Source organism: Thunnus thynnus, chromosome 9, assembly GCF_963924715.1.
Source record: "Thunnus thynnus chromosome 9, fThuThy2.1, whole genome shotgun sequence".
Taxonomy (NCBI): domain Eukaryota; kingdom Metazoa; phylum Chordata; class Actinopteri; order Scombriformes; family Scombridae; genus Thunnus; species Thunnus thynnus.
In genome coordinates this window covers 29711482-29855660 of record NC_089525.1, presented here as the reverse complement: position 1 = coordinate 29855660, position 144179 = coordinate 29711482, and the positions used below count along the sequence as shown (strand labels likewise).

Below are 144179 nucleotides of genomic sequence, written 5' to 3'. Positions count from 1 at the left end.
GCATATTATTATCTAGCAGACCCGACTTGAAAAACTCTCGCATGACTCTTTTTCCAGCTCCAGCTCAGAGTGCTTTGAGGCAGAGACTGGGGATGAAGATATGACAGTTTAGTGTGAGACAGCCTACGTTTGGAAACAAATCTGCTTTATAAGACAGTTTTTTTTCTCACTAAGATTATTGCACAATGAATACCGCCGCACCACAAGTGTTTTTAACAAGGCCTGTCTCTAGCTGTAATATTGAGGTCCTCATCCATTTACAGCTGAGCGACTGAGGTAGTTGGCAGTCCAGTACGTTACTCAGAGACAGCGTGACTCGACACATGGTTGGGCATCGACGGCGAGGGAACCTGTGAGCACGGGACGTCTCTGACTCACTTATTACACATAAGTGAACACACAATATGAAGATGAATCATGTTGCATTATATAAATATTTTTTCTAAAGCTCAACTTTTGAATGTAAATGATTATCTTTAATGTTGCTTTTTCAATTACTTTAAATACCACCATCTTACATTAAAAATCCCCAAACCCTACTTGATTTACTTCCCTTTGAATACATCTAACAGACTCCCTCTCTCCTGCTTCCTCCACCACGCCGCCCCTCACCCTCAGGCATGTAAGACTATATACAGCCCCATTCCTGCCTCTTCATCAGAAACCTGCTTCATTGCCCCAATTTCCAGAAGATCTGATGCCGGGGATCATGGGAGACACGAACACTATGCGCCACCTTTGTTCCCCGCACAACCCAAACACCCTAGAGAGCTTCAAACTCCCACGCACGAATCTTTTGAATCCCCATCTCTGCTTATAGTGAACATAGTGAACATTATAATACAGATCACACATGCACACGCACTGTACTTATACATAGACAGCATGCTCAGTCCTTACAAGTACACTCTATGTCACTGGCACTAGATTGAGGGATTACAATTGTAAAACTGTGTTATATTCATGTCTGTAAATCACATTACATCACATAAACTAAGAGAAGGAAACAGAGGAGGTCGGAGGAGCACACATACAAACACAAACAACCATATTCCACTGATGTAGACGCATTGCAGATATACACGGCGAGCAGAAGACACCATCAACTTTCTGTCCAATTCTGCAGCGCTGGGGCTTCAAACCCCCCAGAATGCCTCTGTTTCCTTGCAGAGCTTTTAACTATTCCCTCTGAATGGTGTCGCATCACTCCCCTGCTGTGTCTGGGGATAGTGTTTCTCTTTTTTTTGTGTGTGTGTGTGAAGGAGAAGTGAAACCAAATGACGCAGTGCGACCAATCTGTTTCCACAGCAGTAAGGCTGGAGCAGTGGCTCTCCATGTGGGGCCAAAGGACACCTGAAGGTCTATAAGGTGCCTTCAAAGGGTTGCAGTTAAATGAGGAACAGTGCAAAGCTCCACTAACTTGTTTCCAGGAGCAGCAGGCAGCTGTTTTACTTGTCTAACACCAAACAGCAGACAGATTTAGCGACTAGCTGGTGAGGAAAGTGGATGATCTATAAGAGTTTTTCTCAGGTGTTTGTGAAGACCAAGTCACAGCTAAAAGGAGAGCAAATACTGAACTTTCATGCAACAGATGAACATAAGTGCAACTCTAAATGAATGTCAATGTTGCTCTGTGTCTGATGGATGTGTAAGGGTTGGTGTTTGTGGTCGATCAGAACTGATTGGTTGTCTGACCACATTGGAAATCAAAAGTGTTTACAGTTGTTTCAAACAGCTACACTCAAAGGCTGAGTGAGAAGCTGGCTGTCTTACAGACAGAGGAGACATGCTATCGTTCCCCTCCGGCAAGAGGCTGAGATCTATCAAGACCAAAACCTCACGCCACAAGAACAGTTTCTTCCCCGTCTGCAGCCGAGTTCATCAACAAGGCCCACGACTCCAACGGATAAATATGGGGAGATAACGGAGCATGTTTTAAGACAGTCTCTCCTGTAAGGCATTTATAGTGTTGTACGTGGCTGTTCACATTAAAAGTGAGTGAAATAGTTGTTTCAGGAATGTGAAAAGTTTTTATAAGTTGTAGTGGTTTTATGGATTTCATTGGTCTTATTGTGTTTTTTGTTGTTGCTGTTGGCGTTATCTCACACCTAACTATAACCATAACCCAAGACCTGACACCAACCACAGAGTTTGTGCTACAGGAAACACAATTCTAACTGGAGGGAAACAGTATTTGAGGAGGGAACAGATTTCGACACAAGACGGGCCCCTTATGTAGGTAACTGTTTGCTTACTCGTCAGCATAACAACTGTATAGAGTGACATGTCAGGGCTTTGGATTTGTCATATTGTGGCAAAAATTACTTTCAACATGTCCCACAAGCTCAACATTTTTCAGTGTAACTTTTAGAATAGACATATAGAGAATACGGTGAAAATATAACACCAGACATATTGATGCAGTCATCTTTTTGTAAAGTATGGAGTTTTATAGGATCAAATTTAAATTTAAATTTCAAATCTCCACTGTGTTTTACAGAGATATTAATTAATTCATTTAATTCTTTATCTTATTGTTAACTTCTGCATTATGATTAATTTACTCTCAAAGAAGAGAGATTAGCTGTTACGTGACCACAGCCTGCTGCCCACAGTAGCTGAGGGAAATCGTAGCATAATTTTGTAATTTTTCTCAGCTCTTAAAGGACCAGTGTGTAGGAATCTAGTGGCATCTAGCAGTGAGGTTGCAGATTGCAACAAACTGAATACTGCTCCCCTCCCCCTCCTCCTCCAAACATGTAGGAGAACCTACGATGGCTGCAAAACTTGTGAAAAAAACAAAAGGGCCAGTGTTTGGTTTGTCTGTTCTGGGCTACTGTAGAAACATGGCGGTGCAACATGGCGGGTTCTGTGGAAGAGGATCCGCTCCCTACGTAGATATAAAATGCTCATTCTAAGGTAACAAAAACACAATCATTCTTATTTTCAGGTGATTATACACTAATGAAAACACAACTATGAAGATTATATTCCATTTTGATCCCCTTAAATCTTACACACTGGTCCTTTAATGCAAATGTCACCAAATGTAAATATTTGCAGGTAGACTGTCTGCTACAGAGCCACCAATTTGTTCAAACATAGCAAAAAGAGTATAAAGTCATGTACCTGTAGTCACATCTACCTGCTGCTGTTGTAACAAGCTGCTCTACTGTCTCTGTGAAAGTACATTCAAAGATTGTGTAAATAAAAAGTTGACAATACCTGTTTTCGCATTTCTTCCTCAGTTTTTTGAAATAAAGATGGTGGTTTACTTTAACAAGCCCAAAAGGACTCATTTCTTCTCTGTTATCGCTTCACCTACAGTCAATAAAGAGCACACAACAAGGAAATCTGCAAATAAGGACAATATATTCATGCAAATCATGGCTGGAAAAAGGGTTTACACGGTGAGCGTTGCCGAGACAAAGGTCTGAGCTTCTTTCAATCTTTAAAACACATTAGGGATTATGATGAATGATTCGTCAATACGTCGACTCATTTCTGTCGACCTAATGGGGAAGAAATGGCAGCCCTGAACAGCAGGGGATTTGTGGGTCTATAAGTGTGAAAAAAAAAAAGAAATGTGACAATGATTGTGCAGAGAAACAAGCAGGCAATTCAATACGAATTATGTGGAGTTGTCCCTAATCACATATTGTAGCTTGTGTCAAAAGCTGCACTGACCTTATTGTTATTCTGCCAGTAGCTCTTCCATTAACTCTCCAAACCTGAATGAAAAGATTTGTTTGCCATTGTTAAGAAATCCCAATAGAACTTACAGGAAGCAGGTCATCAATCCTTCATGAAGTTAACTTTTTTTTGGCAAGTTCAAAAACTAAGAGACATTAGACGATTTACACCATACTTAAAGTTTCATGAGGCCATTTTGTACAAATTGGACCACTTTTACAGACTGTGATAAAAACATAGAAAGCTTTCTATGTCCTGAGTTGACTCCTAATCCATCCAGGGGATGATTGGATGATTTATTCTGCATTGAAATGTGAAACCTGAAGTGCAGCGGTTGCTTAAGTGGTGTCTGCTGGAGAGGAAGGGGACAGTCTAGAGAAGACTGGTATGAGGTTGCATCGAGTGAGATTGACTTAAAAGCGTCTCCGTGTTTCCAGGCTGGCCTCATCAGCTGCCGAGATTTATGGCTTGTTGACTCTTTCTGAAGGAAGAAGCCAACTTTAAGATGCATTGGAGTAAAATAACGCCGGAGGCCCTCAGCCTGCGAAGGAGAATTACAGAATATAAAATGGTTCGAACACAGACTCTGATATTTTGGAAGAGAAACTAAATTCAGGTCTTTTTTTGACCAATTTCATGTAAATACTGCAATGTTTTTTCAAGTCTGTCTTAATACAATGCTGATGAGCCAATATGCTTTTGGAAATGGGTCTTGGTTGCTGTAAAAATTCCTACTTTGCATACTGACCATTAAATTATGATGAGGGATTTAAAAAAATGCATCCCATAGTTTGACTGACACTAATATGATGCTTCAGGAGACTCATTTAGATAAATAGAGTTGATATATTCCAAAGCTGCGGTCTGATCAGTACGAAATTACCTCTTTTTGTTCAGTCCATGGACTGAAGTTGGATCTGTAGTGGAGAAATAAACACTCTGCTAGTGGTGTGTAAGTCTGTAAACGATGAGGTGATTTTTTTTTTTCTCTGCAGATTTAATAGCTGGAGTATAAATGCAGTGTGTGTTTTAAAACACCCCATGCAGACTCCCAATCGTATATAAACAATAAACACAATTAAAACAGAAAAATAAAGAAACCATTTAACTACATAGCCTACTTAACCATAGTAGAAGCACAAAAATCAAGGAAAATGACCAAATACAACAAAATCTGAGCAAGTTAACAAAATTCGGCAGATTAGTTGCCCTGCTACTACAGTAATTACGGTAGCCTAAAGATGCTTTTTCAGCTTTGACTAGGCTGCTGTGATTACTATAGTAGGAGTGCAACTGAATTTAAACGATGGATGGCTTTCCTGCAATGAAGACGCTCCACTTCTGAAATGCTCCCGATGAACGGCACAAAACCGTGTCGGAGCCGGAACGCAGCGTACACGCACCCGGTGGGATCCTTGCATTACAGTGTAGTGTATTAAGACAGACTTGAATAAACCTGAACCTATCCTTTAACTTAGTCTTAGTGAGAGTTATTATCTGGTAACGCAGGATCAGGCAGAAGTTTTGTTGCTATGGTTACCTGCCATTTAATATATCTTGCGCACAGTGTCCTGTATTGCAATTCAATGCAAATGTCACTGTCACCGAATCAGAAACTAATACTTTTCTGTGGTTGCATGATGTGGTGACCAGTAAATACCCAAAATTAAAAAATGGGTAATGCCTTTTTCTCTTGGTATTCATTAATTATGCTCAGTCATTATGAAACAGCAGACGAATCAGCAATTAACATAATGATTAATTGTGTGTAATCTGCATGTAATTATTGTTTCAGGCACTGAGGTGTTGCTATTTGTTGTTTTGGTTTTTTTTAAACAGGCTGCAATGTGCAGACAGATATGAGCTCTGCGTGTTGCTTAACATTCTTTTTGTGATTTTCTGTTGTTGTTAGACCATTATGATGTCAAATGACTTTGTTAAAGTTGGTCAAAGTTCCAAAACTTGAGGCAAATATATATAAAATGCCACCTTCAACTCAAAGCCAGTGCTTCAGCCTGTGCTGAGAGCTTCATTTGCTAACGGCCGTCTGTCCTGTAGTCTTTGTTGCTGAGGTTGTTTCCACAGGTTGTTCACGCTGCTCATTTGCATTTTTCGGATCAGATTTGGGCTTGAATGTGTACAGATATATTTGAGAAGTTTCTGGAGGAAAAGGAAGTGAAGTCCTATTACTACTGTTTTTTTTTTACATAGCCTACGGAAATCTGGTGTCCAATCAGAACAGAATGGGCTCATTGGGAGGGGGTGTACTATGCAGGATTTGTCGGTTGCTGTTTGTAAACAGAACATTCAAAGTTGGCTCCTCCTCCTCGGCTCAACTTCTCTCTCCTCTGCTCTCTGTGCCATGGATGTAACATAAGAGCTGGATAGGGCACCGCCGCTTAGACTTGCAGACAATTTTTCCCAGTGGTCACTTGAGGTATTGCAGCGAAAAATCCCCCTGCGGCCCAAAAAGCATTTTCCCCATAGACTACCATTGTAAAGGAGACGTCTGTAAAACAGTTGACAGGACACCTCGAACTGCAAACAAGGTAAAGTATGACTTTTTCTTTAATGAAGTTTTATGAGGTTTTATATTTGTTAAACTTTCATCCAGCCAAGAAAAGCAATTTAAAAATCTGTGAACAATGTAAAGCCTATGGGCCGAGTGGGAACTCGTGGGCGGGACCAATGGGGGAAACACTACTGCGCATATTCAGTGGGATGCACAACACGGAAGCTAGAAACTTTTTTTGGCGTATGCACCAGCCGAGCAATTCTTACTGGACTGAATGGGTGCAATTTTTGGTCCAGTATCCAGCTCTTATAATACATCCATGCTCTGTGCCTGTATGCACCAGGGTGGAGCTGAGCTACACACACACACACACACACACACACACACACGCACACACACACACACACACACACACACACACAGAGTGGACAGCAGTCTGCTGCAGAGCAGAGTCCACAGCGGACGGAATGAAACAGACTTTACTAAAGTCGACTACGACTGCTCGCTGCTGCAAGTGCAACAAAATCCAGCAGTAAGGGAGACAGTACGACCAATTTATCAAAACAACTGTTTGATAAACATCAGCGTCATGTGCCCCATTTTTGTAGCTTCCACTTGGATGCATGCTTATGATGTGGCACCTGGTCACTATGTTTTTATACACTCATACCCTGCGTGCAGTTATAGGCTGGGGACTATACACCTGCTGCCCAAAGGCTGCAGCCCAGAAGCATCCGAACAGAGCAAAATAATAAGAGAATAAGAAAATACAGGCAGAGGGCAGGATCTCTATAGATACATACACTGCCACATACTTCTAATGGGTCATAAGTGATGATTGAGAGGGATTACTTTGCATTTTCTTTTAGGAACATCTTGCATAGTATGCCTTTAAAGAGACGGGAACAAAAAACAGCTTGTTTCAGACAGAGGCTGAACTGAGGGGCTGCATAAAGGATGATAAGATAAATATAGATAATTTGTAATTGTTTGATGCCTTACAGGATGCATTCAGTTCAGTTCAGTTCTGCCAAAAAAAACAATCTGCTTTTATCCTGCAGAATTGCCCAGAAATTGGACATTCAAAGTTCCGAAGTCAATGTGTGTTAAATGTGAGCTGCATTCATTAAAAACAATATCCAATATAGTTGAAACTGGTTTATGTGTGCTGAAATGCCGTCTTCTTGCGTAAAAGATAAACTTAAAATCATACGGGGGGCAAAAAACAAAAACAAAAAAGCTTTTCACGAATTCCAGACTCTGAGAGTTTGCTTTCCAGAATGTGTTTGGCCATTAAGAGGGAGCTGAGTGTGCAGGCGGAACTGGCAACAACAGTTTTAAGACTATTGCCGTTTTGTCAGAGTACTAATTAGAATGCAAATCAGAGGATGTACTGCCAGCAAAATGTTCTGTCACCACATCCTGCAGACAAAGAATACACTTTTACCATCATTACAACTCCAATCAGTCGTTGAGCTGACGAGGAATAAAACATGATTAGAATGCAAACGGGAGTAAGTGTTTCTTTATCACGCACAGTGTGGGCTGGATGATGAAACGCTGTCTGATAGGAAGGAAGGAAGAGTTAGACTTTAGCTCCAAGGTATTAGTTTGCTGGCTTTAATATTTAAAATCTTAACATCAGTGTTATTTAATAATATGACTCATTGCGCACCATTTCCTTTACGTTATTCCATGTTTTATTTATTTATTTTTTATTTGTTTGTTTATTTAATGGGGACGGTGCACATTAATAAACATTGCTGTAAATTTTTCATCTGTAGTCCCTGGACAGATGTTACAGAGTCTCCCTAAAAATGTCATTCTAAAAGGTGCACACTGTCATAAATTAGATTTATTAAGTGCATGTGAAGCGCTCTAGGATCAGTGAGTCTTCAAATAACTTTAAAAAATTGAAAGAAACAGCCTCATAGTTTCTGAATATCTACCAATATCAGATTTTACAGTGTACTCTGCAGCTTTTCCACCAGTAGAACACCGGATTCAAACTAATAAGGCATTCATCCAACCGAACGAACCAAGAAAATATCACAGCCGTAATGGAATTGGGTTTATTCTGCCAAATATTGATTGTGAAACCCATCTACTTTATTATTTTTCTGATTTAATGATGAAGAATACACTCGATGAGTTTGCATTTTTGGGTATATGAGTGTATTTCAACCATTTGTCACTGACTGCAACTAGTGAAAAAACTTTAGTTGAAATTCAAATAAAACTCAGGTAAAAGTTTCTTAACAATATAGAAGTTTTACACAGGAACATGTTCTCTGAAAGTGGACACTTTTTTTTTTTTTTTAACCAAGGCTGGAGCTTTAGCACCTGACTGAGATAACATAGTTCAGTCTATGCCCATGTGGCCCCTGCACAGGACTCTGCTGTGAATAAAAATGTGTTCCTAGTCAATTTTCCTTAAAAACTAAAGCGTAGGCTGATACAAACAGGAGCCACTGCCATCAATCATCATGTTTTCATGAGTTTATGTGCTGTTTACTGATGACTGAAGGTCAAAGTGATATTGATGTTGAACAATCTGGACCTGGAAATATTTTGGAAAGAAAATGTAGCAAATTATAGAGGTTTGGTGTTAAAATGTCACTTAAGACCAAATGAGCGATGAAGACAACATTAATGTGGATACTGATTAATGATCAATGGGAAGCATAAATTGTATACATTTTGCATGCAGCTGCGCTCTTTCTGGGATAATGCTCGAGTTACAGCAACCATTTCATACTAGTTTTATTATGTTTATATTATATTATGTTGCAGGAATGAGTATCAGTCAAAAATTTCTTGAACTGGTTAAAACTGTACTGTAATGTGATAAAATGTCCAGTAATCTAATCGTTCAGTTGAATAACGTGGTTTCCTGTTATTGCCTCAAAGCTGTACAGAGCTGTAATCACTGTGAAGCATTTAATCAGCTCTCATTTTGTCTCATTACAACATCAGAGTTTGTCATGATGACAGAGCTGTGACCGCTGGTGTTGGACACTGTTAGTTATAAGTAACGCATTAAACTGTAATTAAGATTTTAACATGCTGTTCAAGAACACTGTTGAGTGCTGCAAGAAGAAAAAGTAGAACTGTAAGAGGGAAACAAATCTTTGAGGACAATTTTGAAGAGCTTTATTTCAAAATAAAAGTCACATTTAGCACCTATATGCTCTTTAATATCATTCAAGTTTCCATCTCAGAGGAGTTAAAGGATGCAGTAAAGGCAATGAATGTATTTAGTTTTTTTTTTCAATGCTGTTTTATGTCCCCAGTCCTCAGTAACAATCTGTGGACACTTCCATAACTGATCATGTGCTCTTTTTGGTTTCAGCTCTGATAATAATTGAATTTTAATGTATTATTGATGTATAGTGGTCATTAGAACAACTTAAAACCTCTCACCTGACCTCAGAAAAACCCATCACTAACTGAATTCCCTACACCCAGTTTTCCTTTTAACAGTTTGCCCTTTAACTCTAAGGTCACAGATTTATACCCCACAACAGCCAGTGTTTGTGTTTACATGCATGAATAGTGGCTGAGCTCTGGTTATGGTCCTATTCAGGCTTAGCTTGAACCCTTGATACCCTGCAGTTGACTCTCCGTGTTGCCACGAATAAACCGGTTAACACAATGTTCCTAAAAAACATCTGCTGGGGAAAAAAAAAGGTTTTTGTTGCCATCCACCGTTTGACAGAGATTACTTCTAATACAGAGGAAGGAAAATATGATCCTAACAGTAACAACAGCATTTTCTCACTGAGAAGGAGTCTGTTGACTTCAAAATGATGTTGTGTGAGGCAGAAGTTGCACAAATAGTAAAAAAAACAAAACACCAATTACAAGTGTATTAGATCCTCCTGTGCATCTGTTGCAATTCGATGCAAGAGCCTCACAAGAAATCCTCAGGAAACTTATTCAGTTTTTCTTAACAGTGTATCAGAGAGTATGAAGAGAGAGCCTCCAAAATGACCAGATAGAGTTGAATAACCTTCATCTTTGTAAATGAGGCGGACAAAGTATGTAAATCTGTTTCCGTTCCATTTACAGAGCCTCGCTAGCTTGTTGTGCTACACAACGCAACCTCTTGACTTTGTGTTACAAATTTCTCAAAGAGATTCAGTACAAAATTGAGAGGTTGTGATACAAGCTAGCAAACAAGCTAGCAACAAGCTAGCAAAGCTCTGTAATGGGAACCACATTCCCACGCATGCGCAGTGGCGTCTAAACAGGGAACTTCTCTCCTGGGAGTTACAATCTTATTGCCGTTATTAGTCTTTGGAGCTCTTTCTAATCAAGCTACAGTAGCCAAATCTCATGTGTAGAGACAAACCAACAATGAACCGATCCTATTTACAAGTATTGTGTGTGTATCTTATTTTTCTGTGCCGTAGACCTCCGTTGTTGTCCTGACTGTTGCACTGGGTGATATGTTCCTTCCCCCTCTAAGGCAAAAGGAGAGTGAATGTTGGTCTTACAGGACAGAGACATGAGCTTCAGAATGGTAGGAATTACTGCAGGGGTGCTGTGTTGGATTGCATTTGATTGGACAGATGTGCATACATCAGCTGGTAACTCTGCATAAAAACCTGATTTTCTTATATTAGATATTAGATATACTGTTTGGTAAATATATAGAACTGACATTATATAATCAAAACCTAAGTAATTGCTGTATTCTGCAATGTATTACAGATATGTAATTCAATACATTCTAATGGACATTTATCATTAAATATAAGATCTTTAAATATGGAAATTATTGCCTAAAGTAACCAATTCAATCCATGTTACTCTTATAATGGATGAGTTTACCTGAATTGTGTTTGCAGCTGTAATATTAACATGCTTCAGTACACTTCTGTTTCTCTTTTATTTGTGCATTAAAAACACTGCCTGTGGGGTAATACCAGTGCAGAATTGTCCATTAGAAAAAGCACATAATAACTACCTGCTGACTCATTACATGCTCCCCATGGAGCAATGTTTTTAAATATTGTATCCATGCTTTAGCTCCTGCTGAGCAGATGGTTATTTGGGCTATTTATAAGTTTGAGTAAATGAATGTAATCAATGTTAAATTACTCAGTGGGTCTGCTGTTAACTGTTCCAAACAGGAAGACCTAAAGTTTATTATATAAAATGTGATCAGTTAGATGATGTAGTAGGGTTTGCTAAACGTACAGAACATGCATTGAATTATAAATTAACAGGTCAAAGTGAAATTTAGTTGTGTTATCGAGCCTGTGTCTTCACAAGAGATGTGACTGAATCTTTTCTTCTTGACATCTCTTTCACTTTAGTGACGGGATGTCATGTAAGTCTGAAAGCGGTGCGAGAGATCAGGGTGTTTGAGGAGTGTTGGACCCGCCTGTGGCAGTGAGAGTTCAGGTTGCCTTCCGACGCTCGACTCAAGAGACTCTTGAATCCTCGAACTGACAGCACACAGCAAGTGACTTGTGACCACTGCCTGCTGACATTACACGGATGCTGGTTTTCTACGTGCTAGATGTTAGAGCAAAGCAGGTCACAAAAAAATAAACAAAGATACATTTCAAAACCCTTTATCAACTACAAATTACATGAATTACCATTTTACTATTTTGCATTCACAACATAAGACACTTGGGGGATACAAAATTGCTGTTAGTTTAACAAAAAATATCAGAGCCAATTTCTGGTATGACTGGATTAAAAACCAAGATAAAGGTTTTCCAAAGTACTGTAAATACTTTCCCTGCCTCATTCACCTATTTACATATGCATGTAATCTAGGTTTGTTCCAAAATTTAGATCAGAAAAGACTTTTGAGACCATCTGTGGCAAGTGCCATGCAATTATTTACCATGCATTGGAAGCAGTTTGGTGGTGGCTCTGCTGCCTGGATCTGTGCTAGCAAGGGGAGGTGATGCCAAGAAACCAGTAGGACTCTGGAGATAAAGCCACTGCACCAGACACAGGGCAATACGCCAGTTGTAGTGGGGAGTAGGAAGGTTTGAATGGCGACAAACTGCAGCGAGGACATCGCAAGTTAGGCTTTAAATCTGCAAGGCGGAGATGTCATGTGAGGACGGAAGCTTACCCTGACAGAGAGACATGATTATTATTACATAACAGTAGAAGATGGAGGTCAGATCAAGTTGCAAAGGCGAGTGAGGGAGAGGCTGAATCCAAATGGCCACCCACGGGACTTGTGGACTGAGAGCTTGTGGACTTCAGTCATACGTACCGTGATGTGTTCACCGCCGCCACGTCAAGTCTACAACGGTGTTGAGGGACTTAAGACCTCAAGATTTTCCATGGAGATAATGACTGTGTCATTCATTTCATTTGCAGTGTGTTTCTAAATCGTTCTAAGTGGTTTTGATATCGGCAACTACTGTATGTTCAGGTCTGCTGCTTTACACAGCAGCTACAACACATCTGGTCAGAGTGCTCTGTGATATTTTCCCTTTATATGAACTGATAAACTCTGCAAACATTATCTTCACATTAAATCCTCAACAGGAGAACCTTTGCCTGTCTAGTTTAGCAGATGCTGCTTGAGGCCTTTTGGACTCGATGAATTATGGATTTGGGCCCTCGTCACTCACGTTTGGAGTCAACCAGTGTCTTTTAGCTTGAACTTTGAAGAGTTCACCCGATGAATGTGTCACATTCACTGATTGTCCTTTTTAATTTTCATTGGTTGCTAAGCTTGAAGAAGGTGGGAACTGCATAATATGAACTGTGCTGAAAAAAAACAGAAACAAACGAAATCTTTTTGGCAATATACACAAGTTCAAAAATGACCTTCTTGAGAACAAAAACAAAAAAACAAAACAATATACCAGTTATAACATTGAAGAAATCTTCTTGTCAAAGAAAACACTCAAACAAACAGACTCAACATAACATACAATATCATTAAAAATAATAAAACAAAATAAATGATACCAAAAGTCCAATACACATTTTTCAGGTTGGTTTAAATACATGTGTTTTGTTTTGTTTTTTACCATAATTAAACCACTTTTTCCATTTTCTTTCCTGTAATTCTAAATTCCTTCTTAATTTAAACATTGTTTCTTTCCAGTTTTGGATATATATTTGGACATAATTCATTTATGAGTTTAAAAACAGAAATTCATAGAATATATATCATTCTTATATAAAATGTCAGTGGTTATTCTACCCAGTAATACAAACTCTACATCAGAAATAAAAAAATGTACCATAATTTTTTCAATTTCAGAAAATATTCTTTCCCAGAATGTCTTGATGACTGACTGGGGCGTAACAGAACCATTTTATCAAATATTTTAGTATGAATCTTCTAAAATAATTAAACCAAGAGACCAGTTTCTCACAAATTAATTAACAGATTACAGCACAGCACAAGGCACCACTTTCAACCTGCAGTACGATACCGGTGTAATGACACTTTTTATTGCTGAGATTTATTGCGGTGGTGTAATACTCCTCGAAACGATTTGTTCTGAAATGAAGTAGCTCTGCTCAGCACAAAACGAGGAGGTACTGGAGAAAGAAATACCCATCAATATACACATAGCTGCTGGCTTTTCATCTCATACTCTATGCAAACCACACAGTGCACAGAAAATTACAGCATACGAGAGAGAGAGAGAGAGAGAGAGAGAGAGAGAGAGAGAGAGAGAGAGAGAGAGATAGAGAGAGAGAGAGAGATTACTCGTTTTGTCTCTCTCCGCAGCCTCTGTCATTTCCCTTGACACGACCTTTTTTAATGGATTTTCTCATCTTCGTGTGTGAGGTAATACGATACGTATTCATCTGAGTGTGACTGGCACCACAGGGGGTAGTGCAAACATAGCATGATTTTCAACACATCCTAATAATGAAAAGACCACATAGGTCAATTGTACCTGCACTCCAGGGTAACCCATAGGAGCGTAATATGCGGTTTTCCAAAATAGGAGCAAAAATATGCTGCTTTACAAATCACTATTAAAAACTAATGATGTTTTATGATGTGACAATGCTGTGGTTAAGGTCTGGTTTGGTTTAGGCACAAAAACCACCTGCTTAGGGTTTGGGAAAGACCATGGTTTGGGTTAAAATAATCACTTAACCTGTTAAAATCGTTGTAAGTTGTTGTCGTTGTTGTAAGCGGTAGCATCACACAGTAATGAGTAAAAGCAATTGGCACAATTTGGCCAATTGGAGATGATTGGAGAAGTTCAGGGACACCAGTGACACCACAAACTAAAAACTCCCATAAGGTTCGGCCTAGAGGTCTGGACTTTTATACAGGTTGACAAGATGTAGAAGGTTTATGGTGTTCTGCATAGTTCTGGCAATAAACATGTCTTAATTATTGTTATTCAAATATGGCTCATGATAGACGAGGACCCAAAACACTTTTTTTAGCCTTATTTGAACTGATGTAGTTTTGTTTGTGTTTTAGCCACATGCTAAACAAACACATATCCAGAAACTAGAAGATGTTGTCAAATGAAGCCTAATACATGCATCATGGCCTTACAGTTCTTCTGTTATCAGCTTTTCCATTTGGGTGTGCCAAATAGGTAAAAATTCTATAAAAAGGGTGGATGTTAAGGGGTTAAACATGGTTATAACTTCCTTAAAGTTGTCGTCATGGTAACAGTAAACACCATGTTACAGTTTTTAAAAAAATATCCTGACATGACACGACAAAAGGGAAGTGAACAGTGGTTTCCTGCAGCCAAGTCTACTTTTTACCACTTTTTGCCATCTAACCAAGGTAGGTTCTGATACCCATACTACTATATTATTTAGTATGCCAGAAGACGATTTAATATGTCCCAATACATAGTGTGTCAAAAGCAGTATGCCAAAAGAACCAGAATGTCCTATTACATCCGCTTGCATTTTGAAGTATTCAAGCCAGCATGCTTTTCTGGTTGTTCTGGACCACAATCCTCTGCACAGTGGAGATCACTTTCAACTGAGCCGTCGAGAGAAAACGGATCAATTAAAGAGCACTGACAGTGCAATGACAGATGAAGTAAATTGTCTCAATTTAACTGCATGCATACTGTATGCAACAGTTACATAGTTTGTAAGGGCAGCTGCAGTACGTACTAAAAGTAAAAAGTAGGTGACTGAGATTTGGAACGCAGCATAACCATCTAGCTGCCCGCCCGACCCGCCTCCTCCAAAGAGGGAAGTCACTTTATATTGACGTCACCTGAACTGCATCACTTCCCCAGGTCAGAGTGACTACGGCGTTTGGATGTGATTAAGAATAGTTAAGTCAACATCAGAAATTTGCCTCAGGAGGCTTTACAATCAACAGCAATATAACATCCTCTATCCTCTGACCCTCAGTTCAAATAAGGAAAAACTCCCCAAAAAACACTTTAACTTGGAAAAAAATGGAAGAAAAACAGAATAGACCAAGATAGCAAAATGACAGTTCATAAAAACAGGATGACAGAATTCTGACAAAAAAAATGTAATCCAGCTCTTAACATGAGCAAATCTTAATCTCATTTTAAGGGCTTCAGTATTGAATTAGGTTGTTCTGGATGCACCCCACTGCCTCCTTGATCTCTCTCCAACGACTGTGTATTTCTGTAATCTCAAAGCAAAGAATAGCGCAAATTGGTGTGATGCATTCATGGTGGTGTAATTATACAAATGAAAAGTGACAAAAGTAGTAAAGAAAGTTTGTAGAAGAGCTTCAAACCTGCAGCCAACCAATCTTGAACTTGTCTTTCTCAGAAAGTAACAAAAGATTGTTGTACAACTCTGGGACAGATGAGTCAGACCATGCGACATTAAATACAAGTTCAAAAGACTTGAAACTTATGGAAGTTCAAAATGAAGGCTCAAAGGAGTTCAAAGTAAACTGGGACAGTTTCTATTTCTTCAAATTAAAGTCAAGTTCTTCTCTTAAAGGAAATGATGAGAAGTCAAATGAGAGAAGAAACCCGGTCTGCACGGTGGAGAGAGTGAGAAAGTATACGTTCTTCCTAATTATCTGCATGGCTTCACTTTTTTTTCCTTTGATGAAGTGACTGAATCAGAGCCATGAATGATGTGAAGTTGAAATGTGTTGTCTGCTGTCCAAGCTGCTGAGTTTACACTCTAGTTTGGACAGCATGTCATGTTCTGTCATCGCAGCCTAATTTCTTTCATATAACATTAATATGAAGCTACGCCTTTCGTCAAACCCTTGCATTAGCATGAAGCTGAAGCCAATCACTATTAAGTCCTCTTGTTCAGTCATTTTGCTGGTGGCTGGTATTAATTTCCCATCTCTGGCTATATTACTGCAGCTGGCCTGTATAGATCTAATCTCTTTGGAGGCTGCATTTTGAGACTTTAATGTCTGTTTCTTTGGGGGAGAAAGGAGCTCGGGGCAAGGGGAGATAAGGGAAATATATTCTGATTCACTCATTCTGATGAAGGCATAATTGAGTCCATTCGAGGCTTTTAGGGGGCTCAGATATAACCACGATGCCCGCAGACGTCTCTCTAATATTACATTAGCCCGAGAGTGCTGGGAGAGCCGCCACTGCTGCTTGTGCCTCAGACAGGCAGGGTGAATTAGTATATGCATAATAATAATGATGCTTAGCTTTTGTTGACCTGCACTGAGGACTAAATGTGCAGGGTTTACCACATCTACACGACTCAGTGTGCAAATTGTGAGTTATGTTCTCATAAATGCTGCTTGTGGTTATTTAGAAAATGGAATAGAGAACATTTTAATCCACCTCACAAGAAGATCAATCAAGAAGATCATCAAGACATAAGAGAGCAAATATTGAAATAACAACAAATCCATATATTCACACACATGGTACAAATATTCCTACTCTTGTAAACTTGCAACTATCACTTATGGCAGGGAATTGCGCTAATTGCACTAACCTAATTAGTTAAGTTAAACCCCAGAGGGTGGAGCTATCACTTACCCATTTAAATGTGTTTTGGAGAAACTTACAGTGAAGCACAGTTAAAAGGAAAGGGTTCAGAGAGGAATTAGCTGTCATTAGCTGAGGAGGTGAACACAAAAGCTGCAAAGTCAGGGACAACTAGTCTTTGTAATTCCAAGAGGGCTGGAGGCAGAGATCTAAGAACAAACCATGGACAAAAAATAGGCAGTCAGGCTGTTGAACATGCAGCTGAAAAGGCTGAGCTGCTTGGCATGAGGCAACAAAGACAAACTGGTGACTGGAGGAAGGTATACATACTGAGGGGAGAATGCGGTAATGAGGTGCTGGGTGACGAAGGGTGTGTTTCAGTAGCGGTGAATCTCCATCACCATAGTTAGCGACATTCCAGTATGCTGCAAACTCATAAGGATTTCTGTAAGATGGACCCTCTGAGGACCGATGGAGCAAGTAAACAATAACGTAGACTCAAGCCACGCATACTTCCCAGCATGCATTACATGGTTGATTTTAACAAGAACCTTTGCAACAAACTCCAGTCACCTTGCTGCAGTGATGTATAGGTCTCCAGGACTCTGTGACATCACTGACAATGTGCTGAGGGGAGGTGGAGGAGGACATGGCAACGTTTATTGAAATGCTAACGTAAAATGAAATAGTCAAGCTGTTAGCATTTACTCAAAATGTTACAGATCAAACCAACAACCACAACACCTTCTTTAAGTATCTCTTTCCTCAGTATATGAATTCACATATATTACATTACTTTTAATGTCACTTAAGAGATAAATTTGAGAGTTGATTGTGTGCAAATGATGCACTGCATCGTGCATAGTTGCTAAGAAACGACACAACTGCAAAGAAAGCAGCGTATACAGTACGATATAAGTAATCACTATATTAAGGAGAATTAACTGTTACAACAGCTGTATTTTGCTCTCTTTTATTAATGACTTCCTTATATTTATTCTTTTTCAACTTTTCTATAAATGCATGAAAATGCTTTTCAATCCATGCAAAGAATTTAATGAAAGGTCGCAAATACATCAGCACAGATGATGTGTCCACAAAATCCCACTGTTTTTAGTTTTGATTGTTGTTTAAGCTGAAGGGTGACCTGCCATTTATATGTGGAAAGGAAAGCAATGGTGAAATCAATGGTGAGATCAATACTTTTTACACGGCTGGATTTCTACTCCGTTCTGCAGGAGCATGACTTAATGTTGTCAGACTTTGAGATATAATATATCTATTTTATCTTTAAAAATACCCAATTAATAAGTCACCAGTTTACAAGCTGATCCCCAAAGACCTACTTGATATTTTAGAATAACAAGCTCGCGTTGCAGCCTCCAAGATCAAACAGGCTGGAAACCTGGCAGGAACAACACAGTGATGCAGCTCATTATTGTACCTACCTGTATCATACAGACACTACAACTGGGTCAAAAGTTTACAAAGTGAGGCTGCAGGTTACAGATGTTTGGGTATTGTTAACAGAAGGTAACGTAGGTACCAAATAACATGGTTCAAGGGTCCCACAATCGTTCAGTCATACAGCTCCGACATCCTGTTAGATGCAGTCAAGACATATGTCAACTGCATGGTCGAATGTTAAGACTGGAATATTTACCACATTTACAAAACAACAAACAACAACGTAGCCTGGCTTAAAGTTCTCTGGCACGGAGCCATTTTAGATTCAAAAATAGATAATTATATGTGCCACGTAGCAAGAATATGGTTGTATATGTATGTATGTATAAAACCATAAGGGACCCTATATTTTGTATTAATAAAGTAGACCTTCTTTATTAATACAAACCTTTGTTTACACTGTGGCTCAGTGAAGTAGCATGTAGAAGTACAATGGCCTAAGTGAAAACGTGAAAGGTCCTATCTAAAGCCAGTGTTTTGGTTTGTCCGTTCTGGGATACTGTAGAAACATGGCGGTGCAACATGTGGAACGAGACCCACTTTATATGTAGACATCAAGGAAACGGAAACACAGTGATTCTTAATTTCAGGTTTAATATCTTTTGGTGAAGAATGGAAACAAACTTTATTAAACCTGGTGAAAACACAACCGTAGTTGACAGATATGTCAAAAATAAATGGAGATGGGCTTGGATAGAGGAAAGTGGTGGAGACTGAAAGCAGATTGGCACTTGGTGCCAGAAACTTGCAGCACCCGGTTCTTGTTTCTGTACCGTGAGCTCGAGCTTGTGTTTGGCAGTAGCAGTAAAAAAGTCCATCGCCACGATACAGATCCTGCACACAGGGCTGCTGTGCGCACACTGCAATAAACCACCATATTACTGGGAGCTACAGCGACAGCCGCCACTTCATCGTTGATGCCAGACTGTGTGTGCGACCAGAAAGTACATGTGTGCACATTCTTGCACTCCGTGACCTCTCCTTCACAACTGCCCAAACACTGGTCAATTTGTGTAAAAAGCTGTCAGAGGAGACTGACTGTTTCCAATACCTGAGCAGGCGGTGTTAACACCCATGGCATCGCCCCTCAATTCAGACACTTCTTATCTGATAAGTTATCTGACAAGTTAAATAAAGGATTGATACAATCTGTTATTGTACAATTTGTTATTTGTATCAATTGTGGTGATGTGTTCATTGTCATCATGTTCCTCCGTTCTTTCTCCCAAACACAATTCAGACACAGAAACTGTCCTTGCATTAAGCCCTGAAGTAGGCACTTTAAGACTTTGCATGCAGTTACATGATGTCCACTTAACACGTAGCCTTATTGTAAGATAAGATATGAAATATTATGTAAGATAAGATATGTTGTTTTGCATTTGATCAGGTTAACCAGAAAGCAGTTGAGGAGATATTTTCATTTCCTGATATAGTTGAAAAATTAATTTTCAAATTGCAGACAGGCTGCTTTACCAAACCAATATAATTTTCAATTGATGCTTCATTCTTACTGAAGATATAAATATTTAGTTTTTAGCAAACATTACTCAAACACAAGTATATAGTGCATTTGTTGGGGACTATTTTCAGCCGTGGATTAATACACATTCTCTGGCGAGTATTTTCAACATCAGGATGGTGTATTTTGGGCAACAATGGACCTCTATGGCACAGAGTAATAATGTATCGTATCAGGTTTTGGCTGCACAGACAAAACTTTAATTTCATCTCAACAAATACCAAGTTATCAAAGGCGTAACCTCAAAAAGATAAAAATAAGAGATATAACCTGGTAGTTCAAGGGCACACAGATGAGACGCATTATTTGCACAACTACAATGGCAGAATAAATTGTAATATTCAGAAAAGCTTTTCAAATGCGTTAACAATATTATAAACGCTGTACAATATGGAAAACATAGAGAGGTGATTTTAGATAGGAAAGAGTGGAGTTGTTATAAACAGCAGTATGTACATATGTTGTGTGGATAGAAATAATGCAAAGCAACCAAATTTGAATTACAATATCTCCGGATGCTGTAATTTTAGATTGCTGATTGCTGAACTACTTAATTAACGGTAAAAAAACAACTGTAAAATGAAATGACACATCCATTGGTCACTCAGTCTTTACAGCTGCAGTATTTGTAGCTTTCTCTGCTTTTTTTTGTGGGTTCATCTGTTTTCAGTTTAATGTTTTTTTTTTCATGTGGTTTCTCTTTCTCGCTGCAGCACTAATGGAACACATGAGACGCAGCAGACAAAGAAAGCTTTTCAGTTCTTTTATATTGTAAAGAACATTCTCCTCAGAATACCCAGCACCATTCAGAGTGTATTACCTTTTATCTGTTAAAAAATATGAAAAATGCTTCAAGGTTGCAAGCAGGGTAAATAAATTAAGAATATATATATATATGGGAGTCTGGAAAGCTCACAAACCTGGTGTGATACAACACACTCTACTACTTCTCTGTCCCCAACCTCTTCCTGGTCCTGAGCAGGGACAAAAAATGTCAGCGACACAAGGTGCCAGACAGGCCTTCACTGTCTCTGTGGGTCCTGGGCACTATTTTCTGCTCATTAGGAGGTATAACAAGATTTCACCCTTCTGCCCAAATCAAATAAAGGCTGTGTGATGATAGCGTCAGTGACCTTAAGGCTCCTAATGAATGTGACAGGACAGCATTCCTGCCTTCCCCCCCGTCTCCCTGTGTGTTTCCGGCATTTCTTGTCTGGTCTCGGTGGAAATCCTGCCTCCTGAGATATACTGTGTGGAGTGATATGAATCTTGGCTACCTCAGCCAATTTAGCATTCACTTTATATGTTGCTCTTTTGTTTTCAGGAAATCATGTGACTTTACAGGCAGAAACACAAAATGCCAAATACAAAACCTAATAGACGTAGATGAGGTGACGTGATTTCTCCATCTCTCTGCAGCTGCAGCAACAACAGTTGATTTATAATAAATAATTACAATAATCTCATAATAATTGTTTATTCATTTGGTCTTGAAGAGCGCTTCAGTCTAAGGGCACAATATCAAAAATGCAACATACTTTGTAGCGCTAGTCCACGTCGGACCTCGATTCACTCGATGGCTAGCTGCTAGCTCATCCACATCCCAGCATGCAGCGCACACCTGGAAGCCGTTCAGCTCAAATTTGCAGAGTAGGTCAAGCAGGTGGGTCAGATCGCGGTTGGATCACATTCCTACCACAAACAAACCACTCCACAGTCCATTTGGGAGCAGACCGAGACCACATCGTCTAAAGGGTCTCGGTACTTATTTTTCAGTTTGCACCCAAGTGTGACTTCTGTGATCAGGTCAAACAAATTGCACCGAGAGGGGAAAATGAACCAGACCAAACAGTGCAGGTTTGAAAACACCCCATGTGTACACGACCCTGCTCAAACCCAACCACAACCATGTTATTTCATCATGATAGAGATGTTAATTTCCAGGTTTTAAAGCTTCTTTTAGACATAAAAGTATTCACAGACGACTGCTGTTTTTCATGGTTTTTCAATGTTTTTGATCACACCCCTGCTTACTTTTCAGCCTTGACATAATTTGGTTAAAATGATGTTCCCATTTAGCGTGGGCACACAGTGTTTCTGGTAGAGTCTTTCATTTTGTCGAGCAGCCGTTTCAGACTGGATGTTTTTACACAGTGAGATGCGTCTGACAAAATTTCAGTGAGGAAGAAAGCAAAGCCACACGGTGTAGGATATTATCAACATCTTCAAGGCAGTGCTGTGAGTGCTGCACTCTTCATCAGATGTCTGAACTCCAAAATGTCAAGCTTGCAGGTGTTAATGTATTCACACACCTTTGCAACATAATGCACTGTCCACCTCTATTATGTTACTGTGTTGCTGTTGTATTCTTCATATTTTTGATCCTGACCACTGATGGCTTTTAAAGGACTGAAAGTTTTCCTCATTTGACTAGCGATCTAATTTAGGGCTGCAAATTACTGTATTGATCATTTTATTCTATTAATCAAATGCTGGATTAAGCAGTATAAATGTCTAAAAACAGAAAACAAATCCATGGTTTAGAAAGTCAATAGTGACCTTTAAAGAACTTTTTGTTTCTTGAACTTATATGTTGAGTTTGGAAATTTTCCTTAAACTTGATATATCGAGTGTCAACTTTCTCTGGCACACCTGTGGCCCACACAAGTTTCCAGAAAGGCCACACAAGCTGTCATTAAATATTAATCATTTCAATTAATGCAATAGGAGAGCATAGCACTCAAACAAAGACAAACCTCCGCTGTGTTCCAGATTTATCATTTTAATTAAACTGGCTTGGGGACAAAGGCACGTCCATGCATCATGAGGTAACTGGTTATTTATTATCAACGGTGAAGGCTCTCTCGAGGCCTGTGGTACGTGCAGAAATACCTTTTGTAAGTGCTGAGGCAGTCAGGAAAGGCTGTTTACTGTGTAGGTACTTTTCCATAAGCTTTCCTTTTACAGCTTTTTTGTTTTACAGCATACAATATAAAGTTCAGTGTGTTTTAACTTAGTTGTATTTACATTTTTTCCCCCACTTTAACCACTATAATGTTTGTTAGTTTTGACCTTTTTTCATGCATGCCAGTGCTATTTCTGTCTTCTTCTGGGAATCAGCCTAAAAGAGTCAGAACTGATCAAACGTTTTATTTTTTACCATCATTTGGCCCCATATCCTACTGAGTGTGACTGCAGAGCAGTGACAGCTTCTGCGGTTTCACACTGGTATGCATGAGGAGCGGAGGAAGGTTTCCTACAATCAAGAAAAAAAAACAAAAACAAACCTGAAACCTCCTCAGGGCTCTGATCCAGGGTCTGATTGCCTTCTACCATTCTGATTCAACTGCTCGAATCTGCAGTCTGCTTTTAGGAGCGACACCAGGTGAGAACTTATTTTCTTCACCTTGTCAGACAAATAAAAGCTGAAAAAAGGCACATAGGCATCGGGGATATAATGGAGTCTACATGTGGTCGTATGATTACTCTGAATTGCATGTGAAACAGCAAACTGCTGATTGCAACCCACTATATCCAGCTCAAATTACTGTAGGCAGAGAAATGCAGATATGATATAAAATACAGGGAAAATTAATACCTGTGAATACTTTTTATTGAAAACACAAAACTTTTAGGAAGTTAATTCATTTTACTGTAACATTTCACTATGTAGAAATATCTCCTTTCATAGCAGTACATGAAAATCACTTGTTGTAGGTTTATGTGCTGATGGTGGAATAACTCGATTTCTCACAATCATGAGCCTCTCTGGGTTATTTCTGAGTAATTTTACCATAATTTCCTAACAATTTTCTAAGATGTTTCCTGGAAAGAGCAGTGTAATTTTGTACAAAATGTAAGAAAAATTGAAAAGTCTTTGGAAAAGTTTCCTTTAAACCCAAATTAAAACATTTATTATTTGGTTATTAATGGGAGCTTTAGCTTATTCTCCTCATATAAGTATTTTAAATGTGTGCTTATAGACAAATGTCACATTTCTGCATGTGGACATGACCTGCTGTGAACTGACTGAAAGACTGATTAAAGCTATTAATTAACTGGAAATAAATAATTGGAAGTGTTCCAGCTGAACATTGTCAGGGTGGGGAAGAAGGAGTGGACCCGAATGCAGATTTGATGAAAATCTCCTTTAATCGTGGATGGTCAAGAACAGGCAAACAGAGCTGAACAGAACTAGCAGACGAAACAAAACGAATGATCCAACAAAGACTCAACTCAAAACCAGACCTTAAATACAGACTAAACTAATCAGCGAATGGGGAACAGGTGACGAGACACAAGGGCAGGCTGGGAGTGATTGGCTGAGGGAAACACAGGAAGCAGAGCAGGGCTAACGAGGGTGAAGCAGGGAAGGGGAGGAGGATTACATGAACACACAAGGGAAACACAGTAACAAAACCCAGAAAACACAATACTCTAAATACAACCCAAACCAACCTGTCCAAGAACCATCATGAACCTAAACTAAAGTATACAACACACCAGGCTAAACAACGAAAGGCAGTCCAAACCCACCACCCAAATATAACAAGACCCATATGACCAGAAGGACTAAACAGAACTGCAAACCAGGAGACCCCAAAGAACACACAAAATCCAGGCAGGGTGTGACAATTATCTCTATTATCTTTATCATCAGAGCTAAATTACATAGTTCTTTCCAGGAAACTTCTTTCAAGGAAACAAATGATCAACTTATCAAATGATTAATAAATTACAGACGTGTAAAATAAAGTCTGTTATTCTAACATAATTATGATTCGTACATGTGTTTAACAAAAAACAGCATACTTGAGTAGGTGGATTTAGAGCAGCATCCTCTGTGACCTGCTGGTTGAAAGTCACAGTTTGTACTGAAGTAAAGAGGAAGTCAGTGATTGGATGGTCAGACTCTGAATATTTTCTGGCCAGGGGAAAAAATGAAGAACATTGGGGGGAAAGTAAATTGGTAGATGATTAAATAAAGTTTGCCATCATAAAAACGTACAAATGTACATCATTATAAACAAAGTTTACTTTAATCTTGGAATATGAGTAGCTTCTGCAGAACTTTTTTCCAAAACTTGGTAAGACTTTTAACTAATTTCTACAAATCACTGTCAGATGAGGCTGAAAAAGTAAAGCTGCACTGCTTTATTCTGTACAGCTGTATATTTTTGCTCATTTTGTTCTCATGTGACTGTCTGAGTTTAACTCAGTCCCTGAAGTGTTTGCCTGTAGAAGTTCAGACGTCTGAGCCACCATGACACAGCGACAGTGTCTCAGTGAACTTCAAGTGAACCTACCGTGGGAAGAAATCTTTAACAGCATCTCAGATATGAGAGGGAACCCTGCGAGCACTGCAATATTAATATTGTAGTATATTCATAGCATACGATATTTTAGTCTCGGGATGAAAAGTTCAGCATTGTACATAAAGATTTGAACTTAACTGAACTGAACTGAATTTACATTTTACAGTCAGCTTATAATAAAGCTAAAAGCAGAAAGCAAGTGGATTTTGGAGGTCGAAGAAGATGTTTGAGAGGTCAAAACAATAAAAATCGTCATTCTTAGTATGATTTTGTGAATTTAACTATACTAGAGTTTCAATAGTTCAGTTAGTTTAACTAATTCTAAATTAGAGTGCAAGGTAATTTTAGGTAACCATAGCGACAGTACATATAACAGAAAAGTAGAGAAAAAAACATTCATTTAATAATTATGATAATAATAACTGTGCAACATGGACTTTTTTAATTGAATGCAGCCTACAGTACCTTGTGTTTCTTTGGTAAGTGGCCATATGTCACAACAACCAGGTGCCCAAAGTGATGAAAAGTATGTTTTTTAATTAGTTTATGGGACTCCAGGGCCGAACGTGGCCATAAACTCCTGGGATCGGCTGTCGGATTGGTAAAAGAACAGGCTTACCTCCAAGTAAGTAATAATACACTCCAGGTGGTGGAGTATATTATTACTTAAGAGACGCCAAGTCCTCAGACCTAGATGACAAAACAGACTGTCATTATTTTACAAGAACACCCAAATGAGGTTTTCTTGATCTGGCGCCCTTATTGGTAGGACCGCATTGTTTGTCAGAGACTTCAAAACAATTCCGACTTTTTAAAAAATTATTCATATAATTGCTTCTGATCTGCATCCCCTAATGTTAAGTTTTGGCAACTAAAACTACTTAGGCAGGTGTGGGAAAGGTTGTCGCCATGTTTAAAACAAACCAGTGTTAACTGTTGGCAGGACACCAGATCTAACCTGATAACCAGATGAATAGCCTTTTTTTTCATTTCATTCATTTAGTCTGACATTATGCTCATACTGCATTAGCTGATGAAAATCTTTAGTGAGTGAAACAAAGGTGTAACTGCAATTTGAATCCCATTTCCTGCATTTCTACATATATTTAGGGACTACAGTAACATATAACCCACCTGCAGCTTAATGCTACTTCTCCCTGCCTCACCTTCCCTCTCTTCCATAGACACCTCCACCTCATCTGGTCTCTGATATGAAAGCAGAGTCGAGCCTGTGGTGTATGAGTCTAACAAAGTAAACTAGCAGTGAGGGAGACTGCTGCTTTTCATACATTGATGGATACTTGTTGCGGTTCTAGGTGAACTCATTCTCAAGTTATGTGTATAGGTATAGGTTAATAGGAAAATCATGCTGTTCTACAGCCACCTTAAATATTTTGTTTTTACATTGCTTTTTCCCCCTTTGGAAATATGTGACGCGTTGGTGACTATTTCGCTCACCAGCCAGCATTAGTAATACTAACAACGTTACCTAGCAGGAACGTATCGATGTTGGCTCAGTCACTGTTAGCCTGACACCAACAGAGAGGAGGGGGGAGGGGGAGTTTGGGAGCTTGAGTTGGCACTGTTTCTGCATGGTCTTAGTGCATGCAGTTTCTCCTGGTTTTTTAAAGTCATTTTTTAATATAACGTTGGTTTTATTGTTAAAAAAAAAAAAAAGTGTTAAAAAGAGGAGGGGTCCAAAACTGCCTTCTGAAAAAGTGCAAGGGGACATGTCTCCTACACCCCCCTACCCCCTTAAATTATACCCCTGGAGTGACATATCTGTCCTGTTGACATCATTTTCAGGTGGGGAAGTGGTTGATAGTAACATTTAGGCTCCACTTTTAACAATAAGCAGTTTTGTGATCAAGATGCAGGAGTTATGGCAGCTTTGCTCCATCCATCGAAGGTCACAATAAGGTGGACGTCAAGATGGAGAACTTGGAAGATGAGACATGTAAAGTCACCTTTGTCCCACCAAACCAGGAAACTACATTTTACTGAGGCTGTTTTTCATGTATGTTGCCAGCTATGCAAGAAGACGTCCCCATTCTTCATCGAGACTACAAAACCCTAAATGGTCAACTGTTCTTCCAACCAGGGGAAACATCTACCAGTGAGCATCAGATCCATTTGAATTACTGAACAAATCAGAGATGTGGATGGTGTATTCTGAGGTTGGGAACAAGGCTGCACAATAACATCACACTACTTCCACCATTGATTTTTAGAGCGAATGGTTGTAGAAGACAAGATAAATGGTCAAGAGAGTTAGAGCCAAGGAGAGAGATAGAAGATAAAAGACAGTAAATCCAAAGAGCATGTCGGAGTCAGCCATTACAAATAAGAATATACCCCCCCCCCCCCCCCCCACCCCCCCCAGTGTTCGCCATGCTTTGTGTGTCTGGATAAAGCCTATTAAATATTTATTATGTAAACAGCCACTTATCTTTGCCTTCTCACATGCATGTTTTTGTTTTCATCATTTCAAATGAAATATTCATTTAATATACAGTATATGATGCATTCAAAACATTTTCCACATACAAACCACCACAGCTGGGTATTTGTGCTAATTGCTTTCTTGTGCCACAGATGTAAAAACCACTACCAGGAAATGGCACCAAAGCAAGAGAAATGTACAACATAGACAGCAACAGTGAGCATTAAGGGATATTTTTCCATTATTAACTGCAAGTCAAAGACATTAAGAAGTCTCAACAGTCATGTGTATTTTCCATTATAGACCCATTTGTTTTCCAATACACATTTCCTGTGTTTTTGAGGTTTGATAATGGTCTTTTAATATCAAATAAAGGTTGAGACACAAGGAATTCTGCAGGGTACTGTATAACAAGAATTTATTAAACTCTGCAGTTTTACAGTTCTGTAGCCTCTTCAGGTTCATCATTTTGTTTTTTAATCAGCACACAGACCGTTATTCTGCTTTTTTCTAGCTCTTTTTCCTTTTTATGCAGCTCTATCTGCCTCCTCTCTCACATTTTGGTGAACTATGTCAGACATTAAACGAACACATCTGATGAAAACCTGTTTGGAAATTATCATCATGCCATTATAGGACAAACAAATTCACATTATGTGGTTATTTCCTTTAAAATCTATATTTTTGCATATTTAATAGGAAGTGTGCATAAAGGGCTCCAAAAAAAGTTTCCTCAAGTATTTGATGATTTCTGGGTGGGAAAACCTTTAGTCTCCTCACACACTTAAAGGAACACACTTCAAAGTTCATAACAGCAGACACTGGGACTCAATAATTGTTTTAAAACCACTAAATTAGATGCATTTTCCTCTTTTTGTCAGCAAGTGTCATTGAATGTCATGATACAGTACAAATACAGTCCGAGAGCCTGTAGTAAGAAGTGTTTGTCTTGATATTAGTAAGTCTATAAATTTATGCAACTGTTGTGGTGTGTTTAGACAGAACATATTTGCGCATATTTGCCCGCTGTACGATGTGTTTATTCGACCCAAACAGCTAAAACACCAACTGGGCATTAGCTGTAAGCTAGCTAGCAACAGAGGCACAAGCCGTGTCTGTAGGAGTCCTCCTGTGTGTTTTCGTTCAGCTCCGCCTCTGACCGAACTCACCAGAAACTCCAGTTCTTTCTGTTATTTCTCTCCAGACTCTCTCCTTTTTCCTCTCCGATCTATATGTTTATGAAGCAGATTCATAAAGCTCCAGGATACGCGTCAACTTTTCTCTCAAGTTGAAACATTGTCAACTTGCACGGACACCTATTTGTGTCGATTTGCATCTACTCACGTCTTTGCATTGACTTTGTATGTAATCGTTCTGTCTGAACTCAGAGTTAACAAGCTCCAGGCCACAAACCTGTGCCAGGCCATGGAACATTAGCTGCTGGGCCACAAGTAAATTATATAAAAAAAGCTGTCGTAGACTATTTCATTCTGTAATTACCAAATCTGTGCTGCATTTTTACTCAGTCACTGGTCCCTAACAGCAATATACCGATTTATGCTGGTCATAAGGACACAAGGTAACCTGTACGTCATCACCCAAATTCATCAGTCAGCAGTATGAAGTCTGAGTGAGAATGCTACTACTAAACTGGGAGGTCTGTCGTACAAACCGTATAACAACTTTGTCAATATATAAATGGCCTGCTGTGCAAAAAAGGTTGGGAATCCCTGATCTAACAGGTACCAGTACATGCCCAGACTTCAGGAGGGGCCCTGATTCATAATCTATCAATCAAGATAATTCACCCTGAAAATGCTGTCAGCCTGGCCTTTCACTTACATACAAATCAAGGACTAAATCTCCCTCACAGTTGTTTCTATATTGATGTAGACCTACTCAAATTAAAGCTGAGACTTGGCACTTTAATGTAGTATCCATTATTTTATTTCAAACTAAATGTGCTGAAGCACAGAGCCTGAAGAACAAAAATGTGGACTATAGCTCTTCTGGTCTGGGAACACCTTTGAATCTCTGGAGGAGCTGGTTGGTGAGAAGGACATCTCAGCTATCTTGCTTAGCATGCTGCCACGATGACGCAGACCTGGATGGATGGATGGAAAATGGATGGATGGATGGAAGATGGATGGGTGGATGGATGGATGGAAGGATGGATGGAAAATGGATGGATGGATGGATGGATGGATGGAAGGATGGATGGAAGGATGGATGGATGGATGGATGGATGGATGGATAACTGCATTGAGAACTTCTATGAACTAATTTCCAGCCTGCTAGCATACATGCTGTGGAAGCTCCCTGCAGAAATGATGATTTCTTGTGCATCCCACAATAACTGATGACTCGTTATCGCTCCAACAAAAGGACCTATTGAGAGACTCCCACAAGAGCATTAGATTTTACCAAACTCTCTTTCTCTTCAAGACAAGGAGCCAATTACACACTCCTCATGCACTTCTAATAAACTTCACCCCCACAACACACCCCACGCTCAAAACCCAAGAGCAAAAAATTGGTTGTTTATCGAATGCCTCTCAAGTCTGTGGATGTTTGTGGGTGAAATAGAACAGAAGCATCTTAGAGGAAAGCGGGTTTCTCCCAGTGGCCTCTAGAGATATCAGTATTATCATGTACTTGTTCTCTTGTTGCAGCCTGGTCTCAAGAAAGTTTGTGAAATGGAGCCTTATGTCTCAAAATAAAACGCTCTTTATAGCAGAAGTGAGAGAAATACTTTAGAGGCTAAAGAAGAACCAGAAAGTAGTTAAAAACACTGACCTGCCAGTGGGGTTTAGTTATTACAAACTCATGCTGTGTATGCAAACACTGTTCAAACCCACATAACTTTCTTTTAAGATGCACAGGAGAGCCAAAAGTTTCCAAAGATACCATTTATGTCAGGCTGATTTATGTATAAAATGATGCAGAAGTCATCAAGAATATTTCCTTTATGATGGAATGATGCAGCAATAAAAACACAGTCTTTAATCTGAATATTTGTATCAGTGTAAACATAATATAGCTTCAATAAAGAACAGGAACAAGAAGAGAAAATACAATACTGGAAGAAAGAGTGAAATAAGATGATTTTTCTAACCTTAAAGGTTCTAAAGAAGAAACAAAATGGGAAAACTAGATGTAAAGAAAAACATTTATTTAAACATATCTATACACTAATGGGTACTAAGTTCATTGCTGCCCAAATGGCTCTCAGTTTAACTCAAATGACACTCTTGCTCGGTGTTTACGGGGAGTAGATGGTCAAGCTTGTTCAACATCACGCCTCGATTCATTCAGCCCTCTCTCATACTCACGCTCATTGCTATTTCATGACCTTGCACCAGCGCACCCATTTTGGGATTGAAGATGTTTTTGAGCACTTAATTAACTTCTGCTCTCCATCCACTTATCAAAATGTTTGAAAAACAATTATAAATCATTAAAGTGTAGTTTATCAGTCATTAGTGACTTTTAGTGGAAAATGATACTTCATCTTCCATGACCACTGTTCAAAATACAAGAGGCTGACAAGAGCACAGCAGGTTCCATCATGATATTTACATCCTCTTCATACATATAATAATACAATCATCTGTTAGCCCTCATATACAAACGCACTTTTGGTCGCTGTTAATATTGTATCCTCTGATTTTGTCTGACACTTTTCCAGTCTGTTATGATGCATTGTGACATCTGCAGTCTGTTCACATGTGAAAAAGACACCCTCTCAACGCTGAACCCATTCGACATCATAACCACGATTCATTTCAGTAGCCCATTTCCTTCCACAGAACGTTATTACCTATGATCCATTTCCTCATCATTACAAGCTGTGGGTGCATGGCTGAATATAAAAAATGAGATGACAATGGGACAAAAAAATGAGCAAATATGATTCAGATTATCCCACACTGTCTATAGAAAATTGTCCAATACTGTATTGTATGTGAGTGTGAAGAATCTTTTTGTTAAATTAATGATCATTTTGCCAGCGTGCAACACTCCCTTGTTTGACCCAGAAATCATAAAAGCTTACACCAGGGAGGGAAAATGTGTAGTTAACAGAAATGTGAGGTTTTTCAATGGGCTCCCTGGCTCAAGATGACCAGTACAGCCTCAGAAAATGTTCAGAATCAGGATATTGTTCAGGGAGTATTATTTTGCAGTATTTGCAGGATTTTTTAATGTAAGGCCACCTGAAACTTAAATGGCATGTTCAAAATATACAAGAATGTATATCATATCAATAATAGCTTCAATAGATTTGAAATTAGATATGTGCAACACAACAAAGAAGAAACCTTCTAAAGAGGTGTCATCAACAATGTCCCTATCTGTAAGGATGTGAGGCATCTCTGTAAGGATAAATGCTGAGTATTTCCCGCCTGACATCAGAACTGAAAGTGCTTTGAGCTTTAACCATCAGAACAGTTATCTAAATGTCTCATAGACTTGGCAGTGGCACTTTCTGCCTACATTTCCTACATTTTTTCTGACACTATGCCATCATCAGCCCGCCATTAATAGTGAAAATGATTTGATACTTGTGAAAATGATACAACTTGTATTTTCTGAGTCTGGCTGAGAATGTTTCAGTCCCTGGACACAGACACAGTTGACTGTGATTGGAGGATTAGACATCAGCACTCTGTTGCAGTGTTGTCTCATCGTTAGCTGTTAATGCATAAAAAATCTGAGCTCTTCATTAATGTCTCAGCTGCTCCTTCACTCATGGATTTTCACGCAATGCCCCACACTTTCAGAAAATGAATTTTATATAGTCAGTACCAAGGACAGCTACCATAAGGCTGAAGCCAATGTGAAAGTATCTTGAAGGGCAGTGCCACAAACAGCCACTAGATACTGGCTCCAAAATACCTGGCTTCAATTGACTACCATTCAAAAAGCGTCAACTTCTCTCTAGAAATACTAAGTCAGTATTTTTAACCATAATGAGACCACAAGTCTAATTATTTTCTCAATTATTGCTCCATTAGTAAGATTTGTCTGCCGTGTGGGCGGTTGATTGACAGCTGTGATTAACAGTTCACTCACCTGCTGCTCTCCCTGGCTCCGGGACTCAGACTGAGTTGGACTATTGTCGCGATGTTTTGATAAGTTTAATGTTACTTGACTACAATACCTGCCCTGTTAGCACAATTTAGCTAAAGCAGCTAACTTTAGCCCAAGTGTCCACCGCTCAGTGTTTCCAAGGTAGCGGGGTGTGTTTCCAGAGCGTGAAAGGCAACACCCTGCACTCCTTATTTATAAGGTCCTGGCTCCAAACGGAAAAAGATGGCGCCAACCATAAGCAGCAACTCTGGGCTTCAAACCAGCTCCAATGCAAAGCAATGGATGACGTCATACCTCGCTACATCCATCTTCATATACAGTCTATGGTCCAAACATGGATTTAAGTGTCCTCATGTAATTCCAGTAAAAGCTTTTCCTGACATGAACCTAAGCAGACATCTAATCAGCCAGAATAACTGAAAACACCTGTGTGGGTGCTGAGCCTTGAAAAAGCAATTTGGATGACAAACATCTTTAACGTCAAGTCTAGAGCATAGTTTGAGTTTGTTTTGGTGGTCAGTTGTAAAGAAAGAGGAGAAACTGATTATTTAAACTGTGAAAATGTCAGAATTGTCTCCTGTGACTCAGACTGCAGTTGCCCCATCCTGAAAGGGTTCTACCTCACATGATTTTGTTGCTAAATGTTTTTTCTTAGATGCTTTAACCTGAGTATTACTGTTTCCTACTGAGATTTTTTTCTAGATTGATGGTTTTGAAACCAAGTAATAGAATCATGCCTTAATGTTGGATATTATACTCATGATGTAGTTTGAGCCCCACTACCATAATCATGCTGAAAATGATCAGTCATGAGCGGTGGACAAAATCATCTCATCCCAGTGAAATGAAGGGGCATGAATCGACTCGCTGCAAAGAAGCTGTGAGCACATTTATCTCTGTGTCTTTCTGTCCCTTTGGCTACAGGGAGCTGTCAGACTTAAGAGGTGATGGAGTACAACTGCTACATTTCTAAAGTCGATCACAACTCTCCTTCCAATTGCTGGAGTTATAATTGACATTATTGACTCCTTTGTGCTCAGTACCCGAAAGGTTAACCTGTTAAATAACGCTGCCCCACCCATGGGACACTTTAGCCTCTGTAACTTTGGATCGTTTATACTCATTCTGACTTTTTAGTTATAAAATTTAAAGAGTTGCCTTTTTATTTTGGGTACATTATTTTCAGGCTCGTGCACCAATATAGGGGAGCCTGGGAAGAGGTTAAGCTGCTGCATCTCTCCTGTGAGAGAGTAACCTAAAACTTGTGTACTTCAGGAAATCGGATTAATGCGGATAAAAGCCACAATAATTTCGATGTTGCCAGGCTCCTTCTCCTCCAGAACATGAAAAACATACTCTACTCAGAAAGCTGCATGCCCATGTGTCTGCCTTGACATCTGTGACAAAATTTCTTTTTTTAATAAACCCGGCTTCATCCTTTATCTACTTCATCCTCACCAATGAATGTAAGAGCTCACAGAGACTTTTGATTCTGCTGCGGTGAAGGTTAGCATTGCTTTCCTCAGCCTGGATTATTCCACCAAGGACTGGATTGTTTTGATGCCCGTATCTCAAACGATGCCTTTGGGTGCCATTTGATGACCCAGTAGAATAATTTGGTTTTATTATGAAAAAAAGGTCCACAGTTCCAAAGCAATACTTCAAAGGTGTGTTATTTAATAGTGCAACCTCAGTCTTTGTGAGTGCATATTAATAAAGCTTCAATTCCTTCAGGCCCACAAACAATAAAAAGCTACAACACAGAGGGTGATGACACATAAGGGATCATTTGTCAGTAATTATCTTTGGTTGTCATGTTCTGTGTATTGAGTATCGGCTTAGTTGGCAGATTATGTAACTTGCAGCTTCATGTAAATGATGAGTTTGATTCTGTATTGATTCCTATTGATACAGACCTCCTCTGCTGAAATCTGTGTGTATGTATGTGTATGTGTGTTTGTGTACTTGTAAATATGTCATTGCGGGGACACAATGTTCCCACAGTTGCATTGTGGACTAACATTGTGGGGACTAACTGTTAATCATACATTTTAGGGTTAGGGTTAATAGTGGGGAAGAAGGATTTCATGTTATCCAACCTACGTTGCATATGTTAACACACATCTGTACTTCTATACTTACGAGGACCCTCATTGACATCTTGCATTAGCTTTTAAAATAAATCTAACCATCACAATCCTAAAGCTAAAGAAATGGTGAAGCCAAAATGTTTTTACTTTCCTAAGATGTCCTCACTCTCAAGATCTAAACCTTGAATTAGCTCTCACAAAGACACAAATACACACAAACTGACATTTATTTTACAGTTTTATTTGTACAGATACGCAAAAGGGAAGAAAAAGCAAGGGAAAGCATACAAAGACCAGGTAATTACCAACCTTCTGTAAATATAATATAATCTTGTTGTAAAATTGCATGAGCACACCAACTTTTGATTAAATTTTTATCCAGGACAGCTGTTACTTTCCCTTCCATGACAGTCCAACAGCACTACAATGAGAACAGATACAGTAATATAGACATCCAGTCATTGTTCTTGTGTTCTGTTGTTTCTAAAGCTGAAATTAACTGATTAAATTGCAAATCACTTAAGCTGAAATTGATCATTTCAAACTGCAAACTGATCATTTTGGGCAACAAGATCAAGTGAAAAGGCGAGAAAGAGCATTTTCAACCTTATTTAGGTAAAATCCAGTTGATTTTCTTATGCTCTCTATGAACCAGGAGCGAGTAGCTTCCAAGGTAAGAAACCCTGCTGTTTTATAAAACATCCCACCTCTCCTCATTACATCTCTTCATTGTCTTTGCAAACCTTTAAACTTAAATTTGTGCTCACATATCTTTCTTTGTGTGCTCTCAAATCTTAACTTATAGAATAATTACCATTTAAACTTATATAACAGCTTTTACCTTTTCTTTCATAAACCCAAACACTAAGTCCAGTCGTTTCGAATCCAACTGACCGTCCCTTTTGGCAGTCAAAAGTAATGTCAACATGTTTTTTAAATGTGTTATTAAGTTTTGTTTTTTTAAATTTGAAATGAAGCAAAGAGGGCAATAGACCCTTTTCACAGCTGACATTTAGACTTGTCATGGTAGGAAAAGCACAGGTGGAATTAATACAATCAGTGATGGCTCCATCCATTTTGGTGTATGCTCACTCGCTGATATGGCTTACTGGGACATTTAATGGAATGGAGCCATTGTTATTGTTATTGTTATTAATTACACCTGTGTTTTTCCTGCTTTGACAAGTCAAAACGTCTGCCGTGAAGGGTCTATTGGGAATACGCCACAACTGCTACTTTAGCCTCCAAACTTCTGAGTGTGCTGCCAGTGTTCATGTTTGATTGACAGCTGAGCTGGCAGGGGCACCAAGACACAAGGTAGCAACTTGCTCTGGTAACCAGCTTACAAGCAAACAACAGGCATCATATACTGGTATTGAGGAAAAAGGACACCATTTAGCATGTCGACTGACAAATGCTGACATTTGCAAGTAAGTTTTTAAACTGTTCAGTGTACCGCAGCTGATATTAGCAGTGCAGGATATTTATGTGGTCACTTTTTCAGCAAGCTAAGGTGCGACACAGGACAGTAGATGTTTTATTAATTTCATTAATTACAATATTACTGTAAATATAAATGTTTACATTTTATGTGTTGTAGCAGAGTTAGCATACAGCTAATTTACATCTGCAGTCCCTTGGCATCATAAGAAGAAGACATAATCTAGAAGGCTAATGTGGTTTAGTTTGTGGTTCAAAGTCTGGTATTTTTTATATTTTGCAGCGAACCATCTGCATTCAGACTGACAGACAAGTGGAGCTGCCATGAAACCAAAAATATTAAATTACACTTTTTTCTTTTGGGGTATTTTTCTCCCTCAAAAGGGAGCACAGAACTTGTAATTTACAACACGCAATTTATAATTTCACTCAGACTTGAAGTTTCTCCTGTGGATTTTTTCCTTCTTTCTGTGCTTAGAAGGACATCCGGCAAAGACACACACACATGCACAAAGACACACAGTTACCAAACAAACAGTAACCCAGAATTATACCCTCATCCTCCAACCTGCAGGTCAAACAACTCCTCCTCTGGGGAAATCTGAGGGCTGAGCACAGATCAGCAGTGACACAGGGGAATAAATGCAATACGTCATTGGCATGTTGCTGGCTTCCCTTGTTGATTTAAAGGCCACATTGCCACTTATAAATCACAGATCAGATTTGGCAGGTCAGTGGGGATCCTCCGATGGTGGCGAGTAAGAGCAGAAATTACTATTCGTCCCGCACAAGACCGAAGACTACAGAGAGAAAGGAGAATATAGTGCATTAGATTAGGCCCGAGTTGAATTAACAAGACCTCAAGAGAGGAGTGTTAGGTTAGGAATAAGAATTGGATTTGGAGTAACAGAGTCGAGTATCACTTTAACTTTATCTTCTGGGTACTAAACACTGCAGGTTTGTGATGTGGCCATAAAAAGTTTGTAGTTTCATTCCTTCATGGAGAAGAACAGAATTTTCATTTAAACTTTTGAGGGGACATGTTAAATCCACCACAATTACAGTCTTCACCAATGAAAGTGAAGTGTTATTAATTGGATTTCATTCAGGTGTGACTATAATATAACCCTTTGGCACTTAACATAACATCCTCACTTGAGCGGTTTTACAGAAAGGGGCATGTTAGCTGTAATTCTGATTTACAGAGTAGTGATGCATATAAGAAAATTTAACAACTCTGATGAAAATAATGATGGATTAATAGATGTAAATAAATAAACAGATAGAATTAATCTGGACTAAAATGGAGTGCTGAACATAGTCTTGTAGTTAAAAATGCTGCCTAGAGTCACATGACAATATGGAGGCTTCTTGTTTCTTGTTGTTCAAGAAACAAATTTTATACTTACAGGTTCACACAGGATTTAAACCCACAACCTCTCTGGGAGCAAACCTGCTACTTGAACAAAAAAACATTATTCTTAAGTATTAGAGCAACAAATTTAAGCAACCAAAATCTCTGGATCAGGAAATAAAATTAGCAAGGAAAAATGTTGCACATATTCAGTCTGTTCATCAACGGAAAACATGTTCTGAAACTTACAAAAGACAATTTGTCACCAGTAATTAATTTAAAATCATGTGTATGAACACATGTTCAAACTCTGTTCTTACATTTGAAACATAAACCAGATGAGATGCTTTTGTTGAAATTACGATATCATGAACTAAAGGCAATTTAACCACTTCAGGCCCATGTATATTTGAGACATCTTGCACCCTGAGTGTGTGAGTGTCAGTCGTAGAGCATCTCATAAGAAATAAATAACAATAAAATGAATATTAGAATGACTGACCACAGCTGAAAGTAAATGTAATAAGTAAATAATTAGCTGATTTTTAACTGTGATGGTTTCTGCAAGTCAGATGACTGAATGACCTCAATGTATTTTTATTCCTGGGTCATTAACTATTTCCACCAGTGGTCTGCAAACATAAAAAGTTTTCCTAGAAGAAAACATCAAAAGCATCCATGGAAACTTCTTTATATTCACGTGCAGCAGAATCCACAGCTTCACTGTTCAGTATGCTCAGGATGTTTAAAAATTCATGGTGTCCCCACGATATGAAGCTGTGGAGTCCTAAGTCAGCCAGCCGGGTAACGTCCAGTGCCACACTATCACATGCTGCATGCATATTTACAGCACTGTTATAGAAAAGTGTATATCAATAAGATTGATCAAAGGACATAATGCATTTGATTGATTTGTTATTCGAGTGTCCTGCACCCCTCCTGGTGCTCAGTCCTTAAGGGCTTACAAGACCTGCAAATCAAACAAATAGTGCTATACTGCAATGACAGAAATGGCTTAAAAAAGCATATAATGAGAGTTACCATTGATCTTCGTCCCTAATCAATAGTCATCTCAGAGGCTGATGAGGGTACATACTGTATGGAGGCTTGTGGGTGGACACAAATGACCTCTGCTCTGGCCAATAGGCATCCTTGAAGGCAAAGTCATGTGGCAGCAACAATACTGTAGTTTGACATTTGAAGCTAATAGAAACAAATGAGCTTCAACTGAGCACTGATTGTATAGAACATTTCTTTTTTAAGTGCTTTTAGGTGACTGATATGTAACATTCATACATGAAATAATGCAGATTTACTGTAGTTAGTCACTGACTCAAATATTACAATTGAAACACATTAAATTACTTCATATGGTCAAATAAACAAGTTGGGTCAACTCAATATTATGACTGCATGTAACATTTTCAGGCAAGACTGCAACATAACTAACACTTATCTGTACCTATAAATAGTGAATTAAGATTATTTGAATTATGCTCAAATTTGACTCAGATATTATGAGTTTTAGGACATAATTCATGTCATAATTCATTCATTCAGACATTGTTCAGGTGGTGTACCGCTCCATTTTCCAAAGATTATCGTCAAATAATCCTCAATATAGCGTCTACTGTTTGTATACAGTGGACAGACAATTAATTCAGGATTTAGTTCACAGTGTTTCCTTTTCCTCCTTTTCTACTGCTATAATCGGTTGAATCCAGCACCTGTCCCATGCAGGTACAAGATCACGACATGATTCTAAATATCTACTCAATCTGAGTACAAACTCGACAGATCAACATCTGGAAATCAAGAGAAATTATATCAGATAAAAATGTAATTAACATTTTGCATACTCACTCCTGCTGTGTTAAAAGAAGCTCTAGATCAGATTGCAGTTTAAGTGACCAGTGATAAGGAATGCAAGAGTCAGCTCTGATGTGCAAATCCTTGTGGTCTTAAACGATTATGCATGTTTGCTTGACAAAGAAGTACAGGCCAGATTAGAAGGCAGTGCATTAAATGACCTCTGTATGAAAGCTGCACTCAGCAAGTTTGTGCAACATGAAAAGGCGAGGTCACTTTAAAGTTTAGAGACTTCCAGAAATCCTGTAAGGTGACATCAGCTAGACATGCAGACTGTGCTCACGCTAAGCCACCCAGCTAGTCTTTGAAGCTTTATGTCAAAAGAAACCAAAGGGATGAAAGAAGGACAAGATTTAATGTTGGTGAAGCCAGCTTTTCTCTAGACAGGGCAATATTTAGACATTTTATAATTTGCATCTCCTGAGCATGGAAGAGAAAAACATCTGAGACTGTCCTCCAAAGAAAAACACAAGGAACAGTCCCCAAATAATATACATGCATGTTAAAGTTACAGCGCCCTCTAGCAGCCGTAACAAATGTGACAGGAACAAAGGTGAAAATAATGTTATTATATAGCAACACAATCCACATGGGGGAGGCTGGTGTGGACGGGTCAACAAAATATCGATTGTTAACATGGGAGATTGCTGTTCGTTTCCCGTTTACAACTGCGAGGCAACATGACCGTAACCATGTGATTATTATTGTAAACATGATGACGAAGGTCTCCTAACTTCAGGAAGTAGTCATTTTAACTACAGCTACAATGTTTCCCATTTTGTTTGGTTCCTAAACCTAACCAGACTTTAAGCATAGTGTTGTCATATCATAAAACATGTACAGTATTGTTCAACAGTGATGTGATACTGTTTTGGAAGGTGCAGACTAGGAGTGTGCCTGAATACAAATACATTATTCAGCAAAGCACATACAAATATTTTAAAAATTATTTGTTTTCAGGATGAAAAAAAAGTCAAATGCCAGCGTGCAGGTCGGTTACATCGCTATCTCAGTGTCTCTCCTCTGCTCCGCTGTTACGTCTATCAGCAGGTCTCAACGAGGGGAGTCACATCCACCTGCTGCATAACACATTTCCTTATTTGGACATTACTCCCAGAGTTGGGGGTGTTCCCCAGAGATAAAGTTGAGCTACTGACACAAGTGAAGTGCTCCCAAAGGACTCCCCCTTCTCTTTTCCACGAAGTTAGGTTGTAAAAAAATAGGAAATAAATAAAAAGTGCAAAGCAAGAATCGTCTTTGAAGTTCCTTCTTACACACTACACGCTGTGCTGTCTCTGTGTTATGGGTGTATAAATAATTAGAGGTCTGTCTGCAATGAGGTGATGAGTAAAGTTTTAGATCAGTAGTCAGCGCAGTCGTCTATGATCTGGGAGACTCCAGTTGGAGACCCGGTTTATTCATGAACACTTATTGTAACACTTTAATTTTCTAAAAGTGCCTTTTTCCACTTTTACTTGAATACAAATACAAATACAAATAATTTTGCTACCTCAACAAATACAGATACAAATACAAATGCTGGGCTCTCTGCACATCTCTAGGGCAGACAAATGTTATGGTGCATAGACTGGCAACGTATTTTGTCGTGTAATTTGGAGATCTTGTTTAAAGATCTTCCTCGTCCTTTCTGTGCTGCAGTCCCACTTTGCAATACAGAACAAGATGTCTGTATTTCTATCTTGCCCTTTACAAGCTGTTTAAAACTGAAGAAAATCATGGTACACAATAGCTCTGTTCCTTTTATTACATCATTTTCCACTTGCTGTGAACTCAGCCTAACCGCTCAAACTCAAGCCTCATGTATGTGCAGATGGACACATAAAATTACGTGACTTTATCTCGGTCTGAGCTACAGTATTTGGAAGAAAATACATCTGTGGGGAAACTGAGGAAGCCTAATTACCTGAGTTTGGCAGGCTGTTCAACCTTTTGTTACAGAGATTCCTCAAATGAAGTGGACGGGTGAGATAAAAATGAGAGTGGGGATTAAAATTCTCTACATGCAGCCTTATTCCAGGAAACATGTCAAGTTCCTGCTATACAACTGAATAGTGACGGGATTCAAGTTGGCACGATTTTACATATAAATCATGCAAACCAAAGAGCATTTCTGAATGCTGAATGGGATGCTAAATTAGATACAGCTCAAACGAGTGTAAGATGTGAAATTTTAGTGCCACAGCTTTGCATAAATTTGCAGAACACATCATCTACCAGGATAAAGTTTAATACTGTATTATGTTAGGTGTCCCTGAAAAGATCAGCCTAACAGGTTAAACCTCCCTGCAAGCAAGATCCAGATAGGAAAGAATATTATGAACTGGGAACAAAAAGGGCTCAAGTGGCATTATGGACTGAAACAAGCTCAATAAAAATCATATTATGTCTGCTAAGGTTCAAGCTCATGGGTTAGAGTGAGACTATAACAGTATTTCTTCAGTGATGTACCACTATTCTTTGACAAAATACACTTAAAACTCAAAAAAGTTTCATTTAAACTTTTGTCAATATGACAGCTTTTCCAAATATACCAAATATGTCATATGGAATCACAGTAAAAATGTTATAATAATGTTTTTTTTTCCTATTTGTTGTAATGCAGTAGCCATAACAATTGTGTGCTGGGTTTGAAATGTGAGACAACCTCTAACTCTCAAAAGAGAAGAAGAGTGTGACAGTGTCATATAGTATGTATGAATCTGTCTCCACAAAAACTCATATTTGAAATGGACTTGGGAGAAAAATAAAAATAAAATATAGATGTAACTTTAGTGTCTGTTATAGTTATGGTGCTACTGTGAGCAAAAAGTATTCCAAAGGTTAGTAAAAGTTCATTATTTTTCTTCCAAGCTGGCTAATTAACAAAACTGAAGGATGATCCACTCAACAGAACTCTTCATAGGTTCAAATAAAGCCCATCACGCACCACCCGATTGGTCATAGAGGAAGTGTCAGCCATGCTGCCATGAATGCAAGTTACAAATTCAAAGCAGCTACGACAATAACAACTTACTGATTTGTTGAGATGAAGCGGGGACTTTGGGAATAGTACAGCGCCGGGTCTGGAGAGCTACAATTTTCACCACTAGACTTCGAGGATGTTCAAATATTTTCACATCAGTGTGTTTTTTTGGTTCCCCAGAAATAACAAAACTAACCCTCAGAGAGCATTTGTTACAAATACTGAGGAAGTGTTTGTGTAAGAAAATGTGACAAATTTCAAAGAATATTGACTTTTTCTTTCTCTCACTTTAATCTTCAAATCACTGATCCTTCCCGTTTCACACTTCCTCACATTGTCACCTAATCATCATGAAACCTGCGAAGACCTGACAGCACATTAAAGTGTCTGTAGTCACAGTTGAGACTCTCATGGTCAACCTTTTGAAACATCTTGAGTGGTAATGAAGGTGAGAAGATGGTTTCCCGCAGACTAGAGAGGAATCCTGTTAATTATGAGGTTTCTGGTTCAATTCTATGGGCAGGAAACTGTGTCCTGGGTCAGTAAGAAACACTTGGGTGTTATTGTATTGTGACTGTCACCATATCCTCTCATTTATTAACTCTACTACTATACTTGTACTATAAGATTACTATACATTTCATTTTATACCAAATAATAAAATCACTGCCACACCTGTTATTTTATATTATTATTATTTTATTTATTTCAGAGGGTTAAGTTCATGCTAAATTAATACGATTAACAACAGAAAACACTATTGAGTATTGTTGGTACATTAAGGCACATCATAGGACTTCAAGCTATCCAGTCCAAATGTAATTCATTGACTGTTGAATGCTTTGACTTGTGGTTTGAGGTGTGTTTAAGCCGAAGATGTACAGTAGCAGCATGTACAGTAAAGCTAGCCCTAGTGGCATGTGCAGGGGCTCATTTTTGGTCAGTATACCCTTTTTCTGAAACCTTTATTTAACCAGGATATGTTTGGGCTAATGAGAGCTGAAGTGAAACCAGAACTTCCAAGTTTAGTTCCAGAAGTAGAAAAAGCTCATTTTGAAACCTTGTTGACATTTTTAACAATGCAAATAACTACAGATCTTGCCTTGGAACATAACCTTTATCAACAGTTTGTTGTTTTGTTTACGAACCCATTTTCCTATAAGCCTTATTAGACCATCGAGGGTTAAACTAAACGGCCTGACAAAAGAGGCAAGACCAAAAGAGACAAGTGGCTGTAATAACAGCAGGACAGAAAGGACAACAGTGTAGAAGGTTTTGAACAGTATAGATTACAGCTGAAGAGGGAAATTGACTATATATATATACTATGGATACAGAGGAAACCATGTAACAATGATCTAAGTACCCGCACTGCCAAGCTGTGTTTTTTTTGTACGCTAAATAAATTGTTATTTAACTTTATTAAAATTGTGAAGGTTTCTGCTTCTAAAAGCTCCTAAAATATGGAAGGTGGACATCAGGAGAATGCTTGAGTTTTCTTAGACAGACAGATGAAAGAAATGCTGAATATGACGTTGTGGCTTTGGCTTTCTATAACAGGACATATCAATGTTTTTTTTGTTTTTTTTGCCACATCAAAAGGCCATATGAGAAAAGTGCCCCAATGATGTGACCTACAGCTAAAATGTACCCAGCCTGGAAGAGGTGTCCCTTTTTCATTTCACCCCATGCTCCTTACAGAGTCTGTGCACACCACTGATGATGTCCTGACGTCTAATTTACCATAGAATGTAAATATACTACAGAACAATAAGATCATAATAAACTACTGAGCACCGACACACTGGAATTCTCTGTAGGAATATCAAACGAACCCCGTAGGAACATTTTGTGATTTTTCTCATCGCACCACATGAATGTAAACCGAATCTGTGTCACATTAAGCATCACATCAGACACAAGCCGAGAGACATCAAGCTACAACGTATCCATCCATTATATTCCCGTTATATTCTCCACTACCGTTTTAAGTGCAAGCCGAGTCCCTCTCCCTGTTGCAGAGAAGGGGGGGCGGGCTGTAGGACGGAGCGGCCAGCCAGCGTCAGGGCTGAATAATTGATCTCTCTCTACCGGTCAGGGGGACGTTAGTGGGACGTTTCTCCCTCCGTCCCTCCATGTGATTCAGTCGCTCTTTCCCATCACGGTGTGAACGGCAGCTGCTTCACCCTCCGCAAACCACCACCACCACCACCCCGCCCCCCCTCTCTCTCTACTCCTCCTCCTCCTCTTCTCTCTCTACGTGTGTGTTTGTGTGTGTGTGTGAGAGAGAGAGAGAGTGAGAGAGTGAGAGAGAGAGAGAGAGAAAGAGAGTGAGTGTGTGTGCAGGAAGACGAAGCGGCAGGCAGGAGGAAGCACCAAGGACGTCCTTTTTCCAGCCCCGGGAGCCGGAGATGCAAGGGACGAGCAGTTAGATTAGCCTGTGCTGCTGTTGCCTGCTGCAGGATAACTTCGTTCCGGAGCGTGCTGCAGCTGAAGCTCTGCTCTCTGATCCTGTTTGGTGTGAGTGAGAGGAGGATTTCAGCCAGTCAGCCGGACGGAGGTAAATTGCTGTTTGATGCGGCTGCTTCAATGCAATTCAACGGGCTTGGGGAGCTATCCACTCGCGGTGGTGCTGAAACCAGCCTCTGATCAAACGAGGAAGTGCATGTGTGTGTCTCTGCTCTTACACCGTATCTCTTCTCTTTGCACGCGAATGCACGTTCACGTCGATTTTGAACATGTTTACTCTACATTCATTGTATATTTGGCTATAAACACGCACGCACGAGTCTGCGTTGCTGCTTAATTAACGTACTGTACGAGCAGCTTTTGGGAGTGGGATGGCTGTTTCCAGTGTCCCTCCAATGGAGGATGGAAAGTTTTACCACATGATCAGGAAAAATACACATCAGTGGTTCCGTCCGGCGTGCACATGCATGTCAGCAGACTGTCCTGAACCAGCTGAGCACTTGCACCGTGCACTTTCTCAAAAGTCGCTCTGCTGCGGGCAACGCTCGGGCCACAAAGAGGTTATTACTGACTGTCGTGACACATATTCCCGTCACTGCCTGACACTATAGACACTCAGCTGTCCGGAATTCTTTTAAAAGCGCCACATTTGCAAGGAGATAAGGAGCCATAGCTGCTGATTCGGTCCGTAGATCTGAGATATTTGGTGGTTTTCTGTGCTGTCCGTTGTGTGCAGGTTGTGTTTGAACCATTGACCTCGGTGTCCTTCAGTTGGCGCATTGAGGAAACGTGCCTAACACACAAATAAAGATACAATGAGCCTACATGTGACTGTTTGGCTCCTTGCAAGCTTAAACTAGAGAAGAATATTGAATATTTTCAGAAAAAAGTAGAATATTCCTATACTATATATGTACATATATGTGATTAGAATAATGTGTAGGGATGCAAATCATGTCTTTTGTTTTCAACAGTATGTTTGTAACCTTATACTTAATGGTACAGTATTGAATGTCATGGTCACTCCGGTGTTGTATGTTGATTTTGCTGTGTTTTTTTGTATTTTCCTGCTAAATTTGATAATAGACTTTTTGACCTTTTTCATGAGGGGGATTTTTTTTTGTCACTTTCTGTTTCAGATCTGGCTAAAAAGGACTTCTACTTTTCCATCACAATTGAATGTAACATCGCTCAGATAAGGAAGGCAGGGAATTAAAAGCCATCATCATGAATTTCGTTATGAAGCAAGCGTTGGGAGGTAAGTTTGATGTTTTTTCATTGTTGAACCCCAGTGTGTGAACGCATACATGTGTGTAAATGTGAGTCCGATGATGGTTTCTGCTTTTTCTGGAGTTTTTTTTTTTTTTTCCTCTCCAAACTTCTGTCTTTCTGACTTTTTGATATTCAGTATAATTTCATGTCTTGCTGCACACATTCACACATCATTACTACTTCAATTTTAGACAGCTGCAGAGGAAGAAGTCAATTCATCTTTTATTACCCCCCCCCACCCACCCAACCCCCCACATTCCCAGTATGTGCTTTGGCGCTATTTGCGTTTTTTTTCCTATCATCTGCTGCTGGCTCGCTGCACACATGGCGCAGTTGGCCCCTGGGGCACTCTGTGTACAGCTTACTGTAACAGGCTGGTGATTTGTAACGTAGACCAAACCGCTGTGGCGAAAAGGGCATTTCATGTCCCAGCGAGTGCAGCCTGCTTACCAAGAGGTGTTAAAACAGGTCTTTGCCATGGCTCAGTCTTACCATTAATCAGGCTGTGTTGGTGCTTCTTGGCTGGACGCTGCAGCCCCTCTTATCTCAACATGCTGAGTACACATTTTCTACCTGAAGGGGGAAAAAAGATAATCAAAGCAGAATCTAATCTTCAATAATTTCATTCCAGCATGCATGTGAATGATTTTCCTAATTGCTTGTGCTGCAATGGCTCCCCGGACATGAGATTATAGTAACAGAGTAATGAATTTTAAAGGAATATGAACTTGTTATCATGTATGAATGTGTAGATAGCGCGATGGAAGGTGAAAGAACCTAAGTGGTTTTCACGGAGAAAGACGCTTCTCTGTGATTAGTCCATTGCAGGCTTACAGGGAGTGTTTCCACAGAGCAGAGTGGAAATCAAACCATAGTCAGCTGCTGGTTGGTGTGGTCGCGAGATTGTCAGCCTCTGTAGAATCTGCACTGATATTCCTTTGTTGACTGAGTTTTAAGATTAAATAAGCAACAATTTAAGTTAAAGATTGGGGACAAAAGCATCCTAAGTTATAATTGTATAAGTTTAAAATTCCAAAATCCAGCTTATCTGCTTCATCAGGATAATGTGGGTGTAGTTTGATATGATTTGATGGACGGTAGCAAGGTAACATAAGCAAACAACCCTCACATCTGTAATCACATGTTGAATAAAAATGTTGCTCAATCCTAATTGGTGCATGGAAGTATATGACATCAGCTTTTTTCCATTTGAGCCCCGCCCACTTCAAACCTGTGAGAACAGCACGGACAAAAATCTCTCAGGTGAGAGAATCAAAACTGTGCAAACATTGGCTGGAAATTGTATGTTTATGTAGGACCCCATCACTGAGATCAGTAAGAAGCTGATTAAGAAAATAGGTTTTCAGAGTCTTTAATACTCATATTTCACACTGTGTCATCCTTATCTGAAACGGTTTGGTTGAAATCTACAAAGCTGTTGTATTTAATGAAACATGGGATGATGTAACTTGTCTACAATAAACAGTCAGTGTTGGTTTCTTTTAACCATGAAGGGGATGTTTCAGGTACTGTAACATGAAGGAATCCTCCACTTTTTTCCATCTTTTGAAGTTCCCAAAGAAACTTCTCAAACCACCCCTGCAACGTCTCCTCCATTGAACTGTATGTTCAATGGAGGAGACGTTGCAGGGGTGGTTTGAGAAGTTATTGTCATTGTGCTATAGTTATAGCTATAACTATAGTTTTAATATAACATGTTCTAAGTTAGAATAGGAAAGAGCTCTGATGGCTTTTTGCTGCTTTCTGCATAGCACCAAAAACCTACAATTTCGCTAATGAACGTCTGATAATTGATTAGTAATCGATGATGACTTTTAAAGGGTCAGTTAATTAAAGTCCTCATTGATGGAATCACAGCGGCGCAGGAGAGAAATGGGAGTTGTTATTTCTTCACATGCTTTACAGCTGCGTACACACATTGTTTGACCACCTGTTCTCCATTACATGATTTAATGTAGCATGCACATGCAGTCGTGACTCTTTCTTGTGTGCCTTGTCAGTCTCGGGAGGTGATAGTGTATCTGAGGTCATGTCGCACTGAATCTGTACAGTGCAGCAGGTGGAGATGTTAAAGCGTGAGGTGGAACAGGGTCAACTTCATTTAACAGATGCTGGGTGAAGTGTGAAGCTCCATCTTTGTGTTTTTTTTTTGTGGTCAAGAATCCATTTTATTCTCATTCATTTAAATTCTGTAAATCTGAGATGATTGATGTAAAATGTTATTGGTGACAATCGCTGTGGGAACTCTGGTGAAAACAATGCAAGGCATATAACATGGTAATCATTTTGGATGAAGCTGACGGAGCTTTTCGTGTTTGGAAAGAGCTCACCATTGTTTGCGTGATGTCACAGCACTGCTGCAGTGTGTTACCTGCTCCCTTTTTCTCAATGTTTAAATATTCACAGAAGACGATTGAAGACGCTCTTCCTCTTTCGTCCAGTGGCAGCTTCTGGAAAGAATACTTAAAATACATTTGTATAGACGCTGCTAATTAATATTTTACATTTGCAGAAAAATGTAATTCATAGATTACACTAATACATTCATTAATTTGGTTTTATGTTTGCATATAACAGTTGTAGAGCTCTATGGTTTACAATTAGTAGTTTCACTGATACCAGAAGAATACATGAACGACAGCATATCCTGCAAAATGGGATTGGAATTCCTTGTAACTGAAATGAGATTTAAAGGACCAGCAGATTAACCCATTTACCAAAAAAATATCAATTGTACTTGACATCATGACTATTGGCAGCTGTTGGCTTCCATTAATCTCCAAAATGAGATGAAGATCAATTAGCAGGCTCTTGTGTAAGCCATCAAGTCTGCATTGTTAAGGTTACATCATTGTTGTGAGGTAATGTAGTGCAGACTTTTGAAGCCTATCTGCACCCAAACTGCTTTTGACAAAATGAATGCAGACATGATGTGTATTGTAAAAGAACTCACAATAAAAGTGCAAATACATTTTCATATCATACAGAAATGAATGGAAACCAAAAGCTGCCTGGAAAAGTATACAAACATATTGGTATGTTGGTTTAAGGCTGATAGTCTCAGTGTGTTGTGTTTAGCATGTGTCAGTAGGTGCGTGTCTATCATGTGTGTAGACGTGTGTGGTTCGCTGCTGGTGAGTGTGTTAGTGGGTGTCCTGGGGAGCGGCGGGTGCCTACCGAGGGGCTCTAACAAAGCTCCCCGTCAATAAAGACGAGTCAAATACGCTGAACTGTGCACAAAAGAAATTTCACACATGAGGAAAACCAAGCAGTCTGTGCCAAGGTCTTCACCTTAAGCGGAGTATTTCTTTCCATCTTGGGGAGCAAAATTTTTTTTTTGTTTCTTTCTTAGGAGTAATGAGTTTTCAGTGTGCAGTGGATTAGCTGTGGGCTATTATCTCACTCTCTTTCTCTCTGTGCTGTGAGGAGAAACTCACACTCCATCTGCTCCCTTCTAGGCTGACATTTGTATTCTGCCTGTTATATACAGTGAAGGGAAAGGTCGTCTTGCTTGGCCCCAAGGAAGCGCTCGTCTCTGTCACCCATGACCCTCTCAGTCTTTGAAATGCAAGCCATAGGTCCGAAGTTCTCAAAGTTTGTCATGTCAAGGATCCCCAGAAGACAAACTTTAGAGCAAAAATACTTGAAAGCACATCTCTGCAGTCTGTACTGGGGTGTTAGAGAGTACCATGTTAGTTATGTATTCAAAAGAGTAACTACACACTCAAAAAAAAAAATCTTGCTTGTCTTACCGACCAGTGGTAACTAGCAACATACTCTTTCCACTTTGCAGCACAGCTAACTGTGTTACAGCAGACCACATTTAGCTGTGATTTAGGGTGGTGACATTTAAAACAGCGAAATGTCACAGTGAAATAAATTCATTTTAGAGGAAATCAATGGATTTGTTTGAAAGGGCAAATAAAATCCATGTGAATGTTACACATTGAATTAAACTTTAATAGTACATGGATTTTGATGAACTCACATAATTCTAAGGACAAACTTCAACCTGGGAATAAATGAAACTTGTGTGTGTATGGGCAGGACCTTTGAAGGTGCCCTGTGGGATTTACATCTAGTGTTACTCACCAAAACACGTTGTGTCTAACAAATGTGTTGATGCATTTCCTCCTTCGTAAAACATTTGCAAAACCAAATTTTCAAATTGTCATTGTTTACATCCATGTTTACTTGCTAGCATTCTTCTTCGTCCCTGGCATTTTGCTGGCGTTTCTTGGTGTGTTACCGCCACCTGTAGGTCAAAGGAATAATGCGAAACCATTGGCAGGAATATACGTACATCTTGCCCGCATGCAAAATATAAAACAGGAAGCCACACGTATAACACTGTTTCATTGTGCTAATAGTGGGCAGCAAATTTATCAAAAACACACAATTATCATCAATGCAGTAATGTGGTTGCACGTTCTTTTTTGAAAGCTCGGTGTGTTCAAGGATGTCTCAAAAACAACAACTGCTGAGCAACAACCTCTTCAGGCAAATATACAAAATCATTTTTATAAAATCAGTTTTCCTGATGTTGGTAAGTTTAGTTTGGATAGTAGGATGTCCAAAGACAAATGACCCTTGCTTGCAACTGCAGTAGAAATGTCAAACAAAAATAAAGGTAATGAAAATTAATTTCCTTCATAGATATTACAATATGACAAATGTCACATACAGTAACACATGAAATCAAATCAAAATCAAATTAGCATTCAGTGCAATTAAAACATTTCAAATGTCTTCAAATGTGATACACAAAACCTTAAATACCTCATTTAATTTTAATCACAGTTTGCTTGAAATCATTATTCTGTAAAGTAGAATTTTGTCAAACACTAATACAATATTATCATAATATCATGATACAATACAGTCTGACAGTCAGAGTTAATTATCACCAGTCATTTACTCAGTCGTTGACAAGCTGTACAGGAACTGATGTCTGCATGGAAGGTAGGGAATCAGTCTTGTGGTATAAAGCATTGAAAAACACCTTTCTGGTCCTTTAACTTGTAGTGAATGAAATCAAAGTGCTTTTCCTCTTTTTTTTATCTGGACCCCCATGAAACCTTTTCAAGGACTGCTGGAGGCCCTGGACCACAGTTTTAAAGCCATCGGCCACAGCTTATCAGTGACATGTGGGGAGAAAAGTCAGGACAAATGAGGAATTGATTCAATCTGCTGGGCAGTAGGAGCAATGTGTGTGTGTGTGTGTGTGTGTGTGTGTGTGTGTGTGTGTGTGTGTGTGTGAGTGCATGCATGTGTGTTTTTGTGTGTGTGTGTTGGGCTCTCACTGCAGGAACGGGATGCCATGCAGGGGGAGAGGGGAGGATTTACTGCAGATGACATCATCAAACGTGCTCGTACATAGAAATCGGTTTTCTCACCTCTTTGTCTCGATGAAGCTGCAACTCCGGCCCGATTCCCTCCTCCTCCTCCACTTCCTCCTCCTCCTCCTCCTCCTCTGGCATCTCTGTCCTCGGCCTCGGAGGAAGAGGAGGAGAATGAGGTGTAGGAGGAAATGAAAAGTGACAAATTGATCTTTAAAACTGGGCGTTATATCATCAGCGGCTCACAGCAGAGGTCGTAAAGTCGCGCTGCACTCTGGACCGGCAGAAGCTGCAGAAGCTGCTCTCCTTTTAATGGGAGATGTTTTCTGTCCTCGGTGGCCTCAGAGTTTCTCTCTCTCTCTCTCTTTCTCCCTCCCCCCCCTTTCCATTCATTCATTCCTTCATTTATTCATTCTTTCCTCTACTCCCTCTTGTCTCTATCATCCCATTCTCCCTTAATACTTCCCTCATCTACTCCCTGTCACAGTCTTGTTTCTTGTCATTCCACCCTCCTCCGCCACCTCTCTCACTCCCTCCCTCCCTGCACAGCTCCCTAACCCCCTCTCTTCTCTTACTCCATCACTCTCTTTATCCCCTCTTTGTTCCTCCATCCCTCCAGTTTTCTTTTCCTTCCTTTTCATTTCCTCCCTCCCTCTTTCGACGATTACAGTAAATCTAAAGTATGAGGCAAGGAAACCTTAATCAGGCAGCCACCAGGGAAACTGGTGTGTGTGCTGGTGTGTGTTTCAGTGTTTGCTTTTGTGTGGTGAGAAAGAGACAGAGAGAGAGAGAGCAGCAACAAGATAATGGGGTGGACCTCAGACCTTAGTAGTCAGCTTTAGCTGGCATTAGATGATAAAGCATGTGTGTGTTCGTGCGTTCATGTGTGTGTGTGTGTGTGTGTGTGTGTGTAGGTGCCCGAGTAAGACGGAGAGCAATGTGACGCTGATACAAACACATAGAAACACACAAAATTGGCAAACAACACACATACGTGAACTTAGGGTCCTCAAGCAGGACAAAAATATCAAATTCAAACCCAGTGACACACTGTTGAATAAACCCAAGCGCACACACACACACACAGGGTCATAATCAGGGGGATGCGACAGACCTCCTGCTCGGTTGAAAACCACAGCAGGGGAACGCTGGAGGAACGCTGGTGGAAAAGTACCACAACAGTACAGACAGATCAGCCTGCAGCCGAGCCTTATACACATCTACTGGACAAACATGTAAACATTCTCTAAGAGGACAAACGTCTGTGTGTCAACAGAATACAACGCTGGATAATAAGACTGTATATACTGCAGAATATTTGTGCAGGGTGCATATACAGACACACAGAGGCAGGCAACTGAGATACTGAACAATAGAGAGGCCATATCGTAGATTTGATTCCTCTTCGACTTACTTTTCCTTTTAGTTCCATTATAGTAGGCATATAAATGGAAAATGAAGTGATTAAAGATTTAATTGATCTAATCCTACTTAAAATTTAAGCTGAACGCATAATCATAATCCACATTATACTGTCAACAAGTCCTCCGAATTAAACAACCAGATACGTCGATTGACCGTGTACTCCATCCAGAACGACACATTTGTCTGTGCTTTCTAAAACCGTTACACATAACTGTTAAAAATCCTTTATGATGTGATGACGCTGTGGTTAAGGTCTGGTTAGGTTTAGGGAAAAATCATGGTTTGGGTTGAAATGATCCCTTTGTTAAGGTTAGAGAAAATTAGGTTAAAAATTAGAGTTAAATTCAAATTTAGACAATCAGAGTTACGGTTTTCAAACAATGAGGTTGGAAACAGGAAATGAACAGCACCCTCACCATTTCCAAGTGATATTATTGTTTGCGCCGCTGTCACAAAGACAACCGGATCACTTTCTGTTTTCCTGAGATCATATTCATGAAGAAATGATCAACACCACTTTGGAAATAAGAGAGAAGAAAGAGGCATGTTCACTGAAGAGGTAAATTGAAATTGTCATAATGTTACATCGGATTTGGGAACAGGCAATAGTTATTGTAATGATGTGCATTGCATAGTAATAACAGTTTTTGCTTCACACAAACAAATAACTACAGCAGGGGTTGGCGTCGGGGTGGAATAATGTTAGAAGAAAAAACCTGAGTGTGTTCATTCATTGAGTCTCTAATGGAGACATGAAAGCCGAAAAAATTCTTCAGTATATGTTAAGAAACATGAACTGGGTTGTTAGTATGTTTGTGTTTACGCAACGGAGACAGTGAACATATTTCCTGTCCATTGATTTTGATATGAACAAGTAGATGACTGGATACTGATCCAGTATTCTATGGTTGTAGGGCTGCAGCTTAGCTAACTGATTTCTAGAGAGCTCTCTTCCTGTTAGCTTCCATATCTAACGGGAGGAAAGCCGTCTAGAAATCAAAAGACAAGTTTATTGAGGTAGTTTACTCAATGCAACTAGAACGTAGCGCACAGAGATATAAGTAGTGTGTCATTAGATTTGCAGTATTCCACATTTATCATATCACAATAAGACAACAGAGAGAGGTTGGCCACCTAACAAATTATTGAGATATAACTACCAGCGCTGTCGTCTTCCTCTTTTGCTTACACAACAGTTGACGCACTTCCTTTGTGCTGTAAATCGAGCCTTCATTTTCCCGGGGGATCGTACTCAGTGTCAGACAGAATTGCACAGTGAAAACGAGGCTTATAGGGAACCAATCTAAACACTGATGGTGTCATTATTCTATAGACGTTACACTGTGCAATCAACACAGTGTTAAAGCAAAAAAAGTTGTCTATTTCCACTTCAACACATTTTGAACATGTTAGATGGTGTCGATGAAGGAGATCATCTGATAAGAGTGTGGGTATCGTTGACCTTGTCTTTATTGATCTAGGTAGTGCAGTAGACAACAGTTCTCTATGTACTACTAATGGTGGTATCAAAAAACACATATCCTGTACACATTACTGTTCTTTGTAAACTCCAGTCACAGTTATTGTGAAAATACTGAATATGACACTTCCTCTGAGAAAACATCGTCAAAACTCATTAGATAAATGTCACACGGTGTTCAAGACGATAAAAAGACCTTTTTATTAGTCCTTGAAAAGGTGACGTGGTGGAAATACAAACACGTTTCTCACACAAGTGGCATTTTGCACATTTAGTCACACAAATACACACATACAGAACATTATTGTAAACTAACGTGGGTGTAGTCATAATTATAGACACAATTATTGGGGGAACATGCATTAATTTATAGTGTCACGACTAATACTGAAAGTGATACTATGAAAAGATAATATGCCGTATACTGTATGAGGCAATTCCCAGTGCTCTGGCTGTGCAGTCACATAGGCGATAAAACATAATTATCCTAAAGGATTAATTAGGATTAAGTGAAGAACTCTTGAGGATATATGGCTATATGAAGATATATAACTCCTGAGTGACCCTCCTGGTATACTGGCTGTTATTTGTTTACTTGTTCAAAGAGGTAAAAAGGGACTTTTGTGTTTATTTATCTTTCTCTGACTTTTCTTAATGCTAATGTAGATTTTTTTTTTCTAATAATAGGCTTCCCCACCCTTGATATATGTACTTAAACAAACCTACATCTGTAAATCAATTACTTTTACATGCCTGATCTTCTGCATGTCCCCTTTTCATCCTGCTTTTTTCTCTCCTCATCTCTAACCTCTATCCGTCTTGCTCTGTCCACTCTCTGCTAATGAGCCTGATAATAGACCGTGTCTTTGTGAGCTACAGGTACGTCCCGAGTCCTCTCTTCAAAAGAGCCGTGGGACACATTTCATACACAGAGCCAGTAGAGATTGGATCGTCATAACTATGTAATCACTTTTCTTTTCATATTAAGCTTTGATTTAAACAAAGGAAACACGACTTCATAAAGCGTAAATGGTGTTTTTAAGCAACTGCAGACACATCAGAGTGAATCACAAAGCAGAGCTGTGACTGTGATGTGACTTTTATGAGTCTGAGGACAGAATTAAATGTGTTTTTCAAACTTCCTGTGAACTATTTATCTCTATCAAGTCACCAACATATACAATGTGTGTCGCGTACCTTACAAGGGTCGACCGTTTAACCACAAGCTTAGATAACATGACATGTAATTTCTCTATAACACACGCTTCCTGCTGGATTTCATATAAAACCTTTGCGCATGGGTGGGCAGTCTCCGGGAGCAATTCAAATGAGTTTCTTCACACTTAACTGGCTTTCAGCTGACTTGGCATATAAGCATAATGTTTTATGGTGAATATCAACCCATTTTAACCCAATTCAGAGACATGAGCCAAGAAGGGAGGAAATGTAATCCTGATAAATTGATATACAGTAATGATATCTGCCGTCTTTAGACACCTACACTGCACAGCAAAGTGTCTTAAAGCACTGGTGGTGCAGAGCCACAAAAAAACAACAATAAAACACAGATTTAAACCCTCTTGTGAACCAGAACTTGGCTCCAACTGCATTCAGATGTTTGACTATGAGGCGATGACTTTGAATTTTAATGACTGAAATGTTCAGTTTTATTTGTGATTTAGTATTTTTTAATATTTTAACAAGAAAATCTTGTCAAGTCTTTTCTAGTTCAATTTCTTTTTGCATATCCGCCAACATATTAATACACTGAATCTGTGATAAGCCTATATGTGCAGAAAATATAGGCCTGCCAATATATTCATTGGCCTCTAATTACTGTCATTTGAATATGGGTGCTTGTTATTTGGGTGCTTGTTATTTTTGAGAGAGATGTCACTCAGAGCTGGAAACACATCTCCTTGTGCCTCCTCGGTTGAGAGGAATAAATAAACGCAGCTTTTGGCTTTTTCATCTATTTCCCTTCCTGTATCCTTTCTGACTGATGTTAGACCAAAAATTATTTTTTTTAAAAAAGAGTATGTATTTATATGGAATGCTTGTTTTCCCGATTCAATCAACCCACTCCTTCTGAAAGTGTGTTTGGGCACCTCGCTCCTAAAATTATGCTTTTTTTATTAACACTTTCAAAAAAAACACCATCAAAAAGGAAAAAAAGAGCTCGTAGTCCTCCTCCCGGCTCTACTGAAGGGGCTAATTTAAAAAAGTGTCATTTTGAAGATGATTGATGCATTGATGATTTACTTGTCATCGTGGTCCTGCAACTCACCCCGAAGGTCTTCGTGTCACACCGAGTGTGTCGTGTGTGCTATAATCATGCTGGACTGACGGTGACCAACCTTGGGGGGATTTTCTTAAAAAAATCAAGTTACAGACCGCAGTCTTCAGAAGAAGCAGCCGTGTCCAACAGATGGACCATTTTCAATAATTAAATAGGAAAAAAGCTTTTCTTCTAACCTGGGTTTGTTTTGGGACTGTTTGAGGCGCACATGCTCTTTAGCAGAGTGATTCATACTCACAGTTACACACAGCCACGAGGTTATACTGTTACATCAGTTCGCATAGGTGGCGAGTCATACCTGTTAGTCTCACTCGTATTGTACTTCCGCTGAAGAATGATGCATGTGATAAAGCAAGGAAAACATTATCAACATGCATTATAATCAGATCATCACTCTAATTTTAATATTTAAGATGCAAATGCAGCCCAAGTTTCCTAAGCTCATCTGGTCTTGACTTCTACACCCAACCAGAGAGTCTTTGTGCAGTGCTGAACCATATTTTTCCCTTATGTAATAATGACAATAGATTGACATTCTCCAATCTGTGGGTGTTTTATTTTTTTTTATTTTTATTTTTTTTGCCCCTGCAACAGCATGTTGGGGGCGGATAATCCAGCAACTGCAGAGGGAATCCCCATGTGGCCGACGTGGCTGTCAGTCAAAGCTTTTCATTCTCAACATGAACAGTCTCTGAAGTATTCAGTACATGAGAGGAAAGAGCAGGATGTGCACCTGTACTGAAGCCAGAACACCAAAACTCATTTAGATTATGGTATAGTCTCATAACCGACACATGCAAGACACATGTGTTCCCAACACTCAGTGTCTGTTGGTGTGACCTATACATGGCTGACATCCTGTAAGCTTCCAGGGTATTACAGGGTATCCCACAATACTAACATATTATTTGTTGTAGTGAACATTTTAGTAAACAGTGGCCTACATACGGGATGACTCAAGCGGATACAGAACATAATTAGCATTATTTTGGAGTCTGACGAACAAAAGTCTAATATTAACTCTCCTTTTAGTTTTGTTTTGATCTCCACCAATGAAATATCTGGTTCTTAAGCAGCTTAATGCATAATTATCTTCACCAGCTAGTTGCTAACTTTGTCGTCAGCAGTTTGGTTTCTGGGCAGGTAGTGTGCAGGAGGTTTATCAGAGCTGAGATTAGTGAAACTGAAAGTTAAGTAAAGTTCCAGGCAGTAAAACCAAAACAATGAGCCGAAAGCTAAAACACTCCATAAAGCTGAGGGGAACTGGAGAGTGGCTGATTATTCTCTGTGGGTTTGTTGCTACGAGTGTATATAGTCATTTAATTGATTAATTGATTGTTGATCGAAAAATATTGATTGTTTTGAGTAATCTCTGGTTATTTTCTTGAACATGAATGAGGGGTAATGGAAAAGAATGGCAATATAATATAATAAGTGTAAACTGTCTTCTGTATTTGAGCTAGCTGACTATACTGATGTCATATTAATATTACTAAATAGCCAATATGCTAACAAGGCAGTTTATGGTAAAACAGATTGTTTGTTTTTTTTAGATTTATCAACATTGTGGACAAGCAAGCAGGTTGAGAACCACTGATAAGATAAAGTTTTATTATAAACAGTTTTATCAGTGATTGTATTTTATGTTCATCATGGTCGGAGCTAATTTCTCAACAACATAGAGCTTCTTTTTAATTAAATTTTTTGTCCTGACACCTCGGTTTTAACCGTAACACCCTTCACCTTGTGTGAACTGGTGAGTGATTTTATGTCGCTAGTTAATTAACTGAGGTGGTGAGTAAATTCTTATTTACTAAATAAAACAAATGGCTTTACTAGACTGCCATCGGCATGACAAATAAACACACATGTGCACTCTTAATAGACACACAACAACCGCATGGCGATCTTGCTCAGTCATCCGTGCAGACAAATGAGCCTCTCTGAACCTAAACACACAAACACATCACTTCTTTTGCTTCTCAGTGCTAATTACGTCTCCAAATGGATTTTTTTTTTTTTTTCAGATCTCAGTGGGGTGTTCAGGGAAAATCAAAACATCCTACCTGCATCGCCACAGAGCCGAGAGACAACGTGCCGCATGAGAGCCGCTGATGCTTATTACTGATTCACGCTTTGACCTAGAAAGCGGTTAATAGCGTACGCTGAGGCTGCATGACACTTAACTATACGCTATGTTGAGAGGGATGACTGGATAGCACGCATTAACGTTATGGAGCACCCTCTCGATTGTGTGTGTGTGTGTGTGTGTGTGGTTGTGCATGTATACAGTGTTCGGTATATCATCATCATTGTGCAGGAATGCTGCTGCTCTCAATTGGCTTTTTGCACCGCAATTCGCAGTTGACTCAGTGCTCTCCCAGGTGTTATTATTATTTGAGGATCCAAGTTTAGATCCTGACCATTTTCTAGCATAATAGAAAAGGTTACAGCTCGAGTTGTATTTTTGACAGCAGGCTTATATCTGTGAGTATAGTTGACTTGTGATCTTGACCATCCTCAGTTGTGTAGATGATGATTTTTATTTAACGTCGACGTCGTGAGTAAGTAGCCTTTTCAAACTGAAATGTCTTGGCCGGTAAATTGTATCTCACATGTTTGTTGGCAGAACACTGACAGCCTGTACGTGTATGTGATCAATGCCAAGAATCAGTAACAACACCAGCTGGCATCCTTCCAGCTTCATTCAGCCAGTTGGGGGGAGGTGGGCGGGATTAAGTGGGCGAGTAGCAGTTCTTCATTTATTTTTCCACCCATTAATTTATTTGGTTTCACAACAAACACACACACAAAAAAAACAAAAACAGTTGTATCTGCTCAGCAGCCCTGCGGCGTTCTTGAAAAACTGAAGGTTTATCAGTTTTCTTCTATGACTGAAAAGAAACACAAAAAAATCTGATGGTCTATTACAACATTTTGACATATGGTGTAATGTAAAAGTTGTTGCTTGAAGTGACAAACCCCACAGAGAAATATAATACTGTTAAAGCATCTTTCAGCTCAGCTTGTTCTGGTTTTAGACCCACAACCTTAAGGTATTGGTTTGTTTTCCAGATGCAGCAGCCAGCTGTTTCCAGTAGAAAACCCCCACTGTAAACTACTTGCCCAGTACCAAATGGTGCACACAAAGACTCGGTGACTTGCTTTTGAACATAATTCAGCATTTAGAGCCATATATTTCTCTAAAAAATACGTAATTTTTACACTGGGATAGAAATACATATTCAAAATAGGTAGAATTGGTATATTGTTAGCATTTAGGACAAAGCGTTGACTTTGCACAAGAACACAGGAGGACAGACAGAAGAATTGGCCAGGACAGCAGGTCAGTCAACCCAGCAGCATCCAGAACTTTCTGCAGGGCTCAGCAGCTGTGCACTTGGCACATACACACACAAACAAACACACACACACACACACACACAGGCAGGCAGTGGCAGGGCTGTCTAAACTAAGGGCAAAATAAAATCAGTGATGTGTTGTGGCCTGCTGAGCCACCCTAAGGATCCTGATGCAAACAGACGCCGCCTGCTGCTGATACACACATATGAAGGGGCGCCAAGTTATCAATGACCTCTGCAGGAGCTGTAGAAACCGCGGAGTTTATTTTTTGCTACAGTTAGTTCGAAAAGTGAGTTTTTAAACACATGGCCAAGAAACTACTGAGTCAGGGGTGTTGCTCAACAACCTCAACAACCCTTGCAGATGGGGCAGTTTGTGCAATCAGGCGCAAAAACTCCGCTCATAATGATGAAACATACACTCATTAATATATGCCTGTCCGCAAAAACGACATATAAACAAAAACATAGAGAAAGATGTACTGTACTTGATATGCAAGTACACACATAAACAAGACCGAGAGACATAATCCCCTCACACATATACGCATACAAACACAGACACAAACACCACAGGTAAATGTGGAATCACAAAGAAAACACATAAACAACCACATGTTGACAAATGCAAAAAAAAAAGAGAAAAGATTCACACATATACACGTTAACTTACATAAAGATGACAAACACATGAACACACACATTCATTCAAAGCCACAACTGTGTACAGAGACACGCAGAGCAGCACATTACTCGCACACATGCACACCACAGATGGGCTCCCTCTCTACCTCTGCAGTCACTGGGCTGTGAGGAAATGAGTCATCTGTTTGGCCTGAATATTTGCGCCTACATTATGCAACATCGCCGAGCCAACCTCCACTGTCCGTTTATGGCGATTTAACATCAAACGGCACCGTTTAGTTTGGGTCAGGAGAGTTGAACGGATAAAATACAGAGGCGGTTTTATGATAACTTCAGGGCCAAATAAAAACATAAAAATAATTTTAAAAAAATGTATACCCAATGTGGTTAATCAACTCAGCCACTGAAGTGTGAAAGTTAGGGAGACTCTCCGCAGAGCTACAGGAAATGAGCAAGTTGGAGTTTCTAGTTATATAAACTCTGCTCTTTAGGCGGAAATAATCTGATTGATTAGGGAGGAGCCAGAAAGCTGCTGTTTTTGGAAAATGCTAGTTAGCTTATTAGCAAACTGTAAAAGAGTTGCTAAGTAAGAGAAGCTCTTGGTTACAGAAGTATGCCCAGATCTCCTGTAACAAAATTAACATGTTTTAACTGCTTTAACACTAACCCTCTTTTATCAGGTGTCTACAAAGTGCAGTCCTTTTAAGCTCTGTGATTGGTGATCCCTCCAAAAATTTTCCTTTGACTTTTTAGTCAAAGAACCAAATAATTTCACACATTAGTTCCTCTTTTGTACTCATAATTCAACCAAGAGATTTTCATGTCCTTCAACCTCAAAGTGCTCCAACTGAAAGTCAAAGTCACTTAACATTGTATATGCAGAAAATGAACTGGACTTTTGCTTCCAGACACCTAAAATAACTCCTGTAATAACACCTGAAATACCTAGGACAATATTTATGAATTAATGTTCTCATTTAGGATCCTCACAGTGATTGATCCTCTGAGTTCTAGTTTACCTTTGTCTCTACAGCTTAGTTTCACTAGTTTGAACTTGAAGCAACCAACCTGGTAAAGATTTAGTAGATCAGAGAGATTTGAGTAGATAAACTGAAAATGATTGCCAGATTTTTTATGTTCAAGTGCTTGAAAACTGTTCACAAACCACTAAAGGCTGAACTACATTGTTTGCACTACACATATTTTTATAATCTTATTTTCACTAAAATCTATAAAAAACTTTAATTTAATGGGTTACATGGACAGTAAAAACCCTTACTTCCTTAACTGTTGCCCCTTTAATTCAAAATGTGCACTGATTACATAAAGGAACCACTGTTGCCTAAAATAACCCTCGTGATTCCCCTCTTAGATAACCACTAATTTTCCACTTGGCTCCCTAATACAACATGCTGTGCTGCTCTGCCCAATGGGAACAATATGTAATTCTCTGGCGAGGGAAAAAGGCAACAGCTGACCTTCACTGCACATTCTTGACCAGCATCCAAAATGGCCGCCCCCTTCAATATGTCACCTTGGCAATAAAATGACCGTCCTTTCCTCGGATTGAGTCACGCGGCCATTAACAAACACTGGGAAGATTAGGAGTGTTTCCCTTAAAGTTGCACGGTCTCTCTGCCCACATATACACACACAGCATATGCAGACACAGATACACACACAGACGCACACTCTCTCCATGAAAAACAAACAAACAGGCTCATCAATTATGTCGACTGCGGGCTGAGCTGCTGTAGGTCCATTAAACTGTGTTGCTCCATTTGGTCTGCTGGATCATTAATCAGAACACTTCTATTATCTGCTGTAAACTCTCTCTGCAGGTGTGTGTATCTTCAGCCTGCACACGTGTATCCATCCAAAAGACTGGTTGTTATGGCGTGTTGAGTTGTTGGTTAGGAAAGTTGTTGTTTAGGAAGGTAGGAGGCTGAAATACGGCACGAGGTCGACTGAAAGCCTTCTGGATCAAAGACGAGCAGCAGCCCGCTGAGGTCGCATCCAAAGTTACAGCAAGGCTGGTGCTCTTATCTTCACCGTCACAAAAAGGTTTGGAGGATTTGTAAACTGAAACCAAGACTGCTGTGATGTCGCTTGTCGCAGCATTATTAGCTCTATTGATGGAACATATTGTCATTGTCCAGTAAACTTAGTGGTGTCGCCTATTTAAATATGGTTTTAGAAAAGTTTTAAGAGTCTAGAGGTAAGGTCACAATAGTCCTGAGATGTAAGTGGCTTGCACTCAGCACTGATTCGATGTGGTTAATAAATGAATAAATACTGGGCAGAGCAATCAGTGACTGCATGGTTTACACTCCATTTCAGTTCAGCACACAATGCTCACTTAACTCAATGGTTAATGCACCAAGTAAACAAACAATACAGGCTACATAATGAACACATACAACTCTTTTTGTGGCCGAAAAAAGTTCTTGTACTGTCTCCATCAACACTTAAAAGCTCTGAAAAGATAAACTTAAAGTTTACTACAACATCTCCACTACCTAACATTATACCTGTTGCCTTATGTGCAGCATGCACGCCGTTTACATGGGTCTCCCCGCACTTACTGCTACATAACAAGTGACATGCCTGCTTGGGCCAAACAGCCAACGGATGATTTCCACTTACAGTGCATAATAAGTGTTTATACTGGCCAATTATGTAAACTTTCAATTAAAAGGTGAACAAATAGTGAAGTCTGATGCACAAGTCTGACTGAAGCAGGTAACACGTTCTTGAATTTGTCAGTTGTTTCGGTTAAAAACAATGGGTGAGTGCGCAAAAATTAGACTGCTGCTTAAGTGACTGCACCTTTAAAGGTTGGAAACTATTCTCAAACAATTAAGATGAAGATGAACATGTCAAAAGAGTCATGAAGTCATCAAATTTCAAGATACATGGTTTACCCTGAATGGAGGAAAAAATACATTAACATTTAGCTCCACACTTCTTTACTTCCCCTTTAATTCTCTATTTCTGTCTTTTATTGTATATATTTTTGGTCTGTAGTCCACATTAGGACTACTGCTGTTTTCCATTTACCAGTTAATTGGTGTTAACAGCAATCGCCTGGCTTCCCAGGTGTAAATCAGTCCCTGATTAGTTGGCAAGATAAAAAGCCAGCAGGACTCTGGATCCTAAGGACTGAGATCAGGAACTTCAGCAGTACACTTTTAGTCTTAAGTCAACATCCAATGGTAGTTTCCACATCATTAAATAATATTACTCCTGAATTTGATGTTCTTCCAAGTCATAATCCTACATTCCAGATAGTTCTACATGATTCTCCATATGGTTCGACAATAAACACTCTCTATCTGCAGGTTAATACAAGTCAATCTTCATGTCATGCTGGTTTTCATATGCCGAGTGTCCTGAACAGTTCTGGGATAAGCACTGCCAGGATTTCTGTGGTTTGATACCTACTGGGCCAAGCCATGCTGAAAATGTATGCACTCGCGATATTGTATGGTTCTGTGGATTAATAGCTTATGATAGAGGGAGGTGAGAGGGACATGTGGACAACGGTTGGGTGGCCAAGGTGGGGTGTAGAGAGCACACAACGCTGTTCTGACTGCTGATAAGATTGGGGCTACGTCATCCACCATCTGTCTCAGGGAAATTCCTCATTCACTGTTATGGTTATACACAGAGCAACAGGAGCAGGACATGAAATGACCACAAAGGTACACAGGTACACACAGGGAGGTGGAAGTAATGGCAGGACATGTGCCAGGAACATAAACACTCTAGGTAAACACATGCAGGAGGCCACATTCAAACCACAGCTAAAAGTGTCCCTTTTCTGATTTCCCAATTTCCCCCTGGCGTATCTTTCTACTTCAAGTAAAAGGCACAGTGGTGCAGGTGGTTGCACTTTTAAAATATAGAATAGGCTTACAGAAAAGCTTGATCGTAACACCCCAAAATGGAATATGCAGAACACAATAAGAGTGCACAGTCTGAGGGACATTTAATAACTGTAATACCAAATTAAACACGGTCTAATGCACACCTGGTAGACATGTACATAGGAAAATAATAATGATGCCAAAGAAAAAGTATAGACTATTTAGATGATTTGGGGTTTTTCTTGCCTAGTAGATAGAGGGGCACTACATGCAACAAAGGTCTGCAGCTGGAATTGAACCACAGACATTGTGGTTACGTGGTACATGTGTCTTATCCAGTACATGGACATGACTCCAAACTGTATTTTCAACATGCATAAGTGTAAAAACAGATATGATGTCCTTTATTAATGCTACTCTAGGCAAGTACCAACATTGAGGTCAGTTCATACTGCAATTGTACATCTTCAAATTATATGATTTCCACCCAAAAATCACACAGAGTAAGTAGCAATTTGGAAGAGGGTGTGAAGATACGTGTCAGTGAGTCAAATTTAATACATGATGAGCACAGAAACAGAAGAAAATGTAGGCTTTAACCCACATTTAGGTCCATTTCTTCACCAGTGAGAGCTCACTGTTAGTGTAGCATGAACCAGAACTGAGGTGTTTGAAGTTTCCCCGTTATACAATAATAATGTAGACCTGCCAGCTAATCAGAAACTAGTATTTTCAGATGCCATGGTATAAACATCTATATAAAATTATTTGGCTGGTTGTGTTAAACCACATATTGCGGTGTATCAGTGCATTTACACCATAAATAGGTCACTATTGAGAAGTCCTGCAGATGATACATGTGCATCAGTTTGTCAAGCAGCAGCCAGGCTGTTATCTGAGTTGCTGAACAGTTTTCACAGGTTTGAACACTTTCAGAAGGAGTTGAGATGCACTTTTGGTTGGATTCCCCTCCAGACATTCTATTTTCTTGTTATTTTGGGATTATTCTAGCCTGAGACATTAGTGCATATCCCTTCAGTGCTGAGTCGTGGCACGATTCATCTGTCTCCTGACAAACTCCTGAGCTCAGGTGATGACTCCGGGGAATTGACTCACCAATCCCGAGGCTGATTCTAAGCCTTCAAAGGCTGAATGTGCTGTCCACAGCGGGCTCCAGTCTAGGCTTTTATACATCGCTGGTGTGTGGTGAAGCACACAGGCACTTTCAAGATACCCTCACTCAACCAAACACACACAAAGTTTTCCTGCAGCATTTATCCCTGCTTTGTAGAGAGAGTGATTTGCAATATAAGCTGATAGAATAAGAACCAAAAACAATTTAAAAAATGCAGAAATTGCTATTTCAATCCCTCCTTTCATTCCCTCATGCTGCATCTATGCTACACTTAAGTCCTACAGACATTATAGTATCAGATTTTAAAACAACTCCCTAAACAACAAAAATAAGACTAATCTGAGCGGCTTCTGTCATCATTTTTGCAAAGTACTATTGTTATTATGCAATATTTATCAAACATGCCAGAAATAATGATTTAGGAATGAAAAAAATCATGAATAAAAGAAGCATTCAGATTCTTTCAGGAAACCCTAAAAAGAGAAACAGAAAAGAAAAGAATATTCTGCAAGTAAAGTCGCTGGCGCTCTTTATTGTGAAAGTGCTCCAATCAGTAAAGTGCAGCAGATCAATACTTAAAGGACTGAATCGTGTGACAGCAGAAATTCTTTTGCCCAACAAGCAATTTAGAAAGGAACTTTGTACTAGATCATAGCTATTTGGCCTTTCTCTGTATGTCTTTGAACTGCGGACTGCTTTTCTTCCCCCGTCAACCATGAATAGAGGAACTTCAGCACAACTAAAGCAGAAGGTCTCAAAGCTGCGTCGGTTACTCGGCTCACTGTGAACCTTTGTGAAGGTACACGCTCTCGGGAGATGTGGGTGTTGAGAGAAGGCTGCCGGGCTGCCGTGGGTGGGAGTGTGAACTTCTGCTGACTGCTTAAAAAGCTTTATGAAGCTTCCTGGAGCACTCCACCTAAAGAGCAGCAGTGGGCATCTGAGAAACCACATTGAACCATTATTACTAGCACTGGGGGTCACAGGTTAGATTCTCTCTTTAACTGACTCTGACTCCATATCTCTTTCCAGTGCTACAGGGGGCTTTCTGCTGTGCTATTCTTATCCATAAAGAAAGTAATTGCAAAATAAAGGCGCTCTGCTTATACTTTTGATATGTGAGCTGGGTTGTATGCCTCCACAGTTTGATTTGGTCTTTGGGTAAAAGTAATTCCTCAATAAAACAGTGTGCACATGCTGTGCATACAGCTACAAACAAAAAGCCTCAATCACTGAAGGCCAGTTTATGGAACTGAGGAAATACATCTTCTGTAAGGCGCCAAGCCACTGAAAAGAGAGCAACTCTGGGAAAAAAAAAAACTAAACATGGAAAAGATGCCAACTGACACTATGGAGCTCTAATTAGTTTGCAGATGTGAACTGGATGGCAAGTGCCTCGATTTTTGGGGACAGTAAAATGTGTCACTGGCAGCGAAGGAGAGAGGCATGAAATTAGTCTGCTTAACTGGAATCCCACATTGACTGGCTAACATTAAGATGAGAGTTTAACATAAGCCACCTCATCTGCAAAACACCTTAAACAACACTGGAAAATCAAATCACTACATCAAACAGACTTTAGAATTAGGAATTGTGTCGACGCGTGCGGAGAACGTCCTGTTCCTGAGACGCTCGGAGCTTTGGAGAATTAAAGGAGTTGTGTGCATATTAAAGGGAAGGAACAGAAGGGGTTGAAAGGAAGTTGTTTTTACAGAATAGGTGATGAATCTCGGGTTTAGACAAGTAAAGTCAATTTTATTTATATAGCCTGATATCACACACATCACAAATTGGCCTCCGGGGCTTTAAAATCTGTACAACAATACAACATCCTCTGTTGTCCAAAAAGAAAACCAACAAAAAACACTTTAATGGGAAAAAATGGAAGAAACCTCAGGAAGAGCAACAGAGGAGGGATCTCTCTCCTAGGGCATCCGATCAATAGCAAAATTACAGAAATACAGCATGAAAAAACAGGATAGCTTGGCATTTAACACTCTTTTTCCCAATTTCATACTACTGTGCATACTGTTGTTACTTTGTATTTGAAATCTGAACTACCGGCATTTTTGTTTGAGGTTAAAACCAGCAGAGACTTCAGGAAATTGCTGCTCCTGTCCAAGAAATAGAAAACCATGTTTTATTGTTTTGTGATTCAGTGTTTCTATGTTTATGCCTTCTATGTTTCTTCTTCTATGTCTCTTATCTTCAAAAAGTCTTTGTTTCAGCCCAAAAACAGATGTTGTTTTATAATAATAAGGGTTGTCTTATATTTGGGCCAGTAAGATACTGAATTAGAACAAAGTGATTTCTTGTGTAGTAACTGCAAAACCAGTATCACAATTAGTATAATAGTATATAATACATGCTGTACACCGTTAGTGTGCAGTACGGGATTGAGCTGTCTCTTGTTTGCCTGTTTATGCAGCATTACAGTCCTTGGAAACGGCTTGTTGTGCTGAACAGTGGGACATATCTCGATGCAGATGGTGCAGGGCGGGGCTGCCTTTCACTGATTCAAAGGGGCCAGTTTGGTAATTTATTCCCTCATGGTGAGAGGGTCAGGACTGAGGGCGATGAAGATGACCTCCTGTCAGACATTTAATACGACCTCAATACGACCTGAAAAGTCTGCCAGGCTGTCCGAGCGCACGCGGACAGGGATGGATTTCAAATGATTGTAAAAGAAGAAGTGATGTAAAGGTCAGTTCTTCTATAGGCCGTTCAGACAATCACTGACTCTAACACTTCACATACAATAACACTTACAGTTAGTGTTACATTACTGAAGTCATGTCACCTCGCTGACTTCCCGGAGGTAAAAACGATAGAATCAATAGCCTGAGGGTCATGCTGTAGAGAGAATTGCTCTCTCTCTCTATTGCCAGGGTGATTATGAGAGCGAATTGGCAGCTTTGTTATCAGGGCAGTGCACAGTTCAGACATCAAGCCAGTTTTTTGTCCTCCAAGACAATAGAGAGGAGATATCTGCTTAATCCATATCTACAGTGCTACAAAGGGACATGTCCCGCAGGCTGAAAGGGATGAATAAAAGCCCATATTTGACTGAGCAGATGAAAAACTATTGATGGAGACGACAGCAGCCGTGCTCTTAACAGACTGCAGCCTCACAGTAGAGCATGTATTCTCCAGCAAATTCTGAAAAAATACATTGTCAGAACAAAGAGTCTTTTCTATTCATGGTGTATTATATTGTATACTGTAGATGAAGCAGATCATGAGGAGTGTTAGCTTACAGGCATCATGTCGGGGTAAACAATAATTAAGGTCCTTGTTTAATGTTGGTGAGTGAGTGCAGCAGATTGGTTTAAAGCAGTTTTCACCCGAATGTTGTGTCTTCATTACCCCGAAATTTGATTTTTCCTCCTGCAAGAGGACAGTTTACAATAAACAAGCTTGTTTTGCGACATTGGCAGCTCAGAAAATACTTCCTGTAATGTAAAGCAAAGAGAAGAATTGGTTGAAAATGCAAATAAGCTGCTGATGATACACTCTCAAGTTAAAAATTATAATCAAACAACAGTGTTTGTGTTGCAAATCATATTTTTACAAGGCTTTTCACTAGTTTTTATTTGTATTTTTTGATCTAATATCATTACCATTATTGCACTAACAATAATGCATGGATGCTGACTGAAATGTTTTTGTAGTTTACTGTGTGTGTTTCAGTTCAAATACAAGATTCACTGCATAAAGTTACAGATGAAAACACGTGGATTTAAAACTGCAAAACAGTGTGATCTTCATCATAACCATAAACCTCAAATATGACTATATTTAATACGACTAACTGTTGCTTAGAGGTGAGTGTCCTCAAAGTCAAGTCAGCTATAATGAACAAACAGCACCAGGTTTCATCGGGGCCATTCATTAACTAGCTAATGCAGACATAACAACCCCACATTAGGCTGAAAACGTCTACTGTGGAAAGATAAACGACATCCACTAAATGTCTGAAACAATCTCATTCTTCTTTCCTCTTTGTCAGCTTTCAACATTTTTAAGTATTATTGCCAAAACAGTGTTTGAATAAATAAATAAACTGAATAAAAGCTGAAAACTACACTAAAAAAAAAAGAAATAATTACACAAGGTTGCAGTTGAAGGTGCTTGTCAAGACAAGCTCAGTCGTGGATTAGTAGAAAAAAGCTAATGAGTGTGAGAAGAAGTGATGAGGAAATTGCAAATGAGAAAGAGGCTAATTTACAATGCAGTGGTGATGGTATGCTAATGGTAAAGCTGCTAATTACTGATGACTCCAGCTGGGGTGAAAAAAAGACGATATCGAGTCATGTGACATGAGAAGTGTTGATTAATTAGTTTCATATTTTTTTCTCAGCCCTTGGGAACGTTTCAGAAACAGCAGCTGTAGTGTGGCATCACATCAAAGAGGCTAACTTTGAGTCAACAGGTTCAGGGCGTTTCTGTTTTGTTAGGAACAACTGGAGTCACACTGAGTGTCAATGTACCACTGAGTTAATGGTTTTAAACCTTTTAAACAACACACACACTGAGGAAAACTGTATTTTTTTTTAGCAGTTTCTGCTGAAACTACAGTGTAATTGTTTGTTTTGTGTTGTTTTTTTCACTATTTTAAGTGACTTTTGTCTAAAATTGCATCCTTAAACTTTATTTTCCTCATTTTTACTGATAAAGAAACTCTCTATCTATCTATCAGCAATAATATTTCAATATTTCCAATACAAATACAAGATATAATTAGACTGTAAAAAAATACATGAAAGAAAGTGATTCGAATTGAAAACGGCTCAAAATATTCTGACTGAACTGGTAGATTTTTCCCCCCTTTTTAAGAAAAATATAACTTTGAAATATGGAGATAAAAAAAAATTGGATAATGAGATCCTTTGCAGTTTTACTCTCAAATGTTTCAGGCGATCATTTGTGTGTGTGTGGGATTTAGGACTTTTTCCAGATGATGTTTGAGGTTTTGTATGTAATGATATTTCTTAATCACATCAGCTATGGTTGTTGTTACCAAACTTGTAAACAATAAATTGGAAAACTAAAACTGGGGCTACCAGGCTCTTAAATTTTAAAATCCATAAAAGCAGATTATTTGATCAATTAGTTGATAAACAGCCAAAAATGGCAAACACTAGTATCAACATCTCAATTGTGCAGATTTGCTGCTTTGTATGTTTTTACAACATTGTTAATTTAATATCTGTGGGTTTCAACCAAAACATGCAAATTAAAGACATGAAATTAGGAACTTTGGGAGATTGTGTTGCTGTTTTTTCACTTTTCTTTTTTGTGGCATTTTATAAACTCGATATTAATTGACAAATTTAAAAAAGGGCAGATTAATCCATAATAAAAAACATTTATTTTCCATGTATTCCACTTACATAGGTTGAAACATGAATGGATAGTGTAGCCAACAATGACTATGTGGTGAAAAAGCTGAACTATGAATCAATTTGAGGGTTTTTACATCTGTATCAAATGAAACTGTAGGAGTTGTAGCTCTGTCTCCTGATACATTGTTCCAAAATTGAGGTAGTCTGTATAAACCATGCCTCCAGTTCTACATTGTTCACAGAATATGGATGAAAACACCCTCAAATTAAAGCTGAACATCAGTACTTTAAATTCAGAGTTTCATTTTTAGAGCCAAACACGCTGTACATTAATTATCAGTGGAAAACACCAAAAGAAGCATTCAATGGAAGGACCAGGGTGTTAGATTTAGTGGCATCTAGTGGAACGGACTTGGCAGAAATGGAATATAATATAAAGTATGTTTTCATTAGTGTATAATCACCTGAAAATAAGAATCATTGTGTTTTTGTCACCTGAGAATGAACCCTTTATATCTACATGGGAGGCTGCCATGTTTCCACAGTAGCCCAGAACAGACAAACCAAACATGGGCTCTAGAGAGGACCTTTTGCACTTTTCATGAGTTTCACAGCCACTGTTGGTTCTCCTACATACTAAATGCCACTAAATCTTACACACTGGTCCTTTTAAATACTTAAAATGGTGCTAAAAGGTGCTACAACGTAGATCTACTGTGAAGAAGAATAGATAGTAGATATAAATAGTGACTTTCAGCCTCTTGACTGTATGATATAAACAGTTGTGGTCTCATTTCCGCAGTATGGGGTCCAAGTTAGAGTTTCTAGCCAGGCTTTTATCATCAGCCAGCTGAGCGATCTAAGCTGCTGTGACATCATTTCCCTCCCCATCTGACACCCTCCAGGTCCAATTAGCCTCCAAAAACCTGGCACACACAAGCATCTCCTCCCAGGGTTAACATAGTCTGCCACCACCCGGCATTCCCCGTTCAGTCCCGAGGAATAAAGGTTCATTTTTCTGAGTGAGCTGATCCTGTCACATACATTAATGTACTGATTCATACACAGTGTAGCGGCAGTGTTGGTATGTACACAACGTATCTCACTCACCATGAGTCAGACATGGCTGCTGACTCACAGACATTGAGCCTGTCAGAAGGTCTGAGCGTGAGCGTCGACTATGACTGGTGCCGCTGACCGGCTCAGACTCAGGGGGCAAAGAGAAATTGACCACAGCTAACCAGCTAGCGGCAAGTGTGATTATGAGTTGTGGGTGTTTTGTGTGTGACAGCGTGTGTGTGTGTGTTTGTTCTGTTCCTATGAGACCAAATCTGGAACACAGACTGATGTAAATAGATTTGTTCCTGGTTTTATTTGGCAGTGTTATCCAGATCAATCAGTAAACAGGCCAAAGGTTTGACTTTTAGACTTTGCCATTTACCATATGTTCTGCAGCTGTGTGAGAGGGGAAAAAACTCAGCAGCAATTTGCATTCATAACTAATCCACTGTTTTCACATGGTTAGACATGCGTAGAGGCAGTAAAGGATTTGTAATATGTATTTTGTCCTCCTGCTTGTTTGTGCCAAAGAATTTCTTCCTGCGTGGAGAATTTAGTGGGACATTCAGGCTTTTTTATCATCAGCGATTAGCAAGACAAAGGTGTTTGGATAACAGATTTAAAACTTACTGATACAGAACAGGTCATATCTATTGTTCTATTGTAAAACAATACAAACAAATCCTTCCAAAGCAGCGTTATGTTGCAGTGGTAATCCTCTGTGCTGGTTAAAGGATCAACAGTCAGAACAAGTGAAAACACTCAGTTGCTGTAAAAGAATTATTCTTTTCAGCTCTACTCTATCTGTGACGCAGGTTCCATCTTTTTAAATGGTTTTTTCCTGCTGTATTGCTTATAAAAAAAACTAAGAAATGTAATTAAAATGTGGGCGGATGTATATCTGCAAAGAAAAACACTCTATATATGCTCTCTATACGCACTCTCCCACTGGGATGATGCAGGTTTACTGAATAGCACTGACACATAATCTACCGTTTTACGTGTAAAATCTCCCCTTTTACATAATAATTCATCAAGGTTCATAATGAAGACATGTTAAACTCGCATTAATGAGTCCCCCTTAGAGGAATAGAGTTTCATTATTAGAACATCCATCTTCGTTCTCCGTCTAATAATACCTCAGCGTCCTCACTGACCTCACCTTGACAGCCTCCTGTGATACATCAGCAATTCATTTATAGTCAAGAGGCTTTGAACTGTGTTTTGGCTCAGTTGTACAGCATTTATTGAATCCGATTGAATTTTTCTGCCATAATGAAGACAAGACAATAGAATAATAAAACATATATCTCACTAAATTCTGGTTTTGTGCCCTTCAGTCGTTCTAAGGTCAGACATCAGGAAAAGAGCAGCTGGAGGTGATTTGATGTCTCGCTGAAGGACGCTTTTAGCAGGAAGGACCCTCACCAAACACAACTGCCTTCACACATACAGAATAATGGACCTGAAGTAGTCTCTTTAAAAGCTGCATCCACCCACTCCCCAAATAGCTGAACCAAATATATTTGTCGGTCCAAATTGTAACCAATGAGGATAGACATGAACATTAGCACCACCAGCTTGTTTTCTACCAAGCAAAGCTTACGTAATGAACTTCCCTAAATAGAGGCACTCAGCTCTTAAAAACAACAGCTGTGAGCAGGTCATCTTTACTAAACTTGGGACTTTTCTGTCTTTTAAAATCTGGAACAAACTAGGTTAATGTCTGTGCTGTTTTAGGAAAGAGAAAAATTGCATTTTGCTGCTGGGGCTATTTTTTAATGTAGACACATTACACTTCATACACTCCATAAAAATGTAAGTAATAACAAAAGATAAATACAGTAAGAGATAGGCAACAACAAACACTGTTATGGTAATTCAATTCAATATATCACTGTTGTTTATTACTGGCCTGCAAGTCATATATTTGATTAATTCTGCCTTTAATGCCAGCTTGTTAGCTCATTAGCCACAGTATATGTCAGTTGAAGCTGAAATCTGTAATGCTTGTTTGTATATTCTTACAGCATGTCTGTGCTGCTAAACCCCTTTTTGTTTCCTGCAATGCATGTTCATATGAAACTGCTCTACAGCATAGCAATTCACATTTATTGGCAACACTCAGTACCAGTGCATGTTCATATATTTGCATTCTTTCTTATGCCATCAGTCCGCAATCAAACATAAACACAGTCTTTTCCTAACCTAACCTTACCCTTACTAACCTTTACTAACTTTAGCTGCCATGTGTAGATAAAGGAATAGCCAACAAAAATATTGTCTTTGAACATTTTTCAGATGTGTTTAACTGCCTGAAACAATGATGAAAACTGTAGTAATGTAACTAATAATCACATTAATTCATTTAATATTATATTCACTTATATTCACATGTACAAGACCAAGGCAAAACATCTTTATGAATGTAACACTAAATGCTACATCATCATCATCAAAATTAAGTACTGCAGCCTTAACTATCATATGTAGTGTGATGTGATGGTTATATCATATCATTAGCAGTAGCTAGTAAGTTTTTCTTAAAGCAAAAAACTATTGCTTTGTCATTAGCTTTCTGGTCCTTTAGCTAGTTTATGAGAAAGTTCGGCTAATGCTATAAATGTATACTGTATCACTGTACCATACATATGGAAATGGCAAATGTCCAGCCATGGTTGTGTAACCACATAGCTTTGTTACAAAAAAAACAGATGTCAGATTTTGTCAAACAAAGTTAAGAACATGTAAAGTGGGTCCCATCTCTCTCGGCTCTGTGATGGAGAAACTATTGATATTCTGTACAGCTCATGTTCCTCTGCCAGCCAAGGTCACTGGCACGGATGAGTCAGCATCACAAACCTCGCCATCACACTCTACTTCCCTTTTGTACCTCGATGACAATCAACTCTCAGCCTCTTTTTCCCTCTACTGTTTTTCCAGCTTCTTTTCTTTCCTCTCTTTCTTGCATTCTCCTTGCTTCAGTCTCTTTCTGATTCTCACATTCTTGCACTTTCTCTCTCACTCTCTCTCTCTCTCTTTCCTTTATCACCCTCTCCTCCATTACATGGGGATTATATTTCTTGAAATTCAAAACAGAGAGGACAGCAGGCGGAGATCAGGGAGTGCCTCGCCGCCATGGAAAACTTGCAGAGAATCCAACACTGACCTCAATTCTCAGTTTGCTTCTTAAACTTTCTTACACTCTTTTTTTTTTTTGCTTGAGAGGAACTTCAAAGAGGCTGTGGGGGGTGGGGGTGGGGGAGGGGTCTGGTCACCTGGTGAACATCTGAGGACATCTAGAAATACTCGAACATCAACTGCGCCTGAATGTATGCCAGAACATGTGGTGTGACTGAAGGGCAAGGGAAAGGCATGATGGGATTTTCCTTCTGCAGTCAGTCACACTTTTCACACCTAAATAACTAGATGCACCATAGCAACAGTACTCAAACTGGAGGTCAAGTTTTATGGGAAAACAAGGTCATTGTGGGGGGGGGTGTGCCAATATATACTGACAGTTTCTGAGCTAATATTTGCAGCCTCCAGCCTTCCTCCAGTTATTATTCCTGCAGCACAGCCTGAAAAGTCAAATCTGTTTGGTGTGGAAAGTTCACCTTCCTGCTCTTTTGCAGTTGGATTCCTCTCAACTACACCTACTTGCCACTCACACAGGGTGACGAGTACGAGCTGTCTCTTTTTTGACGAAGGTGTGAGCCAAGCAGGTTGAACATTTGTTTTGGTTCGAATTCATTTTGTTATTACAATCAGATAAGTCGAAAAGTTATTTGCAAATGAGTTGCCTTGTTGAAGAATGTCCTTCCTTTGTTTAAATAACATTTGTTGGACTTTAGCCACGCTGTATGCTGGTATGCCATCCATACCATGTGATCATGGTCAAAATGAATAAATGAATGAATTTCAAAAATATACAGTATACAGACACAGTTCAAAGACTAAATAACAACTCATACTGTCACTATAAAAATGAACTTTTGGTTTATTCCGTAGTAATTGTCTCAACACTTTGTTTGTTGCACTATGTCCGAAATCCATATTACGCACTAACACAGAGTATCTACAGTAAGAAGTTAGTAAGAAATCAGCTTCTCACTGTTGTGAGATGTGTGGCAATAGAGGTAGAGTTAACTTTTGTGTTTTCTTTTCCTAAAGACCTTGATGCATCACCACTATTCACAATTGTTGTAATTCTTTACTGCTGTGAGTAGCTCTTCTATTTCTTTTGTGTAATGCTTTGTGGGACTATAGTGTCCATTAACAGCAGATAGATACTAGCTCTTAGAGGCTGAAACCCCCTCATTCATTTCAAGGAGCCTGCTGCACTAGGATCAAGGATCATCCTGCAAAAAAGTTGAACCTGGCTCAACTTTGGCTGCAGCGCAGTATAAGCATATGAGCACACATTTTTCATAGATTAGCTTACTTTGTATAACGTGAAATGTATTATTCTACTTTTAACCTTATGATCCGATCATCCAGAGCGAGGAAGAACATACTGTCTTCATGATGACTTTTCACAAATGTAAAATCCTTTCTCATAGTATCATAAAATGCTGTTCACAGTTTTGGCATTTACTCTTATCACCAGTACTTGACACAGCATGGATATGATGATGGGTAAAATCTCATTTTGTAAGATAATCTGTGAATATACTTCGGGCTTACAGGCATTCTTTAAGTGTATTTTGCATTCACATTTTTCCAAAGCAATCGAGAGGTAAATTGTTCATCTTCTCTAGTGGAGGTGACAAAAAAAAGAGGCAGGATACAAACTAAATGCAGAGAGGCCACAGAGCGCAGTGAGAGCCGAGGCTGATAATGTAGCCATACATGCAAAAGTAATAAGAATAAGAATCTGTATCACTAACAGCATGCTGCAAGTTCTTGAGACCTCGAATGAATGTGGCCACCTTTTATGAAAAGAAAGGAAATGTATTATTACACACTATCACATCATTACAATGGAGGGTTTCATAGAGGGGAAGCTGCAATTATTCAGCAGGCACTGATTCACAGTATGAATCAACTCAGCTGTATTTTATTACCAACTGTCATTGTTGCTTCCAGATGGGATGATGGCGAATAAAACAGAAGTGGATCTTCACATCAGAGTTTGTAACCCGCTCCCTGACAAGACTTTAAAAGTATTCTGATGCTCACACATTCAGTTTCTATTCATCATTTATGCCAGTCAGAGTTGTGTATTGGGGCTGGTTTGGCTTTGAAGTGGGACTATTTAACATTAAGTAAAGAAAGCTTTACTGACACTGTTTAGCTCTTGAATCTTAAAAAAAGAATCTCCTTATTTTCATCCCGTTTTGTAGGACACATGTCAGCACTGCATATTTGTTTTGACAACAAGCTAAAACTGATGTTATTTAATTATCAGTGGCTATAGTTAAAGCATTGATGCTAAAGTCACTTTAAATAGGGAAATTCATTCGAGTCGTACTGTTTCATGGCATGAGCTGGGATCGGTTCTTCATACCTCATACTTCATACCTAAGTTAAATCTTTGGGTATTCGTATTTTACTTAATTATTTCTTTTTTATACAACGTTGAGTGAAGTATTGAGATTTTTTACTTCAGTAAAAGCAGCAATTCCTAAATGTAAATACTGTATACTCCATTACAAGTAAATGTTCTGCAACTCAAAAATTTTCTTAGGTAGTGGTAGCAAAGTTAAACCCTTTAACCTCATAATTCTTTACCTGATAGTTCCCTGGATAGGGCTTTGCTACCTTAATTTGGAAGGCATCTGGTTGAAGCCACCTATTGTTTAAATGCACAAATAGTCAAACAAACACAAGTTCCTCAAAATTACTTGAGTAAACAGTAGACTAGTTCCTTTCGGATACTGATGTCATGCTACTTTGTGATTGTACTCTACAACATTTCAGAGGTAAATTACCTTTTAATCCACTACATATGATGTATCTGACAGCTGAAGTTAATCAGCAGATTAGGTATTTTACTGTGAGAATGTCAGGTTGTGAAGCCCCTTGAAAATCTAACCATGATTAAAGGCTGTGCAGAAAAACCTAATTTAACAGATGCGGATAGTAGGAAACAGGATTCCAGGTGTTTTTCACACTTGTATATTTACACTTAGAAATTGCAACCTAATCTAAGCCATGCAGAGCCCCAACAGTCCCACTCTGTATGTACATACTCCCCTTTGCTCCTGCATGACTACCCATGCTAAAAGAGGGATTGGCATGAATTGCATTTTCATATTTCACTTGCTCAGAAAGCTCGAAAGCCACACAAATCCGAGCCACGGGTGAGGGCATGGAGGTCGGCGTGATCTCATGTTTGAGTAATGGTGTTAGTTATCATTGAAATCAGATTTCCCCCACGTGATCGATGAGTATACTCAGAGAGTGGCAGGGGAGGATGAGGCGAGGGTGATTATGCGTAGCAGGAAGCCATGGATCCGTCGAGCTAATTCACAGACTGAGGCTCTCCAAAGCCATCAGGAGGCACAGAGGATTGAATCATAGTTCTTGATATTAGCATAGAGGCAGGAGGCGAAATTGGAGCTAAAAGCGTAACTGGGGGGTGAGAGGGAAGTAGAGCCTTGGGTCTTAGGGATCAATATGCGTGCATAATGCCGAGAATACATACCCGAGGAGGATCTCAGCTAGCTTAGCTCCATGGGTTTTTTTAATTTTTTTTATGGTAATGCCTATTTTGGAAGGTGACAGCAGCATCACAGCGCTGTCAAAGGAGTTCCAGCCCTTGAAAAGATGACTTTCCTCAAAGTCATACAGCAATTTGGGATCCAATTTAGACTTTCTGTTTACCTTGGTAAATACATTTCAGATTGAATTTTATATTATACATCTGTAACTCCTCTGAAGTCAGTTGTTCAATCCATGCAACCAGAGAATTGGTTATTTCGCTGTGTCCCAATTCCTTGTTAATAAAGTAAACAACTTAGCTAAGTTATTGACCCACTTAAAGTATTCTATGTATGCAATACCAGAATAGTTCAGCCTATAAAGCTCTGTAGATTATGATTTTCCTTCCTCGGCTCGGCAAGACAGAAATACCAGAGTCTTAGATTCTTAACCTCTCACTGTTTGGTTTTACTGGTGTTTTACATATGTTTTAAATGAACATCGAGATATTTATAGTTCTATTTTAACCACAGATGCAGCACTCTGTCATAAACAGAGGGGATGTCATCATGGCAAAGATTGCCTCATTGGTTTTTAGATTATATATCTGGGAATGGTGTAAAATGAAGGCCATGTCAGAAGCTGCATACAATATGGTGCTGCATCAGATCTGAAGAGAGAGAGCTGCATTAGCATCTGTAGTCATGTGGGAAATATTATTACTGGAAATTCAAGTCTCAGATTGATGTATAGCTCTTGGTTGCCAGTTTAAACAAACCCCCTTTTCTATTCATGCATGTAAAAGCAGCATGGCTCTGGGGATGGTAATGTTGGTCAATTGGTCAGATTATTTGTTGGTTCGTTGGACCACCACTTTGGTCCAGACTGAAATATCTCATATCAAATATCATGACATTTTTGTATAGACTCTGTATAAAACACTGGCTCCCAGAGGATGAATCCTAATGACTTCGGTAATCCCTTGACTTTTCCTCTAGCACCACCATGACATCTGCATGTGGTTTTAAATGTAATGCTTCAACATTGTTGGATGGAATTGCCATGAAATTGGATCCAGACATTCACGTCCCCCTCAGGATGAATTGTCCTCACTTTGGGAAACCCCTGAGATTTCATCAAGTGCCATCATCTGGTCAAAATTATATTTTTTCCAATACTTTGGTTTATGAGCAAATACCTGCAAAATTAATCCCATCAGCCTCAGCTATACTTAGTAATTAGCGAAGGTTAGCATTGTAACATGCTAAACTAAGATGGTGAACATGGTGAATATAATACCTGCTTTACATCAGCATGTTATCATTTTCATTGTGAGCATGTTAGCATTTAGCTCAAAGCACCCCTTTGCCTAAGTATAGTGTTACAGAGCTGCTAGCATGGCTGTAAACTCTTAAGCATCACTGCTCCTTACTGCCTTTGGTCAGTTTTCCCCAACAGCTGCAGGGACTTACTGTATATCTCTGTGATTTAGGATAAGGTGGAGGAGAAGTTTAGTTTCAAACATGTTTGGTGCTTATTTTTATGTTCATTTGCATATAGTACCTAGGTAACAGGGGGAGATGAAGGAATCTGCTAATTACTGTAGTTAATCTGTTAATTGGCTGTGGTGTGTTAGGATCCAGAGGTGTTAGGAGTCACATCTCAGGTATGTAGAAACTGTATAAATAGCACAATTGAAAATAGGAGTGAAGATTTCCTGGCAAAGGTGCAATACTCTAACACCAAGCAAAAGAAACAGTGATGTATAACAAACTGGTGTTCACACTTAAACTTGAGAGTAACTGTGAAAAAGAAAAGGCATTTTTAAAATATGACAAGTGTAGTAACATCATGACTACTACCATTAAAGTAGTCATTACTGTTGAAATATTTAATCTTAAGAACAGGAAACCATTTGGAATCCATGCATTTTTAAGCTATTTAAGGACAAATGCAGTCCAATATATATATATTTTATGTGTCACTTGTGCTTTGATCCTATCAGAAGCAATTATTCAATTTCACAAAGAATGCTCTGAGTTAAACAAATATTTGTCACATCTGACGCAGACATAATTGCTTTCAAGTCTCCTACCTGGCAGAGTAAAGCAAACAACAGCAGCAGCAACACACAACAAGCCAGTTATAATTAGATCTTGAATAATTTGTGTGAAAATGACCCAACATGGCCTCAGCAATTGGAGTGATTGGCACACACGGCCGTCACAAAGCTTCACAGACATGTCCTTAGTTTAAAAACTTTCTCACCGAGCTCTGAATTTGAGATTAAAGGCAAAGAGTCGATTGTACGTTCCACGAGTATAAAAATAGGTTTGGCTGTTTGGCTGCCTAGCTGATTGATTACCTCAATTATTTATTAGTATCTCGACAAAGCTAGTTAGCCTGCTAGTTAATCTTCACAACGGAGAGCCCAAGTGAGACAGCAAATCATGTGTGGGGTCGATGTAGACGAGATTACAGCTAAAAGAGGGAGAGATGACATTAGACATTAGATGAATGTGCTGGTCAATATTATGAATAGTGGAGAAACCACTGATGTATTAAATATGATGTTCGGTGCTAAGACATCATGGGAGCTTGATTTTTTTGTATGCTAACATGGTAATTGTTGTTTAAATTTGTTAAAATCATGAGGAATTTTAATTCTAATAGCAAATGCTGTAGAATATACTAATTTACCTTAGAACAGGGATCGTAATACCCAGGAATATGCTTCACATTTTCCGATATGATTTGGATTAAGGAGTAGGGCTTTGGATTTGATGTCACATTGTGCTGCCTTTTGGGTTTATCAGGGGCTCTGCTGGCATGGTTGTTTACATATGGAGCAGATGAAACATGCTATTTCACTATATACTGTATAGGGAAGTATCAAATTGACAAAACCATTGAAGGAATAGCATGAAGTGACGTTGGTGAGCACTAATGTCAGTCAAAAATGTGAAGATGGATGCTTCTTGAAATAACTTTGCATATTACTTTTAGTGCTAAACTCTCAGGAAGATGCTTGAAGTAACAAATGAAACACAAGCTGAAAAGGTTGTAATTGACCAAGAATAGATACCCAGAAGGCACCATTTATGCTCTGTATCTTTAGGAGTCTCCTCAGACGGATGTCAGGTGGATTACTTCCAATTCAGGGATCACTAGCTTGATGCAGTCCATTGAACTGTCAAGACAGATACACATGATTTGAACTGTGAGGGGAAATGACAGGTGAAAGGAAATACTTCCCACCAGTTTGGGAGTATTTTATCCTATCCTGCAGACTAAAAGATATTCAAATTCCAACCAGATATAAGAAATTGAATTCTGTCAGCATGTGATAAATGAACCTACAAAAAAAAGATTTCATTTATTAGGGAATATTTAACCCAAACATTCATCCTTGATTGTACAAGGACTCGGCACAGCTCTTCATTATGGTAAGAGAGTCTGCATCAGTACCTTTGTCTCGCGCAGATGCATTTAATGAGCTGTCTGGTAGGCTATTTTTAGATATTTCCTTTAATGTAAGCACACAGGAGGATTAAAAAAACAGACATACCCATAAAAAAGCTCCGGTGTAAGATTATGCCTTCAAAACACCGTCTGATACCTTATTGAATCTTGTAGGGAAAAAAAAAATCTCACTTATGAGACATGGTGGTCAGGGTCATCTTAAGCAGATCTGTGCTTTATATCACAGTGTTGTGCTGTGTTTTTTATTAAAGACTGATTTGCTCAAGGACACTTCAGCAGCAGCAGCAGCATCAAGGAAGCTGAACTGTTGGATCAATAATGTAATCTCAGAAAAGCTACACAGTTTCATGTGTGTAGTAATGCAATGTATGCATAACACTAACAAATGATTACATGTCACATGCATGTTGACCAACTTTGGTGAACCACGTCTAAAGGTTATTCATTGATTACCCCTAACCCTGGATCGATTTCTATTACTTAAACAACAACACAGTCCATTAGAATCAATGGAGCAGGTTTCCTTTTTAAAATCTACTTAAATTAGTAGAAAATATGTAAATAATATACTCTATATGAATAAAAATAGAATATATTTGCAATTATTTAGGGCCATTGCAATTGGCCAAATTTTCTACAGTCCCCCCCCTTTACAGTGTTAAACATATGAGTGGAACAAAGTAATAAACATTAAACATTACTGGTTACTTTTCTTTAAGCTGCAATATCAGATATTTGACTACAAGACATCATTTGGTTTATCAGGATTTTAACAGAGGGATAGGAGTGGTTACGTTGCACATTTCAATCATATCATAGCACTAGTTAATTCATGCGTATTCTCCTCGCAATTCTGATATGTCCAACATGACTTGCAAAAGACATTTCCATAGCATAAGAGAATGTAAAGCGACACTCTCTTATTAGAGCAGAAATGAGGTCAGTAACTGTGAATAGTGAAGACTGGAACAGCATAGTGTCAAAAAAGTCATGTGATTAACATCATTACATGGTGTTTTGTACCCTAACAGTGATTAATAATATAAATACAAACACAAGAGTGGTGGTAAGATTCATGAAAATGATGCTATTTACAGCACATAGGAATGAAATCAATAGTAATATAGCTTACTGACTATATTGTATGGATTATTTTCACACAATGGTTTATTTACTTCACCTCCGGTTGCCATGGAAGTTATAAAGATGTTGTTGTTATGTTATTTTCTTTAAGCTCTGTAGAAGGCACACTGTCGCCAAATATCAGCATGGAATAAAATCTACACTACATATTATTAATACTAAAATGCTTCTGCTTTCTCTTAAGGTTATTATACTCTATTACTCCAGACAATTAAACAATTGAGCACACCTCGCCTGAAAGTTTTAGCACTTTTGCTAGTTTAAGCACATACACTGACTTTTCTGAAATGCAGGTTTTGTTTGTTTTCTCATTCAGCAAACCTCATATCCAATTTAAATTGCTCCATTTTGAGGCAAAGTGGCCATCTGGACTTTCATCTCTGTTTCCTGCGGTTTTCCTCCCCCATGACTCTTCGATGGGAGTTTTTGTCACTGGTGGAGGGTTAGCCTGCTGCAGCGTCACCTCCGTGACTTGTTACTCCAGTGACTCCAGAGTAATTGCTTATGAAGTTCTGCGATTGCTCTCCATGATCTCTGGCACGCGACCAAACGTGCCACCCCGAGCTGTCGTGGGTTGTTAGAGCACGCTCCGACACAGATAGTGCTTATCTGAAGAGCCAGAAGAAGCTATCAGAGTTACATTCCATACAAAGCCAGTTATCATATAATGAGCCAGTGAGCATCATGATGAAAGTGACTGTTAAACGTGATATTACCCTGGTGAGATTTTATTTCACCAGGATGGAAATTATTACATTTTTTGGGGGTATTTTTGGCTTAGTTTTTTATGTGAAATCTGATGGATGACGAAAGCGATATTACCCTGGTGAGATTTTATTTAACAAGGGAAGAAATTATTGCATTTTGGGGATATGATGGATATGATTTATGACTAAAAGAATAATGACTGAAGATTTTTTGTCATAAATCATAAATGATTTTTTTTGTTGTTGTAAATTTATCTTATTTTTATGATTGATTGTGTTATTTATCTGGTTGAAAGTGCTTTGTTTGCACTTATTTCTAAGGTAAATAAATACATTTCCCAGTAAATGCTTCCTGTGGTGACCTGCATACAGTGTGTGTGCGTGCGTGTGTGTGTGCATGCATGCGTGTGTCGACGGATGCTTCGCCTCGTCCTCGGTGCCAACCTCAGAGGTGATAAATGCGGCCTGTCCCTGCTCTCTCGTCACCGAGGCCAGACTCTGTGAGGCTGTCTTCCAATGATAATGGTTGCGAGCAGGTGATAAAGTACAGGAATGATCTATCCCTTGCCTCTGTTTCATATGTACCCTGGAGATTTACTGAGGTATGTTGGGTAGTGGGGGAGACATACATCACACCTCTTGAGTGCCCTCTCTCCATTTCACTTCTAGCACATGAAAAAACGTTCTGCGTTTCTGTCCGGTTGGCCAAATCCTTCACCGACTGACACGCTTCTTATATTTCCACATCATCTGCTACTAAGGTCCTCACTTTCTGATGCAACCATCTCTCCATTGGTCTGTTGGAGCCTCCAGTGATAAGTCCAGGCAGAGAGTGTAGTATTTAATATTAAGGCTGATCTGTGCAAACGTCACAATACAACATGTTTCACAACTGTCACTATTTGAAGTCAAGCCTTTTATTCATACACACATATTGAGCATATTACATTCTGTCATTTTTTTTGCATTTGAGGGCATCCTCCTTTTTTCTGAGTATTCTGACTATTTTCAGTGTTGCAGTTCAACAGGAACATGGCCTGTATGTGAACTTGTGATGGTTAGTATGTGATGCAAGTGTGGCAAAAAATTTCGATCGGCTGACTTAACCCTTACACTAGAGCCATTTTCACTTGTCAGTTCTTGTATCTGAATAAAATCCAGATGTAATTTAAGGCACTCTTATTATCTCTTAGCCATAAATACATCTCTGCTGGCACAAATCTAATTTGTTTTGGACGTACTGCTTTTCTAGTCTCATATTATTATTTTTCATTTAACCTCTCGGATGACTGACGTTATCATTTTGGTAGCAGTTCAGTGTTCTGCTCAAGGACATTTTTAAAAGACACAAAGACATTTAAGCCACTCAAGGCGAGTCCCCTCAGCCGCATGGACGCACAACGAATGAAAAGGAAAGGGGCTTGCTGTCTTGCTCAAGGACACATTTTAGGAGATTGAACTTGGCACCATTCAGTTAGAAAATAATATTCCCTGGTCGGCACTGCCTCTCTTAGAAATATAGAAGCAATTTTCTGCTCTGAACAGGGCTTTCTCTTCTTTTACCCAAAGTGTTGTTAGCGCTCTCCAAGGACAACTGTGTTCCAAAAACCAGAGCAGGCTGCCTGATTGAGTCAATAGTTGTCAAGGACCGACACAGACAGCTCGGTGTGAAAAGTGACTCAGTGCCACTTTCACAAAAGCCTTTTTTTTTCATCTTTTCAAGGTCTGACATTGATAAAAACTTTGTGTAGGAGTTGAAAAACAGCCACAGATCTTTTTAAGCATCACGATGCAACCATAACTTCTACATGACCTTTAAGAAGTTGGCGAAATGTAGAACATTTTTTTTTATCACTTTATGAACACCCACACTGGTACCTGATTGGTTCCCTCTACCTCAGAAAAAACTGTGTTTAAATTGAATCCCACCTGCCTCGCTCACTGGATATAGTGATGTGAAGAGCTGATATTAGACTATATTTGGGATTATTTCATTAGACCAGTTCTTTGGACAAACTTTACCAGTTTGGACTCACTTTCTCATTCAAGTGAACGGGAAAGTCTGTCCAAACTTTTAATTGGTTCTGTATATTTTTTTTTAAATTTCCTAATATTAGATTTACAACATTGATATTAGAGAGTAGACAGTTGTTTATTGCACCTACATCACAACAGTCTTTATGATATACTGTAATCTTTTATGTCTGCTTTACCTGCAGCTTGTTTCTTAAAGCTGCATAATATTTTTTGACCACTTGGGGGCAAAGAATCTTGAAAACAAATTGGCAGCCCTGCTGTATTATAGAGATGCAAAGTGCGAGGGGGCCGTCGGCTTGGCTTCAAAATTTTCTTTAAACAATATTCTCAATAACACAGAAACTCAGCACTCTCCTATAATGTAACGATCCTGTAGGTTTACGTTGTGACCACCAGTTTCAACTTCAACTCAACTTTGTTTTATGAGAAATCACATTTTGTCTGTGATTTTGACACGCCTAAGAATACAATACCCATGAGCCTCGGCTGCCGTTGCTATGGAGAAGAAGCCAGTCAGAAGTGTGAATCAGAGTGATAATGGATTCATTGTGCTTTGTCGTTGAAGTTGTCAACAAAACGTGTCACCATAGTTGCTGAATTAACTCAAAAGTGACCCAGAAAATAAAAGTGAACTGATTCATGCTGCAGATTATAAAGTTAGCTTCTTAAGTTAGCAGCACATGCGACCAAGTTTCAAGCTCAGTGCTGAAATGCACCTTGGGACTCATAATTAACTTTTACCCTGAAATTTTATGTGCACAGTCTCGTACCTACCTTTTTATCAAAGACCCAGATATTTTCTAACACAGTTTTTTGTACTTATGATTTAACCGGGAGACTTTCATGTCAATCGAAAAGTGTAAAGAAGTGTGTATAAAAGTGTTCAAACTGAGTCGTGTATGTTTTATATGAGAAAAATAAATGGGATTTTACTTCTGGAACTAGGGGCACCTGAAATAGCTCCTCCCACTCCACAACTCAACTGTCTTTTAAAGTTTTTATGGCTAACGTGTTAGCAAACAGTTGCTTACTTACATATCCAGCAGGCAGCGCAGCATTAGTGTTCATTTGGAGTCAAGTTTCTGTCTTCATGATGCTTGTAAGTCAGATACTCACTCCTCTTTAACTTCAGGTGTGGTCTTCACAAACTTCTAATTTCCTTTAACTGCAAGACATTTGACTTTCTTCACCAGCTAGTTACTAGCTTCGTCTGTTTGGCAGGTAATTAATTAGATTAATTAATTAATTAAAGCTTGTTAGTGACTTAGTCCAGTTACTCTGAGGGCACCAGTGCCACACTAAAAGAACTGAGCTGTAACTAGCGGAGGACACCGAACGCCAATATTTTCTTGTGCTTTCTCTGTGCCAAGCCAATTTCTTTTCTGCTTCACTTGGTGATCTTTCCACTGAGTTTTCACACCACCTTTCTGACCGGCCCGGGGGCAGGAGGCTGATGATGATGGTCTGGATGACTGGTGTGAGCTGTGGGGGTTTAAGCAGGGACCCGTTGGTTGGTAGCCGTGGGACTGCTGAGGACGGGTGACAGATGGGAGAACAGGAACACAGAGTCCTTGAGCTGGTCCCGCTGTTCCCTCTCTCTTGCTCTCCCCTTTTTCTCTGTTGTTCTCACCATCCGTTCACTTCTTCTATCTATTTCACTGAATTAATTGTCGTCCCTCTCTCTTACTCAATATGTATTTCTTTTTCTCTCTCTTCCTCTTAACTTTTCCCTGATATGAATTTCTCAACTATCTTTGGATCATCATTCTCTACTTCTTTACTTTTCTGCCTTTCACTTTGTTTCTGGTCTCTTTTCTCTTTCCCAAGTTCTCCCTGTTCTTCTCACTTAGAGCTCCTTTTCATCCTTGCCGAGCTCTTTCATCTGTTCTTGTCACAGATGTTTAACTTTTATTCTCTCACTGAATCTCTCTTATTTGCTGTGTTGGAGTGGAAATAACCTTGCTTTCTGACTCATACTAGTTAACCTTATTTCGCTGCTATTAATTTCCAGCCCTCTCTGTCCTTCTCTATCCTTCTCCGTGTGCCTTTAGGCTCCGCAGAGGACACCTCTCATGTGGTCTCACCTATCCGTCAACAGGAAACCTGCAACCTTAACTCAGGCGCACACTCAAATAAATATAAGTGGAAACACTCTCTGAGCTCAGAAGCACCTGGAGGACGCGTACTCGATCATACAGCGACGGTGCACACACACGTATCATACATGTACACCCACACAAAGCGGGAATTAAGAGCTGTACATTTTGTTCTTATTCTGCAATACCCGACGGAGCCTCATCCACACACACACACACACACACAGATACTTCCAGACACTCTCTCCTCATGTTTTCTCACGCTCTCCAAATCTAATGCCAGCCTTTATGTAACGCCGCACAGTGGAATCCACCGCGTGACCGGACCATCCGTAACTTCTAAACTTCTCTCTGATCCTTTTTAATATCTGCTCGTCTTCACACTAAGCCAGCGGCGGCTGATGAAAAATGTTCTAGGTGAGGCTGTGCCATATTCAGTCAGTTTCATTAACCATCCAAATACAATTTAACCCAAACTGCAGGACACCAGTGCTCTGTGAAATAGTCATTTGAGGCATCTTGTACAAACAGAGGTTTTTCATTTGCATTTGAAACTGAACTCATGAACAATTGACTTATTTATTTTCACACATAACATCATATTATATAATATAGCATATATAATTTAATGTTTCTAGGAATACTTACACAGTATAAAGGATGTATAATAAAGAAATAGATATCAAGTGGCTGAAATCAAACCCTTGACTGGAAGGATAGCGTACAGTATTTTATGATCGATGTGCTCCAGAGCTGCAACGATGAACTGATTAATCAATATAAATATCAAAATATAATTTGCAACCAATAGTTTAATCATTTGAGTGATTTTTTGAGCAAAAATTCCAAACATTTGTTGGTTTCTGTTTCTCAAATGTTAAAGATTTGCTCCTTTCATTGGGAATCAATGAAATATCTTTAGGTAGTGGACTGTTGGTTAGAGAAAAAAAGCATTTTGAAGACATCACTCTTTGCTCTAGGAAATTATAAGGGGCTTTTTCACATTTGTAAAAACATTTTATAGACTAAACAATCAAGAAAATAATCAACAGATTAATAGATAATGAAAATGATCATTAGCTGCAGCCTTAATGCGCTCAGATAGAAGGTACAGTATGTATCATTAGATTACAGACTGAGTCTGGTTTGTGTTTGCTTGGTGCACATTCCAGAAATATAATAATATTAGCAAACACAATATTTAGACAAAATATTAAGAATTTCTAGAGCACAGTGTGCCATATATTGTTGGATGAAGTCTTATGCTAAGGTCAACAAAGAAAAATTAGGTCAGGGGAACTTGTATGTGTGTGTATGTGTGTCAAATTGCCTCTTGGGGACAAATAAAATGTTTTGCATTGAAATATACAAGAACTTCTGTCATTCTGAGTGGCAAACCTCTCAGTGACCCTATTATTAAAGTCAGGAATGTTTCTGATAAGTCTTTTCTCCATGGAGAGCACAGCCAGGGCATTCAGCTGATCCTGTGTCATGGTGTTCTTCGGGAACGTCTGGATCCTGGATTTAAAGTAGAGAAAGACCTCTCTGATTCAGCTGTTGTCATGGGTGTGGTGATGAGAATCTGGAGAAGACTGAGAGTCTCAGTGAAGGTGCTGTAAAGGTTTATCTCCATGAAAAACCGGAACAGAGTCAGTGTAAGCAAGCCTTGAACTCAGTGTTCTCTTCTGTTTTTGAGTTTGGCCTTGTTCAACATAGAGTAGACTTTCACTGTAGTTTCCAGCACTGAATCCAGGAACTTTACGGTGTGTTCTTGGGAACAGGTTTCCTTGCACCAGATGGTGCTTGGTGAAAGAGAACCGCTCCTTGGCATAACTCAAAATGGTATCACATACCCATGAAATGATGCACAGTTTTAAAAAAGCAGTGCAGTACACATAGTAAACAGCAGAATTTTCACATATCTAAATAATGTCATCAATATCTTCTTATAAGATGAGCATGTTATGTAGCAAAGACAGCTTACTGCTTAATGTCTTCCATCCGCAGTAGCTGTGTTGTGAATGGAACCTATCACATAGCAAAATAAAGAAAATATATAACTCTTTTATTATTACCCAGGAGTTGAAGAGGACAAAGTGAAACATAGCAGAGGGCAATTTTAAACATATTTACACATTAATGAATAATAAGTCTGAAACAAGTACTAATCCTTAGGATATGTGGTATTGCCTGCTGCATGATGAGGTTCAACTGATGCGCATAGCAGTGGACGCAGTGTGCACTTCCGTTAACATCCTTTACCTTACACTGCACTCCAGCTGTGGCCCCCCTCATCACGACAGCCCTGTCATAGGCCCGGGCAATTAGTCTCTGCTCTCTTGTCCCTCAGGGAGGATAGTGCTTAGCCTCTCCAAAAGTACTGTGGCAGTTGTGTCAGTGGTTACATTCTGAAGAAGGATGGATGTTGTTATGGATGTCGATGTACTGTAACACAAGCAGTGGGTGGAAATGCCAGTTGTCTCCTCCGCCTGAACAGCGTCACAATCGTCATCTTTACTTTACTACTTTAAAATTAGCCCTGGGGTCTCAGCTGACCTAAAAAGTCCCTGTAAAGCAGTAATGAGTTAACACGGTTCGCCAGCTCTCTACATTCATGGCAGTGATGTCACTATACGGGTTAGGACTATGCTGTAGTGTAGTGACACGAAAAATGGTTTCCCCATATGTTTCCATATGAAAGACACTCCAGTTCAGTTACTGTAATGAAGCTTAGATTTTTTCCCGCTGCCAACTCAATCTGCTGACTGAGGAGTTTTCACTTAAACCAACCACACTTCACCGCAACTTCTCTGAGCCACTCATCTTGCTGCTGTCGAACTTTAAAATCTGTTAATTTCTCCGTTGTCCAATCAGAATCAGCTGTCCAATGGGTCCTTCCAGTGAGGCTCTTTAAAAATCCTGCCCCATATCACATCCATTCAAATCTTAAGTGAGGCTGTTCCTAACTCTTTCACCACCAACAGTGCCTAGACTCCATTGAAGGTATATTCTCGTACGGTACCCCAAAGCCAAAGCCCTCTAGCAGCCATTATTATACGTATAGACACTCTACAAGGGCCTGCTTTATAAACGCGTGAAACCCCTATGTTCCTTGTTGCCTGCAAGGAAATTTTCTGCCTGCCCTCAGAATAGGGGAACTGTTAGAGTCGTATCATTTGTTGTTTGGATTTCAATCCATGGTTTTAATGTTTCTGTGATTTGCTCTCTTTCCTACGGAGTGTCATGGTCGTCATCTTGCCCTTCTGTCACCAGTTTTGTTCTGGTGTTCACAGAAAGCTAATTTATATCCAGTGGTCTTTTATCCAGGGTCCTTACCATTTCACAGTTTCAGCGTTCCCCACGGTTGTTACAAGTGATACATCATACATCATATCATACACCACCACATACATATCATACACCACTCTTGTCCTCTATTTTCTTTCGGGTGTACCAACAGAGATATTTAATGGTTGAATGGCTTGAAGTAGGTTTGGTAGGTCTCTGAACCTTAACTGTTCCAAAAAGTGTCTTTGGTTTCTTTGATCTAAAACTTACAGATCAGATCGGGTAAACACAAGCTTGCTAGGTTAATCACATCAAAATGTCAGTTTTGTGGTTACCTTTTTAAATGGTCTTGCACAGCTCTAAAACACTGACATTGTGGTTTTTATTTTATGTTTTATGTGGTTATTTTTTGTGTTTTCTAATTAAGAACTTTTGTTTCAGTGTTTTTCTAACTGTAGTCGAGTCTCTCAGCTCTTCCTCTGGAGCTTTCTCGTCTTGCTTGGTGTTCTCAGACTCCACAGCTGGCAGCGTTTGATGACTTTTGGGAACGACAACTGTCTCACGCTGCTACACAGCAACTTCGTCAAAATCAGACGAGCTAATTAGCCTTGAGCATCAGATTAGTCATGTGGAGGTTTGGGGGAGACACTGTAACATGTGGAAAATGAGAGAGAAAATTGCAGCAGTTGCAATGAAGTAAAATCAACTACAGTAGTCCACAAATAAGTCAAGGATCTGATTCTCTGATTTCAATTGGAAAATACCAACATTTACCAAAGATGTGAACTAGACAAGGCTTGTACATTAGACCATGGACATTTATGAATCAGGATGTACTTGTGCAGTGACACATTTCAAAGTTAAATAGGTTTGATCCCTGAAAAAGTCAGTGGAGTTTAAAACAATTCAACACAACTGGATTTGCTGCTCTTAACAGTCCATCCTTTACATATTCTCAAATTCAGTTACTATAAAAAAAAAAATACTAAAAAAATACTACACTAGATCCATAGTGAAACCCAATTTTCTTGGCTTTGCAAGCATTAGGTGACATTTCAGTATCAGGGGCAGTGCTAATGAGAAGGTGAGAAAAGGTCATGATGACAGGATCGTAGGAAGATATATCTAATAAAGCCTAAGCTCAAACAATGTCTCGAGTGTGGCGTTCCATTTTAAATTTGTAGTTGCAGACCCGAAAGTTAAAAAAAGTTTTAATTTCAAAAGTTTCCTTGTTCAGCTTGGCTAAAGAGAAAATTATTATCCCTGATGAGGGATATTCCCCTGCAGAGATGACTTTAGCTTCTGTAAAGATTGCTACACATACAAGATTTGGAAAATCCCCTCAAGCCACCAGCAACAAAGTCAGAGAGAAAGTTTACCGTCATATTCAGCAGTTCTACTGTGGCCTGGAGCGAAGTACAGAGAAGCAGAAAGAATCTTTAAGACATAGTGTGAATAGTGTTAAAGCAAGAAAGTAACACTATGAGGTTCTGCTTTATAAAGACATACAAACATGTTTTTTTCAATGAAACCCAAAATCTCCTTGGTGCCGGCAAGGAAATTCTGTGCTAGCCTTAAGAATAGATAATAGGGAAGGGACAGAATAGACTCCTAACTGCATACTCATAATACATATCATGTTGCTGTATATGTTACACATGTTACCAGGGCATAACAAAAGCCTCAAGATGATGAATGTAGTGCCGACGCACGTCAACACAGCAGCAAGCCATGAGTCAAGCATGCTAAAGAGTTCATTTTAAAAAACACGACAACATGAACACGGCTGTTTATTAATTAGCAGTCACCCCACTCCATATGACTAAGGACTGGGGCTTGTCCTGGTCCGTCAACACAGCAAGTTAGGACTGCAGCCAGGAACCTCAAGGTCACCGCTGTCTCATCAATTTCATGGCTGAAGCAGATGGCTGTGTCTTTGAGTTTTTCCTCCAGAGAGAATGTGCACAGACTGAGTAGCAAATAGTGAAAGGAAGTGCTGCTGGACTGTGGGCAAGGCAAGAGCTAGGGTCATTTAAATGTGCCCGGTGTGTTCCGGGAGGTCCAATTCTCATTAAAATCAATTTCTTTCCTGTGAGCTGGAAATGAGCAGAGAATCGTGGGTTTAGGGTTTGTGAGGCCACTGTTAGAGCACTGGCTTGTTTCCAGCCATTGAGCTGGAAAGAAGAGCTAATGCCTCTGGAGTGAGAACACACTGCCAAGGCCCTGTGTAAAGGCAATGTGCAATCGCACTGCAGGAGCAGCTCAACATGCATGCTGACACTCAACATTAGTCTGTGCAACTTCCTGATTTAAACCTCAGGACCGCTCAGAATATGCAGGGGATCCAGTACCCACTGGTTTAAAGGATAATACCAACATTTCATTTTTATGGGTTTTACTTAACCAGTTAAAATGTTCCTGCTGCTGGGAGTTTAATGAGAATATGTTCTGTTAAGAACATGACAGAAGGCCATGTAATATTTGAAGCAAGATGAAGCAAAGCATTTAAGGTCTGTTGTATAACAAGCATAAAGGAGAATACTGGGGTTATGTAACTTTGTATTGTATTGATGTTTGTCTTTGTCTGATTTATATTTCCGAGATCAATTTTAACACACAAATGCAGGCTTAATAAAAACAAGAAATCAACCTTCAATGTGGCAATGTTTGTGTTTTGAAGGATAGCTTCTATTGTTTCCTGTGTGACTGATATCGCAGCATAGCACTTGTGAAAAGTCTTGATAACTATGATTCAAGAACTGACAATACAAAATTTGCTGTGAAGCAATATCTGCCTTTCTCTCTCTATGGTAGTTGTTTTCCATGTTGAATAAAAAAGAAAGAGTGAATGTCCACAATGGCACTGCAGATTATGTTCAATGCCAACATTTTTAAAAGTCTTGCCTACCACAACATGTCCATGGCAACTACTATATAAACTATGGTTATGGTGAGGGTTAGACAACTTAAACACTTGGTTATGGGTTAGGATTAGGGTTAGGGTTGGGACTAGGGTTAGGGTTAGGGTTGGGGAAATATCACAGCATTTTTAAAACTGTAACCACATTAATCATTTATTGCACATCTGTGATGGGGCACAAAATCTGGTCTATTGAATGAAAGACACATTGCTTCCCTCATTGGAACATTGGCATTGGAGGTAAATCACGTGGTGCAGAATCGTCCATGCTTGTAGCACACACCAGATGCACCAAATAAGAGGTGAAGATACAGTAGATAAGATGTCAGTGCCTGAAGGTATTCATCAAGATGAAAACTTAATCAAATTGACTTTTTTGGCATCTCTAATGACATGCAAGCATCATCAACAAAGAGCTTCACATTTACTATAAGATATGAACCAGAGCAAGTAACAAGTGGTCAAGTAATAAGGAACACATAAGTCAACACATTCAGTCAAAAGCTACTATGTTATAAACATAACATATGATGAGAAATATGATTTAACTCTTGCTTAGGATATCTAACAAGTACAGATGGGAGATCAGTGGCAGAGAGGGCCTCACTGTCTGTTTATTACGGCCCTTTCAACAGCACTCCAAGCCTTTTGTCCTCAAGTCTTGACCCATAGTCCAAGTGGATGCTTTGCATGAGGATGTGAATTCCTACTGGAGATAGCAAAGGCAAAAGTGAGCAGCACAAAGGCAATCAAGAGAATTGGTAATAATTTATTGCAGTGTCTTTTATCTCGGACTCTTGTTCATGGCGGTCACCTCTTGTTCTCTCTTTTGTCAGACACTTTTGTCTTTGGTTCAGTCGAGGACAGATTGCGTTGCTCTTTCAATGGCCTGAAAGACGATTTAAATACAAAGCAATGAAAGCTATGCAAAGCTACTGAATTAACCAAATCTTAGATGTGCCAGTGCACATCAAATGCTTAGCAACAGCAGATAGCTGAGACCCATTACATATGTCCAATTACTGTGAATTATCAATGTCATTCATTAAAAGATTTCTGTTTAACATTTGTTTCACTTATCACTTTTCTCTCTCTGTCACCAATAACAGGGGCCACCAAAGACATGGGCAAGATGCTCGGTGGAGAGGAAGAGAAGGACCCTGATGCTCAGAAAAAAGAGGAAGAAAGACAAGAGGCGCTGAGACAACAAGAGGAGGAGAGGAAGGCCAAATATGCAAAAATGGAGGCAGAGAGAGAAAACATCCGACAGGGCATCAGGGATAAGGTAAAATACCTCAATACAGCTACTCATAACTCTTACTGAAGCACAAAAGTCAATGAAGGTAACATTTTTATTTGCAAGAATATTTACTCTCTTGAGGTGTAGGGTACATCTAATGAAGAAAAACGGGGCGATGAACAGCTTTACCTTTAACTGGACTTGGCTAATATGTTTCGGAGGAAATGTAAAGATGTCAGTATTCTTCAAATCGTTCCAACAGTTTTTCCAAACTTTGCAATATCTACAATGTGTGTGGAGGTGTGAAAGTAGGCTGGTTTTGATTTTCTCTCAAGCTTTACTTCCTGTCACTCTTACTTCCTGTCTTTATGTGTACAACCAAGTGCAACACCATGAATGCCTTTGAGGAGAGACTGTGTGAAAGTGAGCAGTGTTATAAGTGGGCCTATTTGTACAATTATCGTGTTTTCCCCTCTCTACATATCCAAATTCTTGCCCCACCTTCAAGTGTGGCCATTCAGAACAGGTGTACCGTATTACCTCAAATAAAAGACGGTAGTAAATTAAAAGCCCAGTCTCTGATGATGGCCAGGAGCATGGTCGACACGAACAAATAAAGGCCGGCCCCACAAACAGGCTGGGGGAAAAACAAGGGTGGATAAACTCCTGGTGCCTGTTATATAATGTCTATGCCAGTTAAGCATAAATAGTAGCTACCTGGATGTAACTCCAGTTCTATGATAACATGCATAGCCCAGCCAACTGTCACAGAGGGGAGGGGGACGGAGGAGACATGATATTGTTTAAATACGGGGATAACAGTGCATATTTTAATAATAATGATTGCAAGGACACTACATGAGCATGAGTAACCAGGGTAAACTGGGTAAGTTGGCTAAGCTAGCGAGCATACATCCATGAACAAGCTGCCCATTCCGGTGGAACTCGAGCACTATAATTATTGTTCCTCACGTCGGAGTAAGTGGATTACCAGTAATGCAGTAATAAAAATTTAATAGAGCAAATGGAAGCAGATCAGAAAACAAGGAGGCTTCATATTAAATTATGAGCAAATATACTTATCAAACAGAGGGAATCAGAAATAACGGCCTCTCTCTAATATAATCCTGCTTCTAATAAAGGCCTCATATCTCCTGCAGTTGAGGTAATTAAAGGCCCCGGCCAGTATTTGAGGGAATACGGTTAACAATTTTGCCTTCAGACATTGTGGGACAACACTTAATATGACCTAGTTTGTTTGAAGCGTACTGAACCCCTACTGCTGCCTATTTACCCATCTATGACAATACATTTATATTAAAGCCCCTGAAAACTTGATATGTTAAAAAAGACGTCTCAAAAACTCAGCTAATGTACTTCATCAGGACTGTGTGGGTCAGATTTGGTTGACAGTAATTTCAATTCGTTGCTAAATCCTGATTGGTGCATGGAAGAATGTGACATCACCGCTTTCCAATGGAGCCCCGCCCACTACAAACCAGAAAGAAGAGCACAGAGAAAAACAGAAAAGCAGAAACAATCAAAACTGTTCTAACTAAGCAGAAAATATTCCTTTTATGTTGAATAACCTTACTCATAGTAAAAAAGATCATTGAGAGAATATGTTTTCAGGGCCTTTAAACTTTTTAATTAAACGTTCGGTGCCAGCGTTTTTCTCTACAATAGCACCCACATGACCGCTGAGATTTCTGCCAGCGCAGCAATACAATGGGGAGGAATTAAATTTAATTTGAAAAGCAGCAACAATGTCACCTGGAAAACCTAAAATGAGGTTCACAGTCAACAGTTTCATCTGAACTACATCAAACAAAAACAGTTTTATATTGAGTATGACTGTTTTATTGATATTTTTAGGGCAACTCAGAGCACTTGGTTTATGTTATTGAAGGAAAGATGATGGTCTTGGTTAAATATAGGAAAAATTACACTAACACGAATATGTGCAGCATTTTGTATGTATGCAAAACTAATTAGCCAGTGCAAAGTAGTTGCATATAAACATAACGAGTAGGAGACTGGGTTGCTTCATTGTGTGCTCTATTCAGAAAAAGCTGGACTACTCTAGATTAGATCCGTCCTCTTTCTTATGCCTCAAAGTGTCAAAAGTATTTTCCGTCTTGCTGGTCCTTTTTTGTCTCCCCGAGACTATCATGTCTTTGATGAATGAATACTTAATATTTAATTCATCCGTAATAAAATGTTAATATATGATCAAAGTGTCTGCAGCTTGCGGTGAAATATTGCTCTTGACATTGCTAATGTTTCATTGAATATTTGACTCGAACATTCTTTGAGGGCTTTCCAGTTGAGTTTGAGTTTGACTTTTTTTGTTCCATGTGTAGCCCTTGTAAAACTATCTCTGGAGTTTGGGAATCAGCTCTTCACTCCACTGAGTCCCAGCGATTCTTTAGGTTAGTTTTGGAACAACTGTGAAAAAAGAAAGATGGTGTAGAGAGAGAGAGAGAGCGATATGACAGCATATCTTTGGGAAGTGTTTGATTATGGCGAGTGGAGAGGGGCTGACTAAGCGTGACTGTGTTCATTTCAACTGATGCAGGCCTTTGTTACTGTGGAACAAGTCTGAGAGTGAGAGAAAGACGGAGTGAGACAGATTGTGAGAGAATAAGAGAGAGAGAGAGAGAGAGAGAGCAGCGTGAAGGGAAAGCAAAGAACAAACAAGGGGGCAGAAGGAGATGCAGAGGAGAAATCCATCAACCAGTCATACCACTGGTTTTTTTTCTGTCACCAAGTCAAGAACAAACATCTCTCAGGTGTTACACTAAGACTTCTGATTCCACCAATCACAGCTTCCCAACATTCGACGAATCAGGCTGCTTATAAGAGTATTTGAGGAAACATCACCACCAGGATTACATTTTTCTTGAATGCAATGTTCACTGTGAATGTTTTTCAATTGTTTATTTGTACATATAAATCTGCCAACTGGAGTATGATCATGTGGAGATAATATTAGGCTAAACCACCAGCAGGATTATATTTAAAATCCAGTGTTGAGCAAACTATTAGAGCAGAATAACAGAAGCTGTCAAACCAGGAATCGGCCTTGATAGTCTTCCATTATAAATATACTGCTCTACATTGTGTATTCATTTTAAAGATCTTTTCATTTTTAATATATTTTCATGTCTTTACCCTGTCACTCACACAGCAAGACTTTCCTCAGAGGCATTTCTTAGAAATATCAAAGCGTGACAACCGTCGTGTTTGCATTCTTTTGCTGTTCTTTGAACCCCACTGTTCCTCTCTAAAGACATACAAACACAGATGCTCACACTGCCCCTGCGCACATTTTCACAGCAGAAACGGACACTAGTAGTCTTCCTTTAAGATATTTATTGCTCCAGAATCACATTAGCGTGTGCCTGGGAGAGCAGCAAAGAGGTCACGGAGGAGTCCAGCTCATTTTCCGCATCTCTGCCTCAAGATCAACCATCACTCAGCCTGTTGACCTTCCCGTGCTCTGCAACCTTTTCCTTGCAGTCCAGCGGTATTGATTTTTTTTTACTCAAACTCTGACCACACATGCACAAAACATACTTACAGAAATACAGAACCTTAACGTCAGAACAAAGGCTAACAAGATATTGGTTTTAAATTGTCTCGAAGTTGGAACTGATATCATCCGCTTTCCGTCTGTTTAGATTCATAAAAGCTTCAAGTTCAATTAAGGATGCAGTATTTAAACTGACATGGAGCATTAGCGGTAAATTGTGTTAGCCTGTCCAAGCTTGTTTCTTCTAAGCTATTGTTGCTGTGCAAAAACCTTGTATCTCCAAGATATCAGCCATAAATGGTTCCCCAAAGAACAAAAATAGGAACCATTTTCAAGAAAGTACTTTGTCGATCCAACTGATCTAGTGAAGAACCTTTTTAAATGGATCTTCAGCAAATGCTCTGAAATATAAATGGTTCTTTGAGGATTTCAAATAGAATTATTACGTGTAGGGTAAAAAACAATTGATATTGCTATAAAAATCAATTGAAAAGGCATAACATTTGAAGTGCAATACCATTAAAAGTTAAAAGCTTAAAAGCTTGAAAGCTTGAAAGCTTGAAAGCTCACCTTTTCAAGATTATCCATTGATGTTTTTTGGCGATCAGCCCAAGAGTCTAAAGAATATCCAATAATAGGAGACTAAATGACATGAGAAGAAAAAAAAACAACCTAGAGATCCAAGGCTTTTACTCAACAACAGTACTACAGCAGGCTATGTGCATTCTGATTATTTGGGAAAATGTTGAATGTGAAAGTTTATTTTTGACCTTGGATATAGTAGTTTGACAAAAAAAAAAGCTTTCAATTGCGTCAGAGAGTTTGCTCAGTTGTCAGGGAGATGGGTCAGTTGTCGTCACATGAAAGTATGAAACCTTGGTTATGTCCCTAACAGGAAAAGGAAAAGTTTTAACAGTTTTGAGAGTTTTATTTTCGTATGGGTATATTTTTAATGCCACATCATAAATGAAAAATATGTTTCCATAGAAACTTTCAAGTGCCAGTGGACGTTTTCATCACGTCAGCTGGGCGATATCTTCAATGAAGAGAGAACAAGTTGTGTTCACATAATCATTCATATTTAATTTCTTACATTTACTGAGCAATGATAAGACTAAAATTGTACAACATTTTCACAGTTAAGGCCCCGCTTAAACAGATTAACAAGCTGGTGTTGTTCACCCTATTACTTCAACTTAACCTCTTTTTTTCCCCCTCCTCCTCTAAACACACTCTTGATTTATTGTAATAGCTGTGTTCGGCCACAGGGTTTTGAAAGCTTATTGTTAGCATTGTCCAGCACACCTGCTGAGTGCCTCTCCTGGTAATTTGAATATAAAATATCCTGGGAGGTCCAATTAGAGCCAGCGGCAGTTAAAGCTTCGTCTTTGAATACCGGAGTAACGAGTTTCATGTATGCAAACACCCATGTACACTCATTAAAAAAACACACGCACAAGTCTGGGCCAGTTTTAACTCAGATTGCAGAAATCCACGAAACTCTTTATTGACTACATTTGAAACTGTTCAGGATCCAAAAAAGCTACACTAACTTCATGAGGGAGCAGCCTGAAGCTAATTCATGCAAATGAAGAAATCTGAATTACTTTGCCAGAGTACTAATCATTTTCAACCAATTTACCTCAAATGCATGAAATGATCACGTCACGCCTCATGCATCTCTATCTTTAGAGTAAAAATTGCCACATTTTGAAGTCAGTCACATGAATTCCTTCAGTAGAGCTGTGAGTGCATCGGCACAAGACGTCCTGTTTCCTTTTGAGGCAAGGGGAGAAGTTCAACTCATATACCGTATTGTATGTATCACATTTGTTCACAGTGTCTCACTTCAGTGACATCCGCAGACCCTCTCAGAGGCAGGGGGCTACAGATTTGGAAGGATAGGGCTTGGTTTAGGGTTTGTTTTGCCTGAAGGTTATGATGGTGGGACACTTAAGCTAACCTCACAGAGATGTGAGTCAAAAAGAGGGGCCCATAGGTGCATTAAACTGTGGCTTGAGTACAAATGAAACATGAAAGTGTCACATATTCTCTGGGTAAATATAGGTTTCAAACAAAAAGGGCAGAGTTCAGTTGGAAGTCAAATAAGAGCATGTTATTAGACATAATAGACTATAGAAAGGGACTGTGAAAAAGTTCAGAGAGTGTCTGAAATCCTGTCTGATCATCTGACAACTTGTGTTTGTAACCCTTGAACTACAAAATTTTCTTAAAATGGCCCATTTATAAGACTAGCAAGGCCAAAACTAGAATTTTCCTTTTTATTATAGAGAAATAAATCCTGAATGCAGCTAAATGTGGTTCCCTGTTTGTCTTCTCTTTCCCGTGTAGTACGGCATCAAGAAGAAGGAGGAGAAGGAAGCCGAGGCAGCGGCTGCTATGGAGCAGGCCTCCGAGGGCAGCCTCACCCGTCCGAAAAAGGCCGTTCCCGTCGGCTGCGGCGACGAGGAGGAAGAGGAGAGCATCGTGGATACGGTTATGAAATTCATCCCGGCTCCGCTCATGGATATGTTCAATAAAAAGTAACAGTGTTTTGGGTGAAATTTGGTTAACTTCTTACAACGTTCATCTAACCAAGACTAAAAACCGTACCACCCTGCCCCGCCCCAACCTGCGGTCTCACCTTTCTTCACCCCTTCACCCTCCCACCCCTTCAACTCAACTTCTAAGTGTCCTGGAGTTAACGTGCCATGATTTTATCCTTGATTTAAAATATCTGATCTCTGACGGTGCTACTTACTTTTTAAAAAATCTCGTACGTCTTTCTTGATAATCCTTGATATTAAAAAGTACGTAACACCTGCACAGATCCAGTATCTTTTACTTCAAGGCGAATTTGATGCCATGTTTTTAATATGTCCAGCACAATAAGACCAGATATCACGCATCATCCACCCTTTTTGTTTGTAAATAGCCTCGGGTTATACAAAAAGAGAACTATATATGAGTGAAATATGACATATAACAAGATGACTAAGAGTATAAGCCATATTTTTAACTTTTAAGAAATTATCCAAATCATATCAAAATTTGATTGAATTTTCCTGTTATGTTCTTGCTAATATTTGATACATACAGTGTATATAAATACTTAAGTTTTTATTGGTTCTCCGTTGTGAGGATTCACCCCATAAACTGTCCCTCATGTTCTCATTGGTTTACTGTCAATATGTAATATGAGCACTGGTGAAGTCAAAAACAGCACTTGTAAAACCAGAAAAGTGAAGGAGATAATTTGATATGAGACATTTTTTTGATTATTTTTGTTCTTTTATGCATGCAGTAAACTTTTGTGAAGTGAAGTACACATATGGATACCATTTCATTTGTTATGATGAAGCAAAATACATTGATATTTGAGGCAATAACTGGTTTTCCATTTTTATTTAAATCGACATCTTTGTCCGCCAGGCGACGATTGACTTTGTGTCTAAAATGTTCTTCCATGGGGAAAACCATATATGTTCTCCATACATGAAATTTGTCTCAAAGCAAATTCGTATTATAAATTTTCTTGCTATACATGTTTGTGGTTTAAAAATTCAGTTGTAATGTCCTGTGGCAGGTGTCTCTCGCTCTGCTTTTGCAATAGGACGTGTAAAGTTTAGACCAGGCTAGTTAATTTTGATTTGTGTCGACATTTCCACCAATTTTTTGTAAAAAAAAAAGAAAAAAAGAAGAAAGAAACTTCACAAACACAATTATGTTGTGAACACACTATATGTGAACAGACAGTGACAATAGTGCAATATATTGTTCGAAATGAAGTTGTCCTGTATCCGTTGGTTTAACTGATGTGAAGTCCCAAATCAGCAATAACAGACAATCTTCATTGTTGTGTGTTTAAACTTACTCCTAAATGTGTTAGTCGATGTTTAAGACACAGAGGTGTCTGCATAGTGACAGTGAAGCCTTTGTAGGTCAGACATATTTGATTAAACAAGAGAAAAGGGGGGGAAGGTGGGACGATTTGTTTTTGTGTCATAAAAAAACGTCCAGTCACACGTTACAGAACGATGAATACAACCAGGATTTCTGTTCAAAAATCACAAACCGAGATGTAAATCAGTCAGCGGGTGTTCAAAGACAGACAACACATGCAGAGAAATGTACTGAAATAATGAGGGACTTTTTTTTTAAAAAAAGCCCCGAGCCCTGCATGAAAGCTCAACAACTATACGAGAGCAAATGTTTACCTGCTCTGCAGAGTTCAGTCTGTCCTGCAGGTAAATTATTAAAATGGCACAAGTATAAAGGCGGTCAGATGAGGATAAAATCTAATTCTTCTCCATATGCCTTGTTTTTTTCTTTATTTCTCCTTCATTCCACGGTGTCTTGTTAAAACATTCCAGATATTTCAGACATTCCACCGGACTTGTGCTGGTAACACACAAACTTGGACATGTAGGCCTCAGACGATGCCTTTGTTAGCCTACACATACATCACAAATGTATAACTTAAACCTGATGTTGTTATAATCCGAAAATAGATGCTAGAATGAATCTAATATACACAACGATTCATGACATAAACAAGTTAATGCAGAGAGTTATTTTAGCTGCCATGTACAGAAAAAAAATTCCCACAAGAAGTCTAAGGGAAAGCTAAATAAATGTGCAATTAGCAGTGACCAGTTTTAAAGTGAATCTTGTGGTAAATTTTGATAGAAAATGTTTTTTGTGATCCACACGCACACAGTAGCTGTAGTAACTGAGGTTTTCTGAAACAGCTTTTTGCCACATTGTCACCGTTTTTAATCGAGCTAGCTAAACATGCGATAACGCTAACTCTGAGGTTGTGCATTCCTGTGGCATAGATGAGGGAAATTTAGCTTTTATCGGCGCTTAGTGATAATGGTGAATACAGTATATTTCAAATCATTCAAAGGTCACAGTGTGGTAAAGTCGCCTGTAGAGCACATTTATTGAACTTCCTGTGATTTTATTGTACTTGTAAACTGCCTTTGCCGGCCTCTGTTCAGAGTGTTAGCACATAGTTAGCAACCGATAGTTGTCCGCAGTTAAGAAACCATGCATCAGCAACACTCCCGACCATTAACAAGAGCAGTTATCCAATCAAACCAAAGAATAGTGATGGTAGTAGTAGACTTAGACAAGAGGTTTCATTCTTATTTATTTGCTGCATATCTTGTTTATTTTAAAATTCTCAGGTATTCTAGCTTTATGTTGTAGTAGAAGTTTAGATTTTTACCATAACTAGCCTTCTATTAGCATAATTAGCCTTCTCTGCTAAAACAAACTGACACAATTACATGGCTAGGGGCCTTGCAATCCCACACAAACTTTTATTTATGAATGACATATCTCTTGTTTGGCCCAAGAATATTCTAGACAGCTACAGTTACTGCCCAGTCAACACTGTATAGGACTTTCCAAGCAACAAACACTTCAGTGTACGGACTTCTTCAGGCCACCGGTGAGTCTTTTCCAAACTGGTGCGCTCTGATATCAGATCGCCATTAACATCTCATACACCATCATAAAACCATTTATCATCATCTTGTAAATGCCAATTGATTGCGCTCTAAATGGCTTATAGACCACTGCCCAAACAAACTGCCCAAGTCATGCGTAATCAATATTTTGTCGTCCAGTAGATGCCGAGTCCACTTCAGTGTTCAGTTGGAAGTCAGTCATTTGTGCCGCTCATACAACCATTAATATGATAAAAAACTGTCTGAAAAATATGCCACTTAAAAAAAAAAATACTCCTGTGATGTGACTTGAATGTAACTGTCTAATGTTTCTGTCTCCTTGCATCTGTCTTTCTCTGTTCTGTACGTGCTGAGAAGATGCTTACAATGGTGCAGTATTTTTTTTCCTTTCTCGTCCGTAGCCGGTCCTGTTTCTGTCCTCTGGTGGTTGGTATTTTGAAGAAGAAGAAAAAAAAAAATGTTGATTTGTTGCATTCTTTTGTACGAAATCTTCTCACGCTTCTCCCTCCCTTCTCTCTCTCTCTTTCTCTCTCTCCCTCCCTCTCTTTCTCTCTCTCCCTATTTGTTGACAAAAATGTATGCATGCTTATGGTGTGCGATGTAGGCAAGGTTGTTGATATAATCGTTTCGTGTCCTCTCTGTGTTTCGAAACTCCACCTGTTAGCCTCACTGCATGCCATTTTAGACAGATATTTCAGTCTGTAACTTTCCTGCAAAAATGGAATCACCGCACACTCTGAGAATAAAGTGATTTCATATAATTTTTCATCGTCTTGTGTTTCTGCATTCAAGTAGTTTCTGCAGCAGGCCTTTGGCTACTGCTCCCTCTGTGTAAATTAAGATAAAAATAAGTTCTCGTGAATATATATATATGGAAGCAGTGGTAGAGACGTGTTTATCTGGTTTGGGAGGCAAGATCATCCCTGACTTGTGAGACTTGAGACGTGACCTGCAGTCATGGATCATATCCCCATTGCATGGCATTCGTTAAGGAAGTATGTGCAAAGACCTTCAATGTATATCACATGTTACTGTTTCTGTCAGTCAATCTTGTTTTTCATCTCAACATGGCTGTTGTGCATTTTTTTTTTTTTAACTTTTTTTTTTTTTTTTTTCCTCTCCGAAGGATTTTCAACATCTATTCAATAAAAGCGAAAAGGGCTGTAAACAGAATGCAATGTGTCGTTCAAATCGTGATTGGAGAGGTTTTTTCCAAAAAACAGAGACCTAACTTGTGACCGTGTCACTGAGAGTGCACTGCGGGGACTTCAAAGCAATGCAAATAGCATCTCTCTCATAGCAGACTGTTTGTTATAAGTGGGTCTGTTTATAGGTATCAGCAAACCTTTTAAATCAAACAAATCCACTGAAAAGATAATGGAGCAATGCCAAGCAAGGATTAGAGATGGCAGTGCCTTCTGAGTCGGGTTTAATCCCAGCACAACAAGGAGGCCGACATTAAAACAAAATTAACTGAGTATGATGCTTTGACATTTTCGGGTATATTGCTTGTCAGAGTTTTGGTTTTTATTCTTAAAGAGGTTTTTCAAAAGGTTGCTGGCAGCCTCTTGCCGCATTTACTTACCCTCCACTTATATTTAAGTAAATTTCACTTTTAAAGGTTAGCTGCCATGCCAATCTCGCTGTGTTTTTATTTTAAAAAAAGACACAAGTTGTCTTTTATGTAGGAATAAAGAATATTTCACGGATAAGGTGGTACATAAATGTGTATTTTAACTTCCCTTTCTGCCTGATATATCAGACATGTAGGTGGTATCCTTTGGTGCTTCTTCAAAAAGTGCATGTGGTTTGCAGAGCACCGGGGGGAACAAAATATTTCACATAACAGATGTTGAGTGATTCATGCTCTGCCAGTTTCTCTCCCATCCCAGACACCGGTTCTTGTTAGTAGCACAGCACCTGTAGAGGTATTAGCAGGAGTATTAAGTTTAATTATTAAGAACCTTCTACCTCCTACCTTTTCCCAAATGAAAAACAATACATCTCTCGCTCTAACTTTCAAGCTACTTCTCAGCAATCCACCTACACAAGGTTGTCCACAGCATGAAACAAAGCCGTAAACAAGAGCTCAAACCTGTTTTCCTCAAACACAATTAATAGAAGAGAGACTTACATGCATTATGATTTGCCAAGAAACATGTTTTTGTACATTTTGTCATTCCAATGTAATGCAAGTACTGTGATGAGCTTTTTTTCTAGTTAGTATGGTTGCGGGCAGGATTAGTTCAGTGTCATGGTTAAATATTAAATATATAGACATGCTGGTCTCCAACCCTGAAGTAAACGTGTTACAGGCTCATCGACACCCTGAACTTCTCATCCTTACATTCTGCCATGCTACTTACTTAGTACTCCAGCTATTTATCCAGCAGACTTGTGAGATACAGATTTAAAAACAAGAATATTCAAATTGCTCGATGCAGCAAAGACAGAGATGTTCTCACTTCTAGAGTCAAGCTCCAAAAACCCTAGACCCTACACTTCCCATAATGCACTCGCTTGCGGTTCTTAACACATGCTTTCTGTTGAAAATCTGTAAAATGAGATAACCCTCATGACATCACTATGACATAATCGAGATGTATTGTTTCTCAGATTTTGAAAAACATCATCCAGAGACGTTACTCAACTGTTTTCAGAGGCTACTAACCGCGATGACCTAACTGAACTTCATGTGTAAAATTGGTGTAATATCCCTTTAAATATTACATTACTAGTAGAATGGTGATGGAGATACTGGGCTGGTTTTAGAAAATTTTACTTCATTTTTGTAAAGGTGGGTCAGTGGGTCAACATATGAACAGCTGATACTGTTTTTAAATATATGAAAACAGTCATGCTTTTTTTGGAACTGGTTATCATTACATCACAGATAGGATATGAAATGACAGTTTTTTAGCTTGTTTGGCTAACTATTTCTTTCTTGCTGTCAATTTTATTTGCACACAAACATATACAGTATATCTAGTTATTGCCACTGAGCTAGTTTACAGTTGTGACAGGTTAACTGGGCCGTCTGTTCACAAGCTATAACATTTAGTAACCAACTATGGAAAAGGACTAAAACTGAACACATTTCAATTCAGTTCAAAATGCTTTTTTTGTCCCTCAAGGGGAAATTTGAGGCAATCAAGTTTGCAAACAAAGTAAACATATACTAGGGGTGTGCCCGAACACAAATATGTTATTCTGCAAAGCACAAATACTGTTTTGTTTTGTTTTTTACGAATATTTGTTTCATACAAATGTTTTAAAAATCGTTTGTTTTAAGGAGGAAAAAAAAGCACGCAGGTCAGTGACATCGCTATCTCAGTGTCTCTCCTCTGCTCCACTGTTACGTCTATCAGCAGGTCTCAGCGAGGGGAGTCACATCCACCTGCTACATGATGCACATTTCCTAATTTGGACATCACTCCTGGAGTTGGAGTTGTGTCCCCAGAGATAAAGCTGAGCTACTGACACACGCAAAGTGCTCCCACAGGACTCCTCATAATCTGTTGTTCCTCTTCTTTCGACAAAGTTAGGTTGTAAAAAAAATAGGCAATAAATGAAAAGTGCAAAGCAAGAATCGCCTTTGAAGTTCCTCCCTTTACATTACACGCTGTGCTGTCTCTGTGTTTTGGGTGTATAAATAGGTAGAGGTCTGTCTGCAATGAGACGATGAGTAAAAGCACAGTCGTCTATGATGTGGGAGACTCCAGTTCGAGACTCAGTGTTGGGACCTCCTTCGTTTGGTAGTTTATTCATGAACACTTATTGTGACACTTTAATTTTCTATAATTAAAAATGTAATAAAAACAAAAACAGGAAGACCATCTAAAAATACTAATATGACAATGTTAGAAAGAGTCAAAATACACAATACAGTGGCTGGTCTGCAGCTGGCTAACAATATCCAACACCACAAAGGCATATACTATGTAAAAAGTGTCAAAAGTGCATTTATCAGTCTATACAGAAGGAAAACTGACTGTATGTTTTTATGTGTCTAATGGCTTTTGGAACAGACAAGACAGAGACTGAAATTTTGATACAATTATAAGTCCATTCGCCTCCACTCATACCTTCACCAAATGAAGAGATATCTTTTCTTCCAGCTTTCTTGTGCGCCATTATATTCACACAGTCATTTCTCCAGTGGAGCTCCATAATGGCTCCAGACCCGGTTGCTCACTTTGTGACAGAACCGCAGAGCCACTGTAGGTTTCACTGTGCAGCCGCTTTTCCAACACTTCAGGCTGTTGAGCACACACAAGGGTCTTGGCTTCTCCTTTGCAATAAAAGTCCACAAGTCTCCCTGCAGGAAATGGAGGTATAAATCAATTCCATTAGTATTCATGCTCTGAGGTAGCCTTTTCAGATGGAGCTGCCTTTGTGTTCTCTGAGCAGCACTCTGCTGCAGGGGAGCCATGACTCTATTGGTGTCCTGTAGTCATGCAACAGTCAATGTCAATTAACTGCTATCCACTGGGTACTGGCCCCATAAACCAGTCAGTTGTCCGACTGGAACTAGAATGGGAGAATGATTTTTGACAAAGCTACAAAATTTGCAGCCAGGGAGGGATTTCCTTCCTGAATAGAGCTTCTTTTTAACATATTAACATTAGACTGAACGGTGGCTAAACCACAAATGGAAGACGCAAATGTTATGAAGAATGGTATGCTGGTTACAAACTGCTAAAAAAAACAGCCTGTTATCTACATTGTTAAGTTGCATCTAACCATCCAGCCTAAACTAACCAAACAGAACAATGATACTGGGAAATTCTGTAAGACCCTGGATTATATTCAATGCTTTTCAGAGCATCTTTAGACTGGAACAAACTGCCTCATACAATGTGAGAATTAGCTAGACCTCCACCATCAAGAAATACATAAGAACATAAGCAACTAGGATTACCTTGGATTACTCTGTTGTGTCTAGAATGATGATATTTGTGTTAGCATTACCTGTGATTATTGTTAAAGAAGATACTCTTATATGTATCCTGCTTTCATGACGTATTTTAAGGGTGTGGACCCCAGGAGGATTAGCAACCGCTGTGGTGGAGGCTAATGGAGATCCAAACAAATAAATAAATAATCAAATAAACAAGTTATTCTTACAATACCCACGAATGACAAGTGTATGGTTTTGGTATGATTAAGGTTAAGCAAATAAACAAATTATTGGTCTGCAGACATGCCAACACTCCTGTTTTTTCCTGGGTTTCTCCTGTATTTTCACCCCCAGTATTTCTCCCAAGAAACTCCCATAATTTGCATTGCCCTCAAAATTTATCTTGAATAATCGTCATGCACATGAATCCATAAGTTTTCTGTGTTTGTCTGACGTTACCCAAGTTGCTAGATCGTCTATGAAACACAATCTACACACACAGTCCACACACGACGTACAATTTCAAACCATCTGTCACCACAACCCGATTCATGGAGCATATGCACAGCTGCTGTCAATCCTCCTCGTCTTTCCTCCTGTCCTGTCCTATCCTGACATGTAACATGTATAACTATTACAGTTAAAATATCTTATCTTTCAGTCTGGTGTCTCAAAAAAAAAAAAAAGAAAACTGTATCCCACATACAGCATGCCCACTTACATGTTACATACAGTATCTTAGCTGTGTGTGTCTGAGCAGTGTGAAACATAATAGGGTCTCAGCTGTAGATGGAAATGTATGGTGTGTGACCAATAGTGCATGACCAATAGAGCTGAATTTCCATATTGCAAGACTAACACACAGAGACAGCCTGCCGCCCTGAAAAAGCTTTGCTTATTTTCTCATCAAACTACAACCAATGGACACACCATATGGTCTGCACAGATATGCACTCAGATTCTTTTGAGGGGAAAAACATGATTCATTTAGAAATCCATCAGACCGCAATTTGACTGTCATCATGCAGGGGAAAGTCTCTGTCCTCCACTATTCAGCTCAGAGTCCAGGGGGGCTCGATAGGTATCACGGCATCCTGGAGAGACTCTGATTGACAAGTTCATTGACATGAGATCGGAGCAGCCGCCGCCACTCAGATGACGCTATAATGGTTCCTGTTAATGACTAAAGCAGCCCAGAGACCTTCCCCACCTGTATCAGCTGCTGCTTTCCATCCGCCTCGGTGACAAGAGGTCCGACGTATTATAGGGCATTTAATTTCAGCGCAGGACTCCGAGGGGACGCTCCTCCATTTCACTGTGTTAAAAGGAGCGGACAAATGGGCTGAAAAGGATTTTAAAAAGTTCCGTTAAAGAGCACTCCTGACCTCAATTAGTGAGCTTTTCTCCTCTGAGTCTGAAGTGCTACAGCAGCTGGCATACGAGGATCTTACTAAGTCTTTGCTACACAACCTTTAAACCATCTAATCCTGTGTAGAGGCCTGCATTATACATAAAACTTAGAATATATAATAAAAATAAATAGAAAATGTAGACTATGAATACTGCATGTTCCTCCATGAGGATTTGAGTGGAGTAAACAGGATGTTTTGCTCCGTCTATAAATACTGCTGTGCTTCAATAATGTTTCCTTCAGGGAAGCTGATCTGACGTGCTGCCTCTCCTGTATGCAAAAAAGGATCTTACATTTCATCAACCAGCGTTTCTCACTGTGAAAGCAGCTGTGGTGAAGATTCGACTGATGCGGCTCAGAATATTAGTCGTTGGTTTGTGGTGATCGTCTGGTACATGTAATACTGTTGAAATCTTACTCTCTTCATTGCATTTCTGTTGCTTTCTGTGTTCATGGATCCAGGTAAGACATCATGCTTTATGTTCAGTTGCTAAGAGAGTCTTTTAGCTTTTGACTGTCAGCTGAGGGTGATGTGTCTTGCTAAAGGACGTGTCAGCTGCAGTTCAGTCCTGCCGTTCTCTGAAATTTCGACTCAAACCTGAACAGGACTGATTAATTTAGCCCTGACCCCGGCCCAGCCCTGTGAGTTAACAAAACTTTATCCCAAAACAGGTATACAACCTAAAGCCACTGTTTTAAAATCAAACTTTCTCATTCAGACTTACCCAGACACACTGAGACTGGCTCCATGGTGGCTGCTGGAGAAAATGCCAGTTTCCACTGGCATTCTTGCCAGTGCACCAATGGTCACCTTGTCTAGAATCTTGCTCACTATCTTTAAGCATCAGGACTATATTTGGTAGAGCAGCTTGTGTCTCTGAAGCATGAAATTTGCCTGTGAATGTATATAAATGTCTGTATGTATTGACAATTGAATACTTACATGCATATGCACCTAGTTTTCCTTGTTTATAAGTAATTGAGAAAGAGAGCAGCAAACCAGTATTCAGTATGCTTGTAAAACATGGAAACTGTCAGTAAAGCAACTCAAAATTACACTGGAAATGTGGCTGCTAAAGAACAGATGCTCCACCTCTGAAATGCTTCCAGTAGACACTGGAACCACTACTGAGATATGACAGAGCCGTGGAGCTACTGGATCACATTGCAGCCACGTGCAGTGGACATCCAGGCTTAAACCACATTCAGTGCAACAGTCTACTAGAAATATACTATAGTCTGCTGTTCCCATCATGATGAAGTAACACATGAACAACTGTAGAAGCTAAAACAATCTGCTAATGTAGCTTTCACCATACCAACATGCAAACGTTTGATACTATTCCTCTATGATAAAACAATCACTATGATGACACAAAGCAAGTTCACAAACACTCCTCAAATCTTCACCAACCATAAATCTATGAAACTCTGGAACCTGACAAGTTAGGTGTCATTCAAAGTTCTCCTTTACATATTTTTTTTAATCTTTATACAGTATTCTATTAATCCAAAACACAAAACAGTTGGCTAGTTAGCAAACCTGTTGGCTTGACATGAATCCAGCGCCTATATATATGTGTGTGTGTGCTCACGTCAGAAGTGAGACAACAGAATGATTCACTGTAGAGTGATGCACGAGTACAGAAAAAGAGGATGATTGCAGCCACATTTCACAGTGTCTTTTGATATCATTACTGGGGGAGTGTCAAGCTTTTTCAAATTCTACAAATAGCAGTAGCTCTAATGTTTATTAGAAATATCAAGTCATTTAGGTTTATTGACTTTGTCAGGAATAGGGCGAGTCACAAGAACAAGCCCTCAACTTATCTTCATTGCTGTCCCGGGTGTTTTTAAAGTCGATCAACCGTTTAACAAGATGTGTACAGAAGGTCACTGTCTGACATGAGGAAATATTACAACATAACCATAAGAAGATCCTAAGAACAAATAATCAATAAAATATTTTTAGGATGTACTAAAATGGTAACAGAGACTCACATAAACCTCTCTCAGCTCTGGGTTACTATAACTCCTAAAACTGTACTCTACGTTATATGCTCGTAAACAGAGCTTGCATCACAGGCTCGGTTCCTCAGTCTTACAGTATTTCTCCCAAACACGAAGCAGTAAATATTACAGCACATTTTTCTGGGGTTAAATCTGCAGCCTTACTTCCCTGAAAATAAATGCTCTTTTGGATTAAGCTCTGCTGAGCTACAAAATTGAACTGCCAGCCACCTATAGCTATTTGATAACAGAGGGTAATGCTCTGAACCTGACATCTGAATTCTGACACTGAAGCAGCCGCGGCAGCCAGTGATGTAAAGTAAATCTCACTCTCTGTGGCTATCATAGCCTCGGCTATATAGTGAGGGGAAAAAAGACCAGAAAAGTTTATGATCAGGATGTTCCCAATGGAAACAATGTGATATCTTATAACCAAACTGTTAGATGAAACATCTGGGACTCCTCCACCCAAGCTCCCTTGTTGCATCTCTTAGTCTGCCCACATTTCCTCTCATCCAGGCCTGAGTTGTGACCGTTTGATCCATCCAGAAAACCAATTACATGTAGCAGGCAGCCTAATTGTCTCAAATTTAATTTAAGACACTCATTTGTTCCACAGTCAAGAGATTGCCAAGATTTATGCAGAGGGGGCCCCGTGCTGCTTCAAGCAAATAGGCAGCTTTGAAATTGAAATGCCGGCTTTTGTGTAGAGAAACACTGGGCGACTCATGACGTTCAATCTGAAGTCAGTGGCTTCAAGAGAAGGTCGTTTAATTTGAGATCCTTGTCAATGCAAGGTATTTTATGCAGATACCCCATTACTTTAAGCAGTGTAATGTCCCATAGTTCTTCCTTAAATTGTTAACAGCACTACATTCAAATATACTGCAGTGATTCATTTGCATGCTCTGGGGCAGCTCAGTATTAATGAATATTCTCCACGGATAGAAGAACAAAATACCTTCTTCCCGATACACGACACATCACCAGAAAGTTATAAATACAAAAAAAAAAAAGAAAAAGATCTGAAGTATTCAAAAACTGAAAATACTATACAGAGGATTTTGTGTCCTCAAGTTTTGTCATAACCTTCTAAATCTAAAGTTACCTAATTTGTTATTGTGCTACTTTTTGAAGCGTGATATGACATGTCTCATTATAAACTAGGACAGTCTAGTAACAATTAGTGAACACTCTAACTTTTCCAGTCTGAGATGAAAATGGGACAGCACTCTCCTTATCTGTGACACCATATGTATGTTTAGCTCTGGCAAGAATCACCTGACAAAGGTGGAAAAGAAAAGACTTTTGATGACTATTCAGGAGTATTTTCTGGGGATGTGGGTGGATTTCCTAACCCAGAAATGATAGCACAGATGAAACGGAGATAATATGGATGTAAAGTCTCAAACTGTCACTGTTCACAGCGCTACAACATGTAGTAGTGAACCTTGTATTACAACATCGGTTTGTACCCAATTAGTAACTAATAAAGCCCACAAAAAATGTGCATTTATGTATTATTTAACTAAAAACAAGTGGTGGCATAGTGCCAACATGCCTTTTCATTAAACACATTCAAATATGCAAGTATTATTATGAGATGCAGATAAGAGTGCTTATTAAGTCAAAGTCGGAAACAGCATGAGATTACTTGAATGCATTAAATTATGGTTACTGCACCTGAAACGCAGGCAATTTTCTCAGCAGATAGCGCAACAATAGAGCTTCTCACAGTTCAAATTGGACCTAAAAATACAGTAGAAACGGAGAGATTGAGGTAGACTGGGTGAGCCATGTATCAAATTATAAAGTGAACTGCCATGCAACATGTGAGCTGAGCATGTGTGGGGTAGAGGGAGCAAAGAACGGCTACGCTCCACTTACTAAACTGTCAACAAACTGGTGGAGAGGAGCAGTGTGAGGGGTTATAACTTGGAAAAGGAAAAAGAAAAAGACACAGCACTTAAACAATTACAGGCCCCATAAATCCAGCCATCTAATGCTGGGCTAACCAACATTAAGACCATTAGGGTCTGGCTTTAGCGGCACAAAAAAAAAAAAAATAGCAGAGTAATAGAGTGCTTTCCCATGATGCAGCATACTTTCTGGAAGCCATGTTGGAGGTTCTGTGTTTTTCCACAATGACAATATCTGTCTGCATTTCTAAATGTACAACTTGGTAAATTGTATCAGAGGTGGTGGTTCATTTAAAATAATATTTCATCGTTCAAACATAAACAATTGTGTATAATATCAGCCTGTTAATATAGAGGCTATGTGTCAACAGTTATGTTATCACTTAAATGTCCTCCATACCTTCCTACACAGATGTTTTCAATCTTTTCGCCTAATGAGACCTCTTGTCAGGCCTGCATGGGCATTTACAGGTAGTGCTTGTCCTTCACTATCTGTTCAGGTGGGACAACTTAGGACCTGGTCACAACCATAAAAACAATTAATTTCAGTGAAATTGCTATGTATCTATCCACCTGTTTTTATTTTCAATTTGCACTTAAAAAACCGAAGTGGAAACGCCAGAAATTTTGAAAAGAAAGTTGGAATATTGCAAACAATCTTTTACACTTGACTGAGATGGAAAAGTTGATGCATCTGTAAATATATATAAATACAGTATGTTACCTTATCTGTGTTAAAGGACCAGTGTGTAGAATTTAGTGGCCCTCTCTAGAGCCAATGTTTGGTTTGTCCATTTTGGGCTAAAGAAGAAACATGGCGGTGCAACATGGCGGGCTCCATGGAAGAGGACCCGCTCCCTGTGTAGATATAAAGGGCTCATTCTAAGGCAACAAAGACACAACGATTTTTATTTTCAGATGATTATATACTAATTAAAACATACTTATGAATATTATATTCCATTTCTGCCAATAGATCCCCCTAAATCTTGCACACTGGTCCTTTAACTAGTGTCTGGTTAGCAACTGAGAGAGCAAGTACAAACTTTGTAATCAAACTTCCTGAACCACCTTTTTTCGTCAGGAGGGATTTCACTCTGGATTTCTCAGCATTGCTTCACCCAACATCAAAGTGAGCAGAGGTTTAATCAGCCAAAAGTGAAAACACCTGTGTGCATGAGCAGAGTCTTTAAATACATTAATAGCAGTTGAGATGGCTAAATTAGACGGCTAATTAGCCAGTCACTTCTAAAACTAAGTATATATTCCAAAATAGATGTGTTAAAAAAAAACACACACATCACCTGAGAGTCATTATTTCATCATTTTCAGTCCAATTAGCACCTACCATTCATAAAGTTTCAAAAGAAAGAACTAACAGAGGATTGACTCAACATGTTCCATCTGAAACACAGCACAGGTAATAAATTCATACATCTTGGCAGTACATTTCAGCAATTACTGTGCTATTTTTATTAAAATGTGGGTGTTGTATTTTAGTTCAGTATGGACAAGATGCCTGCATGACAAGTATTTCACGGCATAAATGAAAACACATTTTTGAAGGTTTAGTTTCACAATGCAAGGTGGACTCTGAGAGTGGGAAGCATTTTCTATTGTGGTACATTTTCATTGTGGATACTGCTGTGGTCTTATCTTTTCTTTTCTATCACCTCAAGAGAAAGATGGCAACGTGACCCCAAGAAAAAACAAACCGAGCAGATAAACAAAGCACCTTTGTGCCAGTGCAGGCTCCACATTTCCACCGCACAAAAGGAAACGCTGATTTTATATTAGCCACGGCAACTAGGCCCTATTTCCCCAGGTGTCATGGTGAGAAAATACCTTATATATTCTTGTACAGAAGGAGTGTTACACAAAAGATGCCCCCGCAAGTGTTTGTCTCTTTAGCGCTGCCGTTTTAATTGGATTTCTTTGAAAGTTCAGATTAACCTTGAGGGGGTTTCTGTCTCGGTTGTGGCCTGACACACAGTTTCAACCTGCCTCTCTGTGAGGCTGATTAAATCGCTCCGTGTTTTCTTGGGGCGGCTATTTATCATGTCTAGACTCGCTTTTGATTGATTCTTGTTTCGCAAACATGAAATGTTGCGGGGTCACAGGGGGGATCTGCTTCAGCACGCGCTTCCTTGTGAACTAAAACCGTCTTTTGAAATTCATGCAACTTTACGATCCGAAACGATGAGCGAAGAGCTGCTGTTGTATTCTGAATAGATTTACAAAACTTTTTGTCCTGTAGACTCAAATTTAGAGTCACTTGGCTCAAAAATCTTATTTCTTGAAGTTCAGTATATAATCCTCATTTTCAAAGATTTATACAAACTAATTATGTTTTGTTTTGTTTAACATCAGTGCAGTAGACCTTACAGCACAAGTTACATGCATATATATACTTTAATTAGAAATAAAACTAGACAAATGTGGCAAATGTGGTTTTTCCAGCACTCATGACAGCCCTCTTAGATGTTTAATTAACCTGCTCATTTAAATCTCATTTGGTACTTGCTTAACACCAGTATCTTTCCATCATGGCCTATTCTTAGGCCTTATAAATATTCAGTTCATCCATAATTATCTTGATTATAATCAAGTGTTTAACAATCATGTGTAATTAAATGCTGCAGGGGTCATAAAATCCATCCTTCTATACTGTACTTACAGTATCCTAACAGACTTTTCTTACACTTACTGTAGCTTCTGCACCTCATGCAATAAATGTCAATCCTTTTTTTGCATTAACTGACATGTTGTTAGATTATCTTTGTTATTACCTTGCAAGCTCTTGTTAAATTCTTCTTGATATCATGAAATAAGACACAGTTTTCTGGTGGTTTCTGCTTCACACCAGCTTTGGATCTATATGCAGGGTGCCCGCTGGTGGCCTGATGCACATAAAGGGGAAGAGAGCAGTGCCCTGTCCTCTGTGGAGACTTGTGGAGTGAACAGGTCCTGAAACATTGATGTGGAAGACACACATGTACCTGTCCCCTGGTACTGCATGCTTTTCAGTCGCCTCCAGCAGACACGAGTACAGTAGAATCTGCCAGAGTGAGACAGCGTCATGCTGAATAAGTCATAGTTCTGTATTTACCATTCATCCTGTTATAATAAGAAGGGGGGGAGGTGGATGCTCTGGACTAAAATTAAAGTAGCAGCTCATCCAGCAGAACTGTCATGTGGTGTGCCGTAGTTAGTCATAAATGCACAATAAGATTTATAGCAAAAGATCCCCAGTGAGGGCACTGAACCACTCAAAGTCCAGCTGTGACAAAACTGTGACGGCATACAGGGAAGATCTCATTAATTTTCTATCATGGACCCTTAAGATGTCTGGTTCCTCCTCCCTGATGATGTGTGACAGCTGCCAAGTATTTTTTTTTATCTTGTCACACGCTGATTGAAAAATTATCACTGTGCAAGCGCAGAGCAATGCTTTTTGGAGCAAACTGACACATTGATCTAAGAGGAGAAGTGACTGGCTCTAAAGAGGAAACTGCAAAATGTCAAGCAAGGCGTCATTTTGACTGGACCTGGTTTAGCTGATCTATTTTATGATATAAACATGGAAACCCTGCAATGAAATTTTATTTTCTTGTTTTTTTCTGTTTTTAGAAACTAAAAAATACTTTATTTGACTTCAGAGAGGAGAAGTTTCATATCAAGGTTCAGATCCTTTCTCTTTTTTTCAAATAAATTTTAAAAAGTTTCTAAATTTGTCATATAAAAATCCCAAATTTCGCAAAATTCCTGGGGCCTGTAATGTTATAATAAGCCTTATGAAGTGTCAAATAATTTGAAAGTTCAACCACCACTGCAGATAAAGTTTCAAGTTTAATTACTATTTTTGTAAAGAAAACCTTCCCTGTTCACAAAACACTTTAAATGACATTAAGAAATTCCCCATTTTACTCTTACTGAGTCAAACCCACATTTTATGAGGAAGCAGGCTATACATTATATTTTATATCATTTTATATTATATATACACCTTATATTTTCCATTTCTATGAGTTTTTAGAATTAAACAAGGAACTTATAAGATGTTTCATGAGCCAAAGACACTTACATGGCAGTCCCTCCAACTACAATCTTGCGATCGCAATAATTAATGCAATTTCAACTAATCTCCACAATATTTGCGGTGGCTTGCAATTTCACAAAATCCCTGCAATTTCTCCTCATTAAACGGTCCCTCCAGGAAATTGCGATCACAATAATTAAGAGCTTGCAATTATGCTAAATTACTGCAACTTTTCTGCATGAAATGGCCAAATCAACAGACTGCTGTGATTTGGACCAACTGTCACATGTAGGACACGATGTCCTTTTCTTTAATGCCATGGGATAAAACAACCCTTCTTTAATTTCAAAGTGAGGAGGTGAGTGAATTTCAGAGACATGGCTGAGTGCCTCAACCAGGACCCACACTGACCTCTTTGCCAAGTGGGGGTCTGACAGCAAGACACTGACCAAAATTAAACACTGTGACAAAGTGGATGTTGAACAGACCTCCTGAGAGGCCATTTCTGACCGATAACTAAATTATGGCCTCAACTAAAAGCATAAATGACCTTTGGGGTCATTTGAACTGGACCATTTCACACAAACAAGGACAGAAAACCCTTTTTGGTCTTCTTATCTCCCCAGACCAGAGTCATAAAATCCCAACTCACATTTCTGAAGGACATTAAGTCTCTCTGTATTTCTGGCCAAATCTGAATCCATGTGAGTTAAATGTGTAACCATCATGTACACTATATCATGTTGTTTGTTATAGAAAATCATAAAGAATGTGCAGTAATCTATTGAGGAGATATTACATTTTGATTTTATTACATTTTTCATGTGACAATACTGCCATCCATTGATTAGGATAGTGAAGTCTGTTAACACTAAAGAGTGAGTTGTTTCATAAACTGCATTTATTCTAACCTTATAGACAATCATATTTCAATAGTTAAATTAGATAAGAAGTCATATTGAAAGAGTGAAGTTACTGAAGTAATAGGAATGTCAAGAGTTACGTTGAGTTTATATTTGAAATTATGTTTCTGAAAGTTTATGTAGTCACATAATTGCTGCTTTAACTTTTATTTCAATATGTTACTATGTTGTTCTAGATGTCTAGATTGTTTGAGAGTTTAAATCAATGAAGGATTGACTTTTATGAATTAATGTATGTTAAACTGTTGAATGGTTTTACAATACATTATTATTTACAAAGTGACATGAAGTAGTGACTCTGAAGTGTGACTTTTGCATTTAAAACTCAAAACTTTCCTCAGTGTAGGAAAGTAATTTCACATCTCAAGCCAAAAGTATCAGCCACACCTTTAAAGTACCAAACAAAGAATAAGAATATTCATCAGAACTTTGGCACAAAAATGCTTAAAACACACTCAAAACTCTACCTGTCTTGCCCAAACTTATGAAATCAAACCTCAGAGGAATGATCTGGTCTCCAAAAGGCTCTTAAAGGCTTTTAATCTTTTATTGAAACAAGTTCAGTTTGTTTTTGTTTTATTTGTAACATTAAGTCTCATGTTTGACGTGTAGTATTTGCTTTGAAGTCACATGAAGTTTTATTCAGTCCTGAATAAAGATTTGAGTGTAGTCAGGAAAGTTTATTCGGCACTCAATAAAAAGATCTAAAAAGACTCAACAAAGCCTGAACCCAGTCACGACCCACGTCGCTCCGAAACCCAGAAGACAGCGGCACCCAGCTGGATCTCCTGCCATCTGTACTACAGCGGGATGCCGCTCAGCGAGCCAAACTTCATCCTCACACCTCCTGGAGCTAAACTGACAGCAAAGACTTATCCGGAGCCCATAGCCTGCTCCGGGCTGTGCAACTGCCTAAACCACACTTCACAGGTGATTCATTACTGCTGCATCCACAAAGACTTGCCCACAGCCCAACGGCTTGATCCGGGCTGTGCACCATCTAAACCTCGCAGGTGGCTCAACGCTGCAGCTAACTACGGCTCAACCGATACAAACCCGAACCTGCTGAGACGACATCAACTACGACGAAACTCGTCAACAGTGAGGCTTAACATGGCTTTGCGATCAAGGGTTGATGGCGAATAATATTAAAATGAAGAAGACAGTTTCTTTAGAGAAGTACGTTAGCTTTCCTTTAGCATTCCTCGTTGCTATACGTTAGCCTCGAGTCACACACTTCAAGCCTCTATTTCTACTTTTTTATTATCATTTAAAGGCCTTATTATTCTTTTTGTTTGTTATTCTCTGCTTAATCATGTACTTTTAAGACGTTTAGCTATAAATAAATGTCTTCATTAATCCTAAGAAGTCGATGTGGTTTCTTTGAGTACAGCAGACAGTCTTGTAACTGATAATTCTTTTCAAAACAGTGACTTCTTATTAATTTATCAAATTGATAATTGAATTCAGGGTGTAATGTTTCCTCTAGACATTAAAGATTCCCCTTAGGAGGTGGTGCCTTGATCAAACAAGGATCTTATATTAATAAATGTAGATTAATTCTCCTACACACATTTCATGCCATGGTAACTTACATCATCGCAGCTCACAGGAAGTGATGACTCTTCATTGGTAGCAGTTTTTAAAAAAAATCACATTATTTTCCTTTGCTTGCACTTTTTCCCAATTTGTGCAATTTTACCACAAAAACAGCACATACAACATTGCAAATTGTATCCCAATTTTTGAGAAAAGCCACTGCAAAATCAAGCATTTTTGGCTGCAATAATCACAAAAAACCCTGCAAAGTCCTGGAGGGACTGCTTGGTAATTAGAAGTAAAACATAATAAAGAGAAAATGATATTTACATGATATTTCTGTTCTTAGAACTCCTTCACATTAACAAGCAGACAGACTGAGGGGAGTTTCAGACTACCTTCCAGCTTGTGATTAGTGTTGTTTTTCTGGGTCTTCACATCAGGGCTGTTTTTTTTAATTTTTTTTTTTATCTGATCTGCCATCTGAACTGAAAAGCACGGCCAAACCATGTGACTGCTTTTGTACGGGACTAGAACAGCGACAGTTAAAATTTGGCATCGAAGATAAAATTTGGACTGAACTGAAAAAGGAAGCATTGGCATTGAAACACTTGTATTGGAAAAGTTGTATGGGCAAGTTCCACTGAAAAATTAAAAAAAAAGACATTAAGGATCTTATTACCTTATTTTATTTAAAGTCAGTTTGTTTTTCGGTGTCACTTGTTTTCTGTTTCAACTTTCTGACACTGTTTTGGCATGGGGGGTTGGGGGGGGGCAGGAGCATGTTAATTACATATTACACGTCACACCATGTTGAATTTTGGGGTAAGTGCTAAGTTTTGAGGATCCAGCTCCGTCGGTGAGTCGGAAAGACATCACTTTTAACAACATTCCTGCATTAATGAAAGTGTGTTCTGCAATGCCAAATTTCATTTTCACCACCAAAATTGAACTGTCACTGTTCTAGCCCCATATTTTTTGCAGGTTTCTGTTTTCTGAGATCAAAACACTGCTGAACAGACCTGGCATCATCGCCACGACTGTGCAGCTGAAAGAGAGCTAGTTAATATCTAATGCTATGAAGCTTAATGCATTGCAATCACCACTGGCAGGTAGAAGGAGGTCTTTCACCGCACTGTCAGACATGTTGGCCTACTTATACTTGAGCTCCCGCAGGAGAGATGGTAAATAAATTATTTACCAGGCCACTGGAGTGGTTCAAAGAGCATGTGTGCTGCTGTCTATGAAGAAAAAAATCCATACGCTTTGCTCTGAAATCAAACATCCTGAGTACCAGTATGTCAATATGCAGTGGGTGTGGGAAAGATTTGAAAACCCAAAGTGATGGATTGTTGCAGTGCGGCTCGTGAATCTCTTGTTGACCAACGCCCACTTCTCCCCTCTGGCATCAATCAAGTCGCCTTCAGCAGCCACAGCTGGTGTTGAAGCACACTGAGTATCGCAGGCTCTCCAGTACTGTCCTCACATGTAGGTTGGATCAATATGGGGTTTTTGAAGCGTCATGACAAAAGTTCATGTTAAAGAGGCGGGAAATCATGTGGGCTAACTTCTTTTTTTTAAATGATGGAGTAATTTAATCCTTTTACACATTAAACAAAGAAGTCCTACATAGAGCTGTCGGACTTAGAGCTCTAAATATATGAAACCATGACATGGGGTTAATAATTTATAATGAGTTATCTCCTTTATATTTAAATTATCTGTATCTTGTGGTGTGCTTACAGTTTGATTCAAAACTGATTGATGTGAGAGGCTTCTAGCATTAGTGGATTAACACACTGTATATTATATCTGTAATTTAATCGTTGTTTAGAATGTTATGTACATGTAAAGAAAAGTATTTGAGTGTAGATTATTCATAATATACGGTATACTTATCATGCTGAACAATATTTTTGTGTTCATGTTCTGTGTGTGTGTGGATTCATAGTCTGGAGACTCTGTCCTGCAGGCTGTAGGTGGGATTTTGGGGATACCAAATAAAATGATTGACAACACCGGATGAAGAGTATTAACAGCGATAAGATTGTAACTGTCAGGAGAGCAGTTCCTTGTACAGCAGACGCCGCTGCGCATGTACAGGAATGTAATTCTGTTTACAGAGCTTCTCTTGCTTGATGCGCCACATACACAACCTCTTGACTTTGTATGAAGTTCTTTGAGAAATTTATAATGCAGTACAAACTTCTCTCCTGAGAGTGACAATCATATCACTGCTATTAGTCTTTGTATGTGTTTCTAAACAAACTACCGTGATCACACTTATCAGGGGCAAAGGAAAATGTCACCTAGTGCAATGGTGTGTGTCACTGATGTGTTTTTAATAGTTTTTGGACAACAATGGAGGTCTAGAGCACAGAGGAATAAGATATTCCATTAGAGCCTTATTTCATAACACTTGATTGTCCTGCCTCACTTGTAAGTCACTTTGGATAAAAGCATCTGCGAAATGACAAAATGCAAAAAAGATTAAAATATATCAGGCTTTGGATACACACAATACTTGTAAGTTGATCAATTTGTTGTTGGTTTGGTTCTGTAAAATATAGATAATCACCAGCCTTATGCTTTAAAAGGAATAAATTATTTTACCATCAAATTGATCACTTTATTCTGGCAATGACTAAAAGTTTTATTTGGAAAGGAAAAATATCTCATATCATATGCAGATATGAACAATGTTTACACTATCTGACAATAAAAAGCTAGCATCTAACAAATGTTTTGGCAAATCAGTACTGGCCACAGTCCAGCCCTGGAACCTGTCTGTCCTTCACTGACTGACTGACTGACTGACTGACTGAGTGATGAAGTTACACATTGTTTGGCCAGCTCACTGTTGGAGTTACACCACTGGCTGTTGCTCATTCAAAATGAATCAGCGCAAAAAAGTTTCAATTACGTCCTCAGCAGAAGTTTACAGCGGAGCCCCGAGTGCAGCTCAGTCTCAGCAGAACTGAGAGTGATCACAGTCCCAAAATAAGTTTTTAAAACACACATTTACCAACCGAAGCGTCTCACACAGAGGCTCTGACACATTACACTGACTATCCCTGTAACAAATTAGCCACAATTTCACACATTGACCATAAACGGTCCAGTCATATACTAGGTTATGACCTAGTCTTGTTTCAACAACAGAGATTATTTAGCTTAACAAGTGTCTACATATAAAATGAATTCATAATCTATTCATTGTGTTTGAAGTAAAGTGACATGAAATAACAGAGTATGAAACACAAGAGTGAATGCACATTTTTATGAGGCTGCCGAAAACCTTCACAAGGCAAAAATGCAAAATCCTTGAAAGGATCAGCAGGGATTCTTTTAATCAAGAGTCTATCATTTGATCAGCATCACCACTAGACTGGCAACAGCAGCAGCAATTAAAAAATAAGATTTGAAAGAATTAGTAATGAGGCAGATAAAAGCAGAAACCGTGGATACTCCCTCTAAACCCCTCGTTCTTTTCATCCTGCCACACTCATGACATCATGCTCAGAGACATTTTGGGTGACAGTGACAATACTGAATTTTCAATTATTCATTTGAATCATAACAGCATAATGAAAAGGAGGGAAATTAATGATAAGGACCACCTTTAGCTCAGAGTATCAATTTGTTCCTATGCATAATTTAATCGATTCCCTATGGAGCATGCTCACTCCAAACACGGGCAGGGAGATATGATTGAGAGGAAAATGGGAAATTAATGTACCAAGGCTCTTAAAATACATGTTGTCTTATTGTGGAAGGGTCCCTGAGGCTTTTGTCTTCTTGTCCTTTTATGAAAAGTGATCCACTGCCAACTAAATGGCAGCGCTGGGATGAAGTTCTTGTTTTATAAGTCTCCAGACTTATCCTAGTTCCTAAATCAAGTCGTAAAATCAAAATGGGCAAGTCCCATGTGTTAAAATGTGGTTTATAGTTCATATAAATCTCTATTAGACATAAAAAAATAGCAACCTCCACAGTCACAATAACAGTTGACAAACCTAATGGTAAAGAACTGGCATATAACAGCAATAAACACTATAATAATACCTTCTTCAACATATTTAATATCTTGTAAATGCGTCAACCCTTATTTGTGAGCATTAGTGCTGACTGGCCAGCAGGTTTTCCTTGTAAACTTTCAATCGATCTTATGGGATGCCTGTTCTGTCTCTCAGTGGAGTGCATGCAGGAGTCTCATGTGTTGCTCATGCTCTTAGGGAGTACATCACGTCTCTAAAGTCAAAATGGTGACGTCAAAGTAAGGTCAAGTCATGAGTATTAAAGTCCAGTTGCAAGGACTGGTTCATTTTGATTCTATCAGGTCACATCTGAATTCAAACACATTGTGAGACTTGTATCAGTATCATGTGACTCAAGTCTAAACCTCTGACATCAACATGACATGATTTTTAGAGACTCCTTTGCCACAAAAATGACAATATTGTTCCAGCACTTAAAACGAGATGAGTTTATGTTTTCTCGACAAGCAACTAATGACTGCCTTTAATAGCAAAGGTGGAAATAGTGTGAAAATGCTATACTAGTGCAAAAAGCCTAATGGTGTGTTCAGACAGAATGCAAATCAAATTTTAGATGTGGCACGATTACATACAAGTTAATGAAAAGACACGAGTGGAATCAAATTTGCTTCGGGCTACGCACAGTGAGGCGAAGACGTGTCTGCGTGAGTTGAATATGTTTAAAGTATTCCTGAGGTTTTATTAATCTGATTCATAAAACATACAGAGACAATAGTAAAAAAAAAAGGAGACAGACTGGAGGAAAATAGAAGAGCCGGAGTTCATGGTGAGTTCTCGATCAGTCAGAGGCTGAGCTGTCACACAAACACACATAAATAGCTACTTTTCCACAGTTGGTGCATTGACTGTTTGGGGCGAATAAACACAGACTGCACAAACAGTCCAGCGGTCAAATATGTGCAAATAAAACAAAAATTTGCTTTGTGTTCTGTGTGGAGATGCTATTATGGTGGAGGTCAGGGTTGATGATTGTTACAAAGTGTTAAACATTATCACTAGAGACTACAGTTTGCCTTCTGTCTCCTAGCAACAGTGAACCTTAGTTTCTTTTAACAGCAAAGGTAATCTTTCTCTAACCATAACAACGTAGTTTTAGTTTTTTTCATATGGGTTTATCAGTGTTGTAAAATTATTGTTTTGTTTTAGGCCCTTGTTAACTGGACTGTAGAAATCTTGAGTGTGTGTGAAGAACTCCTAACAAGCCCTCCAGCTGGGGTTTCCTGTGATCACACAGACTGCAGCTAACACAAATGTGCTAAAAAAGCGTGTGCACAAGCCATACATTTTATCCAATTATGAAATGACTCTGGTACATACATCTTCTTTTCATGATGCACAGTAAAGTAGTGAGTTATTCCTTGTCACCTTTAAATATAAAAAATTATTTGAAACGTACTTTATTTTAGTTGGCAAAAGCAACTTTCACTCAAAAAAGTGGATGCTTTGTTCAAGGGCACCATGACGGCAAATATCGAAGGATGCTTTCACTAACAAGTCACTGGGATTCAGTCACATGTTGCATGTTTCTGTAATTTCAAGGCTGCTTCCTGCCTCTCTCTTCTCTGGTGCTTCACTGTCTGTAATAAGAAAGAAGAAATCTGCAACAGCAGTATTTTGAACGTGCACCACATCAAACTCAATTCCACCGGGAATAGCACATGTCTGCCCTGAAATCAGTCATGCCCAGTTATTAGTACAACAGCAGAACCTCAGTCCACTGAACTATGTCCGACTTGTTTCATCAAACTGACAGAGAAGTTGTTCAGGCATCAAAGACTCAGCGAGAGAGGAAGAGCTCTCGTTTAAAAATCGGGCGCCGCTGCTCTGTTGTCCAGCTCTGCTTTTGATGGGCAGAATTATCATGCAGGCATGGGAGGCGCTGATACATAAAGGACAGCGGTGCATCAATCTTCCCCGGCTTTTATTCGCACAGAGAGGAGCGAACAGAGGCTCATCAATTTGAGCTCGGTCACAAAAAACCTGTGACGATGTGTGAAAGGATATCTGACATGCCATTATCCACACCTGACAACCAGACAGCTGAAAACTTTTCAAACTTTCTGACATTCAGCTCGTGACCTTCTCACTGCTCTTCTCAAAGCTGTTGGTGAACTCTATTGCCCCCAACTTCCTCCTGAATAGTTAACATGGAGCACTGAAAGGTCATCTGAGAAGTTCATGTTCATCATCTGTTGATGTGATAAAGGTTAATAAATATACCAGGAAGGCACTCAGGTGGAGATGGCTCTCCTGGGGTGTCTGTTTTGCATTCTAATTATGCACTTTCACTTTCTGAGAGACAGCATTCAACTTGCATTGTCTTTTCATTGCCTTTCAAGTGCCCAATTAGTTGTGTGATGTTTGATGTGGGGAGCGTGGAGGTACCTCAAGGACTAATTTATTTGTGGCAGACCTGCACTGTTGACTGACACTACTGGCCATGGATGATGACCCCAGTTAATTGCATATTTGGATGAGGTAGCAGAGAGGAGGGTGTACTGAAAGAGCCAGCGCTGGGTTTCCACTGCAGGATCTTGGACGTTTATTTCCTGGAACTACATAGCATATTGCAGTAATAGAGTTAGAGAGAGTTAATTAAAGTTGATTGTTGATTGAAGACATGTACAGTACTAGTCAAAAGTTTGACAACACGCCATCCGAGTCACTTGATTGAGAAAGTGTGACCACACTTTTGACTATTATTCTTGGCTTCTTCATAGGTTTTGTATTGCCAGACCTATCTTCACAACTATGTGCTGTATTAAGATCAAAGTCCTCCTAGCACAGCACATACTCAAAGCATTAACAGTCATTAACTGCCATTTGAAATCAGCCTTGGAACCAGTTTAACATTTTCCCCTGAATCTGTAATTTAACCTGAAATCCAACTCCCTGTACAATAATTCACCGCCAAGTTTCCACATTTGTTCACATTATGTTCACATTCGCCCAAAGCCACCATTTGGTTCCAATGCAGGATGTAGTGTGCCCTTTATGTAGTGGATGGAAAAGGATCGGGGGGGTTGAGTTGGTAGATATGTAGCATATACATGTCCAACTTTAACATCAAAGAGCGAAGCAATATCTGATGTAGGCTTTAACTTTTGGCAACAATCTTTCACTAATCTTAACAAAGTGTTTTATAGCTCCATAACCTTAAAGGATGAGGTTGGTGATTTTCTATTTCTTTCTTATCATTAAAATAGGATACACTCAACTCACAATAATATAATGAAAACTGGGTGCTGAATCCTTAAAGTAGTTAATAATGAAAAAGAAAGACTATGACAGCACTCCAAATGACATTTCTAATTGCCACATGGCCGTTTCATTCAAGACACTCTTCTTCAGCGTGTGTCTGGCAGTTACACAATCAATAGACACAGGTGGGGTTAATTATAGATGTCCACAACTGACCCATTAGGTCTATCCCAGCAGGGGGACTCTTTTTTTTTCTTACTGTCAAGAAATCTCATGTGCAGAGCCAAACTGAACAATGAATTTATCTACTTACAAGTATTGTGCATGTATCAAAAGCCTGATATATCTTTTTCCTCTGTGTCGTAGACCTCCATTGTTGTCCAAAAACTATTCAAAACATGTCAAAGAGCCCCACCATTGCATTGGTTGACATGTTTCTTCATTACAAAGAGTTTGGTAACAGTAGTTTGTTTAGAAACTCCAAAGACTAATAACAGCAATCATGTTTTCTAATTTTAATTATATAATTGTTTGTTTGTACCCAGCAACATGGGTAATATGGGCTCATGCCTCCAGAAGACATCTGGGATAGGAAGCTGCTGAGGTAGGTGGTCTTCAAGACAAGAACAAGAACTGGACTCTTTTTTTGCCTCTACTTTGTGTATTTGTCAAAATAGTGTAGAAAGTAGGGTGATCAGACATCCCAAAAAATTCAGGACAGTCCCAAATTATGAGCACTTGTCCCAAATCCCGAATCCTGTCCTGTTTGTCCTGATAATTAGACTGAACCGGAGTTTTGTGCTTTTTTGCCATGTAAAGACATGTTCCTACCCTAGGAATATGTTTTTATGTAGCTCAATAAACTTCAGATAACTATCTTGACACATGATTTACTCTCTGAATGTTGCTTCCATGTTTCTAAATGCTCAGGACACAACATAGATATCTACAATCACATTTGTAAATCGGTGATATGCCCTTTTGTAACGGTCAGTGGTTCAGCTCTTTGTGCACCATTCACCACCCAATAACATAGCTTGTGATTGGACAAGAGGGTGTCAACATGGCTGCCAGCAACCTCATTCACCAAAACACTCAGGAGTTCTTTGTACAGTCAAGATTAGATCAATAAGTACATAAAATTGTCGCTTTTATAATTTTTCGAAAGTGTCCAAAAATAACACAGTGTTCTTTGATGGATTATTAAGCTCTTGGATGGATTATAAGAACAAGTGACAGCTCATAATGGCTGAACTGTGCACTGCAGGGCAGTTTATAAAGTAAGTCGTAAGTAAGTAAAAGTGGGGAGTGTGTGCTCTTTTCCCCTTTTTGTTTTCTGGTGTAGATGAAGATAGCAGAAGTTGTAGTTGCAATAGGGGAAGTGTAGCTGCAGGCAGCCATAGAGAAGGAGTAATCTGACATCCGCGTCATGCAGACAGATGTGACACTGATGAAATTAATAAAATAAAATGAATTTTAAGTAACGGATAATGATTTACACACTCTTACATAGAATACAGTCATTGTGTTTCTTTTTCCCGAATGGCAGACAGTTGACTTCATGAACAAAAATAATAAATTTTTGCATTGAGTTTTGACTCACGTGTTTTACTGTTCAACTGACAGTGAATGTAATGTACTGGAGGCCATGCCCGCCCCAACCTCCTTGTCCCAAATTTACCCCTTCTCATCTGGTCACCCTAGCAGAAAGGAAAGAAAAATGAGTGCATCTCCCTCAGAGCATAGAAGTATAAAAAAAGTAATGAGGTGTGAAAACAGATAAATCAGAATTAGCTCTCATGGGTTCCAGCTGTGAATGCTGGGATCTGAAAGAGCAGCCTGCCACAAACTTTCTGAAAGGACTGCGTGGACTCATGGGATTTAAGAGAGCAGTAACAACATCCTTGGTTGTTCTGGAAGGCTAGTCAGACCCCCCCCCACCCTACCCTCACATGGCACAGTTAAACAGCCGGCTACACCATCAGTAGTCATGGTGCATGTTGACTGTCATCACAAGGCCTGGAGGCAGAAAAGCCCGGTGAGGGCAATGGCTCAGGAATAACAAGGATAAGAAGGAATGAATAGTGGGAAAGGGAGTGAAACCAGGGTCTTCAATGCTAAAGTTTCTGACTTATGTATAACCTTAATTTATAGCTGCAAGATATTTATGCAAAGGTACACTGACTGGCTTATTGCTTCAGTCACAAAGCAGAGATGTAATGGAACAGCATCCCATTTATGTTATCTTCTTCCGCCCTGCCAGACAAACCTGTCGGACCATCATTACATTTAAACTCATGATATGACGCCAAGCATTGCAGAAACCCACGGAACTTTATTTTAAATGCTGGTGCCAAATGTCAGAGTTTCTACAGATACCAGATATGGCAGGCTACATTTGGGAAGAAAAATGAATAAAATACCGTGACAGAGAGGTAGAATAATGCAGCCATAACAAAACATGTTGTCCTAACTTTAACAGATAGGTTCACAATTTTTCTGTCTGTCCTAAAACAACAGTCAGATGCCCAATTGAACATTTTTCTCACTGTAATAATTCCTACTGTTCACACTGGCCATTGGGAGATCCTTTTGTAATACATTTCAATGTAAGTGATGGGGGACAAAATCCACAGCCCTCCTTCTGTGCAAAAATGTACTTAAAAGTGTACCTGAAGCTAATATGAAGCTTCAGCCACCCAAATTAGTCAAATCTGATTATCTTTCAACATTTGTCTTTTTAGTGCCAAATTCAGTCTTTTTTTTTTTTTTTTTTACTATCTTTCCACTGCAGCTGAACAGGAAAACAGTCTGTTGAGACACAAAGAGGGATTTTTTTACAAAATGTTTTTGTGCTGTTATATGTTTTAATTGTAAGGGATTACAGATGAAAATTAGCTTGAAGCTAAATCCGGTACAGTGCATCATTTATGTCAAAAACTGTAGACTATCCCGATAAATAAATACAGTTTCAATTTCAATATAGCACAGCTGTCCTCTGAGCAGCTTCACTGAAGCATCTGAGAGTTCAGTCTGCCAGCTAGATTTTCTCTTGCTGCTCCAGCAGTTCAAGAAAGCAGCTACTTTAACCTTAAGGCTGCCGTCACCCTGCTGGCTTGACCCCTGAGGAAAGGATCTTCAACCTCTCCAGAGTAGGACTCAATCGGGATCTATAGTCTGTTGCCGTAGGGCTCAGATACAAGGACAAGGAACTTCAAGTTGACTAGGAAATGCCTGTAAATACATTTTTGGGTGTAGTGCACGCTGTATTACTGTACTTATTTTGCATCTTGCATCCTCTCTAGACCTTAACTTGTGCTAAAAATGTGTTGACTTTGTATTTGTAATGAAAACTTGGGGAGTCTTTTCCAGTTGCACCCACTTCTCTTGGAGTTAGACCATCAATGGTGTCATCTGAATGTGGAGGCCAATGTAGGGGAAAGTCCCCTCATGGCTTCAATTGCAGACAGTACCCTCAAGACTACAAGACTCCTTCTCCAACCCCACAGGAATGCTGGCTAACAAAGACATCATTGATATTCACAACATCTGGAAAACAGCAATGATCATCATAAGAAGACCCCTTTTCTCCTACATGGCCACTAAACCAGACCGCTGACTCAAACCACCTTTGATCCTTCAAGCTACAGGAGACAGCAAGATGAGAAGTGTGAGCTAATAGCACCCCTTGCTAGCATAACTCACATCTAGGAACACACACACACACACGCACACACACACACAAATGTAGTACATGGACCCCTGCTGTTTCAGTCAGATCCAGGAGAACAAAAGGACTGTAAAACCCATGGATTTACAAATGTAGATGTAGATTTAATCTAAGGACAAGATTGTATGTTAGTATGTGTGTGTATATCACCCAATATGTCTCCTTTAATTATACTTTTATTCCACTGCATTTAAGCCAAGAAATGTACCACTAACATAATTCCATCATCTTTGATAACACTATCATGTTTACTACCATTCTGCTTGATTCACAACTGATTTAGGAATTAAATCCACCTGTGCCACCCCCCTCATCCCCAAACTCTGCAACCCCTGTGATTGGCCAGGATGCATTGTCTGGGTTTGCAGACCGAAAGTTTTAAATAATCTCTTATCTGAGAAAACAGTGGGTTTTTTGTTTTTTGCTTTTGCTTTTCTGCTTTTCTCCTTGTTTTCTACCATGCCAGTTGAAAGCTTGTATTTTGCTAGTTTGAAGATGTGATCTTGAACAATAGGAGGTGAAACCTCAAAATATAGAGTCCAATGGGGAATTTTCAAATCCGGACCGGCCGACTTACTCATCATTACAAGATCCAGACTCCAGCTTCTCACCCCAGCACATCGAACTCCTTTATCCAAGAGAAGCCACCCCAGGGAACAAGCAAGTATTCCTACAAAACCTTCATCGACCTGCTTAAACCCTGGTTCTTTCATAATTTGTAACTTCAATTGGCAATTCAGAACTAAGCTGTTGTACCATTGATTTGACTCGCTGCTTCTCTGGTAACAATCATCTAATCTGTTTATCAGGTCTCTCACACAAGCTACACAATAGATAACTATGCATCATTCATTCGAACCATTCACTAGCCATAGCCTTGTGTACAAGTTTCTCCTTCCCCTCTTTTGTCTTGTTTGTAGTGTTTAGCAACAAATGTGCATGCAACCTAAAGTGAATTTGTTTGTGTGTCTCTTAACCTTAAAAGAAATGCCCTCGCAAAATCATAATTAAGATTAATAACAATCATATTCGAATTCATCTCTCTTGTGTGGCCAACGAGAAGGACTTTTTCCCTATTATCATACATACTCTAATATGAGTTATATCGCTGTACACAATAATAGCTCATAATTCCCCCATAAAATCATAAAACTATTTGAGTGCGCAAATTCCTACACCAATTATTTTGTACCCTGTGTGTCAGTGGACACTGAGTTGAGAGTCCTGGACATGGACCTACATTCACTTGAAAGGATTTAGCTCTGTACAAGCATGTGTTGTTGTTATTGTTCTCAGCTCCAGGCTACATAAAAAGTATCAAATCTTCCTTGTGCCTTTGTCCTTATCCACCCAATTTAGAATCGTGACTGGAATGTGCCATGAATGTATTGTCTTGAAGCAGAGTCCCCGGTGGATTGATTTAAAGGCCTCTGCCTCTCAATTCTCATCCAGCTGTCAGGAGGAGTGAAACAGAAATCACAGTCAATGATGGAAATTAGCTTTTTCTTTATCACCCTCAGTATCTCCACATTGGTTTTTTTCACCCTGCAGGGGCCAAGCAGGTCGGACGAGGGTCGGCCTCATACCACAAGACAAGAAACGATGGATTTATAAAAGAGGCCGACTTACAATTTGTAGCCAGAAAGAGCTCAGGCTGGGGGCAATAAATACTATTTTTACTATCTCATAGTACAAACCAACTATGATATATCTATCTGAGGGGATTGATGGGGTTACGGATTAATACCAAATACTCAATAACTGCATGAATAAGTGTTTACATGTCCACTGGAATCAATTATTCATTCATATTGACTGTATACTGTGGAATATTCAGAGATGAAGTAATCCAAAACAAGGATTAATCTACAGCATGAAGGATTACAGTTTGACACTAACCTGCCTTTGGATTAACTGGATTTTGTGTCGCTGGTTTGTTAGTCTCTTCAATTAGCTACATATTTACCATTTCTATCATCAATAAACCAGCATGTTACTTGGTGAATAAAATTTCAATCAACTCATTTGATAATACAACAGAGAGCTTTATTTTGCATCAGAAATATATTCTAATAAAGTCAGTTAGACTGTTGAGATAGTGATTAAATGTCAATTTATTCAGTTTTTTCCCTCCCTCTCCCTCCCCCTCATCCTCTCTCCCTAACTTTATAAGTTGTTATTTGTATTGCGTTTTTTTAATATGTTCATAAACAAATTTAATTCATTCTGTGGTGATATGAAAATTCTAATTTACCGCAGTAATAATCTTCATTTGAACCACAGCAGCACAATAAAGCTTGTAATTCCTTACTACAACTAATATTGGAAGCATGTTTCAATAGGCTTCTTACTGATTAGGCTTAAACTAATTCAATGTGTTTCTGTTTTATGTTTATGTAAATGTTTATTGCCCCTATAGAGTCAGCACAGCCCCAGAAGGTGAACGCTTGTAGAATGATACATTTCACTTGGCTTCTGGGACTGATGAGGTAATGAGCAACAGGTGAGGATAAGTGGGGAGTGGCAACAGGTGAGCAGGTGAGCAGGTGAGCGCGGGACAGAGGCAGAATGGGCGAAGGAAACAAAGTAAACAGGACTGCGGCAGGAATCATGACACAAGGGCTCAACCAACGTCATTACAATTCATCCTGAGGGGAACGTGAATGTCTGCACCGAACTTCATGGCAATCCTTCCAATAGTTTTAATAAAATTATGTAAAGTAATAAACATTTCATTGAAAACCACAACTGTGAACCTCATGGTGGCACTAGAAGAAAGCATGGATATCTGTACCAAATTTAATGGCAATCCTTCCAACAGCTGTCAAGATTTGCCACTAAAAGTCAAAAATGTCAACCTGCTGGTCTGCCAAAATTTCATCCTCTAGGTATCATGAATGTCTGTAAAAATGGCAGCTCATTCAATAGACTGTGATTGTCATTCCTAGAGCTATGCAGCATGGCTAAAAATAATGAAAACAGACAGCCTTAATAACAGCCTCCAAAATCGGCCATGGTCATTCTGGAGATATTGACTGATTTCTTGCATTCATTATTTGCCCATTACACTACTTCCCATTGTTTGTTTATAATGTCTGCAATGTGAAAAGTTATGTTTATTTCACCGTTGTACTCACATTCAGTATAAAATATAAATGGACTAGGAGTTGAAGAAGTGATGTCTGGGTTTGGCCAGATACCAAATGTGCAGGATTAAGAAAAATAATGGGCTTTAGTCCTGTACATGTTATGTATTTTTTAGATTATTCTTCGTTCCACCAAGAATTTAACCCAAGAGTTTTGTACCAAGACCAACCTTGTTCACCAAGTATTTATCATTTGTGCATGTACAGAATGACAAACAGTACATAGTCCATAAACACTGAATGAAAACAACATAAGTCTGTCATGGTCAAAAAGCATCAGACTCAATATCTAGCAAGAATCTGCATTATTCAGATCACAGTTTACTAGCAATATTAGATATATTGTGATTAGATTTCTGTAGGAAATCTGTAACCCTTTGATGCCAGAAAAATTTATGAATTATTCCAGTGGACAGTGACCATAAAATGTACAATTCCAGCGTTAAAATACATAAACCAACACGAATGCACTCACTAATGAAAAACCTGGCAGCTAGAGTGGGTTTGGCTTCAGTGTGTGTGTGATATTTAAATAGGACAGGATGTTGTTCCATGCACTGCTGCACAACATGAGAAGCTTGACATTCACTATTTGCTTTTTTTTGTGTGTGTGTATGTGGTTGTGTTTATACCTGAGATTTGTAATATATCAGTTCAGCTGGTTCACATCACAAGATACGTGGTGAGAAAGAGACTATTATCTACCTTAGTTTACCAAAATTGCCTCCTGCAACTGATCAATTCAAATGAAAGCAAAATGCCTCCATGCAGCTTAAAGTTTCCATAATAATGCCTCTTTCTGGTCTCTAATTCTAATTACTCCCTTTCTGGTAATTTGTTTTCATTCCATCTCGAGGTGATCAACATTTTACCACTTCTAGACTGTACAAAACAAGAAAATGGATTTGAGGTATATGGCTTTCTGCAACAGTTGAAAACAAACTCAGAGGCTAAATATTTTTGTATTACAATGAGTAAGAGAGGTTCCATATGCAAATTTATGCGGTGAACAAGTGACTGGGGAGGGACCGTCCTTCATCAGCTTCTCATATCTACTTCCCCAGGCAATATACTGAGCACTGATGGGTTGTAGAAACATAATTACAGCCCTGATGCATGCGCCTAAACTCTCCTCCTTCGACTTAACAAGTTCAGGCTTTCAAGCTGAAAACTGCTTCTGATGGAGTAATTCATATATCGCTGCAACTTATCTGCACATTGTAGAGTGTTTCTTTTTTTTTGTTGTGAATCTTTAATCTTCTAAGTCTTTGACCCAAATTTTAATGCCCACTTCCCTCATGAAGTTGATTCTTGTCACCGCTGTTGGTCTGACAATGTAGATAGCCACCGAGGAGATTCACTGGGAGGGTGCAGAGGTTTATGCTATCTCCCCACAGATCAGTTTCCCCCTCTGGGCAAGTGCCAGGACATGATTCCTCACTGGCTTCCCACTTACACAACATCCACTTACACAACATCCCTGATCGCTGTCAGGGATTTAACCCTAGGCTCAGATTTCACCCCATTATATTTACAGGCCCATGGCGTAGTCACGGCATGTCACGCCATGCTTTGTATTTACAGAGTAATCAAGAAATTTGGAGACATTACTAAGTGAGCAAGCAAAATCATTGGTGGAAAGCAGACAAATCACATGGAAAGCTAAATCCAGCCTATCAAATCCAGGCCATCCTCTCTTTAAGGAATTTCTGAAAACTTGGTGCAACAAGTTTTCATTTATCCCACTGGCACTCTTTCACTGGCGCTTTGTCTTTTATTGTCTTGCTGTGTTTTTACTGTGTTTATGTTGTGTTTTTATGCTTCCTTGCAGCAAAAAAGAATTTCCCCTTGTGGAAAAATAACAATAACGGTGAAGAACTGAACTAAGTAAATCAATAGAGGCTCGTTCACTGAGGACAACCATTCACCGAAGTTTTCTCTAAAATAGTCGACGTCTTTATCTGGATGATTGTGAGGATATTTTATAGTCAAGAGATTCTTTATGAGTCATAAATTTTGTACAAATGAATGGGGCACCACTTCATTAGCATGTCATTGGTACCCTGAGCATGCATTATGCAAATGATAGAGCAATACAGAGATGCCGGTGCCTGTGTTTAAATATGGTCGTCATCATCTAGAATATAACTCCTCTGACATTCAAGGTACACAGCATTCCCTGCATAAAGTATTCTGGCTCTACGAATGTGTATAGATGTGTTTGTGTCTGATCCGTTGAACAATCTTGAAGTAGAAAAGACAAATACTTGCGTTTAAATCAGTATTCAAATTATGAATTATTCACTGCCTGCATGTTTGTGCTTATTGAAAACCCCTTCCAGTCCAATGAAATGCAAAACATGCTGCTATATAGGAATCTGATGTTATATACATTGAAACCTATGCAAATAGGTTTGTCCAAGTAAAGAATATACTATATATGCATGCTTTTGAAGTACGGAAGGTCTTTGAATAAATGCCCCAAAGACGTACCTCTATCCAAAGAGACCATACATATTAAATAGGTGAACTCTTAGAACTAAGTAAAGGAAAATAGCAAGCCAAAGGCTACAGATTGAGAACAGGAGGGAGGCTGTAAGTGTTGACCCTGATTGCTCTGCCAATGTCACAGGAGCTGCTGGTATACAGTCACATTGTGTTTGCATGCAACCTTGCCTTTATTTCAACCATGATAGTGGAATATTGTATGTTAAATTTTAGGTTTTATTTTTATGCCTGAGCAAAGGAAGAAGCTGAGATAAAAGGGGTGTTTGCGTGAATGGCATGAGAGGGCATACCGATGAGAAAGACTGTTTTCTGTGCCTTTCAGAGCCAGTATAACTGGTTGGGAATTCTCTCTGATGACGACACAGACCTTTGAAGTCAGATCATGGTTTGATGTTGCAGTAGTCAGAAGCTTGCCAAGCCAGGACAATGACGAGTCTACGCTTACCCTGAGAGGTATATCATGGAGCACTCCCTCCCACCTGTCTTGTAAAAGACACAGACAGCAACAGTGCAGTAATTGGGGCAAAAATAGGTTTCCCTCCGTGTGCTTTACAGCTCCCTAAGCCGTATCTCCCTGCTCATTTCACCCTGCCAAAAAAAACCCCTCAGTGCAGAGGCAACCAAAATAATCCAATCAGCTCTCTTCCATGGATTTCATTTGTTGTTAATTGCCTTGCCTGCGCTTAGAGGTCACTCGCCACGTTGCAGAGCTGGCCAAGGGCGCTGCCGACTACATCTCCATAATGGCCCCAATTCCCGATGGGATTACCAGCGACGGCACCTCCACATTGTGCGCGCCTCCGAAGCCATTACCCTCGGTCGAGCACCGGAGCCCTGCAGCATGTCAAATGTTGTTACTGCACAACGCTCTAGCCATTTAGCACTACTTGCCGTATGCTATTTGGTGTTTAAGCACACGTCTACGTGTCCTGCCAAACCTCAACAGAGATCCTATACATCTTTATTTTCATCCCCCCACCTATGTTTTCCAATTTTGGGCCCCAAAAAGTGGAAAGTCTCTCAACCAAAGCTCAGTGATCTAAGTGCACAGCAGATAAAAGGAAATAATTTTAAAGGTCTGTTTCTTTTTCATTGTTAGATTCCGTTTTTTTAAAACAAGGTTTTACTTTTTAAGCCCCTCTGTTTGGACCTCTTTCAACTGTTTAAAGCGATAACAGTCTCAGGTGGTAAAAACGGTTTCTGAAACGCGCAGTTAAATTGATAGGCTACAACAGCTTTGGTTGATACTTAGTCACGTCTATTCACAATTTATTTCCCCCTGACTAAAGAGCACTGTGTTCTTTTTATTTTCTTTGTCCCTTCCTCTTCTTTTTCTCCCTGAGACTGAATATGGGTGTTTGAAGCTAGAGCTGCTTTTACAGCCTCCCCTCTGCAGAGAAAAGAGTGGCAGAGTGGGAGGAGAGAGAGTAAATTTAGGAGCAATGAAAAGCAGGAACAACAGAAGAACAGTGAGCGGGGTATGCTGTCTGCACTGAGCGTGTGTATACAGATAAAAGTGATTATTCAGGGGGAATACATTCATTATACATTGAGGAAACCCTGAATGAAAAATAGTCTACCCCTACAAAGAGATAACAGTACAGAGAGGAGCTTCAGAGGAGCAGACAGTGTGGTGCCACGCATTTACACATGGAGACCACATTCATTAGAGCGCCTATTATATTATAAGCTGCCTTGAATCATACGTAAAGGTCATTCACATTTATGGCATTAAGGTATTTTGTCAAGTATGAATAAAATATGAATAATTACAACTTATTTACCTGGAATTGAGGCTTTGTTTAATTTAAGCATTTAGACACCACAACATGAATTCCCTAATTCCTTTGATTTTATAGTTTACAGCTTCTACTGTAGACTATTCTCAAAAAAGGTCAATTTTCTTGTAGTGCACAATAAGTTAGTTGTTATTTCAATTGTTTATTGACTAAAAAAGGTACAATTCTTGATTCAAATATATAGTATACAATAATCCATTTTCAAAACAAATATAGAAAGGTGATTTCCAATCTTCTTTTCTTGTCACTCCATAATATTGAAGCCATGTCTACTTACAACCTTTTGTAATTGTTGCATGTCTATAACTTTCCCTTTTCCTTTTGCAAACTGTTTGTTTGTTGTGTCTGAATAGGTGAAAGTGAAAATATATAGTTAAAAATGGCCAAGGTCTAAAAAGTTTATTGTAAAAGTGTGGCTTAAAACTAGCAGACAACCACAACGCCAACACTACTCTTTGGTGGATGCCATTGTGGCAAATAGCCACAACATCAACATATGATTTTGTAGGCATGTACTCTTTGGTAGACGCCATTGTGGCGGACAACCACAACGCCGACGCATGCATGTTGTGCACGTATACTCTTTGATAGAGGGGGTATGACGACAGTGACCAAATGAAACAGACCATTACCTTGATTAAAATTACAGATTTCTCTGGAAATTGTTGGAAACATTTGGGATAATATAAGTACACAACTCAACAAATTATAAGTCTAGTCCTTTTTAGACATTTTAATGTGGAATAGTTACGTATTATAGCTTTAACTGTAAAGTGCACCTGTATGAACCTCTCCTTATCCATCAAGAAAATATGACGCCATTTGAAGGAACTAATATATAGCTGCCACTATGGTAATACAAGCATTGACATCCTTAAATCCTTTTATCAATAGACAAAATATAGCTTTGTGCCTTCAGTAAATAAAATGTACGTGTCACTTGTGGCTTCTAGAAAAATATTTCAGTCATTTATAGTTATATAGTTAAACCCTTGCTAAAAGCCTGCTCCAAAAAGGTATCCATCACCCCCAACCAAAAGCTGGTCTACTGGTAGCAGAGGAACATGAAGTGTTCCCAGAGACGTTATGTTCTTGCCAAATAGTGCCCTGCCTTTCTGCCACCTCCGTGCTGAGAGTGTTCCTCACCGCAGAGCTGCCTGCTTCCACTCAGAACATGTAGATATACTGAAGGCTGATTTCTCTACAAAATAACAAGCCTCCAAGGAGGTAATGGTAAGGTTTTGAGGGAGCATGGTGATTTCAAATCAGGAACATTGGTGTAATTGTAAGCTTTTAAAAAAAACAATGCTCAACTTGACTTTGACGTCTTCTATTTGCAACAATAGAAACAGCTTCAATCCTCATAAGATTATAAGAGTGGAGAATGAAGAAAGCAAACAGTAAAAGAGGTTTGAAAAAGTTCAAAAAGGCATTGATCGAGAAGTTTTAAATTGGTCTCAGCTTTGTTGCTATTCTCACATACCTGGATGAGAGTAAAGAAGAAGAGCTGCTGCCATCAAATAGCTAGTTAAAGAAATAATAAATGAATAAACAAATGCATTTGTAAAAGAGATTTTGGAATTAGGTCTTAAGAAACTACCCGTTTGTAATGTAAATGTGATTTTTAACTTTATTCTACACAAGAATCAATAGGCGCTGCTGCCTGTTTTTTTGGATGGAAAAAAAACCCCAGATATGAATTATTAGGTAGGATTTCTTCATAATGATGAATTGCTGGGAGATGAACGGAGACACGACTGATGGATGAGTGATGACAAAAACACTGAGAACAAAACGGCTCATTATCAGAGACAAAAGACTGGGGACAATGAGGGTTTCCACACAAACACTCACTCACTGCTTAAATTAATACATATTCACTCAGCTAGTAATGGCACACATTCATTTTGCACATTGTTGCACTTTCTGGCTAAAACATACTTCAGAGGACATTACATTCACTTACATTCCTTTCACTGAGACTTACCCCAACCGTAACCGTAACCACTACTTGCCTAACCCTAACTCTAACCTTAAGCCAAGTCTTCACCCTAAAATGCAATGATTTACTTCAAAGGGACCTGTTTTTCTGTCCCCGAAACAAAGATAAGTCCCCATAATGTGAGTAATACAAGTAAACATACACACAGTCAGATGAGCCTTGCAGGTGATTCCTCAGGAAAGGATGAGTGATCACCGGCAGGGCTGCAGGTTTCTCAGGAGGCTGAATGAAAGACATGATGGATCAGCTGGATTTATGGTTATGAATTCACTGAGGAATCAACAACAACAATGCCAACCAACACTGGAATATCATCACCTTTTAAGTTGATATGTTGAACTTGTAAGTGAACAGTTGATTATTTACACATCCAGCAGTTACGGAGCAACATTATCATTCATTTGGAGTTGTGTTTGTGTCAACCTGGTGAATGTAAGTCCAATATTCACTCTCTTATAGCTTTGTTTTTGCTCTCTATCAACTCCTGATTGAAATATCTGGCTCTTTAACTGCTAAATGCTCCATTATGTTCACCAGCTAGTCTAGGCCTAAAGCTAACTGTGTCTGTTTGTGGTTTGGTGCTGAGCAGGTAGTGTACAGTATGTTTCTAGCTTTTTCTCTGAAAACAGCTGCCTACTGCAGCCAAAAACAGCTGCGGTGAACCGAAACACTAAAGTTGCAGCCTGGACAGCTAAACAATGAGCTAAAACTCTGCTCCATAAAGCCAAGGGGAGCTGCAGAGTCACTGATAATTCTCTGTGGGTTCATCACTACAAGTGACACCACTGACGTTCACCATTGTCATTTGACACATTGTTATTATGAAAAATATTGATTATAGCTGCTTTAAGGATGTCAAAGCTTGTATTGCAATGACAGCTATATATTAGCCCCTTCAAATGCTGTCATCATTCCTTGACAGATAAGAAGAGGTTCCTACAGGTGCAATTTACAGTTCTGTTTTTATTGAAGAGGTTTTCAGGCAGATCTGTGGGATCATGGAAAATACCTTGGAGGATGCTACTCACTGCTGGACAACAACATGTTGAAACATGTTTTTGCATGGGGAACCTTATGTATAAAAGACACATGTCTCATTTTGGGGACTCGTTTCTGAGATAGTAATGGTATTTGGTGATAAAACTGATTAATTTCTCTTTCACTTCTAATTCACATTCTCATGAATCTTTTGGATTAAATTTGAACCCCTGCAGTTGTCCATAAATTATCTAGATGTGGTCTAATACTCCTTTTAAAGGTTGGTTCATTGCCTAAATCCAGTCTTCTACTGTTGACATGACTCTTGACTTGTCTTTTCATGTATCTCAGCTGTCAACTCTCAAGCCATTTTCTTTGAGCTCGAGGTCTCTCAGATGTGAGATGGAGAGAATACATCAAAGACACAAGCCTGGCTGCCTTCTAGCTTTCCAAAAGAAGAAGCCCACCATCTTCACTTCAAGGACAGAGCAAGAAGACAGAGATGAAAGAGTCGCTGGGTTTTACTTATGCGTTTGAACTTTTGACTTTCTAGACATGTGGTATATCAGCTGAAAGGGGGAACTGCTGTCACATTTATGTTTTCCGGTTTAGTTTATTTTCACACATCTGCACAGGTAAAGAGAATACCTCACTGATTGGACTTTTCATTGTCTGTTTAAACACAAAACTCGGCTGTGAGAGAGTGATAGCAAAGTTCGAAAGGGTACAGAAAGAACTGTATAATTCTCATTGCTACACAATACAATGTTTGATCATGGTTTGCAAAGTCAAGGAGTCTGTTATCAGGTGTCTACGAGAAAGTTTTTACAATTGCTCTGCTCACTCTTGAAGAACAGGAGCCAGAGTCAATATTGAAACTGAGAATGGTGCAACATTTGATGTTCCTCCTTGTGTCAAGAGAGATGGAAGGTAGAGGTAAGTGTTCACACATGTTTTAATATTTTAGTAAATACTTTCATTCAGCTGATTTAAGGCATCCGTTTTAGCAGTAAAAGCTGATGACTTGAATCATTCAACAAGTTTTCATAAC

General features: G+C 39.1%; 1 protein-coding gene across 1 annotated transcript; it reads left to right on the top strand.

Annotated features, from left to right (window-relative positions):
• The first annotated feature begins 44778 nt into the window (after positions 1–44778).
• LOC137189888 (complexin-2-like) lies at positions 44779–106169 on the top strand. Its single transcript, XM_067600001.1, has 4 exons — positions 44779–45237; positions 46286–46404; positions 95823–95998; positions 101841–106169. The coding sequence occupies exons 2-4, from the start codon at positions 46374–46376 to the stop codon at positions 102033–102035; spliced, it is 402 nt and encodes a 133-aa protein (XP_067456102.1). The 5' UTR covers positions 44779–45237; positions 46286–46373; the 3' UTR covers positions 102036–106169.
• Positions 106170–144179: the final 38010 nt, after the last annotated feature.

What these genes read in the sequence shown, in the direction of transcription:
- LOC137189888 (XM_067600001.1), top strand. Translation starts at nt 46,374, where the DNA reads ATGAATTTCGTTATGAAGCAAGCGTTGGGAG. An exon ending in TATGAAGCAAGCGTTGGGAG is followed by an intron (nt 46,405 to 95,822) that starts GTAAGTTTGATG and finishes CACCAATAACAG; the next exon opens with GGGCCACCAAAGACATGGGC. An exon ending in GACAGGGCATCAGGGATAAG is followed by an intron (nt 95,999 to 101,840) that starts GTAAAATACCTC and finishes TTTCCCGTGTAG; the next exon opens with TACGGCATCAAGAAGAAGGA.